The following is a 122,423-nucleotide window of genomic DNA, read 5'->3' as shown; positions in this document are numbered from 1 at the left end:
AGAAAACCCTAACCCTAACTCTTAACACATGAGGTTTACTCGGAGGAAGGAAGGGGGAGTAGGAAATGGAAAGGGTACTGGAGTGGGGGCTGACCCACGTGCTCACCTTCTTTCTCGAGTCGCCTGTGCTTTGACTTGCAAAGTGGGACCCGCTGTCTCCACCACTGTCCTTCCGAGTAATAGGCGACAACAGAGCACCGCACGTGGAGTCTGCGCCAGGTGACTGTGCCACTTCATATTAATTTCCAAGAAATAAATGAAAATAAAAATTACACACTTAATTTGTGGCCAAAAGAAAAAACATACATGAGATTAAATATTTTTTTATCCATCCCCAAAAAATAGAGAAAATTTTAATACGTTTTTTAAAACCCTGTTTGATACTTTTGTTTTTTTTACTTTCTTCTTACAAAATGATATATATATATATTTATATATATTTATATGTTCTTTATGAACTCATTGTTACTCTTATATTTTTCTTCTTTTCTCTTTTTTCATAGCTATTTTTTTTGAATTTGTATGGATATTAGACTCATCCTCAATCAAATATCTGACTGCAATAGAATCAAATTACTGAGGTGATAATATAAATTAAATTGACATTTTGCAACTTCCCTGTGCACTAACATTGCATGGAATTTATATTGGTGTCCAACCTGACCTGCTTTATACTTTGTCTCTATAATCATTGCTTTCCCATTGCCTTAATCCCTCTCTCTTCTCCCTTATCCTCCCCCATGCCTTCTTCTTCTTCTTCTTCTTCTTCTTCTTCTTCTTCCTCTCTCCCTCTCTGAAGCTGAGGAGATTGGAGGTGTTCACCTTCTCTCGCTTCTCTCTCTCTCTCTCTCTCTCTCTCTCTCTCTCTCTCTACCACATCAGTCTCCTTCAAACTTGAGGTAGTTTGGTCTCTCTTTATCCATTTCTTCCTCAATCAACTCCCTACCCCTCATCACTGTGCCCTACAAGTTGCATAAATTAGATGCAGTAGCTTGGTCTCTTCCCAGAAGCTCGCGCTCTCTCTCTCTCTCTCTACAGCGCCTCACATCTCAAGCTTTCAGCGGGAGATGTCCTAATAAGGCCCATAAAATGGTAGTACCATCTCTCATATAGGAATCCTGAATACTCTACAAGCCAAAGGCCTGCATGATCTCTAGGTATCGCTTCCTCTTGACCTCCATCACAGCAAATTAAAGCATCTATATCGGCTGCTGGATCTTGGAGTTTGATTGTTAGATTGTTCCCTGTGCCTCGCCCCTCTCTCACCATCATTAGATCTCAAGTCCTTATCTGTGAAGTACCATGGTCTGATCCAGACATGGAGGGCGAACCTGGCGGATCACGACGGCCCAACTTCCCTCTCCAGCTCCTCGAGAAGAAGGAAGAAGACTCCTGCTCCAGCTCCGCTTACCCTTCCTTAGCCATATCCTCCACCACCGCCGCTGGCGAGATCGCCGCTGACCGACTGAGGAAGCCGCCGCCCAAGCGGAGCTCCAACAAGGACCGCCACACCAAGGTCGAGGGGCGCGGCCGCCGGATCCGCATGCCCGCCCTCTGCGCAGCTCGCGTCTTCCAGCTCACGCGCGAGCTGGGCCACAAGACCGACGGGGAGACCATCGAGTGGCTGCTCCAGCAGGCCGAGCCCGCGGTGATCGCGGCCACGGGCACCGGCACCATCCCCGCCAACTTCACCTCGCTCAACATCTCCCTCCGCGGCTCCGGCTCCAGCGTGTCCGCTCCCTCCCACCTCCGCGCCGCGAATTACTTCGGTGGCGTGGCGGCCGCTCACCCCGGCCCGTCCCTTCGGTTCCACAACGAATGGGAACGTGGCGGCAGCTCTGCTTTCCCCCCGGAGGTCCCGTCGTCCTCCTCCTCCGTGCTTCTCAATTTCAACTCATGCAGCATCGGCCTCGACGCATCGTCGGAGGCCGACATCGGGAACATAAGGAAACGCCGATGGGAGTCGGAGATTCATCAGCATCAACCATCGCCAGTGCAGCATCAGATGGCAGGCTACAGCCAGGCAAGCCATGGGCAGATGCCAGGAACCGTATGGATGGTCACAAACCCTAACGCACAAGACATGGTGGGCAGTAGCAACCAGTCTATATGGACATTCCCTCAAGCAGCAAATGCCTCCATGCTTAGAGGATCCATGTCCGGCGGTCTGCACTTCATGAACATCCCTACGCCCATGGCTCTTCTGCCAAGCCAGCAGCTTGGGCTGGGTTCCGGCGGCGGCGAGGGGTACACGGGAATCCCTTCCGCCCTCAACATGTATCGATCGTCGCCGAGCAACTCCGAGGCGATGCAGTCTATGACCCAACAATCGCACCGAGACAGCGAGCGCCATGACACGATGAGCACCAGCGATTCGTAGCTCGGCCTCACAACCATGCATGCGCTGGTTTTCCCTCTTCTTCTGCTTTAATCTTTCGATTTTTGGATGATTTTTTACTCTATTTGTTTTGACTATAAGCCTACGTCCGTCACTCGCAATACGAATGCAAGTCATTTCTGTGTGTGAAATGGCAGGTTTTGATGGTTTCACTACCTTAATTTGGATCGACATACAGTGCTGTGATCCTATCTTTCATAACATGATCTCTTTTCTTCTTCTCCATTTCTTATTGGGTCGCTGCAAGATGCTCATCAACCGAAAGAGAGAGAGAGAGAGAGAGAGAGAGAGAGAGAGAGAGGTGAGAGGCTCCTATTCAATGAAGGTGACCAGAAAGACGCATCGAGCTCAGCAGCACGTCAACTTCAGAATCACTCAGAGAGTGATATGATCAATGATTGCTGCCTCTTGGAATGTGTTGCGCTACAGTTCCATATACACATCCAAACACATACAAGTGTTGTCCCATTTCTCTGTACATGAAAACACCCATCAAAATACAATACTGGCATGCAGGAGCTCTCAACTACAGCACCGTCTGAGTCTGCCATGGATGGGTGAATGTGAAGGAGGAGCATGGCAAAAGGCCAAAGCTGTCATAATTCCACGCTAGCGCAGGCTGTCGGCTCTTTCTCTATCACAGTCGAGTTGTCACAGTGGGTAACCCTAACCACATGAATTAAGCCTTATCCTTTCTCTCCTCTCTCTTAAGCTCATCTCCTCCGAGAACAAGGTCGACTATTACTCTTCCTCGTGAAGTCATCTTCCAATGGCTGCTTAAAACACAGATATGTCAGCTTGATTTGGAAGTATATTTAGGTAACTGTTGAAGGTCATATATTTCCTCCTGTGATCTCTTTGTGCAAATGATATCTGACACATTGTAGTCACTTTAGGATGAATCTAATGTCCTCTCTACCGCATGCTTCAACATTTATATTCCTCTCTCTCTCTCTCTCTCTCTCTCTGGGAAAAGCTCCATTCCAGGATATCTGATGCTTTATGTTCTCCTATCATGGCTGCTGCTGCACATGAATTATTTTGTTTTGATGGCAGCATGATGAAACCATGGTGCATTACTGCTGGATATAGAGATACAACATGGTGGATCTCTTCCATTTTCTCTTCAAAAGAAGAAAAATGATCCATTCATTATCATATTTTAGTGTGACTGAAGAAAGAGTCATTAGAAAAACAAACCTTAGATTCAAATGTTGACTAAACATTACAATTAAACAAGCAAATGAGAACTTTAATTCAATTAGCTTAGACTTAATTTCTTCTTTCTTTAGGAGATCATGATTAAGAAAGAGTCCAAACACAATCACTCTCTTCTGATACCTCATCAACTTACTTGAGCTAAGTGGGAGATGATCTTTTGATCTCTCCCACATACATTTTGCAATATGATCCTGTATTATATATATACATTTAAGACTCGAATATATTTTCATATTCTTCTTCTTCAAAAATCTATAACTATGTCATTATAATTAATCCATGTATCACCAATGAAATGACTAAAAAATTCTAATTAGCATCAGTATATCTTCAAATGGTTCATTCTAAATTAGTAATCTTCACATATGCTACTATAAAATGATAAAGAAAATATTAGTTGTTTTGAATTCAAAAGGATATATAAGTATATAAATTTTCATATCTAAAATATCAAAAAGGGAGAATTTGCTCTCATCCCCTTAATTTTTTTATTAGAATGATAATAGTGAAATAAATAATATTGGTTAATTTTTTATTCCCTGTTTGGTATTAGTAATATAACATGACATTTTAATAAAAATGATCAGATATGAACTTGAGTATAATAATAACGAAAACTAGCTAATAAAGATTTTGTCAAAGATTTTACATTCAAATAATATAATTTTGATTATCATAAAAATCCCTATATTGTTAAATATAATTTATAGTTCTAAATAGTAAGTTAACTGATGTAGAAAAAAATTCAAGCATATATATGCTAATTATAAATTTAGAGAGACCAATTGGACAAACACTTAATATGCAGTTTTGCCTACTAATAATAATAAAATTAATTATCTAATTATTTCTCTAAAGTGATATAATTACTTAATTCTGAAAAGGCACGTGTGGCTCCCCATAAATTTAGCAAGACACCGTTGGCTTCTCGTCCTATGTGGCGAAGTCTACGTCAGCGGGTCCCGGAGGACAGTCTCATGTGAGAGGATTCTTGGGTGGCTCTTTCGGTGCGTGTTTCTTTCTTTCGCCCTTTTAATTTAATGTGCATTTGATCTCAGCTTTAACGGGGTTTTGCTGCTGACGTGTCCATTAATTACGGGAAAGAATGAAAGAGAGAGAGAGAGAGAGGGGCGCAAGTTAGCAATTGCAGGGATCACCGCATTTGAATTCGTCACCTCTCTCTCTCTCTCTCTCTCTCTTCTTTTGTCTTCTTCTTCTGCTTCGTTGGGCGGCGAAGCTCTCGATCAGATCATCTCTCGGTGTCGTGCGCGGCGGAGATCCAGAATAACGCGCGATTCCCTACAAGCGGGGCCGATCGCTTCCCCTCGTCCAGCCGAGCCCGATGATCCAAGATTCCATCGCCTTCGTCGTTGATTAGAGCATTCCGTCGCCGGTCCGTCCACGGTAGCCCTTCTTCGCCTTGGATGTCCCGTGTGTTTTGATTCGGAAGCCTGGGCGGTTTCCCGGCGTGTCGTGGAGTTCGAGGATTTCCGTCAAGATCTTTGAGCTATTCCCGAGATCCGGCGTTGTTTCAGCACCCATAGGGTCGCAAGAACCGCTGCAGTGGTTGGAATTTATCGTGAGGTCATCCTATGCTTGGTTTCCTTATGCGCTTTTAGGGTGGGAAACACCGGCATTGCGGTTCTTGATCTTGGAAGGCCTTAACCTGGGTTGAAACGCCCTCGTCCATGACCCAAGATTCCAACGCGTTCGTCGTGGATTAGGGTATCCCGTCGACAGTCCTTCCACGGCAGCCCTTCGTCTCCTTGGAGGCCCCATTCGGAAGCCTGGTCAATTTCGTGGCGTCTCGTGGAGTTCGAGGGTTTCTTTCGGGAATCACGACTTTCTAGGGTTCCCATCAAGATCTTTGAGTTATTTCTTAGCTCCGGAGCTGTTTCAGCAAATTGGCTGGCAAGATCCCCTGAAGTCGTCGGAATTTCTTGCAAAATTATTCTGTTCTTTGTTTCCTTGTGCGTTTTTAGTGTGGGAAACACCGGCATTGGGGTTCGTTGATCTTGGAAGGCTTTACCGTGGGTTGAAACTGCAGTTTCTGCTTCTGTTGATTTGGATGCTTGGATCGTGGGGGCTTTCATCCCTCTTGGTCTTTCCACATGCTTTGATGGAATAGATTGAATTATTATGTGGAGTTCTGCTCCATAAGCGAAGGCTCATCTCGAGTTCGTTTATGGGGCAGCCTCAGATACTTTCTGGCAGCGTTGTATCTTCTGGCCATTATGCAGACGAGGCTTGTTCTTTGTGCATGTGTTGTGTAATTCCAGTAGGTGAATGGCAGATCCTCTGAGAAATGGTTCTGTTGAGAGGGATGTTGAGCAGGTATCATCTTGCAGCATCCGTCTTTTTTTCTCACTATCTCCTTTTTGTATGCACTGTTGTCTTATGTTTCCTTGTCATTTTGTTAGAAAAACAAATAGAGACGTTCAATCTATTATCCTAGACTTTTGATGTAAACATTGGCATGGAAAGTCTTATCTCATCCTCTCGAAACTTGGAGGTCTCCAGTGCAAAAAATCTCCTTGTCCTATGTCCTCCTCCTCTTTGAACTTTCAGATTAAATTAACACCCCATCATTATAGAAGATGCCTGTTATAAACCTATGCCTATCCATCTTGAATCTTGTTCTTTTGTTCTGATTTCCTAGCTATATCCTTGTCATTTGATGAAGTGAGTGTTTAGTAGTTTTGATTCCCATGGTAACTCCTTGTTGCGTGTACTCCCCCAGGCAGATCCTTCATATCATTCGTGAATACACATTTTTTTGCTAAATCATTGAGTAAAAGATGCATATGAACTCTGAAGTTATATGTATATATATCTTTCATTGGGGTTCATGACACGTGTGTGATGATGCCATTCTTGTTCTGGATTTTGTGCTATGGAAAGCATGTGATAAGCAATGAAAATGATTTTTTGGATTGAGGAATTGTGTAGATTAGTTCATTTTCATTGTTGTTCTGTTTTATATATCTGCAGAAATACATCATAGGTGATTGAATGCTTGGCTAAAGTGCCCATGTAAGCATATCTTTTCTTAGAAGTTTTGCTACTACCTGAACTAATAGTGACTTCTTGCCTCGAACAACTACCCTGAGATCTTTCACCCCCAAGCTCTCATAGGTTTGCACGAGCAAATAGCATCCAAACAATCATGTATGACTTTTGTTATGGAGCAGGTGGACCCTAAACCGCCCCCATAATGGCCCTACTTCTATGAACTGAATTGGCCCCTTCAGAGATAGCACCAAGCAAGACGGATCTAGCCTCAGGTGGGTAAAGTGCCATCCTTTTAACCACATGTGGTGTTGTAAAATTATGTTAAACCAAAAGTGGGTAAATTGTTTTTTCTCAAAAATCATTTGACTCAAACTAACTCCAACTTTAGTGTCTTTAGCTAAATCTATTTGAAGCTGGTTGTTGTTGCACATGAGATCGAGCCTTCTCTCTATGACACCTGCATTTGTTATGCAGCACATACTCCTTGACTTGTGTGCCATCAGGTACTTTATACGGTTAGCTAACTAACCCAGTTAAAAATTTGTCTATAATTTTAGGCTGCAATGGGATGAAAATCTGAAATTTGTCCCTGGTTAGCTTTGGTGACACTGAAGATTGATTCTGGAATTTCTTTTCCTCAAATCATACCTATTGTATCTCTTATTTTTCTCTTTCTCTTGTTTTTTATACTCAAGATATAAGAACAAATGCTTGGCACAATTTGCCAAGTGCTATTTTTGTACTGTTGATGCTAACTACATCAGGATGCCCAGGCAATCACAGCCTTAAAGAAAGGAGCACATCTATTGAAGTATGGGCGAAGAGGGAAGCCAAAGTTTTGTCCTTTCAGGCTTTCTAATGTAAGTTGGTTTATTTACCTAGATGGATAGTACACTTATGTCCTTATTCATTCTTGCTTGTATGTGCCCTTTTCTTTTAATGAATCTTAGAAATTGTTTCTTGTTATATATGATTGCTGCAGATAGTATTTTTTTTTTTCTCTTTTGCTGTTAAAGGTGTCGTATAACCAGCTATAATCTGAATAAGAAATCAGGAAGCTGTATGTATCTAACCAGAGGATTGTTTACTTTTTGGTTCATAATTTTGTCTCATTAGATTATTTTCTAATTTTTCCAGGATGAATCTTTACTAATTTGGTATTCTGGAAAGGATGAGAAACAGCTTAAACTTAGTCAGGTTTCAAAAATCATACCTGGGCAGCGTACTGTAAGTTCAGTTCTTCATCTTCAGATATCTTCTTATTGTTTATTTTCCTATGTTGACTAACAAGTTCTCTTACTATATATATTATGAAGAGTTTGTATTTTATTTGCATAAGATTATTATAGTTTTTATCATGCATCACAAACACTTACCTGCTGTATTTAGGTACTCTTTTTTCCTTTTCTTCTTTACCATGAAAATTGATGACATATCCTAAATAGAACTTTGTTGTTTGTCCCTTGGGTCTTCATGACACAGGTTCTAGAATGTTTTATATCTTTGATTATTTAACTTACAAAATCCTGTTTTAATTCTTTCAGTAGCTTGTTCAAATGTTCCTGAAGGTAGTGTTGTATATGTGAAGACAATTTTATGTGTTGTGGCTCTTCTTTCAGGCAATATTTCAGCGGTATCCACGGCCCGATAAAGAATACCAGTCATTTTCTCTTATATACAATGACAGATCGCTAGATCTGGTAGGCACCCATCCTTGTTCCTCATCTTTTACCTACTGGCAGGACATGCTTTCATTCTATTGTTTGTATTTTCTTGGACAATGTTCTGCAATTTCTCTTCCGAAAGTGGCCACTTGAGATACACAAAAAAACTTAATAATGCATATATTCATGGTATGTACAATTTCATATGCACAAATAGACTAATGGGTGTAGATATACTGCACAATTTGCATATATCGTTATGCTACTTGTGAAGCACATTTTCGTGATACTGTTTCCTTGAACTGAACTTAACAGATCTGCAAGGATAAGGATGAAGCTGAAGTGTGGTTTGTTGGACTGAAGGCATTGATTTCACATGGAAGTCATCAGAAGTTGAGATCCGAATCAAGAGGTGATAGGACTTCCTCTGATAGTCCATCCACGCATATTCAGAAAATCTCGCCGTTTACATCGCCCTTCAGTGGTAGTGATATCTCCCATAAGGTTAGGCAAGTCTGTTCTTAGTATAACTTCTGCAATGTATTAATCTCACTGGTTACTAGATGACCCTTTTTCTTTTTGTTTCTAAAGGATTCCAAAGATGACCAACAAGTCAATATTCCATATGAGAGCCATCCAGTCAAAAGTTTGGGAAGAGTATTTTCTGATGTGATATTGTATACTGCACCAGCCAGGAGTTTGTTTCATTCAGAATCTTTAGGTAAATCTATCTCTTCATACTCATCAGGAGCGGCAGATAATGCAAATGGCCAGGCCTCTGCAGTTGACACTGTTAGAGTAAGTCTATCTAGTGCTGTTAGCTCATCAAGCCATGGATCAGGTCATGAGGATTTTGATGCACTAGGTGATGTTTTCATTTGGGGAGAAGGTTTAGGTGATGGGGTTCTTGGTGGTGGTCTCCAAAGAGTTGGAATTTCATCGACCGCTAAGATTGATGCATCATTGCCAAAAGCCTTAGAATCAGCAGTAGTGCTTGATGTTCACAATCTAGCTTGTGGTAGGGGGCATGCAGTTTTAGTTACCAAACAAGGGGAGGTTTTTAGTTGGGGAGAGGAGTCAGGAGGTAGGCTTGGTCATGGAAATGATGCTGATGTTTCCCAGCCAAAGCTCATTGATGCCTTAAGTGGTATGAATGTTGAACTTGTAGCATGCGGAGAATATCATACATGTGCTGTCACTTTGTCAGGGGATTTATATACATGGGGTGATGGGGTGCACAGTTCAGGTCTCCTGGGCCATGGGAGTGATGTGAGTCACTGGATTCCTAAGAAAGTCTGTGGTCCAATGGAAGGTCAGCATGTGTCCTCTGTATCTTGTGGACCATGGCATACGGCCATTGTGACATCTGCAGGACAGCTGTTTACGTTTGGTGATGGAATCTTTGGTGCTCTGGGTCATGGAGATCGTAGAAGCAGAAACATACCAAGAGAAGTTGAAGCTCTCAGAGGAATGCGTGCTGTCCGTGCAGCTTGTGGTGTTTGGCACACTGCTGCAATTGTGGAAATTTTGGATGCATCTTCTGATTCTGGTAGCTCTTCAACAGGGAAGCTATTCACATGGGGAGATGGCGATAAAGGTCGACTTGGACATGGTGACGGAGAAACCAGACTCCTTCCAACTTGTGTAGTATCTCTTTCTGATAGCTTTTGTAAGGTAGCTTGCGGGCATGACATAACTATTGGTTTAACAACTTCTGGACGTGTTTATACAATGGGAAGTACTGTCTATGGGCAACTTGGTAATCCTGAAGCGGATGGGAAACTTCCTACATGTGTTGAAGGAAAGATTTACAATAGTTTTGTTGAAGAGATATCATGTGGTGCCTATCATGTTGCTGTATTGACCTCAAGAACTGAAGTCTACACTTGGGGCAAAGGAACAAATGGCCGTTTAGGCCATGGTGATAGTGACGACCGAAATACTCCAACACTTGTTGAAGCTCTGAAAGACAAACAAGTGAAGAGTGTTGTATGTGGTGCAAGTTTTACTGCCGTCATCTGTCTTCACAAGTGGATTTGTAGTGCTGACCAGTCCATATGTGCTGGTTGTCATCTCCCTTTTGGTTTCAGAAGAAAGCGTCATAATTGTTATAATTGTGGTTCAGTCTTTTGCAAAGCATGTAGCAGCAAAAAATCTACTGGAGCTTCTTTAGCACCAAATATTAATAAGCCATATCGTGTATGTGATGAATGTTATACCAAGCTTAAGAAGGCAATGGGGGATGGTAAAATTCCTCGATTTCCAAAGCATCAAAGTGGAAGCACAAACCAGATGCCTAGTGAACTGGCCGACAAAGATTCACTTGCTCCTAGAATGCAGGGACAGTTTTCTAGGCTCTCCTCAGTTGAATCTTTTAAAGGTGAGGGTAGAGATTCTAGGGAATCAAATAATAGGCGGCATAATCCAATGGCAAATCAATTGAGAAACTTATACCCATCAAGCTCTTCAAAGTTTCTTCAAGCATCTTCAAAGAAAATATTCTCTGCTTCTGTCCCGGGTTCAAGAGTAGCTTCTCGTTCAACATCCCCTACATCATGTAAGCCAAGTTCACCACATTCAATGCCCACAGCACCTGGAATTGATCTTACTTGCATGGAAATTTTGGACGTTGATTCGAAGCCAAATAACGAGGATCTAAGACAAGAAGTCATTATGTTGCAGGCACAGGTTAGTATGTTGTTACTTCAAGTAGGTAATTTTAGTTTCTTAGCTCACCTGATGCACTCAACAAGCTTTACTAATTCCACTGAATTAGATTGCATATTCCTTTAGTACTTAAAAAACTATTAATATGGACATCGACATCAGCTTCTTGCCTTATTGATAATTGACAGCCTCTGGTGATCATATTTGTTGCTTTTGCTTCTGCAAGGATCAGTTAAAATCGATGGAAACATTTGTCTTTTGTTCTGTATTTCAATTGTGATTAAAATTTCCATTTGAAATCTTGGTTCTCATCAATCGGGGTGCCTCATAATTGATCAGTTATGTACCATGAATTGGAACTTTTTCTTCTGTAGGTAGCTGAGCTAATGTGTAAATCACGACTTCTAGAAGTGGAATTGCAGAAAGCAACAAAACAGTTGATAGACACCAAAGCAATAGCAAGTGAAGAAACTGCGAAGTGCAAGGCTGCAAAGGAAGTAATCAAGTCTCTAACCTCACAGGTAGAGTTTCTTCTTAACACATAGTATTCCTTGTGGAGCTCTTGATTCCAAAAGTTAATCAATCAGCATTAGGTACTATTCTTATGAACATGTTGGGCATATCTTTTCTCTGAAATTGCAGAATAAAAATTAATTTTTACACATTTGATGGTTTCTTGGTTTATTATACTAAAAAAATCCACACCAATTCTTACTCACGTTGGACTTCCTTTTCTATCACGTTCTTTTTTGCACATGGAAATTGTCATGATAGTTGCTACTTCTGAACTTCTGTAGCACTTTGAATCATAATTTCTGACGGCATGTCAGTATATCATATTGGTGAGCAATGACATGTTATATAAAATATAGTAATGTTTATTGGTTGTGCTGAGGCATACTTACCATACTAATTTGGTAGGTAATATTTAGATAAGATTCTGGGGTGGGTACTGGTACTGGTATTTAAAAGTGTGCTTTGGTTGCAGGCTAGATCTCTGGGATTATATACCTACCCTGTAGTTATCTCATCTTGGAATGTTACAGCATGTCGGTTTAAGATCATCTGCTACGGTATATGTTTAGGAAAAATCATAAAATATTAGTTTAAGTGTCTCTTTAGACCTTTTATGGTACAGTTTAATTCCATAGTGGTGCATAGCTGGACCGGTGAAATATGAACTGCTCAGTGTACCGTTGTTCATAAATATAAACAATAGTCAGTGAAATATTCTCTACAAAATTTGCCGAATTTTCATAAATATAAACTTTTTTTCCCTAGTTACTCTACATGTCAATCTCACTATCCTTGTCTAGAGTCTAGAGTCTAGAGTCTCTAGACAACCCTAATTTTTTGTATATTTCTTCTAAATGCTTAACATCCGATTCTTAATGCATGCTTAGCCTTATATTTGAGTTATTGGGATTTTACAACATGGAAAATCTATGACCATGTGGAGTAGCATCCGCAATAAGTTGTAACGTCCCAAGCATATACGGTCAGCTACATATATCTTCTCTTAACATTTAGCTCTTGTTAAGACACTATCACTAGCCAAACTAAAAGCAACCAGATCTCACAAGTGTTTGTGAGAGTTTAAGCATGTGTGAGAGATTTAAACCTAAATAAAAAAAAAGAATAAAGGCTGAAGTGGACCAGGATCACAAAAAAGGGGCCGATCTGTGTGCTGTGGTTGGCCATTAGAATGATTACTACTGCCCGGTATGGACCAGTCCAAGTGGTGGATCATATCAAACTAATTACCTTCTCCATTGTGACCATCCCGCTATAAATCTATAAATTATCTTTATCAACATCCTCTTATACTAAAAAAATGATCCAAGATACTTATGGCCTATATGTTTCAGAACCAATTGTCCATCTATCATAATTGTAAATTTTTGTCATTGTTTTAGCATTTCCAAAGCCGTGTTCAAGATATTTTTTATTGTTTGTCTCGATCGTTCAAGTGTAGACTAAGTTCCTATTAATCTCCCATCAATCAAATTAATATTAATAGCAAAAAACATACACATGAAAGTTTATTGTATGCAGTAAGTTTACTTGTTACTTAAATGAACATATAAGGATTTAAGCTAATCCTTGATATGAACTAACAGTCAAATACATTCTAGTCTGATTGATGCTTGAACTTGTTTGGTGGTTCACCAATTTTGCCTATTCTGGTTCTGTACTGTATCTTTTATTATGAAATGGTTTGTGGATCATATGTCAAATGAAGTTGACTGATACCGCTTTAACTTTTAAGAGGTGAACTTCATAAGTACATTTTTCATCATACTTGGCGGGGGAAATAACAGGATCACTGATCTATAAATTGCAGTATACTGTATACTTCTTTTACTGAGTAACTGGTAATCTAATCCTATGTTCAGATGAATTCTGCTTGCAGGTAGTTTATTGCAGTCGGAATCAATATGTACAGGATCAGGGAAGAATTCTTATATCTAGGATCCAAGAGAGTAAAATGTAGCAAGGTCTTCAAGAGATCCTTAGTAGAAAACCTCATCATATATCACCACAGCTGGCCCACTATTATACCTTCCACTATTAGTCCCAACAATTTTTATAGCAGTACTGTATTTTAACTCATTTCTATATTAGTTATGTACCATGCACTGTAGGCAGGACTAGTTTCTTTAACTTAAGCTACCAGAAAACTGATCCTTTAATTTGTTTCTGGGCTTGTATGCCGAGGTGGCAAGATGCATCAGAAGTCTCTTTTCATGCTACCATGCTGCAATTTTATTCGGTGTTCTACTAGTTGGGTTTCTAATTCCAGTCACATCTTTGGCAGCTTAAGGTTATGGCTGAAGGAGTACCAGAAGGTTGTCTGATTTCCCATAACTGTGGATATAGCTATACATCTGACTCATTAAAACTTCCTTCCAGTGACAACATAACAAGCAACTTGCTAGCTTCACAGGTTTCTGAGTCAAACAGTAACTTGGGTAATCCACTGGCCAGCAATGGAAATCACACATTGCCTGAAGCAGCAGAATGGGTTGAACAGGCTGAACCAGGTGTTTACTTTACCATATCTTTTTTGCCTGGAGGCAATAAGTGTCTCAAGCGAGTGCGCTTTAGGTATTGTCAGTCTCCTCTTATCCATTTGTCATTATTTACCTCAATATTCTTTCTTATAGGAGTAATATCATAAAACATGGAAATTAGATGCTAGTTTGCTGTCTAATGTATGGAACTCTTGACACTTTAAATCACATATTCTTTTTTTTTTTGTAATCAACATAAATTTGATTCTCTCTCTAGTGTTAATATTTCTTTTGGGTCTATTTGTCAACTTTGTTGCATGCGCTTACTGCCCAATAATGTCACCAGTGCAGTTCAGATATAAGCAACTCTCTAAAGCCATTGCATTGGTAGTTTTACCTTTCATTAGGAAAGGGAAGCACTTTATTTTGTCACTCTCATATTTAGGGTAAACATTTGAGAAAACTCTCAGATTAATGTCGGCTTGCATAAAATATAAGTAAAAGAAGGAAAATTCATATCATGATATTGGGATGAAAATATCCCAGGCTCTTGAATGATAGAGCCAGTTGAATAATGATTTTGATAATTAAGTTTCTATTTACAGCATCTTCTGTGGTTAACTGAGGGATTGATTTTGGGACTGTAAGTGTCTTCAGTTGTATCTCCTACACATTTTGTACTTGGACTCGTGAGTTTTTATGGGAAGAATAAAAGAAAGAGACTCTGTTCTTTAACTTCATCTGAGCCTTGTTCAAGTGTCCGACACTGAGAATATCCATTCACAATTTTTCAAGTCTTGAAAAGGATAACAAAAGTTATTACTCCCATTATGTTCAAGAAATGTTCTTATAATCCACAAGTCTCAATACTCCACAGTTTTGGCTTAACATTTGAAAGAAGTGATTTGTCTTATGTTTTGTGCATTGTAATCAAGTTCTATTGTTCCACTAAATTAGATATGATGTCCATTTTGTCAATTTGGTTATGATAGTAGACCTATATTACTTGTTCATGCTATTTAACATGACATTAAACAAAATTGTTTGTGCTGAAACAAAATCCAGGTTATTGTCTTAGTTGAATTTAACATGACATTAAACATTCCAACTGGTTGTGCTATTTTCAGGAACTTATTTTTCAACTGCATGAACAAGACATTAAAATTATTGAAATATTTTGTCATGCCTAGCAGCTTTGTTGATGAGTCTATTGTTTTCTCTGCAGCCGAAAAAGATTTAGCGAGCAACAAGCAGAAAAGTGGTGGTCAGAGAATCGATCATGGCTTCAGGAGAAATATACCATTCTTAGCGGTGAAAATTCTACCACTGGCTCTACTTAAGCATCTTGCAGGACGAAAGGCTTGGTTGACTAAGCAGTGGTGCCACAAACTCTCCTCCCCTACCCCTCCCCTCCGGTAACTGTAAATATACTTACCAACCGGTGGATGATGCACATACCAGCAGTTTTGATAAGATAAATAGCCACACACGTCGCTAATTGTCTTTGCTGCTGCCTTAGAGGGATGCTTGTGCAGTTGCTTTTTCTTTTCTTGTCAACCCCAAATCACAGGCTGACTTGCTCTTTGCCGACATGCTATGTATCATCCTTGCTCCTAATTTTTTTTGCCCAAGATCCACATGAATTTTTTGTTTTTTTGTTTTTTTGGCTGAGGTTTCATCATATGTCGTCTGTAGGTTGTACTTTATATGATCGAAGTCATGGAACATAGGAGGTAGTATATCCTATATAGTTAGTAATGTTCTCTAGTTAAAACTGTTCCCAAAAAAAAAAGTTATTACTGTTCGTTGATCGCTCAATAAGAAAGGGTTGGCATGAGATTGCATACGTTGGAACAGTGCTTCATCATGGATGCTATCATCTTTAGCAGAGAAACTAATGTCGATTTCTGTGAACTTTTCTATCTCAATCTTATTTATTTTTTCTCTCTTGTTCCTTTGTCTACGTTGTGGACTGTGATGCCCTTAGTCGTTGTGAATATCGTAGAATTATTATATATTAATCACATTAATTGCTTTTATAGGGAGAAAAATAATTAAAAGTATTTTCCGATGGTCGCTCATGCGTCTCGCGTCGTTCTTTTCCTGGTTACTGGACATGTCCGCTAGACAAGAATGTCCTCTCTACCCGCCGGTTCTGGTGGTGGGTCCCAGGCTGGGCCTCCTTGTTGGGTCCCGGTTTTCTGCAATCCGGAGTCTGGTAATCAGCACGGCCACCGACCCTGACTTCGAAGCTCCCGCAGTAGCTTCCCCTCGTCTTCGATTGCCAATGCCTCGGGGGGCGGAGGCGAACCCACTCCTCCCTCCCTCGTTTTCCTCTTCCCCATAGCGACTACCAACCACATTGCCGCTCTTCCGTCCCTCCCCGAAGCCCTAGCCGCCGTCTCCCGCCGCAGCACCGGTCTAGGTATCGTATAAGGTAAGCCTTTTACTCCCTTTCTTTTGTCAATGTTTTGCAGCGCTGAAAGCCGATCTTTATAGCGGTATCCCAGTTTTTTTCCCCGGCCGGTCCCGACGCGGATCTGCGGATCTTTCAGGCCCCTGGCTGGCCGCTGCGAATTACAACAGTAAAGTTGAGTGTTTGACTTCAAGCCTAAGCAGACGACTAAGCAAAGGTTCTGTCTTTTTCCTTTATCTTTCTCCACGCTTTGGTGTGTGGATATAACTCTCTTTGTTTCCAATGGCTACACCAAAAGGAAACTGCTACCCTCTATGCAGCTGTCGATGAGTGCAAGCAGCAAATTATCCTACGGCATGGTCTTTTCAACTTTAAAACAAGCAAGTATAATAAAAAAAATCGATCTTATTCTACTTAGATAAGAGAAACTGAGCAGAATCAAACTATATGCCAGATTGATCCATCCTATGAACTTAACACGTTGTCTTATCAAGTGATATAACCTACCTATTCAAATTGACCAGCAAATAATCAATCGAATTTGCAATAGAAGGATTGATCCAATTAAAATTATATTATCTTCCATTAAGATGATGACCTGCTTGGGATGACATTATACAGTGCTTCAAAGTGGTGTTTTCTTGATTTTTTTAATATATTAATTCTTCCCTAGATGGGGCTTAATCTCTTGTTGTTCTTTCTGGCAAGGTTTGTAATTTGGTATCATACCGAAGTATCGAGCTTACCTCGGTATGGTATGAAACAAGTATACCGAGCGGTACGTTTTGATATACCGCTCGGTGTGTGTATATATATATATATATATATATATACACATATATAAGGAAAATAAAAAAGGTGACGTCGCCTCATGTTTTTGCTCGCGTGGGGAGAAGAAACCGAGGTTTCCTTCTCCTCACGCAAAACAGGGTGACGAGGTGACATTGCCTCATGTTTCTGCCCGCATGAGAGAAGTCTCTTCTCCCCGCACAAAATAGGGCGACGAGGTGACATAGCCCCGTGTTTTTGCCCGCATAGGGAGAACTCCTCGTGCAAAACAGGGCGATGAGGCGACGTCGCCTCGTGTTTTTGCCCGTGTGGGGAGAAGAAACTGAGTTTGGTTTCTTCTCCCCGTGCAAAACAGGGTAATGAGGTCAGTTTTTTCTCCCCGCGCAAAACAGGGTGACGAGACAATGTCGCCTCGATTTCAGATGGTAACGAGGCGGAAACAGCCCAATCGATGATATCGCCCGGTAGCGGGTGGACCGCGTACCGGTCTGTTGGTGGATCGGTACGTACCTCGTGGTATGGGCGGTATCATTCAAAATGATATTGCTTTCTGGTAGCCCAATCCTTGCTTTCTGGTATGTTTTATTTTTTCTAATCTTTAAAAAAAAATCCTTGATTTTATGTTTTTTTTATTCTTCTGTAGGTATTGTCACATGAGGGAATAAGGATGTCATTCATTTATAACTATCACATGTTGATTATCGTCCTCTCTTTGGGTATGTTGTTTTATTGTTTGGTTGTCTTTTACTGTACCTTGCTGAATAATAATCTCTATAAACTATCATCAATTTCTTGCTGTAATTTGTGTTACATCCAGTATGAGTTGTTTTCTCTTCAATTATATTGCTGCACCCTTGCACTTTCTCCAATTGTGGATAACAGCATTGCAGTAGCATCAACTACCAATTCATGCCTCTTCATTATATTCTACATTTCCTGTCTTGTTTTGTTTTATCTCCTTGATACACTCATTTGCTCTCTGTAATTGTGGATATTAGCACTACATTTGTATCACCTGCCAAGTTAATGCCTCTTTGCTATCTTTCTGCATTCCCTGTCTTGTTATGCATTATCTCCTGAAGTCTGGACAGCAAAGCTGGTACTGCTTGAAAGGAGGTTTCTGGTTTTTGCTTTGGATCTCTTTGGACTCTTTTACAGTGTAATGTCATGTACCTTTTCTCGCATTTCAACATTTTTCTAGTGGAACCTTTTACCTTCATGGTGCATGCAAAACTAGATTAGTTATGCTTTCTTTTTTTTTCACTGTTAATGCGATATATGAACATCTAAATGGAATAGCCTGAAATATTTATGCCTTTTAGTTTTGGTGAGTGTGTTTTGAATGTTTTTCAGACTTTGTCAATTATAAAAGATAGATTGTACGAGTATGAATTGGTAAGATCCACAAGCTATCAGACTTAATATTGCTTTGCTTGAAACTTTTATTTGAAAAATCTTCAACATTTTGATTTCTTCATCACTTCATGAAGGGTCACTTTACCAACTAATGGGTATTAAAACTTGTACTTGTTGCCAGCATCAACTTTATTACTTGTGTCTTGTGGACAAGATGATTATTTCCACTGTGAAAGTGTTGTCAGAAATTGGGCAGAATATTCAAGTGAAGATAAAACAAAAGAAGGCGAGTTAACACTAAAGGATTTGCTGTTTTTTCTGCATGTTCCAAGAACTGGTGGACGGACATACTTCCATTGGTGGGGTTCTTATTTCCTTGTTTCTTGATTGGGATCATGTTTTTGCTTATATCAAGCCCTTTTGCTGATATGTACTTGCATACTGACAGCTTTTTGAGAAAGCTTTATACAAGTGCTCAGGAATGCCCTCGTTCCTATGATAAATTAAATTTTGATCCAAGGTAGTTCTACTTAATCCTTGGTAATTGGAATTTAACTATAGGCTAAACTTTGTCACACAGTTGTTTTCTTTGATGCTTGATGCTTTTTCTTTAGTGGTTAATATGCTTCCTTACTATTTCACTTGCAAGCTTCTTGAAATAGTCTAGGCCAAAATAAGTAAATCTATTTCTGCGGAACTAAGCATGCAACTATGAGGGCCATAACATGCAGGTATAACTTATAAGGAAATATATTTGCAGTAAGCATCATTGTGGATCATCTTTAAAGAACAACTAACTGTGAATGTTCCTAACTTGCTGATGGATTTAAAGATGCATGGTATAAATTCTATAAGTTGGCAGAAGGGATAAAATTTGTTTGAAGGGTTGGTAGTTCAAGATATGACACTGTGTTGGGTGTATGAGTGGTATGATTATTGTGATCAGGCGATGGAGTGTTCAAGAGTATCCATCAAATTTTAATGACAAGGTGATTGATAAATAATTGAGATGGAAGGATTCTGCACTATGGAATTTTGGAGAGCCTTTTTTAAGGAAATCTGCCAGACACCACTACGTTTGAGACTCTATAGAGAGGAGAAGTTGACTGAACAATAAGTCTACTCGTAAAAATTTGGAGAAACCTGCAGTGACGGCTGATATACATATAATCAGTGAGCCATAGAAGATAGCCAAGGACTCGGGTTAAAGCATGCTTCTTATTCCTGACAAATCCAGTGAAGGAGATGAAGTATTATGAGGCCAGTTTGAAGAGGAATTTTTCATAGAGCTGATGAGTACTTTGTACAGGTTTCCAATCAGTAATAACTATGAATATGGTTTTGAACAATTATGATGAAAAATGATTATGTCTTCAAGGCCATACTTGTTCACCACTGTTTCAAGTGGAACCTTATAGTATTCAGCAGAATAAGAGATCCAAGTTGTCAGGGCGCAGGAAGGGGTTCAGTCAAATAAGAATAAGATGAACATATATTAACATAGCAAGTGAGACATCTGTGATGGTCAGCATGGATAAGCAACAAGAACCAAAAATTGTTACTATTAGCATTTATTCATAATAGTATAATCTGTTAAAATCTCATCAGCAAAGCCAGTGTTGGAAATTTCCTGTGTTTATATTTTTTTTCATGATATAATTCCTTTGTAAATAAGTTACTTGAATTATTTTGTTTGGTGAAAATCAGCACACTGGCTTTTAAAATCTAACTTGGCCATACATGAGTGATATCTTTTTCATAAACTTTATCAAGTACCTGAATATGTGGAAAATCATTCTCGAAACATAAAAAAATTTTAAATTAAAACGTGTGCTTTTAGAATGGCTGTTTTACTTTTCTTGTGATACTTAACACTGATAGCTGAACTCAATGATCTAGGAAACCAAATTGCAGTTTGATGGTTACTCATGATGACTATAGTTTGCTGTCCAAACTGCCTAAGGATAGGACCTCAGTTGTAACAATCTTTAGGGATCCAGTTGATCGTGTGTTCAGCACATATGAGTTTTCTGTGGAAGTCGCAGCTAGATTTCTTGGTCATCCAAATTTAACTTCAGCAACCAAGATGTCTGGACAAATACGCCGCAAGTCTCGTGGTGTCAGTACATTGGATATATGGCCATGGAAATATCTAGTTCCTTGGATGAGCCAGGACTTGTTTGCCCGGGTATTTATTCTCAAACTGTTGGTGCCTTCATGTAGCTTTCTCTTGGCTTATGCTTGATAATTTCTTTCTAACCATTTTCAGCAAAATGGTGTACAGAGGGATACTAGAGAACTTGGGAGACCTAGAAAGATCAAAGAAATCACCAATCCCTATGACGTGGAAGAGATTGTCATGCCCCTACATGAGTTCATTAATGATCCCATGGCTCATGAGATCATTCACAACGGAGCAACTTTTCAAGTGCGATTCATCTTTACCTCTTTTTTCAGAGAATTTCCCTTTACAACTAGTGCAACACAAATAGGGCAGTATTCCTGCTCATGAAAAATGTAGCTAAATTTTCACTTTTGTTTTTTCACAGAAGGCATTCTTTTGTTTTATTTATATTTAGTTAAAAATTTTGTTGCATATAGATATAGGGATCATCAAGGTGTTGCTTTTCCCAAAAAAAGGAAGAATTCAAGAATTGATATAGATCAAATTGCTTCAACTTAAGTACCTTTTGTAGATTATACTTGGTTTTGTGTTCTTACTGTTCTGAGAATTGAAGGGACTTCATGGTGATGATAATTTTAAGACTAATTAGATTATATTGGTAATGTAATGATGAACTCTGTCTGCTTTAACTTGTTTGGATGCACAGTCCAAAGGTTTTTTAGGCAAAAACTATTGTTAAATTTATTTTTGGATGAAGATGCTTTGTCTGTTAAATTATAAAAAAATGCAAAAGAGAAGAAAAATTAAACACCCTGCAGTCCTGACACAAAAAGAAAATTTCTATTATATTAATAGATGTAACTTTAATTTCTTGATCTTTAAGTCCGTCTATTGATCAAGCCTTTGACTTGCAGTTTTTGTTACTAAAGCTGTTTTTTAGATCTCAAAATATATTCCTCTTTTTGCTTTCAGTTCTCATTTGACTTATGTCAACTTTGTGATACATTCATTATTTCAATATGTTATATTTTGTTCCAACTGCTTCTGTGGATTCCATTCAGGTAATGTGTCAGGTGATATCCACATTGTACCATTAACTGGATGTGGAACAGTCCTTGTTAAATTTCATTTCCTGAGATTTTAATGTAATGTCAACATATGATTTCATTTTAACAAAGTCATACAACAGGTAGCAGGACTAACGAACAACTCATATACGGTAGATTCACATGATGTGCGTAATTGTGTACAGAAACACCCAGAACTTGGCCATTTTATACTTGAAGTTGCAAAGGTGCACTTAACTGAGGCCAGATTTCATTGCATACTACTGTGATTTATGCACATCATTCTTTGTTTTGACTAGTAGTCGCAGCTTCTAAATGCTACAGCGTAGGTTGAATCATATGCTATATGTTGGCCTCACTGAAGAGCACAAGAAATCTGCCACCATGTTTGCTAAATTGGTTGGAGCACAAGTTCTCTCCCAGTCAGAAGCCTTGAACTCTGATTTCAAGCAGGCAATATCCAACAAAACTGGTATACTGAAGACTTGATTCTTACTGTTAATCATGAAGTATCACTGCTTTCGTATTTATTTTATATGCACCGTGCTTTATATCGTGCTACTCATATCACTTGACACATGCTGTCATGTGAGGACAATTAAACTACGTGAGATTCAAAAGATGCAAGTCCTGATATAGCATAAGGTATAATATTGTGTCCATTGTGAGCCCTTTTCTCTCCTAGCTGATTACTTGCTCAAATAATGGAAAAAAAAGCCACCATTGGCCAAATAACTTCCGACCAAAAAATTTGTCTGGGTTATAGCAACACATTCTTCACTTGTCTTGTTGTGCTAATTCTTGTTGTATAAATGACTTTAGAAGGGCAAAAACACTTGGAAACTCTTATTCATTTTTAATCTTATTTGCAGAACCAACTTCTTTTCCAGATCCCAAAGCTAAGGGGTCAAACCAGTTTGCGGTAATTCTTCATAGAGCCACTTTATTACTTATAATGATTATTTATGAAGCTATTACATGCCTTGTTTTTGTGACAAGGTAGCACCAACATTAGAAAAGACAGTGAAGTTCCTTCTCCAACACATTTTGAACCGACAAGAGAAAATGTAATACCATTTATAAAGTTTAATTTGATTAAAATTTTGCTCTTTTTTATTATTGAATCATGGACTTGATACCTTTTGTTTCATTTCTTTATTAGATTATTAGTTTCAGATTTTTGTTGGCTTGTTGTTCTTTGTTCTGCACGAGTAATATCTTCATTACTGTCAGATGTCGGTTGGAACATTGATGGAGATCTATGAATCATGCATTTCTACTTTACGAAAATCTCAAGCATCTCGCCGTACTATGTCTCTGAAAAGGGTTGCTCCTGTAAACTTCTCAAAGCAGGTAGGCTGCGGGAGATAGTAAGAAGTTCTGAATTATTATTGTTCACTTACACCTTTCTTAATGTTTCATTGTGTTCACTAATTTGTGCATATTGGTGCAAGTTCCCATGAACTGACATGATATTGAAGATCAGTTGTCAAATACTTTCAGTCGGGTACTCGGTTAAAAAATTTCTCTCCTACACTCCTATACTTCGTAACCAGTCATCTTTAGTTATTTACTGTAATTGCTATTTTCTAGGGAGCCAAGAACAACAGAAATAGCCTGGACATAGATATAGTGGTTCTTTTGATTCATATTTCCTTGGCAATTGCAAGTGCCTAAAAACTGGTTACCCACAATATGTTTTGTTTTTGCATTTTGTCTCATATTCCTTTTTGTACACAGTTGTCTGGCATAATACTACCAATTGCAAAGGTCTCAAGTTTGATGTGTAGATTTTATTGGTGCCAGTTAAGTAACTATTTATATGTTCAGAAGATGGTGAAAAGACCTTCTGCCATTGAATCTTTAGTAGTAATAATGGGTGTTTTACTTCTCTAAATAGCATCTTATGATGAGTTACGTTGCTCTTTCACATTCAGGAATTTCTTTTTCACGCATGTTCTATTATTCAACAACTTAAAACTTTTATTGAAATCTCTTAGCATTATTAAAAGGCATAGGAAATGCTATACACTATAAAGCAAATGTGGTTCAGGGGTGGGGTTGGGTTGAGGCCGTTGAAGTTGGAATTTGGAGTATACTGTTACTGCCTGTAAATGGGATCTTAATTGCAGGTGGACATGGATTTATCCCATTAATATATTTCCAGGTTTGTACTTTTTTGCTATGGTGCTTGGACCAGGCAATATTCCCCTCTGAGCCTATGTTGACACAATGTACAATATTCCAAATGATTCTTAGTTGATTCCACATGGTGGAGAAGAAGAATAAGAGGAGGGAAGAAGATGGAAAAGAATAAAAATTAGAGGCGGAAGAAGGGAAAAGGAGCATCATGCACACCTCCAGTCACTTTCTCTTGTTGCTGTTGGCATTATTTGAGAGCAAATGAGTGAGAAAAGGTCGGACGAGAAGGGGCCTGAGAGAAATAAGGTGAGAGATAACCGGAAGAAGTAAAACCTCCTCATTTATTGGATCCTGTCAGTCGTGGGATTCGAATCCTATGGTTCTTCTTATCCCATAGTCCTTATGAAAAAAGATTTGTTTCCAACATTTCAGTCATTCTTTGATGAGAAGAAAGAGAAGAGAGAGAAGAAAACAAGAGAAACAAATAGAAGTAAAAGAGAATACAAAAGAGACAAATTGAACATACTCTAAAATAGTTGAATATGTTTTTGTATATATATTGTCATGATGACTAATTTTCAAAATATTTTAATGTATATCATTTTTTAATTTGCAACTGTATCTCTGTGGCTGTCTTGAATTTGAACCTTTTTATCTCCAAAACCAAAACTAGAATATTAGCCATGTAAGACTCTAAGAACCATATTTGTGTCCGACATCCATACATAGAATCACTTCTCTATTTCTTTATAGAGTGTTGTTTTACTTTGATCATCACCTATTATTAGAATATTTAATCACTCTGAGTACTTATGTTGGAGTCAAAATTGGGTTATTTTATGCTCTTTATTTTATTATCCTGTCGGGTTGTTATGCAACAAACAAGCATTTCCTAAAGTTTTCATGTGCTAGTTTCTTGATTAGGTGTATTATTCACGCCATGACTAAAATGGGATAAGGTGCTTCAGATATCCATGTGCTGATCAGCAAGTAAATTGGATTTTCAGGCACGCGTTTCTGTTCCTATGACGGTTCTGCAGCAAATCCAATATCTGAACAATCTTGATGTGGAACTTTACAAACATGCTCAAAATATATTCATGCTGCAGCAAAAACATCTCATGCAAAATGCTGAAGACATTTTTGTTCAACCAGATGGAGACCTGATGGCTGAAGTGGTTAGTCTTAAACAGTGGGTTTTATTTATTATACAGTGAGGCTTAAAAAAATATGTTAGTCCTTTGAGATTCCATTTCCAGCTACCTTGTTGTAGTGAGAAAATAGATTTTAAATATATTTTAGCGAGAACATAGAAAATAGAGTGTTCAAGATAGAGAAAGGTGGAAATTTCATGTATATCCTCCTATATTTCAGTGCAAATTAATTGAATTCTGGTTTACACCTTGAAGATGCAAATTTTAAGTGGAAAGTTTGGCGGTGTGAAAATGTTTTGATATTTCTGTGATCTGTATGAAAACCCAATGGTATCTCTTTCAAGATGATGCAGGCCTTCAGCCAAAATAATTTCACATGGGACTCAATGCAAATCCTCAACCCTGAATCATTGTTTTGAGGGTCAAATATAAATCCTCAACTCACATCAGACTAATGGATGAGGGAACATGGCATGCATCTATTTTTATTGAATACAACTGAAGGTTTAATATACAATAAGATCACTGATTAATACTTCAAATGTAAACATACTTTAATGGAGCATCATTGAATCCTTTAAAACAATTACAACTTAGAAATAGTTAATCACCACAATTATGGCTTTGGATTACCTGTATTAGAACAAATATCTCTGAGAGATCAAGTAACTCTGGTAAAAAGGGTCCTTAAGCAACTATGAACTCATGCATCATAAAATTGATGAGGAAGCAAAATTAAATATAGTAAACAGATGATTTACTGTTATGCAAAGTCAAAGGAATACAGGGATCATGTATCTACCAATATACATTTAGGGCTGAGACTCCAAAGAGAGCACTAATTGTTCTGGTTGCTTCTTGGTTCAGGCATGGGATGCTTGTGATATCCTCCAAGTTAATTTCTTTTTATATTATTTATGAATTCATCATTGAGTAGTACTTGAAGTATCTTATCTATTATTCAGAAATATTTAGCTCATGATTGCTTGTTAATATTCATTATGCTCTATGCATTTGTTGATTTTTCTGTTAGCTTGTAATTCCAATTCTTGAAGAAGTGCATATCTTACCCATTGCAATTAAATATTTAGGTCGTTGTATTATTTCTTGTAGTTTATTCATTGAGAGCCATTCTCTTGTTTCAATTAGAGCGAGATTTCAATTTCCTTGAGAGGCTTATATCTTTATTAGCTGATAGTTTTCTGAAACTTGTGCTTGTTTCTGCTGGTAGTTCATACTTCATACGGCTTGATTTGATGCATCTTAACTTATCAGCAACATTCTATGTGCAGAAAAAGATAAAGAAGCCTGAGTACAACTTGTAATAATATCGACGTTGCAAAGTTGGGCTGACAATAGATCTTATTGCTGATGCTGCAGGAACCGCAGAAGGCTGCTTCTGGCAGCTTCTACAGATGTTTACCATGGAGGCTCTTCTTAGCCATTGCGTTGCTCATGATTATCGTTCTTATCGTGCTGGCCACAACTACAAGCAGAAGAACCGAAAAACTTAAGATATAGTGATAGAGAATGACAACTGCATAACTTTGTTCATGTTGACACTAATTGCTGGGTGGAAAGGTTTTGTGGGTTAGGAGATGACACAACAAAGGCCTGATTGGTGAGGATTTATGCTTACCGAGTGGCAGAACCACACAACTCTTGCAGCAGAAATTTAGAGAAGCATGCAGTGTAATGACAGGATTTAACATTATTTTGTGCTGCAGCTTGTTTGCCAGCAGCCTTGTGTGAGATTTTGTTCAAGACATATGAATACTTAGAACAATGCTGCTCATGTCAACATCAAGTTCAACACACATAAATGGTGATGACCATGGTGTAGCCTGTGTTCCTCAAATACTTGCAGAAAGGTCAGTGTTTGTTTGTGGACACATTTTTAATGATCATGGAATACTTGCAACTCATGGATGATGTTTATATTTATAATAGGGCAACCATATGAATTTTCTCATATGTAACAAACCAAAGAATCAATCATCCCATTTTCATGCAAATGTTTTTCATACAACCAATCCTCCAGAATCAATAACTTTACCAGTTGACATAATGAAACATGTCCACATATAAATCTACTAGTTGCCAAGTTAAAATGTCCAAACCATACGAAGTGAGTCGGCATACAAAACTGAAATATTAAATAGAGACACAAAGCTTTATTTGGATTGAGGTCAATGATACTAATTTTTACAACAAAACTGAAATATTAAATAGAGACACAAAGCTTTATTTGGATTGGGGTCAATGATACTAATTTTTACAAAGACAAGAGCGAGATCATGTTATTTCCTGAGTCTCTCAATCTAATGGAGCGGACTTATCTTGCATTGTGCCAAAGTCGAAGAGAGCTTCTAGGCACATATACCTTATTTCGGCAAAGCATTTGATGGTGGAACTAAGATGACTCAACTTGCAGAGATAAAGTTGAGGTCGGAAAGCCTCGGCACAAGGCAAGAGGATATGAAGGCATGTACTTTTGAAGAACATGTCATATGTCACAGTGTTACTATTTGAGTTGCCACGAAGGAAACAGTGTATAACGAAGATTATGTTGGGGGCAAGAACCCAAGATATAGATAATGGCGTATCAATTTTAGTAAGTTAGTGGACTTCAAGAGCTGCTAGTTGACAAACTATCCTAAAGCTACGCTTCGTCCGAGTGTGACACGAGAGTAGGTGGATAAAAGTCGATTGTCAAAGGAGCGAACACAATCGGAGGTGGTGGAGGCCTTACGATGTGCCAGTAAAGGCCACATATAGAGCAATCGTAGAGTTTATCCCATAAGGATCAGAATGCAATAGAGATATCACCAGAAGACAATATATTATAACAAATTATGGTGAAATAGTTTGAGGCAATGCAAAACACACAGGACAAGTCTCATGAGGGATTTGATCATACAAAGGTATGATCTAGAGCTATTGAGAGCATCACTTTAGTAAGCAACATAATGACAATAAGGACTATGGATTCAAGGAATGAATGACATGATACCACAAAGATAAATCTTATCTTTGAATTTTGCAATGGATGAAAGCATACGAGGGTTGTATACCACCGAAAGAGAATTTCAAATGCAAGTAGCCCCATGAAGGGGACGTGGTCATACAAATATATGATCGAAGTGGTTGGAGAGTTGGACTATTCTAGAGCTCATATTCGTTTAAGAGAGCCCAAGAAATCAGAGGACAAGATCGAGTAAACGAATGTTGCTACCAAGGACACAAAGGAGAATAGAATTGACACAAGCCCTATAACATGATAACAGAGGCGATGCATGAAAGTTGTAATTTATCTTTCTATCGATTAAGAGAAATTACTCAGAGAACACAGAGGTGTTAAAGCAGGTGGTCAAAATGGGCGAAGAAGTGGCAACGAGTCTAAAGGGACTTAGCTACCCAAAACCAAGTATTAATTAGAACGGATGTGGACTCGGAGGAGTGTCATAGTATTGCAGAGATATATTTATCAATCGTGAAGTAAGGGATGCAAATATGAGGTGACGGATAGCAAGGCCATAAGCATGGTAGTGCCATGGTATTGCAGAAGTGGAATTTTCATAGAGTCATCGATCCATTGTCTCATGAAGGGAGAGTGCTTAGTCATAAAAGAGGCTGAGGAGGTGGATAATGTAAAGACAAATTCTAAGTACTGAGGCAAGGTTGAAAAGCAAAGACCAAGGTACTTCGAAAGATTAGTGTCAACGAGCTTCTTATCAAAATAGCTGAAAGTAAGAGACTTTGGGTCGATATATGAGTGCTTGACTAATGAACAAAATAGGCAGTATGCAATGCTATACCTTTTCTTTTTAGAGGAGTAGATGATAGAAATGATAAAGAAGATGGTACAATCCCAAAGGCGACCAAAACTATTACAGATTTGCTCCAAGTTAGGGTAAAATTTTACTCCAAGACTTTTTTGCATTCCAAAAGTTCGATGGTAATGAGAAGGTGAATTGCAGTAGATAACTCAATGCAAGGAGTACAAATACTTCGGGTGTATGAAGTATAACCCTTTTGATACATGAAGTATAATACTCGAGGAGGCAAGCATAGTAAATAACCTTTGTCTTCTTAACTCTTAAGAAAATGGGTAAAACTGAGTATCTCAGTTCTCTTATTTATATAGCAGAGGAGGAGCTCTACATAGGTTCAAAGACCCTTCGAAAAAACTTAGTGGAAGATAACAATTGTCAAATCCTCATAAATGGTGATTGATGCTACCGAGAGTAGATTGTCCGCTTTATTTTTCAACAAAATACTAATCGAAAGTAAAAGTGATGAGGACATACTTTGAGGCAATAACTAAGTGGAAGAGGAATTGATGGACATTTTACATACGAAAGACTTCAAAATTTTCAAAGTCGGTGAATCGATGCTTATTAAAGCTCCAACAAGCATCTACCTAGTTCAATCGGTGCGAGATATTTAAGAGACTAGCGCAAAACAAGAAAGATCTTTTCTTTCATCTAAAGGATCCGCAGGAACTAAAAAGGATCATCATAAATTGGGTAACCCTACATTAGAGTCAAAGTCATTGGCAGGTTGAAGTAGCATAGCGGATCAAAGTTCAACTACTCAAAAAACAATGGCGGAGAGCAGTTGAGAGTCAAGAGGATCCGTAGGAACTAACAAGGATCACCATAACTTAGGTAACCTCATATTAAAGTCAGTCATTGGTAGGTTGAAGTAGCATAACGAATCAAAGTTCAACTACTAAAAAAACAATAACGGAGAGCAATTGAGAGTCAAGAGGCATGTTGCAACTAGAGCAAAAGATTAAATATTTAACAAAGGCGAAGAGATGTAGCATCCGCAAAAGCTTCGACGAGGACATCGAAGGAATAAGTGTGGAAGAATGTCACAGACAAAATTGTAAATAAAAGGTTCAATATAATGCTCGTGTATATTCGTGTCTTTCGGTTTTGTTTATGCTTTACATAGCATGTAAAGGGCTTATAATAGGTTTGGTTGTCCTATTTTGGTTGACTTTTGCGGTTGTTTCAAAATTCTAAATACAAGTTATATGCAATCATTACGCAAAGACAAAATTGCATAGAAACAAACCATACAAGTAGTCATTTTAAAGATTTTCTAACTCCACATAATAATATACAGATGACACGTGATTAGATGGACGTTTGAGGTAGCATCTAAAGTTTGGAGACTTTTGACCGTGATAAACTATCTTTTAATCCTTTGTCATTCAAAAAGTCTATATTTATAATTTGTATTACCTTTTAAGTATTTGCTAAAACGATTGCTTCGGAGATCCCAAATTAAATGCTTCTTCTAACCTATATATCAAATTGAAAGTCTGCTGTAGCCCTCCATTTTGAAATGGATCCTTCTTCAGTTTACCAGCAAAGAAACCCAAATGAAACCTTGATGCATTAGAAACTCTTTTCTTACATAATTTTACCTCAGCACAAGTAGAAACGGAGATATAAACATACAAGAGGCTGATGGAGCCACATTAACAGAAAACAGCTTCCCACTCTTAACAGCAGGCATTTAGCTCAGGGAAATAACCTCATCAATAAATTTCTTCTATTTAATATGTTCGATAATTGCACATATATTTTCACAGTAAATCTTCATCCTTATGGATCCATAAAAAAGACAGATGCGAGATGGACAATGGGCAAGCATCAAACTCCAGGCATAGAAAAGTAATTAAAAGAGTTCAATCTTAAACATACGAGTAGAACCCCATAAAACTTGCAACTCGACTACCCCCCTCTGATTCTGCAAAATATGATGGTCTCATTAGTGCAATAAGAACATTATCCTGTATATTCACAAACATAAAAGCAAAATATTAATAAAACAAAAAAGCAGATAAAAAAGTGGTTTCTTGCTTCAAGTATGGAGTTCATTGTGATGTCAAATTAGCAACTTTGAACAGGAAGTAAAAAAATTAATGTAATGCTGAAAATAATAAGAACATTATTCTTAATGTTACGGTTTCGACATCAGAGCATATGTATCAAGAATGGTCTATCAAGCATCAAGAGCATAAAGATCTATCAATCTCCAACCTCCTATTATCTGTAGTATAAGAATACTACAGATGTCTTCTTTCAGTTTTATCTGTAGGATAACTAAACTAACAATGCAGAGCTGGAAACATTAAACAGCATGCTTCAGGTAATAAGTAGATGTGACTATTAAGGTTTAACATTTTAATCATTTTTACAGGGATGAAGCAGAAGCAGAGTAATGCCAAGATTAAAGAAAATCCATTGTCTAACTTAGTCCAAGTATGAAAGTTGACCAGACTTCTTAATTACCTCCATTCTTGTCCAACTAGGGTTGCATCTCAGAAATCTTCCTAAGTTTGCATGTTTAAATTGGAGAGGAGAGGAATCCAGTGTTTGATGACTGACATCACCTACACAGAGAATTAGATGAAGATGTTCATGCATATTACATAAAATAAACCTTCAACTACAGAGGATACACCCAATACAATTTCTGCGAAAACATATTTGTAATCATGAGACTGATGAGGAAAATGTCACATGTACATCAACTTAAGCCCAAGAACAGTAAGTACGATGCAAAGGATACACCCAAACAGTTTCTGAGAAAACATACTAGTAAATATGAGATTGATGAGAAAAATGTCACACGAATATCAACTTAAGCCCAAGAGCAGTACGCTGGAAAGAAGTAAAATTATCAGCGCAAATATACAAGAAATTGATGATCAATTTTATTTCCTCAAGAAAGTGGCAATAACAATGAAATGGCTGAGGAGTAGTACACTGTAAAGCTAACAAGCTCGAAGAGTTCCAAGGGTACCAATGAACATGCAGCTACACCGAATTATTATGTGCCATTTTCCTGCATGATCCACGAGAACACTATCCTGTTGAAGGGCAATTTGGAAGAAGTTAAATATATTTGGCTTTAGATTAGATGAAGGCAAAGCTAGAAGATGAAAGGAAGATGTATCTCGAGTTTTACATAGTAGAAAGTGATTGCCCTATCAAATCTGAAATTTTCAAAAGCCAGAGTGCCCTGGCACAATCGGTGTTTTATGCCCTTTGACCAGCCAATCTTGCACATACTCGTACTGCAAGAAGATATGCAGCGTATCTTCAGACAAATCTCAGCAGCCCATTACAGCACAGTTATACACAAAGCTTCCACAGTGCTTCCTAGCAATCAGTTTCCACTCTGGAGGTCCATCTCTCGGTGTCCATGAATTTAGTTCAATCATCCCTCCTCCAAGCACCCTCGGTCCACCGATCACTAGGAGTCGATCACCACAAGCCCGAAAAGCTAGACCCCAACCGTTCACTGAATCTGGTCTCTCAGGCAATCTTCCAAGAGTGACCCAAGAGTTATTCTCCTTGTCATACTTCCTGACCTCCTTTTCTGCATAATCAGCTGCATATAGCTCATTATTGACTACTGCCACCAATGGAGGTGCACCACTTGGACCATTCAGTCCTAGAGACATATTTGGAATGACCCTCCAGCTATGTCTCTCTGTATCATATTCTTCCCCGCACGTCAGCAATTCGGTAGGGCTACGCATTCCGCCAATCACATAGAACTTGTTGTCCATAAAGACACCTGAACACATTTTCCTTGGTTTATTCATGCTAGGAAGTGTTACCCATGTTTGCGTCTCAGAATTATAGAGCTCTGCAGAACTCAATATAGTATTTTGAGCATCTACACCACCGGCAACAATAGCTACTTCACCAAAGCTGGCGGATCCAAACAAGCACCTAGGGGAGTTCATTTCAATACCTTGGGACCAAGAATTCGTCAGAATGCTATACCTCAGCACTATATGGGCAATACGAGAGGTGTAGTCCCTTCCAAAAACGAGGAGCTCGGTGCCCACAGCCAGCGATTCCTTATCAGAGCGCATGAAGAAATCATTCTGAGGCATTTTTGGAAGAGTAATCCAGCGCCCACAATAGGGATCATATGCTTCCCACTCAAGTATGTTGCAGGAGAAGTACACCCAGTGCTCGATGATCCCAGTCTGCCGCCGTAGCTTGTAGAGCTCACCAGTCCGGAACAGGGAATTGAAAGCCCGGTTCAGCGATGCAAGGGCACCATAGTCCGACCGAGAGCAGTGAAGGAGACACTTTATAGACATGTCACAGCCGATTTGACCAATAAGAGAATTTGTATCAGAGTGCTGGCCATTATAATTGGATTCATCAAGAGGCAATGCTTTTTCTTCCTGAAAGGGAGGTCCCAGGTCGTCTGCAGATTTAGCCTTCTTTATCATAGCAGCTTCATTTAGCTCTAAAGATTCCACGATCTTAGGGTGTTTGTTGGTAGTGATCTCAAGGAGATGGTAAGTCATGTAAGCCAATTTCGATTCTTGCTCACAGGAGCTCGGTAATGCTCTGGAGATCAAAAACGACTGGCTCTCCAACATGTTTTCGACGCGCGACCGAAATCCAGGCCCTCACTGGAAACAAGTTTGAGATATCTACCTATGCCCCTCTCAAAGTTATGAATCCACAATCTGCCAGAGAGGAATAAACATCAGCATGGTAAATAAATTAATACAAGAAGAAAGGGGAGAAAAGAAAGAAACTTCATCAACAAGAATACAGATCAAGCGAACTATTTTGCGGATCAAATTCAACACTCAGAACCGAAAAAATTCCCTCGAGAAAGACCAGACAAGCAGAAATTTCCATAAAGATCCAATCTTTCGTGTGTTCCGGGGAACCCAACCAATCAGGACGAAGAATTGTCGATCTTGCTACACGAGAAAAGGAAGCATCCTGCAATATGCAAACGTTCGGGTAAGAAAAGAAAAAAAAAACACCAATCACCAAAAGAAAAAAGATCTTAAAGAGGTAAAACCCTAGCAAGGACGACCGCAGACACAGATGTCCCAATTTCTACCAAAACAACACCAAAGATTCCAAAATTTTCGGTTCTCCGCAATCTACAGCAGGCGATGCAAAGATATACTACCAAAATCCCACAATATCTGCCAAAAAATCATCCTTTTTCTCCTATCATTGTCGACGCGGGGGTATGGGAAGTAACATGGTAAGTAGAAGAAAAGAAGATTTCTTGAACTTACATGTGGACTAACAACACTGAGGAGGAGGCAAAGAAGCCTTGCCAGCTCGAGAATAAAAAAGAAGCTGGTAACGATCTCTTATTCCTCGCTTCTTCCTCCCCCTCTCTCACATTTGTTGTTGGTACTCCTCCTCCTCCTCCTCCTGCTTCTCAGAGAGAGTAATCTTCTTCTCTTTCGATTCGACCCGTCCTTGCGATCCTTTCACAACGGTGCCCAGAGTGCCCAGCGCCTCATCCGCGAGCAGCTCGTTTCCTTCCCTTTTCTGGCTGCCTCCCGCCCCTCTTTCTATTGCCTTCTCTTCCCTTCCCTTTTCCTCTCATTTTTATTTTTTTTTCTTTTTTTCTTTTCCCTTTTTTTTCCTTTAATTTATTTATTTATACTCTCCCATCTGATTCTTTCCCTCAACTGCTTTTTATCCCTTCAATTATTTTAATTCAAAAAATCTTACTAAGGTTATTTATTCTTCCTAAAGAATAATATTTTTATTGACTTATTGAGTTTTTAGAATAATAAAAAAATCATATTTACTTTTCACTTTTTAGTTTTCCCCTCACATCTCTTTTTTTCCTCAAAAAAATATTTTTCTATAAATTCATTACATTAAATAGCACAATAGACTTCAATTCGAGAGCTATCACTTGCACAATAATTCACTAACCAATCAAAAATCTGTTCATAAAATTCTTTTTTATCCAAAATATTCGGATTTTTTTTATTTTTATTGTTGAAAAAATATTAATTTTTATTGAATTATTGCAAAGTCTCCTTTTTTTATTAATTACAAAAAATACTCATCTTTTTCTCTTCGAATCAAATAATTACCCAAATGGAAGCATCCGAAACACTCGTAAGTCTCTGTGCATCAACTGCAGCAGCTCCGAAATGACAAGCACCGGTGGTCGCCGCCACCACCACCACCGACGGTGCTGCTCCGGCGGCCTCGCGTGCGACTTATCGGTGTTGTGTGGGCGAATCGAGTTCCGGGTGGATCCGCCACTTGGGAACGGCAGCCACGAAAGATGTCGACAGCTTTTGGCACGTAAACTTATCCTCCACGCCTATTACTGGTGATGGTCATCGAGATGGAGTAGAGGAAGGTTAGTCCTCACTGCTGCTCACATGGAGTAAGAAGACATGTTCTTACTTTGCTACCCCAATCCGAGAGGACTATGGATCCCACTCCATCTTATCAAGAACTGATTCTGGATTTTGTATTTTGGCAGGTGATAATTTTAATGCTGTGAAAGGAAGCCTCTGCAACGAGCCTGCAGCATTCAGGAAGGGCTTAAGACTAGCCAGCAGAGAAGGAATCACTGACCTTGTGATGGAATCGAATGCTGAGCAAGCTATCATTGTCCTCGATAAGCGCGCAATTTCATCTACTCTCTTGCTTTGAGCACAGAGCTCTCTCATCAATTCGACGAATTGATGAATCCTTTGTGATATCCTAAACTGACACTGCATAGCATAAAATGATGAAGACTCTAAAGAAGTTGAGAAGCTGATCCAAGCTTCTACCGCACACTGATGACAGTTTTCCTCGGCTCGATGAGATGAACTTAGAATAGCATCTGAATTGTTCTTTCTGTCACTTGATCACAAATCTGAATCAGTTATGTCTTCCAGATCTGTAGCTTGCAGTCTTTTCTGTGCAGGAATAGCTTTGGTCCTCCATCCCCAGTGGCAGGAACATGCTCATTGAGTAAAGATTCTTCCAGGTAAAGTTCATCTTTTTGCCGGCAATCTTTTGGCCTTTGTCCTTAAATCCATAGGCAAATCAGGCTGTTCTTTAGGTCATTATGCTCCACTTTCGCTTGTCTCAGGCACAAGATCTCATTTTGTGATGGGATACGCAATGCAACAAAAGTGTTTGTGGAAATGAGAGGTAGCCCACCTCAACATATCTATGCAGCTCGTTCTGGTTTGTCTTCTGTGCATGCAACTATTCTTGTTCAGATTTAGATGCAGCACCAACCTGGCTATCACAGAGTGGATTTAGGGTCTGAGGATCCAGATTGACCAATCCAGGTTTCTGACACCAACTCACAGCATCCTTTTAATTCTTTCAGATCCTGTGTTCAGCAGATTATGATCCATGACATACCAATAATTGCTTGCTCAAATTTCTTGGGGGAAGAGACATGATCCAATGCTAAGGAGTGCAGTGACACTGTTGTGTCTTCAGATTAGTATTTTTGGGGTGATATGGATTCCAATACATTCTTCTCTTTTGGTTTAAGATCGAGTAATGTGTGCAATTTCCAGAGGATCTGAATGATCTGTAAAGCTACTGACCCTTTGTGGTGACAGTCCACCTATAAAGCTCTGAAAACAAATCTTATCTGTCATAAGCACTGTAATGTGAGGCCACATTAATCTTAAAAGTGGGATAAAGTATTGGTCTTTTCAGTGATCTCAACAGTGACAAGTCCCTGTGAAGGTTGCACTGCTTGCCTCAGAACTGTAATGTGTGGAGGATTTTGACATGCATCAAGTTGTTGGATTGCAGCATCAACAATGGAATTGTCTTTGAGATTTCAGAATCTGGTGAGGTGTGGCCTACCACCCAACGACCAAGAATGAGAAGCTGAGCTTTCAAATCAGCACAGCTAGAACAGAGGATTTGATCCCTGATGTCCAGGTTGTATTGCTTTAATTTTATTACATGGTGATGGGTTTCTCAGCTGTGTCTTCCTCACTCAAGAACACAAAGCATTGGATGATGATGATGAAGAAGAAGAAGAAGAAGAAGAGGAAATGGAACTGAAACAAAGAAAAAGACGAAAGAAGCTAAATAAACCTTCCAAAACTCCTTTATGCTTCCTTCATCTCCTTCTGTACATGAAACAGCAATCCGTCGAACACTTGGCGCAGCGTCAGCAGCACAGCGAGCACCGCACGAGTCCGTTCTCGTTGCAGTCGGAGCACCTCCGGAACCCTCCGACGTCGTCTTCTTCCTCCTCCACGTACACCTTGCAGCTCCCCGAGCACGTCTCGCAGGGCACGAACCTGACGTCGCCGCACCCCTCGCAGGACGATATGACGCTGCCTCCTTTCCCCCGCGATGGCATCGTCTCGCAGCACTCCAAGAACTTGCCCAGTCGCGCCGCCTCGTGCAGGTGCCGCACCTCCTCTGCCCCGCCCAGGTAATTCCCATCGGCGAAGATCCTCGGCAGCCTATGGCCGCCGTACACCGGCCCCAGTACGTCGATTAGCTCTTCCTTGAATCCTGCATGCATCGACACGTCTCTTTCGTCGACGCGAACACCGTAGCCTTTCAGTATCATGCTGACGGCCCAGCAGTCCTCGAAGGTCTTCCGTATCCCACGGAGGCTGGTGAAGTAGAGGACGACCTTCCCCTCACCGCCGGGCGGGCATTTGGAAGAAGGCGCCACCTTTGCCGAATTGGCGTTGATGTTGGTCTTCCTAGCGTCGATCTTTCGTTGGAACTCGTTGATCCTTGCTCGGACAATGCTGGTGTGTGTTGGAACTTGGCGGCTGTCGACGGACTCTGCTGTTCGTGTTCTTGGATGAGATAGCTTCTTCTCCACCTCCTCCTCCTCCTCAGGCTCGGGAAGTTGATAGATGGAATTGGATTGATGATGTGGTCTTTCGGCAGGCTCTACTGTTCGTCTTCTTGCATGAGATGGCTCCTCTACCTCCTCCTCCTCGTCTTCAGACTCGGGAGGCTGAGGAATGGAATGGGACTGATACGGTGGCCCCTTGGCGGGTTCTAATGCTCGTGTTCTTGCATGAGATGGCTTCTTCATCTCTTCTTCTTCCTCCTCCTCCTCCTCCTCCTCGTCCACGTTGTCGGGCTCAATAGGCTGATCGATGGAATAGGATTGACGCTGCGGCGACAGCTCGTCGAGGGCCTGACGGAAGGAGGACAAGATCTCCGGGTCGAAATCGTAGACGACGGAGTCCCCTGGGCTGAGTTGCATCCACTGCGGTTTAGGCGAGGACGAGCCACTCGAAAGCTCGGAATCCGGTGGCGAGCGACGGGAGTCGTGCGAGGTGTGGGAGGAGGAGGAGCGGTCGAGGGCGGCAGGGGGGGGGAGGTTGAGGGGGCTGGCGTCCTCGAGGCCGGCCATGAGCTCCCAGGCGTTGATGACCTCGGGATCGTCGGGCGGAGTCATCGTCGGGGTCTTGGGGATCCGGCGGTCAGTAATCTCAGACCACGTCCTGGCGCGGCCGAGCTCCTTCGCGATGACGGCGGTCGCCATCTGGAGGTTGGTGGCGCTCTTCACCATCGTCTCGTCGTCGGAGCTGAGGTCGCCGCGGTCGAGCACCAGGGAGCCGAGAGTGGTGGAGGAGAGGGCGACGGCGTTGTGGCCATCCCCGGACCGGCCACCGGCGACGCCAGCATAACGGATGGGAAGGGAGTGGCTGCGAGAATAAGGACTGGGGCTCCGCCCGCTGTCCCGTCGGAGCTGCTTCGAGCCCGTGCAGCCCATGGCGAAGAGAAACAGGGGAAATCGAAGAGAGATGAGCTGACGGACTTCAGCAACGCCTTGGGAGATCGTCACGCGATCCGAAAAGAGTAATCTTTAGGAACATTCCCAGAGAGAGTCTTCTTTCGCATTTCTCGATGACGAGAAACCCCAAACGGATGAAACCTTCTATCGATCCGAGAGACCCAAACAGAGCAGAAATAGAGAATTCACGATCAAAAACAAAAGGAAGACACCGAAAGAAAGGGAAAGAAAATTGAATTGGAAGGAATTCAGATGATAACTGAACAGAGACATTAATGACCAAGCGGACGTCTGGAAACTGCACAAAAGCTTCGATTTTGATCGGAGAAACTAATTAAAGGTTACAACTTGATAACTGAAAAGGAATTCCAGAGGAGGATTCGAATCCAGCAAGTCAATTTCAGATGGAGTCGAATCCAAGAAGAGCCAACACCTCATTCCGCCATGAACGAGCCAGAGACAAACGGAAAGACGCAGGGGAGGCAAACATGCAACCAAAGAAAGAGGCAGAAAACTACGAGGAAGCAATCAGAATCGAAATCAAATCCCCGCAGGAGTCAAACCGAAGAAAACATCATCATCCTCCCCCTCCATCTCTCTCTCTTTGCTTGACCCACCTTCTCTCTCTCTCTCTCTCTCTCTCTCTCTCTCTCTGTCTTTTCTAAATAATCTCCGGTGGTAGCGGTCTCGCCGAGATCTCCGGGGGGAAGCAAGAAGCCGTGGTCCTCTTTCCTCTCCCTCCTCTTACTTCTCCCAGTGGGCGACGCGCTTCAGCCTCTTCGAGGAAGGAGCGTGCCGAGAGAGGGACCCACCCAAGCCTGGTTACGTGGCAAAGGTGGGAGGAACGATATGCTGCACGGTGTACCGGAGAGAGTTGCCGATCCAAGAAGCCGTGTGGGTCGGTGATCTCTCCTTATTTACGTCTTCGCACGTATACGTGTACGTGTACGTGCGAGGGTGTATTAGATAGATAGGATTATATTAAGACCGAGAAAAAGACAATCACAAAAAGTTATGAATATATATACAGATAGTTATATCGGTTATTTAGGTTAATTAAGCTACTAATTACTGAGACTTATTCTTCTGCACATCAAAAACATTCCCAACTACTGTGGAAAAAGACTACAAAATAAATTATAAATCAAAGATTACAATTTAATTATTATTTTTAATTAATTTAATGATAATAGGAAGATAAAAAAGATATAATTTCGGTATGATTATACGTGTGATAGAAGTTGACTAAACCATCTACACTTGGTCAAATTTTGACAAAGTATATACATATATTAAGGAATGTGGAATTCTTTAGGATAGAATTATGATGATATTTTAAGATTTCTAGGGTTTACATTGTACCCACTATCTCATCTGCTACGATTGTTTTGATTTCTGTCAACTAATTCGATCAATAAACATTGACATATGGAGAATTTGCATTTACGTCAACTGTGTTGTTGCTTTAGTTGCAATACAACATTGCCGTATGAGTTGCCATCAGACATGGTGGGTTGTCTGAGGATTATGGAGGTTTCATCAGCCTCGAGAGTCAAAGTACTTCTGCTTCTTCTTCTTCTTCTTCTTCTTCTTCTTCGATGAGGAGATTGCGGTGGATGGAGAAACCTTGGAATCATCAAGAAGAGTGCCCTCGCATGCACATGGGTGCATTAACTACTGTGGCCACCCATCTGCAATCATGTCACATCAACGACGCCTCTCTTCCTTCCTTCCTTCCTCTCTCCCTCTCTCTCTTTCTTCAATGCATGAAAGCTGCTGCTACGTATACTACGCATCACACTTGGAGCGGTGTGCATGCAAACTGCGGAGCAGCAGCAGTGCATTGATGATGATGACTCGTTTGTTTGATCCAAAACTTACTCTTAAAGTGTGCCTTTAGTGGTTTCCTATGGTAAGCATGTAGGATTCGAGCACGCCTTTGGATTGAGAGTGTGACAGCCTCGGCTCTCAGCCTGTCACATCTCTCTCTCTCTCTCCCTTCTCTTATCTTTGTTTCTTGAAAGTCACAGGCATCCGAGAAACATCAAGTCAACTCTTTGTCATTCACCGGAGAAACAGACGGACAGTTGTTTACAGTTAAATGCGTTTCTTCTTTGGATACCCATCTGCTAGATTTGTGTAGACGACAGAAAGGAAGACTGTTTTCCTGTGGCAAAGATTTGAGTTGGTTTATAAAGATTTAATGAGACACTTCTTAACATATTATGTCTTATTGGATTACATCATAAAAGATGATATTAAAGTCGATCTAATATTAATTATCAAGTGTGATTTGATTATTATTGTTTTCAAAAATTACATTCGATAATCTTTCTAATCGATTCGAGCGATATTCGAATAATTTGAGGTCCGCAGAGAAGTATTTTTCTAAAATGAAGGAGGCCTCACCAATGAACTCAATCATCAGTGCATGTCAGATTGAAAGAACTCCACCACAATAGTGTTGACATGCATACACCATTTCTAACTCAACCAATGTCAATTGAGGTGCACATATCACCAATGGGTGCAACTGTGCACAGCCATTAGCAGAAGTTCCACATGAAATAAATGATGTGTATTATACCCAAAATATATGTATTTTATACGTATAGACCAATACAGAAAGTACCCATTGTTAAGGCAGCTTTATCTATAAGCATGATTGGTTTTGTGAGTAATGCTTTGAAGTAGTTCGATTCACCAAAGTTGAATTGATTGAACTCTTGAGTGGTAGCTGAAACAGTGAGAACAATGAGAACAATAAGGATCACATTTGAGAGTGCATTCTTACCGAAACATCATCTGCGTTTTCCATGCCATCATCGTTCCTCGGTGAGTAGCAACCACTGTATTCTGGAGTCTCATCTCTCGAACCAGCAAATCCATCTTCCTCATGTATGAAGATGATGGAGGAGCTCCAATGCTTGTCTGAGAGCAGAAGTCTATGGTGGTAGAACGTGAGGCCGAGACCATGACTGTGTCACCATCCCTTGGATTCTGGAGCTGCGTGAAGGAGCTGATGCCATCTGCTTCACCTGTCGATGATGGCCCTCTACTTCTCCCCAGCTGTAACCTGGACTCCACAACTTGTCCTTCTTGACAGTACACATATCTTCCTTTCATATACTCCACCGATGAGTCCTTCCTCCTCCCACTACCATGCATGTGTTTCTTCTCTCTTCTCCAAGCTCCTATCTCCCTCTTACCACTGCAGCAATCAGTTTCTGCGACCACCAATGTTTCTGAACCAGATGGCCTGCAATAGGATGCCGCTATTCTTCCCTGCAAACTTGGTGCTGCAGACCGCTCATGAAGAGAACCACCAGCAGCAGCTACACACCTCCACGTCTCCCCTGCTCCCCACCGATCCACCACGATTCGGAGGTGAGAAGCAGCAGTACCTTGCAAGCTGCGGCATGGGAAACAGATCCATTCCCTTCTCGAGGGTGGAGGCCTGCGAGGAGATGAATGTGGAGGAGGACCTCTCCGACGACGCGCTGCAGCCGGGCGGGGAGAAGAAGAGGAGGCTGAACTCGGAGCAGGTGCGGACATTGGAGAGGAACTTCGAGATGGGCAACAAGCTGGACGCGGACAGGAAGATGGAGTTGGCCAGGGCGCTGGGGCTGCAGCCGAGGCAGGTCGCCGTCTGGTTCCAGAACAGGAGGGCGAGGTGGAAGATCAAGCAGCTGGAGAAGGACCACGACGAGCTCAAGAGGCAGCTGGAGATCATGAAGACCGAGAACGAAGCCCTGCAAGCCCGGAACAAGAAGCTTCTCTCCGAGGTAGGTACATGGTTCGTCTTCCTCGACATCTCCCTGCCTCCATACTTGCATTCTAATCCAACTCTTCAGCTTCTGGCACTCAAAGACAGGGAACCCTCCGAGCCCATCAATCTCAACAAGGAAACAGAGGGCTCATCCAGCTCTGATACCGATTTGGATTTCTCCAGGCGTAGGCCATCGAGTGTCTCCCAACCACGTCGTTCCTCCAAGTCGGAGACAGCCAAGGATGAGGGCTTCTGCAACATGTTCTGCAGCACAGATGAGCAATCTGCACTCTGGGCGTGGTCAGAGCAACACAACTTCCATCACTAGTGTTTGCACACTGGTGCATGGTGAAGAAAGCTGCCTATTTGAACTGGAAACAGGGGGGAGTGGCTATGTACTAAATAATTATTGATGATGATGTATCTTGTGAGTCAATCTGTGTTACCTCTCTCTCAAATTTAAGGTGGATCCTATTGGATCATGTAGGGTTTTTGACTTGCATGTTTGTGGTTGTTCTACTTGCTGCTTGTTCTGCAGATTAATTCATAGGTACAGGAAAAAGCTCTTTCTGCAGTTGGTGGGAAAGGTTGTTCTAACAAGGAATGGCTTTCTTTAGCCTTACACAAACTTGGATTCAAGATATGAAGGGAAGCATGCATACACTGGCATGGCATCCACTGTCCTACAACCCTCTGTGTAGAGAGAGAGAGAGAGAGAGAGAGAGAGAGAGAGGATCCTAAGAACTACCAGTTGTGATGTGCCACATCTATTTACCCCAAGCTTTTTTTGGTCACAAGAGGAACACCAAATGCTAGTTCCAAGTTCTTGTCATTCAGGTCTACTAATGATTTGCTTATCTATTAGTCTACTGCATGCCACATATATTGCAGTCATGCAATTTACTACTCATCAACAAGTTCTTGTCATTCAAGTCTACTAATGATTTGTTTATCTATTCTACTGCATGTCACATATATTGCAGTCATGCAATTTACTACTCACCAACAGAGAAAATTCATATTACAGCTCATCACATTTTGGCTTCTCCAGAGACAATCTTATGGTGGGAGTACAATAATGCAGCTAATGACAAAGTTCTCTTTCCTCCACATCAAGAAAGCCCTTTCACATCATACACTGTTGAATCCTAAAAAGCTTTCCTGTACAACTAACACCACCATGATTTATTCAACACAAGAAGCTTCAGGAATTGCAGAAGGAATACAAAACATGGTTTCCTTGTCCACTGCATGTTTGTGACAACTAACTTCTTCATCTACACTGTGGCAGATATGTTGGATGATATGCCATAGATGTAATAAGCCCCCTTGATATCTCTTCATCCGCAAAGAATTCGGGACGTGAAAACACAAAGACAAAGGGCTGATCTTCGAATAGGAAAAAGAATGAATCTGCAAGGTCCCAAATGAATTGGCTTATTCGGAAAAGAAAAAAACCTTTGGTGTCTGATACTGCATGGTTCCAATATTGCTACAATCAAACAGGCAATTCTATTGGCTTTAGAATGAGATGAAAGTAATCCCCAGTGTCTCGTACAAGCATATTAATAATGGCAGGAAAGTTTGCCTTGTCCTCCAAGATTCTTGTACTGCCAATTCCCACTAGAATGTATACAGAATCCATTTCTTCCTCTCTCTGACAAGGAGGGAGAGAAGCCAAACTAAGTTAATCAGCAGACAGATCTAAGCAACAGGAGTGAGATGGTGACACTGTTGCAGAGGTCGCTGGCGCAGCCATGAGTGTCCTGATCCATGTCGATGTACAGTGAACAATGTGCTGATATCAGACGACATGTCTGGGAATAGCATCTCAGGTTGATGCATTGTTCATCAACATGGAGAAGTATGTTCAGCAGGGGCAGTCAAATTTGCAGACTATGCTAATGAGATCATTAGACTAATATAAAAGCATGCCTCTGCAGATAACAGAGTATATTCAGTAATGAGGTCAAGTTTGGTCATCCGACAAAGTTGAACGCTGGTGCAAACATGATTATGTTATGTGTTGAAACGAGTCCCAGGTTTCGACCTAGGGACTCTGATATTGGGGTTCCGGGTTTTAGCTCTGGTATCAGGATCCGATCTACAAGATAAAGGGACAGTGGGGTGTTGAAGCCTAGCAGGTCTCTCTTTGACAACCTAGTATATTACAGATATGGAATATATTTATGAGGATGGAAAAAGAGCTCAATGATAGAAAAAGATCAATATAGTGGAATTCTAAATAGTCGGAACAATATGAGTCGTATAAAAAAAGAGATCACAAGTATCCTAAAATAGTTGGTATAATTGTACAAACTGGAGATAATTGACTAGCCATAATGGAAAAACCCAACTCTGATCATACGGGTCACAAATGGAGAAGCACAGCCTAGGGTAGAATATTGATATGAGTCATATATGAAGAAAATGAATCGGGTCTCGTTGATGGCATGTAAGTTATCATATGATAACATTTGATAAACAAGATGATTGTTCAATCCAGCTCTGGGACCAAATTACATACTACCTTGTAGACATGAATGTGACATGCATTAGGTTTCTGAGAATGGACACTGTTCCTGAAAATATGAAGTCCACTAGAAAGCATACTCCAAGAATACAAGAATGAGGCAGCCCAACTTTGGAACACATTTATGAACTCTTCACAGTGTGCTAAGCTGACATCTCAGTCTCCTATATGTGGATGCTGTGATAGTGCTAGAGTTCCCTTGGTTATCAAAGCAGATTTGAATTTGTGAAACAATGTGCATTGTGTGTATGTGAATACATTTTGACAGAAAATACAAGATAAACCTATAACTAATGTATTACATTTGCGATTAGGATTGTCACTAGTGGAAGATCATAAATTGTAGAATTTGGAATTTTAACACTTTGGAAGAGAGATAAATTTATGTTTACATGTCAAAAATGAAACCCTGCTTTTTGATCTGAACTAATAAGATGCAGTCTTTTGAACATGGCATGATATCAGGATTCAATTACTAGCACAGGCAAACTATGCTCCCAAATTCGTCGGATATAAGAAAAACTCACAAACCATCATGAAATCAAGTCTCAGTAGTCGGTACTGCAAAAAAAAAAAAAAACTTGAAGAATAATTCTTTACATGCAAGAAAACTCGGAACTTCTAGAAATATAACTTATAAGCCACTGGTAAGAGAACAGTGCCCAGAAACTAGTCAAATAATGAGAGAACAAGCAGATTAAGCATCCTGCTAATTTCAAGAGGATTAAACCGAGTAAACTTTCAACAAACCTGATACTGCTGTTGTTATGCACACGGCACACCCACTTCAAACTCTATCTTTTAACATGTCAGCTAGTCTTTTTTAGTATTCTTGCCTCGTATCCCCCTTCTTGGCGGGTCACCAAACTGAATGGCATGTAGGTGCCCAGTATCCTGTCCCATATGGAGAAGAATGGCTGTGAGTAATTGTATTTTGTGCCTTGGAGCTGATGATGGATATCATGGTAGGCAGTGTTGTTCTGAAAGATGACGTGGAAGATATTCCCAGGCAGCCAAAGACCACAATGATCATCAACAGTCTTGATTACTGCAAAGCAGAAGAAGAATACAGATGTCCTTGCCGTCATCCCCGAGATCAGAAATGAGATGGCCCCACCAAAGGTGTCCAGAAGTAGGCCCTCCAATGGGTGATTGTAAAGAGCACCTATAGCATAAGGAACAACCAGCCTGTGATGCTGGGAGTGGACATGGCGGTACAAGAATTTGTTCTGGTGCATATACCGATGGATGAAATATTGCCACGTGTCCATTATGAACATCGCCACCAAGATCTGGATCAGTTGGACATGCACAGGCGGTTGGATTAAGCTACCAGCTATGCTTGGCTTAGCAGTAACCTGCAGTATGAGGTTGCAGATAAATAACAATCCATCAGATCATAGTTTTCTGGTGTCATATATGTTATTTTAAGATTATCTCTACATATATGAAAAAAACAAAAAGTTGACTGCCACATTATAGCCCTTGCATACAAGAAACTAGATAGTGCATGTCAATGAACGTAGTTATGGATCATACGTTTATGTGACTACAAGAAGTAGTCTCTTATATCGGAACAGGAAACGATGAGTAGACACAAAGTTCCCCACTTGGGTCTTCACCACAATTGTTTAACATTGTGATGAAGCATTGTAATGCTAACAAACAAGTACCACCAATTATCCTTGTACTTAAAACTATAACTAGCACAAATTTGTATATTAGCTGATGTGAGAGAACACTTGAAAGGACTATATTTAGATATAAAGCACACACTCGCTTGAGGAAAGCAATCATCTGGGTTTATCACACAGAATAAGATTCACATATATTGCCAATTCAAGAAAGTCTCAACACGTTATATGGTAAGCAGCAACCACACACCACTTCAAAGTATAGCAGGTGGCTGTAGTTGCTAAGATGTTGAGTGAAACATGAAAATTCCAAGCCATTCGCAAGAGTTTTAGATTGCGTAGCTTGCACTTCCAGTTCTCAAGTTAGATTAATATCACATAGTTCTACAAAGATAAGTATTCCTGGATTGAATGGTCTCCGGATCACATCAGTCACACTGTAAGTACTATTCCTAGAAAAGAGGCATGATTATGGGTTCAAAAGGCATTTTTATACCATGTTATGAAATGAACTAATATAAGTGTTTCTTATGTAAAACAATCAACTCCTTTCGGAACCAGTCTTGGAAAATGATAATAAAAGAATGATTACAAAAGTTATTTAACATGAAGTAAAATGAGAAAGAACCCTCAGGAGACTCATAAAAGTAAATGTAAGATCATAGGATAAAATAAAACAGCCAAAAAAAAGACAAACCACCTCAACATAGTGTTCTTTTTTAACCAAAAATCTGTGCGACCCAAGGATGAAGAGCTAGAGGGACAAGTAATTTTCACCTACAAAGTGTAGACCAGCAATAGGCTCTGAGGTCACATCATGATGGTAGGATTCTATCTAACCAGTTTATTTCATAAAAATCTGACAACATACATTGCTTCTGATGAAATAATTCTACATACATAACTAACTGACTCCATATTTGATTTATAAACTAACATCTTAAGCAAAAAAATATAGTAATTGGTAAATGGCTGAAACTCCCTAATTTTATAACTTTGAGTATGAGGATTATCGACAAGAACTGAAAAGGGCGCTTCAGTAAAATAATTCATCAACACACTCTTTCCACAATTAAGAATTGCAGGTACCTCCACCCACCCTCCATGTCCACCAAAAAAAATAAAATTATGTAAAAGGCACCCTTTCGGTTGGACTGAAATGATGACTTCAAAATATCCTAACAAGCATACCATATATTGCGGCCATAGATCTGCACTGAAGATTTAGCATCAGGTATTCTCCTAACTGGTATTTGTGGACACATAAGAGTACACCTCTTATCATAATGACATTTGGCTACAATAAACTGAAGCAATTTCAATTGACTTCCGGTTGACCAAAAAGTATTTCCTCTCAGAAGGATTTTGACTAAAAGTTATGCAGCTACTGAAGCCTGCAGGCAATATGTGCCTTGTGGTTTGCAACCAGTAGATTATAAACTTGCACATGCATCAACCATCTTGCATATTTCATAGCAAGTTATGGAAGATGTCAACCCTTGCAATCTATCTCAAGGGACTAAGATATATATAAATTTCAATTTATGTAAAATGTCAAACTTAATAACCATAACATGGAAGGTTCAGATCCAACACAACGCATTTCCACCTTACTGCTAATAACGAGTTAGATTTCTTACCTCTGATAACGAGTCATTACTATGGAAAATGGGACAAGATTACTAAAACAAGCAATCAGAACTGCCACCACTGTTTAAGGGTTTCAGCTACTCACCAAGAACATCAGCCCTGCAACCGTGGCCTGAACCAGCTGCTGAAGCAAAACACCCTTAATCACGGAGGACAGCGGCACCAAATTCTTCTGTTCCTCTTCTTTTCTCGTGTGCAACCGGTACTGGTCCAAAGGGGGCAAGAGCTGATACATCCCTGCGTACAGCCAATAAACCACGATAGGGGCAAGGGTGCCCGTCAACTCATCACTCACGTACCCTTCCCAGAAGACCATCTTCGACGGGGACGCAGCACCACGGAAACAAAGCTTCTCTTTTGGCGCCGAACTCACGATCCCTGCTACTTCAACGTGGAAGACATTCCTCTATTGATCAGCCCGGTTGCAGATATTTTACACAAGATCCGGGCGACAGAGCAAGAGAACACCTTAGGATCGAGGAGGCGATTCAGGGCCGCCGGAGGAAGCAAAGATGGAGTCTTGAGGACAGCGGTCGTCCGGATCCAGCAATCGCGGATAATTCGAGGGAGGTAAACCTGGAAAAGATCGAGACTTGATGATGCGATCGGGGAACCCTAGTCGTCGGGAAGTCAACGGATCTGAAGGAAACCAACAATGGACTTCAGGGACGACACAGCAACGAAAAGGCTATGGCTTTTCTCCTTGGTTGCGGCCGCTGCCGTCCTTCTGTTTCTGTGTGCGTCTCTCTCTATTTGCCTCTGTCTGTGTCCATGTGAGTGCGTCTCTCTCTCTCTCTCTCTCTGTTTATTGGTGGAGAAATGTAACCCATAATATCATTATTTTTTAATTATTTTCCATGATATTAGATTATTAATTATTCTGAAAAGGTATTCTTCCACGTTCCTCTCAATTCCCAAATGGTGATGCATTCAACAGTACTGGTGACCATTTCATTTGGGACTTCATGTCATACAGACAGAATCTATCTGTACTGACAACTTTTAGATCACAAATCTAAACTCTAAACTAATGGAGATGTGATTGAGATAGAGACTCAGCCAACAAAAGGTCAGGAAGGAAACAACACAGCAATTCACAATCTGCTAAAACCAAAAGGTGGATGCAATAAATCAGGAGCATCATTCAAGAAACAAATTGCGAAGGTGAATCCTCTTTCTTTGACTTTTCTTCCCTTGACATGAACTGATCACAATGTGCCAAAGAAACACCCCAATGAAAGACCACATACAACACAAGTGACACTAAACTTCCTGGAAGCACCTAATACAGCAATTATTGATAAGAACTGGTGCCTGCAAGTCTGGAGGAATGGAATCTTACAAAGCCATACAACAGCTAGACACAGATCCTTAATTCTTCCACACTCCAATTCTTTTAACACCGTGTGGAGCGAGTACAACCCAACCAGACAAGATTATAGAGTTTTTGAGACAGACTCAGAGAACCAACCAATAATATAGACAACTTGTTCTACACCACATCCCTCTTCCCGATTAGGCAACTGCGTTTTGAGGGTACCGTGCGTCTAAATGAAGGTCATACCTTCCCACCGCCAATAGCATTCTTCACGTTACCTGCAAGCAAAGACATCAACCCACCGCCGTGCACTCTGCCCTCGGGGATCACCAGCCCAAAGCTCTTGTCCTGGCTCTCTCCTTCCTCTCTGCCCCCACCAATCAGCCCAAAGGCATAAGAGGAAGACTGCATAGAGAGGGGAACCAGCACCTGGGGAGGTATAAGATGCTGCTCACTCCCCATGCTGTCCAAGGACTCGATGCAGTCAGACAAGGAGCTCACTCCTGATGAAGAGAGCTCGTTATCTTTTCTGTTCCCTGGTGCTGTAGAAGTTGAGACAATTCCTCGGAAAAGATCTGACCCTATCATGCTCCCAACGTTCCCAACCTCGTGCTCCCTTGGGGAGACCATCAAGCTCCCATGGGCTGCACACAAACCACTCTTTCCCCTCGCAAACTTCTCGCACCCCATAGCCCATGTGCAGCGTTTCCCTCCACCATGAGCTTTGCAGAAGTCCGTGCTTCCCTGAGCACTCTTTCCACATCCCTCAGACGTGCACCGCTTACCACCACCATGCTTCACGCAGCAATCAGTACGACCACGAGCACTCTTGGTACATCCAGGCATGGCACAACGCTTCCCCCCTCCATGAGCTACACAAAAATTAGTACCACCATGAACACTCTTTGGGCACACCCCACCGCCCTCAAAGAGGCACCGCTTGCCTCCGCCATGTCCTTTGCACAAAGGAGTACTTCCTTCAGCCCCTTTATTGCATCCTTCAAAGATGCACCGCTTGCCACCACCATGGGCTTTACAGTACATGGTACTCCCTTGTGCACCTTTGCCGCATCCCTGATACTGGCACCGCCTGCCCCCACCATGGGAGATGCAGCGCCCTGCTTGGCCCTCAGCACTCTTTGTGCAGCCTTCCACTGTGCACCTCTTACCCCCACCATGCCTAATACACAGCCCAGATTTGCCACGCGCTGCTTTGGAGCACCCAGGATGACCACACCGACGACCACCACCATGAGCAATGCAAAAGTCTGTCTTTCCCTCTGCACTCTTAGTACACCCAAGCTGCTGGCAGCGTCTCCCTCCTCCATGGGCTTTGCAGTATGCTGCTCGGCTCTCGGCACCTTTATTGCAGCCAGGCTTCTGGCACCTCTGCCCACCTCCATGAGCAATGCAGAGTCCAGATGACCCCCTTGCACCTTTTGAGCAGCCATTAAACCTGCATTTCTTCGATTGATGGTGATTGGCCCTCTGGTCAGCTGGACTGCCAGTGACTAATGGATCAGTCGTTCCACCCACTGAACCATCCGTTGCTGCAGAGGTCTCAGGACTGAACTGAAACTGATGATTAAGAACATGGTAATGATGACGATGATGGTGGTGGATAGTTCCATCACTTGCAACGTCTAACAGTTTCCCAGCTTCAGTTGGGGTTTTGAAACCACTGACATTCTCCAGTCTTGGAGCAAAAAGAAGAGTCGGCATATAGCCACCTGATTTCCTCTTGGCAGAAGTTGAACCCTCGTCAACAATGGGAACATGCATCCTTTTCTCAGTTGAAGGTGATTCAGTCTGACTATTCTGTATGACAGCTGGGACTGTGTTTGAACTCCCCCTTGACAGTCCAAGTTCTAACATCCCAAAATCAGCTCCAGAAACACTCCAGCTAAATGAAGTGGCAGATTCTTTCGGTTTAGTAAGCATGGTTGGGTTGTAATCAGCAGAATAGAAGTTTGGAGTTGGACCCAGTCCAAGGACAAGGCGGCAGCCATCATCATGAGTACGGAGATCAGAATTGTTCTGAAGATTCACAGGCCTTCCAGATTCACATAATTCATAGCCTAGGCTGTCCATGCGTAACGTTGTGTCGCTCAAGTTGTTGGTCTGGCCATAAGTTGAAACCTGACCAGCATGTGTAACCGAAGTGCTGTCCAAATGTTCTCTTTGATACATCAAGAGATCAGTCATGTCAAGATTCATACTCTCTGACAAGGTGCACAGGAAATGGATGTGAATGAATTAGGAAGAAGTTTGCAGGCAGAGGATATCAGTTCAGTCTTCTTGAAGGAGCCTTATAAGAGATTCTATATAGATAAAATGGAAATAAGCATGGAATCTTAATTCATGACTACCACCACTGACAAAGCCAGACGTATCAGCACGATCCATTTTTTCTGGGGAGACAATTTAGAAGAATATGTAATCAAATAGTTACTGGATTTAAAGATTTGACGATGTTCAGTGGATAAAATCAAATAAAAAATGACTTTCACTGGCTGCCTACTGGAGGTTGCAATATCTTCAAACCTTATTTAACCTGCAACAAAAAGAGACAGATCCAGAAAAGCATTCTCAAAAAGAATATATTGCTAGTTTTCAGCAATTAGCTAACTCTATTAGTTTGTAATAATATAAACCAAAGTCAAACTAACAAGCATGCATGACATAGCAAAGCATTAAAAAGCATGCCACCTAATATGAGGTATGCAACCAACGCAGTCAACAATTCAGATATCTCTTCAAGAAATTTGAGAAGCTTCGTAAAGAAAAACATGGTGAGGAAGATGTGTACATGGTCAAACATCACTGTCACGTCCAGTTTTGCAAGATCAGATTATTTGACTATGCAATTCAGATGACAAAGGAAAAAATATTATGCAAATAAAAAACAAGACTTCGGCCATAGATCAATTCTCATGAATTCACGGATGCTAATCCTGATTAAATAATACGTTCTAGGAGTCTTATATAACCCACCAAGCAACTGCAAAGTACTAATTCAAAGGCTATACCCGACACCATCGGTTGTGCACCATCTCACTTTATATGTTCTCAACACAAACCAAATAGACTCCAAATCCAGATGACAAGTAATCTCACAAATCAAAAAACCCTTACAAATGTATTTATCAATCCGTAAATACAGGTAATTATTCCATGGGAAAGTGGATGTAGCTAAAGTTACTAATTCAAACTAATCTGCCTAAAAGTGAAATGATGCTTTGTCATATAGATCAAATTACACCTAAAGATATGGCTCCACAATAAGCACGCGTCTCATGTAAGTACTTCGAACTCTAAAATCCTACTTAAGCTAAATGTAAAGGTAGAGAGACCAGAATCAAATTACAAAAAGACACGACCATGGGCAAACATCAGATGTTACCTTTTAGAGGACAACATCACTAAGACAAACGCATTTGTATTTTTCAAAAAGAGTGATCAAGAAGTGGTCTTGTTCTAAGTTTAAGAGCTAAAACTTCAAATTATAGAGAACATATTCCAGAAACAGGATCTGGAACATCTTGAGAGTCACGAGAGGCCACGTCTCACATCTCTCAAGATCTACACGTTCACAGATCCACCTCTGTTAGGAGAAGCCAGGACTAGCTTCAACATGTACTTTATAACACCAAGCCCGAAGCCTTCAACCATAAACCCGCTCATAATATAAACAAGAAGGACGGCAAAAGCCTACCTTGCTTGAAAGAAACCAAAATTCTCGGCACACCCAGAAGGACTAGATCTACAAAAACAAATTAAAGAAAGATCCGGAATTCGACCTTCCGAACGAGAAACCAACGGTCGAAAAGCAGAAATCAGTCACCCAGACACCAAACACTTAAAATTATAGAACAAAACGCCACACACAAGAAAACGGAGAAAACAACTCAGAGACGCCACCTAGAACAAAATCCGGCCTCAAGTCACAAGCTTTCGTCAACCACACAAGAAACTCAAGAAGAAAAAGGGCAAGAACCCACCAAGACTTGGTAATCAAACACAGAGGAACAAGAAAAAGGCGAAGAGCACACATACCAGACCATAAGGAGATCCAAACGCTTGAGGGCAAATTGAGATGGGGCTACGGGCAAGACGCAAACTCACGTTCGAGTGGGAGCGGAAAGGAGATTGCTTTTGGAGGAGTAGGCGCGAGCGAGAGAGATAGGGAGGCGATACCGTGGTGGTTATTATTACTATGTATTATATTTAGGGTTCGGGCGGACTCGACGGCGGGCGCGGAAGCCGCGCAAACGCCGTTATCTTCGTGTGGACCGAGACGCGACGCGCCGTTTGGTCGGGGCGGCGGCTCGGGTGCTTGCGGGCCCCATCAAAAAGAGTCCCGACGTGGACGTCCTTTTCTCTCTTTTTTTTTTCTTCCGAATAATAATAATAATAATTAAAATAAAAGAGAGTAACTTTTGGAAGACAACGATAGCTGTCGACCAATGATTGGCCAGTAGTAATTGCACATAAATGTAGACATACGTACACGCCATTTCGGGTGACGGAGAAGGAGGCTGTGAAGGATCCAGCAATCCGAGCCACGGAGCAGTAGAGACGAGCATTCCAAGCCGATTGGCCCCCAGATGTTATGCGACCGAGTTGATATTTGTTCGGGAAGGAAGGGGTCGCTGTTGCGACCTTTTTCCTGGAAAGAGACGGCGACTCGACCTCCGATGGCGATGGCAGCAAAAGACAAGCCCCCCTTCGGGCCACCCCACCCCTGCTTGGACCATGCGTCGTCCGACCCTGCAACCCACCTCCTTAATGGCCGTCGAGTGAAGCCAAATCCATCACTGTGAGAGACGAGCGTTCTGATGCCAGGTGAAGGACCACCCGGGGTCCGTACCAGAAGCCATGGCCCTTGACTTGCTTGGGTAGGTGGCTCGGCTTCCGGCGGCGTCGCCAACGGCGTCTCCTTTCTTCCCGTCGCCCGCGCGCTGCGTCCGACCACGTGTCCGTAGTTGACTCGAGGTTCCATCCACGTGTCGATGCCTAAGTCGGCTCCATTCCCCGGATCGCCGCTCCTTCGGCGGGCGACGCGTAGCGAGGACGCGTTTCGCGCTCCCGTTGGCCTCCGACTTCACGCGCGTGCGAGACTAGATCGCCCGTTGGTTTGGTCCGCGCGGAGGCAACGACGGTGGATCCGACCCGCCGCGTATAACGTTTCACACTATTCCCACACAGCTTACCCGCCCGCTTACCTGACATGCCATTGGTACGAATAGCGGCCCCCGGCTTTCTCTGCATTGGAGAGAAGGCTGCAGAAGAGGACAAAGCTGAACGCTAATAAACAATGCACATAACCAAGCTTGAAGCCCATAATTAGAGGCTACATAACCTCGTGGAAATAAACAATGAGAGGCACCAAATGCAAGGAATTAAATACTGGAGAGAGGGGGCCATCATGTCCTCTTCATCCATAGCAGGGGAACTGTTTGCCTTAGTTCTTCCAGCCAATGGAGATCTTGGGAGTATTATAAAGGCCAGGGTGGATCACAGTTATTAGGGTGATTACAGGCTAAGAGTTTGCTAAGCAGCAGGCAATGACACAACAAAGACAGGTAGCAATGGTCTTCTTAATCATCATTTGGTATCTAACTCGGAACACTGTCCTCCCCTTTTCCTTCTCCTTTTAGTAAGGGTGCAAACTCTCACTGTGCCTTTCCCTTTTACAGAGACAAAGGGCATGCTTTTCTCTGGTGCAACTCAGAACACATAATATGTAAAGGAAAGGACCTCTTGATCCTGAATTCTCCTTCAGAAAAGGAACTTTTCTTGCAAATCCATCCTGGTGTAGTTCTCTGTACATGGATTCCCACGCAAGTTGAAGTAAGACATATACTCCAGTGAAACAAGTGAATCATTGCATGGGGATTTTCTGATGTGTTCCCCTCGTTCTACGAACCCACACAACCTGATTACTAAACCTTTGTGAGTGATCGAGAAGACAGGTTCCAAGCAATGTTTGACGATGAAGCGGAGATGAACACTTGGCAGGGATGAAGAGGGCAGCTGTTGATCCACATTTCCGAACTCTCATTTCTTTCTTTCATTATGAGGGGATTTAGAGAACCGGATTCTGTGATGCGCTTTGTCGACCACTTGGAGAACAATTGACTACTAAAAGCAGCAGCAAATAGAGCAGCACCCAACAGCGGATGTCGGTCACCATTAACCCGGAGATCTTAAAATACTCGGTAGGATTCCAAGCCTTCGTTTGTTCTTTACCACCCTACATGTGGCAGTGGTAACAACATCAAGTTAAATTCCGGTCTCAGAGCCATGTTATTCCCACATTGAATGATTGAAACCAATACAAAAGGCTGATGGCGACTTGTGAGACGTTCTTGGCTTCAAGCGCAGCAGCTTTCTGTAGACTTCTGTGTACGAGTTGTTGGTTGGTCCCTGTTGTCGAGCCGGTCTATGGTGATTTCAGCGCGGGTAGGGAAGATTTCTGATTGAGGGTGGTGGTGGTGGTGGTGGTGGTATGATCAAAAGAGAAAGGAGGAAGGACAGTAAACGATGGAGTGACGAATTCCCATGAACGAAGCATTACGTAAGGATAACATTGCCGAAATGTTCCAACAATTCCAGATCTGCAACGAGGGTTACAACCATCTGATGAAGAAGATAACGTGACATCAGCATCTTGCTGCAGAAAATGTAACGGAGGGGACATCAACTCCGTATATGTACACCCATACATATACACCATGCACAAATCTACGTACAAAATACGTCTATGTACTCCACTTCCACACTGTACTGCATGGCCTACACATGCATGCAGCTCATGCGATGTGCGTTGTACAGCAGCCGGAAAAGCCTCCTCCTCCACCTCCACCTCCACCTGCTCCCTCCTGACACCTGCATGAGTAGAAGCAAGCGAAACGAGACCACGAGAGAAGATGCATGGTGAGTCTCCCGTCCTCCCTACACGGTGCACTCAAGAGCGGTGCCGATGGTGTAGGTGCCGCCGCCGTGTCTCGAAACCAACTCTCTAAGGAGTACAAGGGAATACCAGAAGACATCTCTGTCGATCTTTGCACGCTTGGCGTGTGCAGTAGCGTCTCCCCGGAAGGCCATGCATGGCTAGCACGTGGGGAGGAAACGCCTCCACAAACGTGTGTGCTTATAATGCTTGGACGTAGATACGTGCATGCAGTGTATTCAATAGCCTGTGTTCTCCAAAAGCAAACACTAACCCTCTTGGAAGATCCATTTGTCTAAGCCAAGGCATATTTGTGTGTGTGTGTGTGTGTGTGTGTGTGTGAGAGAGAGAGAGAGAGAGAGAGATTTCTCCTCCCCTAACCCAAGTAAACTTCTTGTGATAGAGACCGAAGTATTCTCCTGCCTCACTATATTCTCATTCCAAGGGACAACTATACCAAAGAGATCGCGTTAGGTGTGCTTGCCGAGGTGTTCGTGTTGTGTAGTGCTTGTTTCCTTCGACCTCATGGCATTTCTTCCACAGATTAGGTGACCTTCACCTGTCATACCTATTCACTAAGCTCAACTCAAATTTACTCATACACCCCTAACACATTCAAACTACGTCTAGTATATATAAACCTTCCTGGATTCAACACAGAGAAATACATTCATGAGAACAGGAAGTGAACGACATCGCTTGGGTGTGCATTCATATGTTTCCACTGGTTTGTGCAGGGATTGGAACACTCGCCTGACTGCGAGTAATCCATCACCATGTCCACGCAAAGGTTGACTGGATGTCAGCTATTACATATGTATGTGAGTGTGAATTGGATGGACGAATGCTGTTGACTCTTATATTCTATTCACGTACATATATGTATATGTCTGCAAATGACAAAGACATGCAAGGGAAAGCACAGGGTACATAGGTCATTGAACATGGTCCCGGTACATGGTTGTAGTAGGTTATAGCGCGGCGTTGAAAGACCACATCCGAGGCAGAGACGCATAAAGGAAGAAGATAAGGGTTTTCATGAGAGAGAGAAAGGAAGGCAAGAGAGATCCAGCATGTCCGAAGGATCTCCTGCGACAGTATCCTTTAGCTTTGGCAATCATCCCTGCTCTTTGTTGCTCTACATCGTGGGAGCCTGTGCTCGCTGCCTGGGCTGCTCAGTTTCCTACGGTGGTGGTGCTCAGGATCCTTCCACGGGAGATCAAGCTAATGACATGGACCCCACTGTAATCTCTCTCTCTCTCTCTGTGACTCGCTGTAGTTCGTGTTGACTTTGTCTGTTCTTCATGTGATCAGCTGTGTCTTAGTGATGTATTATCTGAGATCTAACGCAGGCAGATGGATCTGGGGTCGAGACCAAGGCAGCGAGGAGGCCCAGGAGGCCACCACCGAGCGAAGGGCGAGGAGGTCAGATCAACTGAGCGAGCACATGTTACCCTCCTTTGGCATCAGTGCATGAAGGAATAGTTCAGAGTTGGTCGCAGTAAATTACTATGCAGCTATCAACGTTCTCTCAGTCCAAACACTTAATACTTCTGTAGATCTCTCTCCAAGTTCTTGTTATGTGCCTATTTGTCTGTGAGTTGATACTGTCCGAGTTCTTCTTTTCATTACTTCTAAACCACCATGTCATCAAGCCGAGCTCGAGATATACAAGAAGGAATGTTCAGTTCTCCTTTCCTTAGGTAGTTTCTGCGTACTTGTTTCATGTTCCATTCGATCTGTAGAAAGGGTCACACCAAAGCTTTCTCTGCGCCTACATGAACTCCTTTATCTCGTGCTTTTCACCTGTGTTTGACATGCAAAGATCCATTAGGTTCTACAGGGCTCTCTCGATGATCCAACTCTTCTCCTTGTACTGTAAAGAGAGAGGTATATATAAGACACACCTCACACCTGCTTCATTCAAGGCAACATTTGGTTTCAACTCCGTGCAGATAAACTGTCATGCAGCAGAAAATTTACTGAGATTTTCTCTTCATTTCCTGGTCCAGTAGGTGGTGGCATTGATGAAAAGAAAGGTCGTGATTTGTGTCAACATGCAATGTGTTCATGGGTCCCGAGAATCTTCGTAGCATTAGACGACAAGTCACAGCTCCAAAAATGGTCTCGATTCTAACACTATAAGGGTGCTAATTATGTCTTTGCAATACTCTTAAGAAACAATATATGTTGATTGGAAGGTAAAAGCAAAAACATCAGCTTGATTGCTGCGTATGATATATCATATAATTGAAATTGTTTAGCCATTTCATCAATCAGTCCAAGAACAAGTAGTTTCGATGAGTCAACCTAGCAACTTACTGGTCAATGACAAGTGTCTAGCATTACAATGGTTCTATATATCTTTTTTTTGTATATTATTTATTGGATTGTTGAGCATATGGCAGAGATTTGCAGCTTTCATGTTGAAAAGTAGTAAGGAAGGACCTCTTGAGAGCGATATTGCCATGAGCCTTTCTTGATGATTATGAATCACCTAACATGTTTTCTTTTTCTATCACATTTCACATCATCTTTTTGGATCATATGACCATCTGCCTCTGAATGTATATATAAAATTAACCTTAGTTAGAATTTTCTATCATGGTTTGATGCATGAACTTTCTTCTGCTACTTTCAATTAAATTTTCCTGGACACTTACAAAGTTTAAGACCAATGCAATCTTAACTTGAAGTCACGTCATCATCATAGATACATCTGACTATACCATTAGGTGGTCATCAAGGTATAATGATCTTGTTGGGTCCAGCCCTTGGACAAATTGGGTCTATTGAGCCCAAATCACTAATTAAGGTGAAGTAAGACAAATTAGGATATGCAGGGAAAAGAAAAACGCAGAGCAGCGTGCAGCGTGCAGGGTACGTGCACAGTGAACAGCGACGGCGTGTAGAGAGAAAAGTGGAGAAAGAAATAGAGAGAGAAAGTAAGGTTTCTGAGTTTTTCTGCTTGACGATCGGTGGCCAAACGTTGTCAATTTCGGCCCAAATTTTATGTGGAGAATCCTTGCAGCAAACTCTACAATCCTAACGGTGTTGATCTGCAGTTTACCCTCTCTAAGGTACTTTCCTGCGATATCCACTCTGTGAGACCTAGAATTCTCTTTGGAGGAGCTCCACCTATGTGATGAAGATATGGTATTCTTGAGCCGAGATCTATGTTCTTGATGTTATTCTGATCCTCTAGTTATTCTAGAGAAGACCTACTATAAACCTGTTATCATCATTATTGATAGTGGAAGTTTGAGGTGGACTACGGTCCCGTGGTTTTTCCCATATTGGGTTTTCCACGTGAAAAAGATTTGGTCTCACTGTGTGATTGATTTATTGCTCTATTGTTTATGCTGTGCTGATTGATATTAGCATTTGAATATCAAGTTGGTATTTTGATGAGGAACCTATTTTGATACACAAAGAGGGAAAGAATTATTCCGCATTAACAGGTTTCTTCCCAACAAGTGGTATCAGAGCATCAGGTTGTTTGGTGCTAGTTTTCTTGTGTGATTGAAATGGAGCAGTCAGATGGTATGATTAAATTGAACTCATCAAATTATTCCACTTGGAGGCGTCTGATGGAAGATTTGCTCTATTGCAAAGATTTGTACAAGCCTATCAAGGTTAAAGATAAACCTTCTATTATGGACGATGAAGAATGGGAAGTTCAACATAGAAAAGCTATTGCCTATATTAGAAGATAGATGGATATAAACTTGCATGAGCATATTTCAGATGAAACCAGAGCTGATGTTGTTTGGCAAAGGTTAGAAAATCTTTTTGCGAAAAAGACAGTGGGAAATAGAATTTCTCTCCTCAGAAGGCTTGTAAATTTGAAGTATAAAGATGGTGGTAACATTATTGAGCACATAAGCCTATTTCAGAGTCTTGCAAACAAGTTGGTTGCTATGAAAATGAATATAGATGATGAGATGCAGGGATTATTACTTCTCAGCTCTTTACCAGAAAGTTGGGAAACGTATGTGGTGACTATTTGTAACTCCACGCCAGAGGGGACTCTAACCATAGATATGGTTAAAGACAGTTTGCTAAATGAAGATGCAAGAAGGAAAGAACAGGGTGAATCTTCTTCTGGTGCATTTGTTACTGAAAAACAAGAAAGACGTGGAAGAAGTCATAGCAGAAATCCATATGGTTATAGAGGAAGATCCAAGTCTAGAAGAGATATCAAATGTTTTCACTGTAACAGACTAGGTCACATGAAGAAAGAGTGTAGGTTTTGGAAGCGAGAACAAAATGAAATGAAGAAAAATGAAAAAGAGACCAATACAGTTGCTGCTGAAGGTAATATCACTATTGTCTGTGATGAAGGTTGTGTTAGCCTTGTAGCTCAGGACAGTAATTGGGTAATTGACTCTGGTGCTTCATTTCATGTTACTTCTCATGGTGATTTCTTTAGATCTTACACTGCTGGTGATTTTGGTAATGTCAGAATGGGAAACAATGGTACATCTAAGATTGTGGGTATTGGAGATATTTGCTTGGAGACCAGTATTGGGAGCAAATTGATACTCAAAGATGTAAGGCATGTTCCAGATATTCGTCTTAACTTGATATCTACAGGTAGACTTGATGATGAGGGCTTTGCACATTATTTTGGTGAAAGTAAATGGAAACTCACTAAAGGTTCTCTAATTGTGGCAAAAGGAAAGAAGATTAACTCTTTTTATGTCATGGAAGCTAAGCTACACAAAGGAGAGATTAATGCAATTCGAAAAGGTGAAAGTATAGATCTTTGGCATAAGAGGCTTGGACATATCAGCGAGAAGGGACTTCAAACTCTTGCTAGAAAGCAGTTCTTACCAGAGTTGCAAGGTACATCTCTTAAATCTTGTGATCATTGCTTAGTTGGAAAAACACATAGAGTTGCATTTCAGACATATCCATCATCTAGAAGATCTGATGTTATTGATTTAGTTCATACTGATGTTTGTACTATGCAAACTAGAACTCTTGGAGGTGCTCTTTATTTTGTTACTTTTATTGATGACCATTCTAGAAAAGTATGGGCTTTTGCTTTGAAATCTAAAGACCAGGTACTCGATGCTTTCAAGGAGTTTCATGTCAATGTTGAAAGAGAAACTGGCAGAAAGCTAAAGTGTGTTCGATCAGATAATGGTGGCGAGTACAGGGGTCCTTTTGAGAATTATTGCAGGTTCCATGGTATCAGGCTTGAGAAAACAGTTCCTAAAACTCCTCAGCAGAACGGTGTGGCAGAAAGGATGAACAGAACCATTGAAGAAAGGATTAGGTGTATGCTTTCCCACGCCAAGTTACCAAAGTCATTTTGGGGGGAGGCTATGAGAACTACAGTTGACCTGATAAATCTTTCTCCATCAGTTCCTCTGCAAGGTGATGTTCCAGAGAGAGTATGGAGAGGAAAAGATATATCTTATAATCATTTGAGAGTCTTTGGGTGTAAAGCATTTGTTCATATTCCCAAAGATGAGAGGTCCAAGCTTGATAATAAGGCAAAAGCATGTATCTTCTTGGGATATGGTCATGAAGAGTTTGGGTACAGATTATGGGATCCAGTGAACAAGAAGATTATTAGAAGCAGAGATGTTGTGTTTCTTGAAGACCAATTGTTTGACGATGGTGATAATGTTGAGAAGCCAGAAACCTCTGTTTATATTCCTTGGAGTTTGGGTCCAGTTCCTTCACCTGTAGTTCATGATGATCATGGGGGAGATGAATAAGAAGATTGTGGTGAGAATACTAGTGATGATACACCTACAGTTGATGATGCTGAACCAACTGAACAGGCACCTCCACCACCAGTTGAGATTCCATTGAGAAGATCTACTAGAGAGCGACAACCCTCTACCAGATATCCTCCACATGAGTATGTTATGCTTACTGACGGGGGAGAGCCAGAAACTTACCAAGAAGCTATTCTACATGAGAATAAGAGTGAGTGGGTTAAAGCCATGCAAGAAGAGATGAGATCCTTACTTGAGAACCACACCTATGACTTGGTAAAGCTGCCGAAAGAGAAGAAAGCTCTCAAGAATAAGTGGGTTTATAAATTGAAGACTGAAAACAATAGCTCACAACAAAGATACAAGGCACGACTAGTTGTGAAAGGATTCAGTCAGAAGAAAGGTATTGACTTTGAAGAAATATTTTCTCCGGTTGTGAAAATGTCCTCTATCCGAGTTGTTCTTGGTTTGGCTGCCCGCTTGAATTTAGAAGTTGAGCAACTTGATGTAAAAACAACATTTCTTCATGGTGACTTAGAAGAAGAAATTTACATGGAGCAACCAAAAGGTTTCAAAGTCAAGGGAAAAGAAAATCTGGTATGTAAGCTTAGGAAAAGCTTATATGGACTCAAACAGGCACCTAGACAATGGTACAAGAAGTTTGATTCCTTTATGATGAGCCAAGGGTATGATAGAACCACATCTGATCATTGTGTGTTTATGAAGAAATTTTCAGATGATGATTTTATTATTTTACTGCTATATGTTGATGATATGTTGATTGTTGGCCATGATGTTGGAAAAATTGAAAAGCTTAAAAGAGAGCTAAGTAAGTCTTTTGCCATGAAAGACTTAGGATCGGTGAGACAAATACTTGGCATGAAGATTCTTCGTGATAGGAAGAAAAGGAAGATTTGGCTATCTCAGGAGACTTACATTGAAAAGGTTCTTGAAAGATTCAACATGAGTAAAGCCAAAGCAGTTTGTTCTCCACTTGCAGGTCATTTCAAGCTGAGTTCAAAACAATGTCCTACAAGTGAGAAAGAAAAAGAAGAAATATCCAGAGTGCCTTACTCATCTGCAGTAGGCAGTTTGATGTATGCTATGGTTTGTACTAGGCCAGATATAGCTCATGCAGTTGGAGTTGTTAGCCGATTTCTCTCAAATCCTGGAAAGGAACATTGGGCAGCAGTGAAATGGATATTAAGATATCTAAGAGGTACTTCCAGGTTGTGTTTATGTTTTGGTGATGATGAACCTGTGTTAGAAGGGTACACATATGCAGACATGGCAGGTGATACTGATTCCAGGAAGTCCACTTCGGGATTCTTGATGACATTTGCAGGAGGAGCAGTCTCTTGGCAGTCTAAGTTACAGAAGTGTGTTGCTCTATCAACCACAGAAGCAGAATACATAGCAGTTACTGAAGCCTGTAAGGAAACTTTATGGATGAAAAAGTTTCTACAGGAATTGGGCTTGAAACAGGAAGTATATACTGTTTACTGTGACAGTCAGAGCGCCATTCACCTCTCCAAGAATTCAACATACCATTCTAGATCCAAGCATATTGATGCGAGATATCACTGGATTCGTGATGTGCTTGAGATGAAAGAATTACAGTTGGAAAAAGTGCATACCAATGAGAATGGTTCAGATATGTTGACAAAGTCTTTGCCTAAGGAGAAGCTTGAAGCATGTAGGCGAAGAGCGGGCTTGGTACAACCCACCATATGAGCTGGAGGGGGAGAATTGTTGGGTCCAGCCCATACGTGGGCTTGGACAAATTGGGCCTATTGAGCCCAAATCACTAATTAAGGTGAAGTAAGGCAAATTAGGGTATGCAGGGAAAAGAAAAACGCAGAGCAGCGTGCAGCGTGCAGGGTACGTGCACAGTGAACAGCGACGGCGTGCAGAGAGAAATAGAGAGAGAAAGTAAGGTTTCTGAGTTTTTCTGCTTGACGATCGGTGGCCAAACGTTGTCAATTTCGGCCCAAATTTTATGTGGAGAATCCTTGCAGCAAACTCTACAATCCTAACGGTGTTGATCTGCAGTTTACCATCTCTAAGGTACTTTCCTGCGATATCCACTCTGTGAGACCTAGAATTCTCTTTGGAGGAGATCCACCTATGTGATGAAGATATGGTATTCTTGAGCCAAGATCTATGTTCTTGATGTTATTCTGATCCTCTAGTTATTCTAGAGAAGACCTACTGTAAACCTGTTATCATCATTATTGATAGTGGAAGTTTGAGGTGGACTACGGTCCCGTGGTTTTTCCCACATTGGGTTTTCCACGTGAAAAAGATTTGGTCTCACTGTGTGATTGATTTATTGCTCTATTGTTTATGCTGTGCTGATTGATATTAGCATTTGAATATCAAGTTGGTATTTTGACGAGGAACCTATTTTGATACACAAAGAGGGAAAGAATTATTCCGGGTTTCTTCCCAACAGATCTATAGACTGCAACAAGAGCCAATTTGCAACACAGTTTGGTAAGGCTTAATTAAGTTAACCTTGAAGGTTTCATAAACATCAAGTTGATATACAGAGAAAATAATGGGAATAAAATTATTAAAAAGATTAATTTCCAATCATTTCAGTGAGTCAACCATCATCATTCAAACTTCAAAAATATATGACATTGTTTGATGCATTCTGGTGAGAAGCAACATGTTACAAAGGACCAATACAACTTAAAAGGATTGGCACCGTAAGGATGAAAGATTAAAATATTGTATCGTACCAATATTTTTTAGCTTGTCTCGATACAGTATGGTATCGTATATCGAACGGTACATCTACGTAAAATCATTCGAATTAATCAATAGTATATAATTATATACTTAATTTAGATATACCGAGTCATACACCTATTAGATACTTAATAGTATCTAATTTTAAAAATAATCAATATTAAACATACTAATCATAATATTAAAGATGTTAATTACTCTCTAATTAAAGAAAGAAAATATATATCTTTTGATTAGAAAGTTCTTTCATTTTAATCTTTCCGAATTAGCTTCGATTCAATTCATAAATTGTTATTTTGTAGAGTTTAGAAGAACACAAATACGAGAAAAAAATAGTTTGAGATAATTTAAGAGAGTACGAGAATGAAATGGAGTGAAATAGGGGTGAAGAAATGTTTAAAAACATATGAGAAAGAGCTCTAACGGTTAATTTGACAGTTGGAGCACTGTTACTAAGCTGTAACGATCAATTTCGACTATTACTGAAGTGTGCCGGACAGTAACGATCGAAATTTCGATCGTTACCGCCCGATATAATCCATTATCGTCTAATACGAGATATTTTTAAGTGTTCCGCTCGGTAACGAATGCTCCGCGTATTAGTAATATGTCGGATCGGTACGTACCACCCGTACCGAACGGTATCATTTGAAACTGTATACCCTGGTAAGGATTACAACAATCAATTTTAAATAGTATTTCCAACAAATAACTCACTTGCCCAAGAAACAACCTAACTTGGACTTGTAGATTATCCCTAATTTAGTTTGGTTGACCATTGAAACACCCACCTAATCCCCTCACCATTTTCAGTTTCTTATAGAAGAAGTCAATGGTAATTGCATGTTCCCTCTCTGTGTCAATCACTATCAATCCACATCTATTGTGTAAAAAAAGGGGTATCAGGAAACTTCATTAGCCATATATATGTACGAATGTTCCACTCAACTTCTACACATACAACATTTTAGCCTTGTGGCCACCTCAGCAAGTGCCATTTCTTGTTGTTCAGCTGTTGCTTGACTCACCCACCACACACTATTTTATTAGAAGAAACTATAGCCACTTTGTTGTGCTCTGATAGATCTTCAACTAAATGTTCTTTATCTTTACCATTGCTTTGGAGTTTTCATGCACTCGGTAACTCTGATCGTGTTGTTTCATGTGGAAGATTCCATTATTTGTGGTCACTTGTGTTGCCAATTATGTGGAAGTTCAAACAAATCCTTTTGAGCCTTTCCTTTTCCTGAAGATTACCCCCAATGATGAAGGACGACAGTCATACAAAACCATTTCTTGGCTTGGCTGTTCTTTTGGTACTATATCGAGGCAATCTAAAAGAATCTGAGACTCTTGTCCTTTAGTGATGTGCAGCAATGTTAAGGTGTGGCCTCACTGGTCCAAATTCTAGGGTTGAGCAGAAACCAAGCTGTGACTGGAACTGCTTGTGATGCTTGCTATAGTGACAACCCTGAAGCTTCATCTTGACCATTTCACCTGGAGACGATGGAAGACTGTCGTCTCAGGATGAGCACGAGAAGTGCTATGAAGAGCCCACCTGATTCGGAAAGACAACATTTGTTTCAGTTCCCTATACGCTGACTTGTGATCTGAATTCATGAAGTTTCCTTTCTCATTAATGATATTAATCACCTCATCACGAGTCAACGCCGAGTCTTCCTGAGATGATAAGATCCAAACTGAAACAAAGAGAGAAGACTGCGTGCAGTCATCCTGTGATATATTTCGAACACAATAATAAAAGAGATATTTTTCTGTAATATTCCATCACAATTTTCTTTTTCTTGAGTTATTATTTTATATTTATAAAAAAAAAAATAAACAATAAATCCACATGTTTTTTTAGAGCAAAAAGAAAAAAAAAATCTTTCAGAGAGATGAAAGTGTTGCTGAAATAAATCTCCAATTACCGTTGAGAGAAAAGTTAACGTTGTGGGAAACGTGTCCCCGACCAAGAGAAGCCTAAAGATCCGCTGCCGACACGTGGCAGGCCCAGCATCCACCTAATGAGCCGTCAAATCTTCCCCCCTTTTCCTTTCCCTTTTTTCCTTTAGGAAAGATTGATTTCCCTCGAAAATATCAAAATATATTTTAAATATTTTTCAAAAAATAATTTTATTTTATTTCAAATAATATTTTGTTAAAATTTTCGCTCATTTTTAATCAATTTTTAATATTTTTTTATTATTTTAAAAAATAAATATTATTAAAAAAATCATATTTTAATTTAATTAAGGTTAATAATATTTTATTATATAAAATTACTGTAACATATTAAATCACTGTGATAGGTAAAAAGATTTTAAGGAATAATTAAAATATTTTTAAATTAAAAAAGTGTTCTAGAAAATGTGAAAAGTTGCGGCTAATAAGGAAAGCAAGAAAGATCTGACACCGGTAAATCTACTCGACCCACACTAAGGGAAAGGAACGCCACACGCTTCTTCTCCCCCCTTCAATCCCACCGACCGCTTCGGCATCCTCGGAATCTTCTCCTGCCTTTCTTCCTTCCTCTGCTTCCCCCTCCGGCCTTCCTCCCCCATTCTTTTCTTTTCCCTTCCGCGGATCTTTCTCTGATTCCTCTTGACTGAAGCTGTCAAAACGCCCAACAAGTCCTGTCTCCAATAATTCCTGCTGCAACCACCATGTGCGTCGACAAGAACCAGGTTGAGGAGGGTGAGAGTTGTGAAGGATTGGAGTTCTCCGAGAACCAGACCGAGAGGAGCCCTGATTCCGAAAAGCCCTGTGTAAGATCTCCAAGTGCTTGCCTTTCTTGGCTTTTTTCTCGGTCAGATGGTAGATCATTGGCTGTCTGGGATAGATTACTCCATGTGAGTCTATGTTTTGGTGGTGATCTGGTTGTTCGATTGGATTCTAGATTGTGGACGATCTTGTTTCTTTGGAAGTTTTGAACTTTGATGAACATAAATCTGTCGAAATCGTCTTTAGATGGCTTTTCTTGTCTGGTAAATGCATCTTGATCACCATGGTGGGTTGTGCCGTTATTTTTTGGCTGGTGGCTTGTTGTCTTTGGGTTTGATGGTGTTCCATGGCTGTCCTAAAGGAGAGATGATTGTGTATTCTGCTCCACTCCTCTGTGATGAAAGGTTAGACTATTAGGTAGTAGTGTTTCATATGCCCATATGAAATCTAAACTCAATGATGATTGTGTGGCAAGCAAAATTCTGGGTTAAGTATCTGATTAATTCTGGTTAAGTATCTGATTAATTCCATGACTCTGCAAAATTGGCAGACAAAAGTTTAAACGGATCTGTTGCTCAAGCCTTTTATTCTTCTCGAGGTTTCCTGCTTTTCCTCCTTTTAGTTATTTACTAGAATTTCATGAAAGGGCTGCCTGTTTGATGAAAGCCATCAGCTATTAGGATGAGCATCCAATACTAATCTTACTCTTGGATCTTGGCAGAGAATCTTGATCTGCAGGTGGTTTCTGCTGAGACTGATTCTAAGGCTGCTTCCTTCCTTTTCCCTTTTCTAATGATGAGTTGAATAGAAATCTGATGAGTTCTTTATGTCCAAGGAACGGAAATGAGACGAGAATAACAAGAAATGCCCATATTTGCTTGACAAAATGTGTCATTAAATTTTCGCTGAACCACATACTTCACGACGTAGTCAACATGTGCTTGCTGTTTCTTTTCTTTTCCTTCTTAATTAAGCTACTTATTCTATTTTCTACTTTGTATTTAGTTTTGTTATTTTCTAGAATTCTATTCTTATGCGTTCAGAAGGTTTTACAGGTTCTAAGTAAACAATATGTTAAGGTTTGTCAACACAAAGATAGATGATTACCACTTGCTGATCAAATTTCCGTGGCATGCGCTACTAATGATTTTTCTTCTTTGCTGATTATGGCTTGCCCATGCTAATATGTTGGCAGATGGAGAGAATATGCGAGAATTCAACCACTGTGAACAGCGGGCTAAAAGAGTCTGTGGATTTTGTCCCAGTCATCCGATCAGGAGAGTGGTCTGATATTGGCGGTCGTGATCGCATGGAAGATACTCATGTGTGCATATCCGACCTAGCTAAGAAGTTTGGATATCATTCTACCGATGAGAGTGTCATTTCTTTCTATGGAGTAAGTCCTTGCTAATCACATTTATTTTCTTTCTTACGCATGTACTATGCAAATACAGAATAGGAATGGTAAACCAAATGTTTTTGAGGCAAACGATGTGGAGCTTGCTATTGCCCATAAATAAGGGTTCAATAATGTTTGAGGAAGAAGTTCATATTATATTAAGTCAGAGTTTTATTCATAGTTCGACGATGCCTACGGACTTGAAAGTTCAATTGTAATGCAGGAAAAGTATCTAAACAGTGCTCTGATACCGATAGGATCTAGGGAAAGCAGTGGAAGGTGCTTCGAGTCAGATGACAACGATGCTGGAATTAATGCATTGGCATGAACCATATCGACTATGTATAGGTCGCCAAAAAATTTTGAGAGACTGATGCCATCTTTGAATGGATTTGAATGATTGGGTTCTAAAGCTTGATTTTAATTTACATGATTATTCAAAATAAAAATTGTTATGCTCATGTAACTGAAAAGAAACTTAAACCAAATAAATACTGGCAGGAAATTACAATTATGATAAACATTGATGCTCCTTTCTTTTGCTTATTACAACACAATTTCCATGAAGAGGCTATTTATTTTGGCACCATCCTTCATCTTTCTGAGTTTTAGGTTTTTGATGGACATGGAGGACAAGGTGCTGCACATTTTGTCCGTGATAATTTACCTAGGGTCATTGTGGAAGATGCTGATTTCCCTCTTGAGCTCGAGAAGGTAGTCACAAGGTCATTTAAGCGAACCGACACTCAATTTGCAAGGACGTGTGATCTTGAATCCTCACTGTCTTCTGGCACCACTGCACTCACTGCGATGATATTTGGGAGGTGTGTTTCCTAATCACTGAATTGAATTTACAAATGTTGATGGATTTGACCGAGAGATTCAGTTTTATCGCTTTTGTATGCTTGAATTTGTTGCATTGTTTAGAAGTGCATTTGCAGTAACTCGGACATACTGTTTTATATTAGTTCTTTGAATGTCCTATAAACCTATTTCTTCCCTTATAAGTAGAATAATACATAATAAGGTCCTTTTTACATCATTAGAACAGATTTGCCTTATAAGATAAGGTGAGGAAAATATCGTTTAATATGATTCACATGTCAAAAGAAATGATGAGTTCTGCACCAACAAAGGGAACCTGGTATTGTTCCGAGAATCTTGGGCTCTGAAACCACTTAGTATTCTTTTCTCATCCTATCCTATTGTTTTTCATCAATTCTCTCTGGTATATTTGATTGTTACGTTTTAGTTTTTATTGCCATTGTTGTTATACTTATTTGTGCAAATGACTGTTCATCACAGATCTCTATTAGTTGCTAATGCTGGGGACTGCCGAGCAGTGCTTTCCCGGCTCGGGACGGCAGTGGAGATGTCCAAGGATCACAGGCCTTGCTGCATCAACGAACAGACACGCGTGAAATCTCTTGGCGGCAGCATCAAATATGGCTACTTGAACGACCAGCTCGAGGTTACCCGAGCTCTAGGTGATTGGCATCTCCAAGGCATGAAAGAGATTGGTGAGCCAGGTGGACCGTTGAGTGCCGAACCGGAGCTCAAGATGGTGACCTTAACAAAAGAAGATGAGTTCTTGATCATATGCAGCGACGGGATATGGGAGGTTTTCACGAGTCAGAATGCTGTCGACTTTGCACGCAGGCAACTCCGGGAACACAACGACATGAAACTGTGCTGCAAAGAGCTGGTCCAGGAGGCATTACGGCGAGGTGCCACGGACAATCTGACTGCTGTGATGGTATGCTTCCATTCAGAGTTGCCTTCAAAGACAAAGGTTCAGAGGACAAGAGTGCACAGAAGCATCTCTGCAGAAGGGCTGCACTATCTCAGAAGCATTTTAGAAGGTTAATCCATGACGGTGTTGGCCTTCGCATTCTGAGTCTCAGGCTGTGTTCGTATGTTGGTAATATAGTTTATATATTAATGGTAAAATTAGTTCTTAAAAGAGTTTGCAAATGAGCGGAAGAACAACTTTATCGTTATACCAAGTCTCATCGTTGTCGTAGAAATATGCCCAAGGAATTAATGATACTTGAAGTTGCATGAATGTAAAGTGTCTGTAATCAATTACCATATGCAAGAATGAGGACAAGGGTAAAGGACTGACACCTCAATAGCTCATGTCAATTACAGGTTCTGCTTCTTCTGCTCAGTCTTCTCCTTGGACAATAATTTTTGCTCCTTTTTCTTCCTTTATGATGGTTTCTGCTAGTGATGTGTTTGAAGATGATTCAGCTGTGGCGCAGACGATTTTGACAGTGAATAGTTAGTCATATGAAAATGTCACATTTATTCTAATAATAATGGTAGTAATTTACAGCTGATTGAGAGTGGCAGAGTGTCTACTGCAGAATCCAATCACTGAGAACACTCCTTTTTTCCTTTCTGATATCTAAACCAACATTTTGTAAACAGATATTTCAGGCATCCATCATAAGGCCATTTGATTAACATAAGGAACGCTGCCATCTGATCAGAATTAAGAATTTTGAATTGTTCAAAGAAGTATAAACAATCATGCATCCATGGTAACAGCTAAAAGCTTGAAAGAAAATAGTTATAGAACTGAACCAAGATAACCTAATAGAGGATTCTTAAAACATTTTAATGCATCCCATGTAGAAATCTTTATAAATCCAGCCTCTTAGTCCTCCAAAATGCCTGAGACCCTCACACTTCAAACTGCTGCAAAAGCCTTCTTCCCACCTCCGCTTGTTGATCCAGCTGGAATGACTTTCAACACATTGAACGTCACAGTCTTTGCCAGGGGCCTGTACAGAAGGATGAAATTATCAATATTTCAATTCATAGATTGTGTCTCAAGTTTGTGTGTGCAGAATAACTTACCATATGTTCTAATCCCAAGGCCTAATACACTAGAAAATGGACATGCAGTACTTTGTTCCAAAATTTTATACCACAAAATGACTGAATGTAAGTCTTTAATTTGACGATAGAATTTCTTGCAATACTAACAGCTTATGCCCTGGTATCCGGATGCTTCAGGTGCCATGGTTTGATCCATGAGAGAAGTGACATAGATGGGTTAGTGAGCAAAGTGCGACCGAGAAGGGTGTCCATTGTGTCTCATTTTCTATGGGTTAACTTGCCAATCAACCTTTTTTCCTCCTCAGTAAAAAAATACAATTGAATAATTATATAAAAAGTTCCACACCACAACTCATTAGACAGCAAAAGGATTCCAGCCCAAAGTGCTTTGTGAAGGCTGAATCTGATGGAGACCAATGACATGGCATTTTAATAGGAAAAACAACTAAGCCTGCATTTCACCTAAGTTAGTATGTCTAGTTGAGAAACAAGCTCACCTGCACTGGCCTATGATAACATGGTCACCTTCCTTCACACGGAAGCAGGGAGAAATATGTGCAGGTATATTTGAGTGCCTCTTCTCATACCTAACAGAAGAAAAAATTTAAATTAGATCCCCACTAAGAAACATAAACAGCAAAAAAGGTCTCACATGCCTTTGATATTTCTTCACATAGTGAAGATAGTTTCTGCGTACAATAATGGTTCTGTTCATCTTGGCACTGTGGCATGTACCAGCTAATATGCGGCCCCTAATTGACACATTTCCAGTGAATGGGCATTTCTTATCAATATAAGTCCCTGCAGAAAACACACAATTCTTTCACGTTGGCATCAGTGTGTTCTATAACTTAAATCATGCTGAAGCAAACAACTGAATCATCAAGGAGAAACTAGTATCACACAAGATATTACAACTATCAGCTTCCAATAGATATAAAGAAAGATGAAAAAATTATCTGTGACAGCATTTTATTTCCTTAGAATAAAACATAAATATTGGTGAAATGAGGGACATGCTTAAGTTTGCAAGTATGAAATGTGATGTACAAGACAAATCTATATATTATTTACATCATAAACAACAACACATTTGATGTGATTGTCTTAATAGAGAGAACACATACAGATATATACATATGCCAATAAGTAAAGTTCTAAATCAACATAACTAATGAATAAAACTAAAAATTCAAACCCAAATGCTGCTAATCCATTGAGACAAAACAGATAGCATGCTAGTATTGGACATGCAGAATACCGGTACATTGAGCAGTATATCAACCTCTATCATCCAATACCATTGAATAAAATTATAAAAGTGAAAAATGAACAATAGTGTGTCAGTATCAAGATATACATTTTTGTACTGGTATTTAGTGTGACCGGTAAATACAGTGTATATCAGTCCAACCGATGTTTGAAACCTTGATTATAACCATGGGCATCGAAGAAAAATCCAGTACAAAATATCAATTTCAAATTATTTACATGATGTCAAACTCAAACTACCTAAAATATCTTGTCATGTGTCGCTAGGAAAAAAATGTGAAGCTATCCAGAAAAATATGTGAACCATTGGAGAATGATAGATAAAACAAAAATAACTATAAACATTGGAGTATTAACAACAAATCAAAGTGAATGAAACCAATAGATTATAATTCCCAAAATTATTAACACAGAGGATTTAAGAGAAACAAACTTATGCAAAATTAAAATCATGACTTGATCAACTAACACTACAAAAAATCTGTGTTAGATCACATAGTTTCCAAATCAATTGTATGCTTGATATTTCCTAGCACAGCCATAACTCAGAAGATAATTAGCAAGATACTTAGTAAATGACAAAGAAAATTGCATTTTTAAAGGGATGAATTATCCATCAAAAAGAGACACAAACTAATAAATATGAAGGAGATAAACAAAAGTGACACGAGACAGAGAAATTAGATCTCCCACCTTCAATGGCTTCTCTTGGGGTCTTGAATCCAAGTCCAATGCTTTTCCAAAATCTGTTGCCACCCTTGCCAGGTCTCTTCCCCTTTCCAGATTTCTTCGAGCTGTATTGTCCACTATATCAATGATCCTAAAATCTAACAAAACAAAATGCTTATGACATTAAGAAATAACTGGCTTACCAAAGAAACACCTTTGGCTGCTTGAGGAATGCCTTTTCAGTCTGCACAAGATTCAATTGAAGCACAAGAAGCAGCTAGTCAGAAAGGGACATCACTCCCAATATGCAATATTCCCTAAATAAAAAGGCATGATTTTGCAATCAACAAATGCCAAATGAAACCAATTTCATCTGGAAACTTACAACGTCAAATGGACTCATTCTGATCATCAACCATAGCAAATACATGATTTACAAAGTTTAAACATAGACTTTATCAGACTTTACATCAGATAACAAGCGATTATTCCTCAACGAAAGTAATCAAGGACTGCAAATTCTACAAACTAATGTTCTACAGTCTCGGCCCAAGAACCTCGCTTAGCATTCAATTAGGGTTCCCCAAACTCCAAAATTGGAATTTGATCCCTCTCGGCCCTCTTGTACCAAAAACCAAAAAAAGGACTTCGAATCGTCACGGAACAGCTCCAGGCGTTAAAATCCAAAACATACAACAGCATGGGGCAAAACAAGTACTTGGAGAAAAGAAACCAAAGGAGATTCGCGCCAACCTGTTCCGCCATGATCGAGGAGCAATGTGACTTCAATCAAATCAAGCGCCGCAGCAGAACGACAGTATCGCCTCGGCTAGTCCGGTCGCCAACCCTAACACTTTATGTACGGTGGCGGGTCGAAAGACGGTCGAGCTCTTCGACCCTACAGCACATCCACTGCAGAGCACCATCTGCGTCCATCACGCTTTGGCCACCATCAAGATTAGTGCTGCAATTGATCGACTAGCAACGACTATTCTTTACCCATGAAAATTTTCGGGGTGCCGTGTGTGTATATATATATATTAGTTTCGGCCTAATTCAGATTAGAGGTAAAATAATTAAATTTAAATCATTCTTACTTAGTAACTGATTAGGATAATAATTATGATAAGACTCGACTGACGTCAGTCGACGCCTCACGTCTCGATCGGTGCGACTGCATTCGGTCAATCGAACTTGAACACCGGTTGAGGTGCATTAACGCTTACTCAGACGCGATTCTTCACGTCACGCCAACGCCCATGTCAGACGCTACTAGCTTGCCCCCTACAGGTGGGCACATCAAACAACAGTAAGCTTTCCTATAAATACCCTCTCGTTCATCCGAAAAGAGGGGGAGACTCAAAACACTTCTTCATCTGAAACCCCCTCCGCTATCATCTTACTTGATCGTCGGAGGGGTCGAGCCGAGCACCCCAGCCCGACCTTTGTGCAGGTGCGAAGGCGAAGGCCCCCGTCGGACGCACAGGCGAGGAGTTCCTGCCCGAAGGAAACGACGACCCTGTCCCGATCGGACCATCGCACCCAACCACCCCAGCGGGCTCGAGGAACGCCCTAGGGAGATCCCGGTCGTCCGGACCCAAATCGAGCCGCGTCGGCTTCGAGGCCACAGCTCAAAATTGTTTCCCACAACAGTAACACGATTTTAATTCTTTTAATTTAGTTGCTAAATTAATTGAACAGATCATCTCTTTGCTCCTCGATTGTGTTTCCTGTTCTGTAAACGAGACCGAGTGCAAAAGAAGACACATTAGGCACTGGTTCTTCCCGCTTTGACTCTTCACACGAGGCTCGACCAGAGCGAGCTGCAGAGGAAGACGGAGCAGAAGGCGTCGACGCAGGTTAACAACAGGAGCAAGATGGCGGCCAGGAACGTCAGCACCTGCCACGAGCCGGTCACGTAGTTCTTGATGAACCGCCGAGCCCTGACGCTCCACCTGCTATTGTAGTAGCCGTTCACGTCGGAGATCACCTTGTCGAGGAAGTCCACCTTGGTCGGCCTCGCCGACCTGCTCATCCCGTTCCACAGCTTCGCCACCTCCTCGTCGTTCTTCATCCGGTGCTGGACGACCCCGGATCGTCTCAGCAGCCGCACGTCCTCCTTGGTGTCGATGATCCCGTTCACCAGCTCGGTGTAGCGAGTGAAGACCAGCGGACCCGGCTCCGCCGCCGTCTCGTATGCTACAAGGTTCCTCAGCACGACCTCGGAATTAGCGTCGAAAAGCATGGTCGGCAAGTAGAACGTGGCGGTCTTCGTGTCGAACTCGATCGTCCTCAAGTCTCCTTCGGTGGCCGCGAACTTGACGCCGCTTTTGATGAGCTCGGTGACGGATGGGATCTCGATCTCTTCGGCCAACAATGGTTCACAGGGAATGGGTCTGTAGGACCTCCTCACCCCTCTGAATACGGCAGTCACGACAGGCCATGGGACCTTCAACAGGAACTCGATGGGCTTCACTATGAGCAGATTCATGATGTGTAGGGCGGACGCCGAACTCCAGACCGAGTCAAAAAGCTGCGTCGAGTATTGCGAATCGACTTTGTTCTGCTCGTTGTTCGATTCAGGCGCATCGATCAGACACTCTATCTCGTTGTTGTTGTTGCTGCTGCTGCACATATCTTTGGCGTTGGCGACGATGATGCAGTAGAGCAGCTGCAGCAAGTGCGCGTATCGCTTGACTTGGACGATCCTTGCGAGGCTCTGCGTGGCCGTGAAAGGAGAAACCGCCTTCAGGAACCTGACCAACATCATGGAGAGCTCATCCTCCGCAGCTTGACTTGAGGAGCGCTGGAAGCACAGCATCTTCCGAATTAGGAAGAGTGGGATTTGATTCTCCAGCATCACGACGTCTCTCAAGATCGAGTTGCAAGCCATCTTGATCCCCATCAAGTCCGTCATCTGCGACATCGATGGACCCTTCTCACAGGAGAAGTTGCGAAGGAACTCGAGCAAGAACGAGGCATCGATCGCCATCATCCATGCTAAGGTATCCACATGGAGATCGATGTGCCTGAACATAAGCTTGGGAGTTCAGAACGCGAGACCGAAGAATGTCGAATCGAAAAGTAGGGACGAGGCTGACCTGTGGTAGCAGGATCGAATGGCGTGCTCCTTCAACACGCAGTAGTCGACGATTTGTTGGAACGTGAAGCCGTGGAGCTGGAGCTGGTTTTGGATTCTTTTGGTGGCGGCGAGCTTGTAGTGCTCCATCTGGTAGAGCTGGCGATCCCAGTGGTGGTACGGGCCAAGCGCGACGATCTGTGGGATGTACGCTTCCGGCTTGACGGAGAGGAAGCTCTTAGGCACGCCGAAGATGGAGACAGGGCCTCGCGAGTAGTCCTCCTCGTTCATGGTTTCGAGAGTGCGCTTGACGTGCATCACCCATCGGACCTCGTCACAGTGGCTCCGGTTACCAAACGAAGCAGACGCCTCCTGTGAAGCTTCCATGGACGTTCCTCCACCAACAACCGATGTATGTCTTCGCTGCACAGATTGTACTTAAAGGGGAAGATGGCACTGCGAGATTAGCGTTCTCGCACTTACCATCGATCAAAGCGGGTATTGCTTTTGTTGACATGGAATCGGTTCTGTGTATTCACTTCGATGCTTTGTTCTCGGCCCAACAGAATGACGAATCTGTGCTGTGATGATGAGCAAAGTCATGAAGGAGACATGGGGAGTCATCTTCAAGCTCTGTTTCGGGCCATTTCCACGATGAAGGCCAGGCCAGGCCAGGCTGCAGAGAACCACACAGCGAAGAGAAACACCCATGTTTCTTTCGAGGTGTGCGTGGACGCGAACCGATCCGACGTACCTCAGGTCCTTAAGAGGCCGCGTCAGCCCTTGAGAGAAGCATGGGTGATTCACCCTCAAATAGGGAGAAAAAGATAATTCATTATTATAATGATATTATTTGTTTTTTGAAGCGCTTAATTTCGTATAGTAAATTGCAATATTTCTATTCCTATATACACAAATTTTTAGTGGATATTTTGACTATTTGAGTCAAACTTGATACACTAATTCGTGAACAGATCGGATTCGGGTTGATTGAACGATCGGATCCAGTTGTTCTATTGCCGGATCCGACAACAGGAGTGAAAATTTCGATATCGGGGCGGATTGTGTCAACGAAACTCGATACTGTTTTGGGAGAGCAACGGATTCGGGTTGATCGAACAGGTCGGATTCGATTGTTCAGTTGCCAGATCCGACAAGGAGAACAAAAATCTTGATATCGGGGCGGATTTTGTCCATAAGACGCACACAGTTGTGGGGGGAGGCGCCGAGGAGGTCAGATAAGAGAGCGCGCTATCTCACCCTCTCGCAGCCATGGCGGCGGTTTCATCGGACTTGGCCACGGCCTTCTTCGGCCTCGCGAGGCGGCACACCGCCGTCGCCTTCAACCTTCGGGCTTCGATCCTCGCGGTCGCTCGTCGGCGGGCACCTGTATCCATCTGTGCCCGGGCATACGCCGTTGGGGCGAAGCCGGCGGTTGTGGCCGGCCCCGGACGGCTCGCGATCTCGACACGATCGCGGGCACACGCCCGACGCTTCGCTGCCTCTGCAGCCGCAACGGACGAGGGATCCGACCTCCTGACGAAGATTCCGCCGGACGACCGCATCCCTGCCACCATTATAACTGGGTTCCTTGGCTCCGGGAAGGTAAGGTGTCGAGGGCTTTGCTATCAGTTACCCCCTGTGCTCGCGGATGCTTCTATGTTTGTTGAAGTCACACAAAAAAGATTCCTCCCTGCCACCCTTTCTACGCTTAGCAACAGAAAAATCCTGTCTTGACGATGTTAGTAGAATAAAGATTGTAGAAGCTGGTGGAGGTAGCTTAGATATGCTTTTTTTCTTGTACCTGGTTTCTCCCTAATCCTTTGGGATTTTGCACTCTCTCCTGTATTAGATTACATAAGCATTTTTTTCTAATCCAGTGTCTATTTATATTGTTATTCTTCTACTTTGGATTCGTTTAATTGCATCCGTGTCATAAGGTGTTCTTTCTGCATCTTAAAGTTTGCCCTTGCATGAGGAGGAATGGTGTGTTGGCAAAGCAATAATAGTAAGATGTATAGGTTGATTTGTCTGACTCCTCATTTTCTCTACCCGCCAATAACATGTGCATATATTGTTTTACAAAGGATCCAGCCTGGATAGTAACTTCCTGTCCAAATAAGAGCTAAGTGTTCTGGTTTTATTTAAGACTGCATTTTTTAATTTACACTTTAGAGACCCCTTGGCATAATTGGAATGATGGGAGGAAGAGTAATTAATCTGATAGCACCATAGTCACTTTGAAATCCATGGCATCCATTTTCAGGGAAAGCATGCCTTATATCTTATTTTAACTTGGTACTAGTCTACCAGAGTAGCAAAAAAGGCTGTTTAGGTATCTTATCCAAATTCTGGTGGGCCTGTTTGCATAACAATCTTTAAATAAGAAAGGAGTCATTGTTGCCTGTTTGGACATTGTATTTTGGCTGCCTCAAGATTTTTTATTTATTCTTTATTCATAGAGGATGAATTCAGCAGACCTTTTCTTGTTCATCAATCACCTTTGTTCTTGAAATAATCTGACATTTCCTATGATCCAGTTTCAATCTTAACATTATGCGTTGAATATGAGGAACTAAGTTTTGTTGCCAAGAATGATACTTCATCTGATAAAAAATCTGAGGCTTCTGTCCGAATATTACTCTCACACACCAATTGTATTTTGTGTTGCTGAAACTGTGAAAACTGTTAATTGTTTGTTTGCTGATTCTTTGCTTTTATCTAAAGTCTAAAATTCATTTCAAAAATTACAAAAGGTGCTTGTAATTGATGAATGCCAACTAAATAATATGATCAAGCACCTTAACTAATTGACTGAATGCATTGCTAATCTAAGAACCCAGTAAAAATATGCCAACTAAATAATATGATATTATTTTGATCAATGTCTTTAGTTAATTAATTGCTACATAGATGTATTTGATGCTCCATGTAACTTGATTAGACCATGTTTTCCATTGACAGACAACTTTGCTAAACCATATATTGACTGCTGATCATGGAAAGCGCATCGCTGTTATTGAGAATGAGGTATGTCAGATAGTTCTTCAGTAGCCTATATGATCATGCAATTTGTCAGCAACCCATTGAACAACTTAATATGGTTGTACGGTACTAGGAATTTCTGATAATTCATTTTCATTTTGTTCTTCATTTGCAGTTTCTCTATGCATACTGTTCTTTGATGCTGAATGTTTTGTTTCTCAATTCACTAGAAAAGTTTTGTTTCTCAATAAGATGCACAATCACATAACTGATCATGGTTTGTTTAGTTACTGAAGTTGTGGCGTTTGCTTTTGTTCTGAAATGTTGCTGTCCTTGTCTATGATTGCCTTTACTAGTTTACTGGAACCTTGACAATTAGGAAAAAAAGAAAGAAAGTAAATACCATTACATTTTCTCAAGATACTATCATTAACATTTGGGGAAGGATAGGATATATGAACATAAGGAGAAGATTGGGCAAAATTGAACCATTTTTTCAGATTTAAACTGTTTTTTATTGTTGACATAGGTGACTAGAATATTGGCTATAGTTTCTCCGATGCTTCAGACATCCTATTGCATGTGAAAGTTTTAGTTGCTGTTTGTTTGTTTTTAAGTTGTCGGAACAAGAAAGATCTTAGTTCACTCCTCTGAAACATGGTAAATAACTTGGAAAATGGTTCCACTAATTTTGTTAAATCAAATCTAATTAACAGTCCAGGTTTTGATCTTTTGATGATAGGGTCATAATTTTTAAGATTCTATCTATTGGCATTTTTTCTTTGTAAAATACCATCTTTGCTGCTAAGTTCTTTGTTACTTTTACAGTATGGCGAAGTTGATATTGATGGATCATTGGTTGCTGCAAAAGCTGCCGGGGCTGAAGATATAATTATGCTCAATAATGGTTGTCTTTGCTGCACTGTTAGGGGTGATCTAGTTCGCATGATCAGTGAATTGGTTTCAAAGAAAAAGGGAAATTTTGACCATATTGTAATAGAAACTACAGGTATGCATAAAATTCTTGCAATGGAACATTCTTAGGATTATTTATAACAGAGTTATAACTTAGATCTACTCATTCGTCCTGCTCCTTGTGCATGAAATGGTCCATATGCAATATGTTTATGTAGAACTTGACATTACCAGATTAGGCTACATGTTCCTATGTTAAGTTTTCTGATCATCAGGTATCATGCATTTGTAGTTTATTTTTGTTTGTGTATAATGTGCAAGGGCTAGATTATTCTTGCTCTCATGGACCAATAGAGCAAGGTAGGTTCATTTAAAGGGTAGGGAAGCTTCACCTAAGAGGAGCATTCTTTTTAAATATCATCTACCACATAATTGGGTTTATTCGTCAGTGTCATGTCGTTCGAATATATATTTGGATAGCTCTTTTTTGCTTTTACAGAAATCTAGTTTATGCAGATCAAATTAAAAACTGTAGACCCTCCTTTTTCTGATTTATATTGCCTCACCTTGCTATTTATTCCTTTGCAGGTTTGGCAAATCCAGCTCCTATAATCCAGACATTTTATGCAGAGGATCAGATTTTTAATGATGTCAAGTTGGATGGTGTTGTTACATTGGTAGATGCAAAGCATGCAGGTTTTCATTTGGATGAGAAGAAGCCCAGAGGAGTAGTCAATGAGGCAGTTGAGCAGATCGCTTATGCCGATAGAATAATAGTGAACAAGGTAAATATGTCATTAGTTACTAAACTTACCTACACTTGGATGTCCTAATGGGTTCAGTTGGCATCAACTTTTTGAAACCCTTGCATCTATTCAATGTGTGTTTGTTCTCCTGTTTTTGTTTAGTGTTATTCAACTCAAATTATGAGTTTGATTCACAAGATAGATTTAGATGCTCTGTTCTAGAAAGGTGACCACTAACAACAAATAAATTTTGAGGCAAAACCAAAGGGCAGCCCAGTGCACAAGTTGTGGGGTTGTACATACTACATACAACTTTATCCTGTAAGCAGAAGGTGGTTTTTGTGACTGAACCTTAGTCACCTAGGTCACAAAGGAGCAACCTCATGGCGGCGTCAAGAATTGCCTTGTAACAAAAATTTTGAGGCAAAACTGGTAACCAAAATATTGTTTATTGAGACAATACATATCTTTTTTATTGGAGACTAAAATTTTAATATTTCCATTTAGGTATTAATAATTTTTCACTTGAATAAAGTCCTCTTGATACATGCATAGTTCAGCAATCCGTCATTGCAAATATATATCATGGTATTTGAAAGTTAATACAATGATCCTTTTTTTTTTAATGTGGAAATCATGGTTCTAGGCTTCTAGCCTTCTGGTTAATAATTTTGCTTGCATGTTTACTGACTCTGTAAATGATTGCCTGATTTGATTAAGTGTATACCATGTAAATCTATGCCAATAATCATGATTTAAATGGTGATTTCAATGGAAAAATAAGAATTAGTAAGCATATCATTGTGACTATGTCATAATTCGGGTTATTTCTTTGGGTCCAAGTTACTTAACAGTTGTTTTACATTAGAGCCATTTTTTATCTTGTTAGCCTAGTGGATACATAGTGATACTGTTACCAGCTCATTCTAACTTCTTCTCACAGCTCAATTTTAGGGTAACATATCTGGTACATAACTCATTTACTTTCTTTCATAAATGCTGTAAACTTGCTGATTATGAAACTAAATTTTCTCTGTATGATTGTAGATTGATCTTGTTGGGGAGTCTGACGTATCCTCACTGATTCAGCGGATAAAGGTTAAGCCTTATAACTTGGTACCTTGTATAACTACTGATATATACTCTTTCAGAGACTTCACGTGGTTCATGATATTAACATTCTTGAATGCAGAACATTAATAGCATGGCCTATTTAAAGCGAGCAGAATACGGAAAAGTTGATTTGGATTATGTTCTTGGGGTTGGTGGATTTGATCTGGAGAGGTTCTTGTCCTTCTCTTATCTTCTTTCGAGTTACTTAGATTGAGTATGACTTAATAAAGTGAAGATGATCACCGGTTTGACTAACTTTATATTTTTGTCTGGTGGTTGGTGTTTACCATAGTATATATTTGTGCATGTTGGACTTTTCTGCATGTAGATATTTGGACACTTGCTTTTCTCATTGGAACTTGGAGTTTGAATGACCTGCAATTGAATTAATTATTGTAAATGCAACTTGGTTATCATCTTTATATATAGAAGAGCACAGAGATGTTTGACAAAGAAAAGGTTTTTTAATTGTATTCCCAATTTCTGAAACTATTATTGGAATCTACAAGTTTGTTAGATGCCAACCTTCATTTTTGGTACTGTACCATTTTAAGCTGATTGTTAAATTTATGGCTTAGTTCCTCTTCAAGATCCATTATGTAAGCAGAAACGAAGACCAATCCTCTCTTTCCATTTATTGTTTCTGCTTGCGATCTTAATAAACTAGTCATTTTTAAGATTATATGTGATGTATATGTACATGCATCTTTCTTGTATGTGCTTGTGTTCATGTCTTCCAATGTGATGTTAGTGTGAACATTAAGTAGATTACTTTTATACTTTATTTCTCATTTTTTATGTGAGAACATGATGATCTGGTAGATGGTTATCTGATCTTTTAGTACCTGCTTGTGAGATAATCCCATATTTTTCTGTCACCTTTTCAGGATTGAGAGCGTTGTAAATGCTGAAGCTTCCACTGAAGACCATGATCATGATCATGATCATCATCATCATCACCATGATCATCACCACCATGATGAGCATGACCATGAACATGGTACGTTGTGCAACTGTCAACTTGGGACTACTCTAAAGATGATCTATGTTTATGAAGTACACTGCAGTTATCTAAAAGGTACTCTCGATCATCGATTGCAGAGCATCATTCTCATTCTCATGCTCATGATCACACCCATGATCCTGGTGTCTCATCTGTGAGCATTGTCTGTGAAGGGAACCTGGATCTTAACAAGGTCTGCTTCCGGTTTCCATTCTTCTGATGCCTTATACAAAACAGTGATAGTTACCAAGAAATTGAAATATATATTGTTATTTTTTGTTGGAGTGTTTAAAAGTTATAACATTATACAACACCTTCTGCAGGCAAATATGTGGTTGGGAACATTGTTGATTGAACGTAGCGATGACATCTATCGAATGAAAGGTCTCCTGTCTGTTGATGGCATGCCCGAGCGATTTGTGTTTCAGGTGTGTTTGGATAATTCTCTGGTTGATTGTTTGTTAAATACTAATGTAATTAACTTTCTCTTAAAGTTACCATAAGCACAAGTTGTAGAGGCTCGGAAAATTGCAACTGAATTTGACGTGGCATTTCCCATTCGACAGGGTGTTCATGACATTTTCCAGGGTTCCCCCGATAGATTGTGGGGCGCAGAAGAACCCAGGGTCAACAAGATCGTATTTATAGGAAAGAATCTAAATGCTGAGGAGTTGGAAAAGGGGTTCAAGAGCTGTTTGCTGTGATGATATTTCCCCAGTGGAAGGTCCATACCTCATCGAGGTAATGCATTATTCTTCCATTTCACCTCTGAATTTTGTCGTCCCAGAGATCAATCGAGTTACAAGTTTTTTTTTCTTTTTTCCTTTTTCTTTGTTGATCTTGAGATAATATGTTTATCACCCACGACAATGGACATGTTGCATTATCCTTACCATATAGTTGATGCTGATGACAGCTTAAAAGTGACTTTGTGTTCTTGTGATGCCCTATTACTAAGAGATTTAGAGTACACTATAACATTATCCTTACTAAGAGTTTTTACATGCGATTGATTCTTGGATAATTATGCAAATTTGTCATCAATATTTTTTGGTAAAATTGTGTAATGTATGTTATATATCTCTTTCATGTCAATAGTAATCTCTCTCTCTCTTTCTTCTTTTTGTTTCATTCTCTTCTCCTTTTATTTTCTTTATTTTTTTCTTTGAATTTTTTTTTCTCTTCTCTTCTCTTTTTTTTCCCCCTTCACTATGGTACCTTTTCTTTTTCATTTCTTTTTTTTCTTCGGATTTTTTTTCCATCATCTTCTCTTCTTTTTTTTTTCCCTTCACTATAGTACCTTCTCTTTTTTTTTATTCCTTCATTGTGGTACCGATCCAATCTTAATCGAACCAAGACTCGATATGGGTCGAATATAACTCTGGATACAAACCAAGACTCAGAGTATGACTCAGCTTTTCTTTCTTCACTATGGTAACCTTTGGATTTTTTTTCTTTATTTTTTTCTTTAGATTTTTTTTCATCGTCTTCTCTTTCTTTCTTTTTTTTTTTCCCTTCAATGTAGTACCGATCGAATCTTAATCGAACCAAGGCTCAATATGAGTCGACTCGACGGATACAGATTGAGCTTTTTTCCTTCATTATGGTACCCTTTCTTTTTTTTCTTCTTATTTTTCTTCTCTATCGTCTTCTCATCTTTTTTTATTTTTTCCTTCGCTTTGGTACCGATCCGATCTTAATCGAACCAAGGCTCAATATGAGTCGAATACGACTCAGATGCAAACCAAGACTCGACAGATACAGATTGAGCTTTTTTCCTTCATTATGATACCTTCTTTTTTTTTTCTTCTTATTTTTCACGATACGGGTCGAATATGACTTGGATACAAATCCAAAGCTCGATACGAGTTGGGGGATATAAAGACGGGTTGGATGTGACCCGAACACCTAATAAGGTGAGAAAACAATAACATAATTACTCAAGCAAATTTTGTAGGCTTTGAGTTTTCTTTTTTTGACCTTTACGAAATCAATCACGTATGCTTTGTATGATGATTAATAATATCAATTAATCTTAATTTCAAATCTTGGGTTGCATCATGTATGATGATGACATTAGACACCCAACTCCCTATAGCTATGGCCAGCAGAAAACTTATTGGTGAATCATTTCCAACTATCATCACCATTTAAAAGAAAAGAAAACTGTCAACACCATTATCATCATCACCGAGTACAAGAAAAGCTTGCTTGGCTCCAAAGTCCACGATGGGGCTTTGCAGGTGCCGACTTGCATGGAACTACAACACGAACTAACCATAAAGACGGAAAACTGGGTAGGCCAAACGGTTGACAGGGTGACAGAGGTTTGGCATCAGTAGCAGAAGAACATGGAGGTGGAAGTGGAGCTCGTGGTGGTGCCTCCTTACCACTCTCGGTCCTCCCCCTCCTATCTCAGAGGATCTTGAAGAGGAGGCCGCCGTGAGCCGCAAAGAATGGTGCGAACACGAGCGACTCCACCGCCATCAGCTTGATGAGGATGTTGAGCGACGGCCCCGACGTGTCCTTTAGAGGATCCCCGATGGTATCGCCGATCACTGCAGCCTTGTGGGCATCGGAACCTTTAGGGCCAAGTGCCCTCGCGTGCTCTGATGCACCAGCCTGAATGATACATTATTGACATCAACAATGGTTGCGTTTGTGTTCGGATGGAAGAACATCATCAGGATGAGAAGATATCAATAAAATTACCTCGATATACTTCTTTGCATTGTCCCATGCACCGCCGGTGTTTGATGCAGAGATAGCAATCTGTTTAACAAACAAGAACAATTATCGACACGATACGCACAAGATTCTCATAATGAAAACATTATGCTAGCTACTTTCCACATACCTGAACTCCGGAAACAAGGGCACCAGCAAGAACCCCAGATAGGGTCTCGACACCGAAGAAGGTCCCGACAATTAGGGGGGTGAGCATCACCAGAGCACCAGGAGGAATCATCTCCTTGATGGAAGCATCTGTGGAGATCTTAACACAGGTTGCATAATCGGGCTTGGCAGTACCCTCCATGAGCCCCGGGATGCTGTTGAACTGTCTGCGGACTTCCTCGACCATCTCCAAGGCTGCTCTACCGACGCTCTTCATGGTCATGGCTGAGAACCAGTAAGGCAGCATTGCACCAACGATCAACCCAATGAAGACTTTTGGCGTGAGAACATCCACTGTGGAGATTGCGGCTCTACTCACAAAGGCACCAAAGAGCGCAAGCGACACCAACGCAGCAGAACCGATGGCAAACCCCTAAGAGGGCAGGTTAGATATATATAAGCCTAAGATTCATAAACTACATTCTAGCAAGATACATGATTAGATCAAAGCATACATAAATCAAGAAAAGCATAACAAAGAGAAAGCATTCAAATCATTATGAATGCCAGGTAATAATCAACAAACAAACCAGAAAGCATCATTTTGAGTTTGCCATGATGATTTCATAACAGCTTTGCTCGCTACCTCCATAACATAAGTTGTCTTTCTAAGTAGATATGATAACATAATCGAACCGAATTATGTAAAGGTAACGACACCTTTCCGATGGCTGCGGTAGTATTGCCTGCGGCATCCAGCGCATCGGTTCTCTCCCGAATCCTGTGGCTCATTCCAGCCATCTCAGCAATGCCTCCAGCATTGTCACTGATGGGACCATAAGCATCGATCGCCAACCCAGTCGCAATGGTGCTCAACATGCCAAGAGCAGCAACTGCAATGCCATACATGGCGGCAAGACTAAAACTCACAAAAATGCTAACTGCGATAGCGAAAATGGGGATGATGACAGATTTGTATCCCAAAGCAAGCCCAAAGATGACATTAGTGGCAGCACCAGTTCGGCATGAGTTAGCAACATCTTGCACAGGGCTGCAAAAAGGACAGTGTAAGAAGAGAGCCAACAACCTATCGCAGTTTGATACAATCCATGGAAGGAATAATATTAGAAAGTGTTCCTAACCTGTACGCATTGCTTGTGAAATATTCAGTGACAAACCCGATAACCAAACCAGCCCATAATCCAATTGCAACACAGAAGAACAGCTCCCTAGCAATTCAACTACAGGAGGTAAGGTGTTGCTTAAAACCCTACTACTCTAATAAGCGACCGAGTTTGTATACTACTCACCAGTTCTTCACTTTCTTTTGCTCACCAAAATTGAAGATTGTGAAGGAAGATGGGAGAGCTATCCAGCTGACGATTCCGATACCAACAGTCATAAGAGCAGTGGAGATTATGAGCTGCCTCTTAAGTGCAGGCTCGATATCTTTCACCGCCTTTATTTCGAAAAAGTCAGTAGCAAAAAGTGTAGTGATCAGACAAACAATGATACCCATGGAGCTAATAAGCAGGGGATAGCACATAGCAGTGAAGTCATGGTTAATTCCAAAGGAAGAAATTGAGGCGACGACCAAGGCAGCACATGAGGACTCAGCATACGAGCCAAAAAGATCAGATCCCATCCCTGCAATATCTCCGACATTATCTCCAACATTGTCAGCTATCACCTGTAATTCGCATTTAGATGATTAGTTAGGGCTGAAAACAATAGAAGGTCACCGATAACAAGCTTTGGATGCAGAACTTACAGCTGGGTTTCGAGGGTCATCTTCAGGGATGTTCCTCTCAACCTTACCAACCAGATCAGCACCAACATCAGCTGCCTTTGTGTAGATACCACCACCTACTCTTCCGAAAAGAGCCATGGAGGAGCCACCAAGACCATAACCAGTGATGGCTTCAAAAAGGCCTTCCCAGTCATCGCCATAGTACAACTTGAATAGGTTGATTGCAATGTAAAGCACCAAAAGGCCATTTGCAGCCAGCAAGAAGCCCATGACTGCACCGGACCTGAACGCAGTGATAAATGCTTTTCCAACACCCTTCCTTGCCTCCAAAGTTGTTCTTGCATTGGCGTATGTTGCAATTTTCATCCCAAGAAATCCAGACACCACAGAGGTGATAGCACCAAGCAAAAACGACACAGTGCTAAAGACGGCATTTGCAAGTGCTGGCTTGCAGTACTTATCCTTGTTATAGGTGCATGGCTGGCTTTTTGTACTAAAGCCTTCCACGGATCCAAGAAAGAGGAAGATCAGCACCGCGAAAACAGCCATGAAGACTCCAACATACTGGTATTCAGTGAAAAGGAAGGAAGTTGCTCCTGTCGACAAGCATGAGGAATCATGTCAGCTACCTATTTAACGAGTCCAAAGTTAGCAAAATCTTAGTTGGTGAATCGAGTAAAATGAGGCAAAAAGAAACAACAAAAGAAGCAAATAATACAAAAGAATTGACTCAGTTTATCTGAATTTTGAACATAGTCACTTTATGCAGTAAAATGTCCGCAATCAACAATTCCGCATAATCTTCATTCATTATATGAGATGCTATCATAAGTTCTTACCACTAAATGCCCAAAATAGTTTCAAGAACCACAAAACACTTAGACAAAGGCCAAGATATCTACCATGCTAATGGAATTGACAGATCGAGATTTAGCAAACCATGGATCATAAAATTAATCAATTTAAACCTTCCTCGAATGTTGTCATTGACAAGTAGTCAGAAGCAGCAAATTTAGAAACAGAGTTCAGGCTACAGAACACAGGTGACTTGCATCTTATTAGTACAGAGATGAACAATGCTTGAAAAAGGTGATAAGACTATTGCACACAAGCACAGGTGACATGCATCTAATTGAAGACGCTGCTAAATCCTATGCCTACTTCTAACTTTCTCTCCAACTGCTTCTACCTTAGTCTCTCATACATGAGAAACTATATACACAATAGTAAGAATCACAAAACAGAGTGAAGCCAAGTGAATCAAAACATAAGAAACTATTTCGGTACTCGTCCAAAACAGTTTCAGGTTGTACTATAAGCCTTTTCAAGACCCACACGCAAAAGAGTTGTCAGATCATATTCATGGTAAACAAAGCACGCTTCTAACAACCAAATACAAGCAAGCATACTCATATAGCAAGATTAGATGGCCGCAGTAAAAGCAGTCTCCACATTGAAGAAAATGAAGTGAAGGATACCAAAACAATCAGAATACCAGATGATATCTATTACTCTGTTACAAAGAACAAGAAAAGGAACTCGTTGCATCACTGCTTCAGTCCTCAAGCTAACCTCCAAGCAACACAAAATCTATGTCCGTAGTTGGCCCAAAAAAAAGAGGAAATTCGGCATAAAAAAAGTCACAATAAGTCAAGTAAAGAATTCGGAAGAGACAACAAATCGAATTAAAGGCCCTTTTGTTTCCCCTTAAAAATCGGACTTTTATTATTACGCCCCATGAAAGCAATGATTTTTCGGACAGACTACTAGCAAATAGGAAGATAGCAGAGTAGGTAAGCTCAAGACGGGGACGAACCTTCGGAGATGGCGTTCTGGATCTCGGCGCACTTCACCACGACGTTGTGATCGTTGAGCCCCTCCTCCTCCTCGATGAGGAAGTCGGCGGCGAACCCGTTCTTCTTGTTACCCCCCGCGGTTGTCTGCCTCTCCGGCGAGAGCTTCACGGCCGACACCAGCATCCACTGGAGCAGCGCGAAGGCGATCCCGATGACGGCAGCCACCGGGATCAAGATCTCCGTTATCACGCCCGTCAGCATCGCCGCCCCCATTGGCGGTTCCTGTCACGTGAAGTCAAGCGGCAGCTGGCGGTGGCGACGTCGGTGAAGGAAGTGACCGACGTCGAGAGACAGGTCCGAGGGTATACGGTGACTCACATACCGGGCGCCTGCCAGGCCTTATATAGAAGAGGCCGGAGATCAAACGATGGAGGAAGATGGTTGATGAGAAAACCAAACTTAACGAGGGGTGTCTTTGAAACTATGTCCATGTTCATAACACATACCGGTATATCCGACCCAACACAACCCTCCGAAACCGTTACGTTACGGCATGTAAAGGTCGATTCGTCGCATGCAGTGAGCCACTTGTCCTTCGCGATCAGCGTACAAGTGGCACGTAACAGTTGTCACGATTATTAAGGCGAGGAAAGGGCGAGGAAAAAGACAGCGGAGATCGAGTGCAACGATATGGTCTTCGAAACTGAAAATACCGACTTTGACAGGGGTGTATCTGAAAAAGGGATAAAGTCGTTCTTGTTTTATGCGTCGCGGGTTTCGTGTCCGAGCCGTTTGATCGAGCAGAGGCGACACGCGTTACCACGAAGCTCCAACGTGTGCCGATCGGGTTGGTGGCAGGTGCCGAGTCGATGTCGGCCGTCGGATCTTTCGGGTCGGGAGATGATGGGGCGCCGGATAGAACCGAGTCGTGTCCGGCGCCGTGAGACGGGCCACGGACGCGACGATGAGGATGGACGGTGATGATGGAGGCAAGGGAGCGCGCGTGCAAGTTCGGCCGTCCGTTCTTCATCGGGCGGCGTGCACTCGCTTTTGGTTGCGTCGGAGATATCGAGGACTTCACCACCCGGCTTACGTCTTCATCTCACCACTCACGAGGCGGTGGTGGTCCCCAAGACCAGGCTGGTAGGGAAGCGGGTAGAATGGTAAATGTGTGTCGGAAACTCGAAATAGCTTTTTCTATTTTAGTCCATTTTTATTTAAACAATATATTTATTTACGCAAATTCCTTTCTTTTTTTTTTTCTCATCAATCCGCCCATTTTTCTTGTATTTTCAAAATGGGAAAAACATTGGAGAAAAAGATCAATATATGCTTCTATCAATGCGCCATCAACTTCATTTGACCTCGGTCAACGTGCCAAAGCTATAGGTGTTTGGTATACTTGCACTCCATGAAGAACACCATCAAGCAAGCGTGTCAATGGATTGCGTTCGATGCAGATATGAGTCGGATATGTGATTTATAATCCGAGTCGAGTCGTGTTGTTTGACTGATAAGGCCGATGATTAATACAAAAGGGTGTTAAAGACGCAACTAATCGTTCAAGAATAGAAGGTTGACCTGAAGAGTCATCCCTTCCAGATAGTCAACGGCAAAGGGGGTGGAGAAGGTTGTTTACGTCGACTAAGTCATCCATGAAAGCTACCAGGGATGATGTGTTATCTACAAAGAGTTTGGATTGGTTTGATGAGTAGATCAACTATAGATTTTGAGAGAGAGAGTGGAAGAGTAGGTCAAGTCAAAGCAAGAAAAGTCAGGTTATGGCATCATATAGCTAGCTACATTAGATTTGGAGTTGACCTTGTGGGGGTAGAACTAAATAGGTCAACTTGGCCTAACTAGCACCTGCATTGAGCCTAATGAAAGATTAATAGACTTGCAAGTTCTAATATCATGATAAAGTCACAAGATAAGCTGCTGATAATACAAAATTACATTTAAATATAAGACAATCAGCATTAAATTTTGGATCTATGCAATCTAAAATTTGTAGCATGACATGGAAGCATAACAAAGATTGCAATAAAGATAGAACATATTTGTCACTCAAGAAAAATAGCAAAAAGAAAAAGATTGCTAGTGTATGAAGAAGATAAGATGTCATGCGACGATTGGGTTATTGGTCATCATCAAAGGGTCTTTATCGGCATATATTATTCACACCATATATATATGTGAAGGAAGAGATGAGCTTTACCAGTTATGACAGCACATCAACCTAATGCAGTGCATGGCAACAATGGAGCTCAAGAATACGTGAGCATCAAGACAAGAACAAGAACTCCTGAGGTTTTGGTTTCTATCTCATCCATGAAAAGTCAATAGCTAATTAGCAGTTGCAGGAAGCTTACACATGCTGACAGCTCATGGCTCAGAGCTTGAGATGGGAGATGCTCATCCTGCTGTTGCTCGAGAAAATGACACATCATCTTCTCTTCCTCCTCCTCCTCCTCCTCCTCCTCCTCAGCTTAACCTTGAAATCCGAATCATGGTTTGGCAGACAAACCTGCCTGCGCATCAAACAAAAGTGTTCTCATGGCATGTGATATGATGCTTCCAAGATGAATAAGATCCCCACTGATCGAAAGAATGAAGAAAAAGCAAGCTTATTCTCTCTCTCTCTCTCTCTCTCTCTCTCTCTCTCTCTCTCTCTCTCTCTGTCTCGCTACTGTACTTGCATGGGCGATAGGGACCGTGGAATTAAACCATTTGCCTCCCTCACATGCAGACTCCCCCACCTAAGACACAGCCAATGGTTTCTGTGTGCAGTGTGTTGATGCAGTGATGAAGCAAACGATGCCATCACTGTTGTCGAGCGTTGTGGCGAGCATAGGCAAACATGAAACCGGAAGTAGATGCACTACAAACCACGCCAAAGCAACGGAGCAAAAGGAACGGGATGTCTACGTCTGCAGTGGAAGCCGTGGCTTCAGCGACGAACGATTGCGAGCTAATCGATCGGTGTGATGTCATTTCTTTGACAGCGGTGATGTTTCTAGAGTTGGATCGCGAGTGGGGATTGGACGAAGTCATTGTCAACCAAGTTGGAAGTATAGTATATATCTGACACATGTCTCACACAACTTCCTTGATATGACAGAGATCGTATAATATATATATATATATATACACAGAGGAAAAGACTATTACGTCTTTGTTCCATGCGTATGTTCGCCGTTGCTTTAGCTTTAAGCTTCGTCGTCATTTGTTCGCCACATCATATCGTGTCTCCCGAGAGCTTTGGATGTTCGTTTGGGTCACTCAATTAGTTAGGTTGCGAATTCAATACTAATTCACAGTTAATCCGACCAATGAGAAGGATCCAACCGATTCGAACTCAACCTGATTCGATTGGACGATATATTCTTTAAAATATCATGAGACATTCTTCTGTTTTTTTTTTTTTTTTTCCTTTTTCTGATGCTGAAATGTGTTGATTTAAACGTTTTTATAATTTGTTTTACAGATTTGGGTGGCTAAAGAACTAACAAAAAAAAAATTCCATGGTTTTAGCATCTTATTAATTCAGCATATTTCAAAATTAAAAGGAAAAAATTGTAATCACTATGAGTGGATGGTCGACAGGAGTAGATTGTGACCCCTAAGGAGGAGTTGTGAGGTCAAAAGACATAGCAAAGGGCAAGAGCAAAAGTTCTGTATTGTTCTTCAAGAGCACATCAAATATATAAATCAGTTGATCTTATGCATACCTTCTCATCCATTTGCAAGTCCAAATCAACCAAATATCTTCCTGTGACATGATATAAGCCACCATCCATTCAGATGTATCAAAAGTTTTTGGAAAAGATGGTTTCTGTTGTTGCTTCATGCGCTATGATTTATCATCCAATATGGACAATACAATATAAATCAGTGCTACAAGAGACCAACATGAACAATACATATCGATTTATTAATACACCCACCCTACTATACCATATACCATGTATTGGCACATCAATACATATCGATTTATTAATACACCCTACTATACCATATACCATGTATTGGCACATCGATATGATTCGATACGCTATCATACTGATGTGATGACCGATCAGATTGATAAAACGAACCATGCTTTTACCCTAACAAAACAAAAAATTTCTCTTATCAAGCATTAGAAACTTCATATGCCTCAAATAATTCCAGCTCTTTTTTCTCTTATGGTCATCCTAGTCCTGCTTGATACACTGGTGCTCCAGCACCCAGGAACCTGATGCATGGATTCCTGGATTTCATAGTCAAAGTGTGATTTCCATGACTTCATTCAACTTCAATCTTACAAGCCATCTGAATCAAACAAGAAGGTGAAAACATCCCAATGATTAAATTACAGAGCACAAGCATCATAAAGACTGCACATCTTTGATACTGAGTTTGTTCTTAACACACTGCAAGAATGGTCCAAAAGGCAATGTTCAACACAGAGGAGTAAAACTTGTATTGTTCAAGTAGCAGAGTCATTAATTCAGTCACGCTAGCTTCTGTACATGTGTGTTCTCCTTTTATGTTCTCCTGCGACTCCCGCCATAGTCTTTTCTTATTTCCCATAGCTGTTCTACAACTTCTCTCATGGCTGGCCGGTCTCTACGTGTAGGCGCAGCACACTGAAAAGCCAAAGCGAATATCTTCTGTAGTACCTCATCTTCTACCACTTCCCGCAGCCGAGGATCCAGTATTTCTCTCTCATTGCCTTCGTTATATTTGCTGAAAGCCTGCATCATGAGACTTTCACACATTTAATTCATATTGTAATCGCATCTTCAATTCCCACTGCCTTCACAAAAACAAGAACACTAAAGATATCATGACAACCTAAGATCTGTTATGAAACCACCAAAAATTTTGAATAAGCTTACCCATCTTACAGTAATCCTTTCCTCATATGTCCTCTTTATTTCTACGGGGCGACGTGCCGAAAAAATTTCCAGTAGCAAGATACCAAAGGAGTAAACATCGCTCTTTGGTGTGAGATGATACGTCTTGAGGTATTCTGGGTCGACATACCCGGCTGTTCCTTTGACTCTGGTCTCAATGTGAGTCTGGTCTGCTTCTGTGGGTCCTGTTCTAGCAAAGCCAAAGTCAGCTACTTTTGCTCTAAAGCCTTCAGTCAGCAGAATGTTTGATGACTTCACATCGCGATGGATGATACTCTTCTCTGGCAGAACACCACATCAGAAAACACATCATTAGAGTTCTAGTGCTAAAGGGCAACAAAGATCTAGTAACAATGTGCTCAAACAATTAGAGTGATTTATATTCTGGGAGACACTATCTTTAAATTAATTTTCACAAGAAAAATCAAACTATTTAGTACAATTTGAATGGATGCTTTTACACTATTGAGCTAGGTAACATCACTAGGCAACCCAAGAGGCATCATATCTTTTTTTTGCAAATTCTGGCTTAATTTTCTTTGGCCTTCTAGTATCTGTTTCAGAAGATCTAACTTGAACTAGTTCACCATGCGTCTGTAGGTCAATTCACACATTGACAAACCATCTTTACATGATTTTTCATCATTTTAGCCACAACTGATGCATCATCTGTAGGAAAGGCAATGATGGTTTTAGCTTTTGGCATAGCAGGCCTCCTATAATATGATGACTTCTGACAAGTATAACCACTATTCTTATTCTATCAGAAAATACTGTTATAGTACAATGAGATTAATTTTGACTTTCTGCTTTTGTTAGTGTGAAAATTAAACTAGAAGTCTTGAACATATGTACTTGAGAGAGACTGTTACCTGTTTGGATTCTTTGTCTTTCGATTAGGAATTTCATGCCTACATCTATTTGGAAATCATTTAGAAGAAGATATGTATATGGGCATAAAACAAGCTACAAATTTATATAGAACTAGTGATGGATATTGAGGAACAAATGTTCTTTTCATGATAAGTGGCCTTATATATGACTAGTGTCTGGAATAATTATATTACCTTGACTTGCATATGTATAATATAGCAATACTAGATACAGATTGACTCACTTCCTTTGCCAGTTAGTAGGGCCCTTACGGATTGGCATGTTCAAATCCATTGCCTCCTAAAATTCCAAACAAAATTTAAACAGCTAAAACTTGCCAGTCTAATAAACCAGAAATTTCATCATGTCTGTTGTTACATATTGGCACATTTCTATATTTCATCAGTTCTGTTGCGGTGCCAGAAACCCACAGCACATTTCCACCAATCAACATGTCCTTAAGTCTTATATAGAGATCATGTGTACGACATGCATACTATTGGCATTTAACATTGTTCAAGTGTTCTATTGATTTTAAGTATTTGAACATGTTCCATAGTACTGACAAACAACAGGTGGTATCCAATATTGGCCACCAATACGACACAAAGGCAAATTTTTTTAAATATCCGTGATTCACATACTTGGCAATATTTAGGTATCTGAAGGCGCATAGCCACAAGCATTACTATAGATAACAACACAAGCATGTGACTTTTTGCAGTCTAAGAATGGATGCAAGACAAAATGCCTTTCTGTAAATTTATTAGGGATGTAACAATAAATAAGTGAAAAGAAGCCTTAAGGGGAATCTAATGGTCAAGTTAGCAATCAGTCTTCTTTGGTAGAAAGAAGAGAAAGAAAAAGAGAAGGCATATCTCATGGATGGCAAGCAAAAATCTAACAGGAAGACATGTATATGAGAGAGTAGGTCTCACCTGCATATATATGAAGATAAGTCAACCCATGAGCAACATCAATGGCTATTTCTAGCCGCTGACTGAAATCCAAAATCTTCCCATACTTACCTGCCAAATCAATTAAAATATGTGGTAACTTTAGGATAATCTATGTATTGTTTACTGACTATTAATATGCATCTTACCATCCAAATGGTCTCTTAAAGTACCATTAGGAACATACTCAGTAATGATAATCCGTTCATTTCCATTATGAGTGTAACCGAGTAACCTGACCAAATTTCTGTGTTCGATTTTGGTGAGGAGTTCAACTTCATTTCTAAACTCGGCTTGTAAAACAGCAATATGTTCCTGTCAAAAATACGAAGTGTAAAGAGCATAGCCATGTCCCTTGAGAAATTGTAAATTAAGGTAATCTCAAACAGCATCTCATATAACAACATTGACTACATGTTAACTTGCATTAACATGTGTTTTACAGTACAACTTTGAATTAGTTGTTGCATAGACAAGGAATTGCCAATATAAGGGAAATTTTAGCAACCAATAGTAGGAAACATATCTGACTCTCAACAATATAAAGAATATTGAATACTTAAACTAATAGTTACACATAGAAACACAAAATAGAAACTAAATTTTAAATAAGATGATACTAGTCTTTTGGCATTGTAACAAAAGACAGATGAATTTATAATGCATCAACCGAAAGCAACATCTGATTTTAAGCAAATTATAGAAGGTAAGTATATATTTGGCATAAATGCATTATGGTGGTAAGAGTAAATGTTTTTAGTAGATGCTGCTTCACCCAGAAATAGTTACATAATCATTTCATCACATAATGTTTAAATACATTATATTAGCAAAACAGTTACATTATATATGTCGTTTGATAGACGAGAGCTACTCCTGACTGGTTGCAAGAACGAACCTGATAATATGTTAAGAAAAGTTACTCCAAATCTAACCATATAAGTATCACATGATATGGTTATATACTTATATGTACTGTTATAAATGTGACTAACATGCATACAATAATGAGCATATACAAGTTCTTCAGTTGGATTAAAATTTAAGATTACCTTCTTTGCTCGCTTAATAGCAATAACCTGCCTGTCGGGCAACTCAGCCTTATAGACAGTTCCAAAACCACCTTCGCCTATAACTTGAGAAGGTGAGAAATTATGAGTAAGTTTGACGATCTCATTGAGGCTGAGATGTGATGGCTCAACTTTACTTGGCTGTGGAGACAATGAAAACCGAGATGGACTAGGGGGTACTCTCAGTGGAGTTCCTGGTATCCTTTCTGAATTTGATCTTAATGCAAAAGAATCCACTGCAACAGAAAAAAAAATTTCTTTGGCTTACTTTATTAATGAACACAATTATCTCTGTGTAACTTTTATTAACGAAAAAGACTGACTTATTTTTCTTACATGATCCCGAATCTCCACCAAGAACAGGATCCTCACTAATGTCCTTGCGTTTTGAACGAAGACAAGGACAAAGTAAACTGCAGCAGAAAAACAAAGCTCCTGAAATGGTTAACATAACATTATCAGGCGCTGCACTTAAAATATATTGTTGCTCCTTCTTTCGCTTTAGCTCATCAACAGTGACGGCATCTGACAATGGTTGCAGAAATTCTCTCCCTTCTAATCTTAGCAGGTCCACTACAAATCCAAATTAAGATAAGCTAATACAGATGACCAAAATTATGTTGAATTTTTAAACTCTGTATTAACCAGGAAAGGTCTAATTTCATAAACCAAGCGCATGACAAGTGTTTAGAAGAGGCTAATGTACTGAAATTATAGTTTCAGCATGAAGTAGAAAATGCACCTAATATAAAAAAAAACACTCGACCAGTGGAATAATAAAAAAATGAAATTTATTGGTAACAAGGATCCCCAAATTATTCAGTTTTTTTTTCAAATTAAGAAAGACCCATGTAAAATGCCTCCTCTAAATATACTTCCAACCTTCATGGATTTTATCAATATTCTTTTATGTTAAAGCATGCAATTTCTTCAGTAAACACTATTATGTAATCCTGCCTACAACGAGGCATCAATGAGGTACTACAAATAAAATTCCTTCACAGATACGGTCAAATAAGATTCCTTTGTCTATTACCCAATCTCCATGACTACCTGCTATCAAATAGTCATATAATTTTAGTTGTGTGGTTTTCTCATTCCACAGATACACTGGTTTCACTGTGTAAAGTACTCTCCTTAAAGTGGGACACACATTCACTACATGCAAATATTTATGACACTATTTGGAGTGTGAAACATATAAATCTCCAGATCTAGTTATCATCTTAACAAGGCGAGACTATGGCAACTAGTTGTGTCTTGTGAAGATGTAAAGCAACATAGTCAGCCCTCTAAGATGGATTACCTAGGATTGATGTCGTTTGCTAATGCTGGATTATTACCTTCATCTTTTAAATGAAAATCACTGAAAAAATCTCCAAGATGGAAATGGTTTTTATAGGATCTCCACTAGATCTCTTACCAAAGTTACTATGAGCAACTGTATTAAATTGCCCACCCAATGTAAAAATTTAGACTTAAGCATCTCAAAGAACTGATGAAGCATCTCTATCTCCTATGAATAAATCTCTAGAAAATGATGAGTACCTCCTTACAGTACATAGCTCAGAGTTATAGATAGGTAGTGCACATCTCTTGCTGGTCTATTGTCCCTGAGGTTCATTCTAAGAACCAGCTTTATTCTTCAGTATTAGGCACTGCTGTGATGATATCTTTAGTATTTAGAAACATGTTCTAGGTTTCTTACAGTGCCTTCACCTCATGATCTCCAGTATGCTTTTTGTGCTATTTGTTGTCTATTTATGACTCAGATCCAATGCCTTCTAAGCTTGATAATTAGCCATCAGAGAAGGGATATATACTGTGCTTATCCGATTTGTCGACAGGCCTGTTAAAAGATAATAGCTGTTGCTCCTCTCTTTATCAGATTATTTAGATTAAAAGTGTGTATTATTAGAACTAGCTATAGTTAGGTGCACCAACATATGGAAGGTCAGTGTATTACTTGTCAAGTTGATCATTGCCTTTGAGAGATCTTACTTTGATGTGGAAACATTAAAGGTAGCTCTCTAATCTAAAATCTACACACTGCAATATCATCGTGAGTGATGCTTATGTCATATGTTTCTGATTTGATCAGACCCATCAGTCTTGGATGAAGGGAGAACTAGTGGACTTTGTCCCAACTTTTGCTTAGATGCATAAAGGTGCTACTCTAATCCCGACATAGAGAAAGGAGAGGGAGGTTGCATTAAGAACATAAAGTCAGCAATAAACTTTGTTAGAAAAATCATGAACAACAAACAGCACCCAACTACATCGTCACGAGATGCAATAAGTTTATTCAAGTTTTTATTTCAATATTAAACTTTTAAAGTATTATTGAAGGGATTTCTGTGACAATATTAGTAAGCTAAGTAATATCTCATTCATGACTACTATCAATTCCAACTTTTGCGAATGGATAGGATATCTTAAAGTTATCAAGATGATTGATTCAGCAATAATGTTATGTGATGAATTTGTTAAAACTCTACAACAATTATAGCATAGAAGAGGAAAACCTTACCTATAGAATATGTAGGTTGCTAATTTGCATTCCCTCACTAATTTGCATTCCCCAAATAGACCATCTATTACACAATTTGTGAGGTCCTGTTAGCATTCAGCAGTCCTCTAACCATATTTCGTTATCTTGGCAATCACTAGATGAATTGATCTGTTAACTAGGTTCCTAGATTGTCCTCTTAGCTTTCAACTTCAGTATGCATCTATCACTAGATATTAGATAAAACATGCTACTATACTCTAACCCAAGCGAGGTTTCTATAAATCAAAGTTGTAAGATGGAGTTCACTCTAATGATGAACAGCCAATAATATGAAAAGTGTCTTAGATTAGGACAGAAGAAGAGTATGAAGAATTTTCATTCACATGCATCCAGAAATCCTTCCTCATTATAAAAAGTCCAACAATCAAATTGCACCTTCTATCATAAATACTTGATTTTCATAAGTTGTTCTCAGTATTTAACTCCATGAATAAATTATTATAAGTAACTTTGTTTATACTTGAAACTCAATTTTATTAAATTATAAGTAACTAATTATTCCCCGAGAAGAGACTACCAAAACCTAATGTAAAAGGTTTCCAACAGAAGTAAAAACCTAGAAGACCAATTCTCTGAGCAGCACAGATTTCATGAAGAAACTATTTCCGATTCTACTTAATTCTACACAATCTCAATGCATAAGCACCAGAAAAGGAGAAGAATTACCCGAGGAACACGCATCACTCTCCTCGACGGCAAAGACTGGCAAGTCCAGGCCGCAGTAGTCCTTGCCGAGCCTTTCCCATTCCTTCGCATGAGACTTACAAACCGAACACCCGCTCGCTAAGTACGATACCAACTCTTGGCACAAAGAAACAGAATCGTCCACCTTCTTCCGACCTACAAAGAACTCATACCCGTCCGGCGACCACGAATACCAAATCCCAGCAGATCCGCACTCCTTGTGGACGGTCAAAGCCGACCCGGCGACGGAGCTGAGATGCAACTGTGCCAAGATCGACAAACCCAGCAGGAAGCCAGACATCAGCGAGGCATACGCACCACAATCCATCGAGAAAACCTAGTCTTCATCCGAGGCCGGATGCAACACCTCGATCGCCCAATCTCCGCAAGATACACATGAATTGAGGTGAGATTGAGAGACAGAGTCTTCTTGGAAGACTTGACCTGTCCAAGTAGTACATTAGTAATCGAAAGGTGTTTTGTGGCGGCGATTGGGCCGCTTACTGATCGCCAAGAGAAACGTGTACCCACGTTCTCACTGCCGTGTTATAGGAGGAAACAGTGGGACCCTTAACCAGAGACCAATCATAGCGAAGGGTACTTCGACACGTGATTTTGTTTCCGGAAGCCAGTACCCAGGCCGGCGAGACCGAAGCTGGAGGCGTCGACGAAAAGTTGGACCCAGTAAACAAACATACAGATGGCAGATTTTGGTTGGTGAAGAACTCGACCCGGTGTTTGATTGGATGTAGCTGGAGAAAGGAGGCAAGAGGGCGGCTAAGACTTGGGCACGTGACCTCGCGGTGGATTCACGCCAACAGTGGTCATTTTCCTACCTCGTGTCTCCGACCAGTCGCGACTCACTGTCTTCATACTGCTTGTAAATGCGGGCCCCCATGTGGTGGCCCATGTGGTGGAGCCATGGAGTCAATAACACTAAAGTAGGGTCATAATTAAGAAATAAAAAAAGGGGGAAAATATATGGGTGAGAGGGCACGTGCAGTGCACATGCGGGGTCGGGCGTTGACTTTTCGGAGACTTTCGAACACTAGAAAAGAATCTTGGCGTTTAGATAATAAATCCATTTTGAAGTATTAAAAATTAAATAATAATAATAATAAGATAATCATATCATTAAAATAAACTTTCTTATTCATATCTTTCTTTCATAGAATATATATTTTTTATTCATATCTTTCATAGAATAATTAAAATAAATTAAATAAGCTAACGTTCACGAATCTTAAAGCAACACAGGGATGAAGATTACTACCTTCGGTATATATACCCACGACCACAACTTTCGGTGCCATCTCGAACGGTGACCTGCTTCATCTCTGTCTCTCTCTCTCTCTCTCTCTCTCTCTCTGTCTCTCGTTTTCCGCTTTCGCACCACCATGTCGATGCCAATCGAGTATGCCAATTTATTTCTCGGCTCTGCCTCTCACGCCTTTTCTTGTAGTCTCAGTGGCCACTTGCCTAACCCCTTTAAGTGCTTCTGCGAGTGAGTGGGAGGGGGGATGAGGGCGAGAGAGATGACGAACATGGAGGTTGTCCTCGGTAGAAAGATATTCTCTTCCCTCCTTGTGGCATTCATTCTCGCCCTCAGCATCCTCTGCCTCTACTACGGCACCTCGTTCGCCCCCGGCCTACCCCGCCGCGGCGCGAGCGATGGAACCGACGCCGACGGCGGCTCCCGGATGTTCGACGATGTGGAGCTCTTCCCCGGCGCTCCCTCTTCTCTATATGGAGAGTCCGCCAACCTCGTCGTCAAGTCGCTTCCTGTAAGCTCTCTTTCGATCGCCGGATTCTAGTCAAGTGTTTTGATGCTTTTTCGTCGATGAAGTTGGCTTCTTGGTTGTGTTTAGTTGATAAAGTTGGTGTTTTGATGGTTCTTCCCTGGTGGTCACGAGCGGAAATATTTTAGGTCTGCGACATGAGGTTATCCGAGTTGATTCCATGCTTGGATCGGAGTCTCATCTACCAGCTCAAGCTGAGGGTGAATTTGACCTTGATGGAGCACTATGAGCGCCACTGCCCGCCAGCCGGCCGCCGATTCAATTGCCTCATTCCTCCTCCCGTTGGTTACAAGGTTAGTGTCCTTTACCCGTTCTGCAATTAGATGGCAAGAATGCTCGTTTGCAGATCTATGATAGATGCCAAGATTGTACTGCAAATTCTTGGTAGATGTCAATAGGGATTGCCGACCAATTCTTTGGTTTAGTTTCATTTAACTTGTTTCCTCTTTGGATCTTATGCAAAGCCTGTACTGTTAGAATGGAAAGAAGTTAATGTGGTATTACAGGGAAGGTTCCTTCTCTGTGGGACCTATTAAACACAGAAATATATTAGTCACTGAATAAAGGTTTACCGTACCATGGTGTACTGGAGTGGTATATACTGATCCGACAAGGGGACCAGTATAGGCGGTACATATCGATCTGTCGGTATGCTCCGTTGTATCATGTGTTAGTATGTTAATATGAACTGGTATATACCGGACCAATGGCCGATCAATACATTGGTATGGGCTGATAAGACGAACCATACACTAAACCACTCACTGTGAAAATTTATGTCACATAATGCCATGATTATTTTATAAATATGAGTCAGAAATATGCGGAAAGTAAAGATATGGAAATATCCGTTTCATATTAAAAGAAATCCCTTGACTCATACTGGTGAGAATTTTAGTCCATGAGAAATTGAACAAAAAGCTGCCGAATTGGCCTACATCACTGTGACTGCCACAAACAGTTTTCTCACTCTTGAGATCTAACCATTCTTGCTAGATAATATTTTGTTAGGGTGATTTTTGTTCTTGCTGAGCAATTCATGTGTTACAGGTTCCAATAAGCTGGCCTGCAAGCCGGGATCAGGTGTGGAAGGCAAACATTCCCCATACACATCTTGCCGAGGAGAAGTCTGACCAGAGGTGGATGGTCGTCAACGGTGACAAGATCAATTTCCCTGGTGGCGGAACACACTTTCATGCAGGAGCTGATAAGTACATCATCCACATTGCACAGGTTTTAGATGACTTGAGATGGTGCAAAGTTTACTCCTTTTTTGTGCTAGGACTTCTTTTTCCCTTTTGTAATTTGACTTTAAATGCCAGCCTTTTTCTATCTTTTGTTCCAATCTAGATGCTCAAATTTCGGAATGATAACCTTAGTGATGGTGGGAACATTCGGACTGTCCTGGATGTGGGCTGTGGTGTTGCTAGCTTTGGGGCATACCTTTTGATTCATAACATAATTGCAATGTCTCTCGCCCCTAATGATGTCCATGAGAACCAGATACAGTTTGCTCTCGAGAGGGGAATTCCATCCACTCTTGGCGTGTTGGGGACCAAAAGGCTGCCTTACCCCAGCCGTTCGTTTGAGTTAGCACACTGCTCACGGTGTAGGATTGATTGGCTTCAGAGAGATGGAATTCTATTGCTTGAATTGGACAGGGTGCTGAGGCCTGGAGGATACTTTGTTTACTCTTCTCCTGAGGCTTATGCCACTGATGAGAAGAATAGGAGGATATGGAATGCGATGAGCGATCTTGTTCGTAGGATGTGCTGGAAGGTAGCTTCAAAGAGAAATCAGACTGTGATTTGGGTTAAACCTTTGACCAATGGGTGTTACATGAGACGAAACCCTGGCACTCTTCCGTCATTATGCAGTTCTGATGAGGACTCTGATGCTGCTTGGAATGTGTCTATGAAGGCATGCATTACACCTTACTCAAAGAGTAAGTAAATTTTAGTATGTAGATTTACCTAACAAGTAATTTAATCACTTAAACATCACTTTTATTCATTAGGTATTGTCCAATTTGGTAACATCAATTATTTATTCTTGTTGTAATAAGAATACTTCCGTCACTGTACTATGTTAGCTTTTGGATTTTAATTTGATTTAATAGGTAAATTGTTAGACATGGAAATGCCAAGGATGCACAAGAAAAAAGAAAGTCACTTAAAGTTCCTCAACAATCTTGTTAGTTGGAAAATGTCTGCATGTTATGTCCATTATACATCAAATGGTGCTGTAGGCACTGTTAATCCCTCAGTCTGATAAAGTTGCATTTATGGCCATTGATCAGTCTCTGCTTGCCATGTTCTAGGGAAGTAGTAGGGAAATCCATTATTTCTTTGTAATAATAGCTCCAAGGGTCATAATTGGATGATAGATCATTTAAATGGATTATCAATTGTCATCCACCCACTAGTACTCGGATCAATGATGTACCTGGGTTTGTTCTTGCTAATTTAGCCATTACGGCAACTAAAATTACTCAGATGTTCATTTCAAAATTCATCAGCTCACTGGTGTTTGTTAACATGTTGGTATCCATGTAGATTGCACACTTGTTAGTTAACTCATTTTTTGTCAACATGCATTAATATCCAGCTGGATTGCTTGAATGCCTTCATTTTTGTCTGCTATCTTAATTTAATAACAGTTTATAATCATGCCCTTAAATATTGCTTTTTTTTTGTCTGAAAGCAGGAGTGAGCAGTGCAAAAGGCAAACTGGTTTCTTGGCCACAAAGGCTTGTAACACCATCTCCTCGGTTAGAAGAAGTTGGCATCAGTGATGAAAAGTACAATGAAGACACTGTAGGTTTCAACATGATTAAGTGACATTGTGATAGCCAGCTCTTTTGAATTTGCTCATGAGCTTCATCTTTCACTTTCTGATACTTTAATCATGCAATGCAGGAAGTATGGAACTGGAGAGTGCTAGAATATTGGAAGCAGATGAAACCTGAGATACAACAAGATTCTTTTAGAAACATAATGGATATGACGGCAAACTTTGGTGGGTTTGCAGCATCTCTTGTGAACAAACATGTGTGGGTGATGAATGTTGTTCCGGTCAATGAGTCAAGCAAATTGAAGATCATCTACGATCGAGGTTTAATAGGAACTCTTCATGACTGGTTTGTATACAAATTTATTGTTTTACTATCTTGCTGTGGCAATGTCTTCACTATTTACTTTTTCTTAGTCATAAATGTAGGAACAAGACTGCTGAACAAGTTCAGAATATGCCATTTATGATTTCAGTGTTTAGCACATCAGCTGGCCACATATTTGTAATTATTTTATCCTCTGTTTTACAAACTTCTCATCGCAGGTTAGAAATAATGCAGCTTCCCTGATTTGGAAGTTTGGAGTAGTAAGACGATGATGAGAGACAAATCAACTTGCAGGATTGAACAGTTGCACCAAATTTACAATAATTCAGAATTAAATCAATTAATTATTAGAATATTTATGTTTGCTTTTAATTTTTGCAGAAGGTAAATTAATATGTTCTTATGTGGTTTAAGCTGACACAAATACAGATTCCTCATCTAGGTGGTTATTAAAAAAATTACAAAGCTTCAGCTGTATTTGTTAACATATATCTTATCTTGATTTATTTACAATAGCCAATCTTAGTTTGTAAGGTTCTCTTTTTATTGTTTGTCTGCTATTTTTGCAACTGTCTTGACCAATATACACAGGCTATGTAAGACATATACAAGCCAATACTGCTGAACTATTTGTAGAATCTATAGGTGCTCTTGACTCCTTATTGAAATACTATGCTACAATAGTCGTGGTTAATGTATTCCAGATAAGTTTTTCTGATGCATGGATAGCATCTTAAATCTCATAATCTCAAAAGGACCTGTTCATATGAATTCTTATTATTGCAGGTGTGAATCATTCTCTACTTATCCACGTACCTATGATCTTCTTCATGCTTGGCTCTTGATGTCCGAAGTAGAGAAGCAGGGATGTAGCGTGGAGGATTTGCTCATCGAGATGGACAGAATGCTGCGACCTATGGGGTTTGCAATCATCAGGGACAAAGTTCCCATGATCAATTACATCAAGAGGTTCTTGACAGCCTTGAGATGGGATCATTGGATATCAGACATGGAGCCAAAGGTCGATGCTCTTTCGATGGGCGAAGAAAGGGTTCTAATAATAAGGAAGAAGCTGTGGAAAGGAAGTCCTGAAAAGCCCTAAAGAAAAGGGTGACAGTACATGATGCTCTTTTCTGTTCTTCTACTCCATTTGTTCAATTTTTGGATGGTGGAAGCAGGGAAGCTAAAGTTATATACTCGCAACCGAAAGAGGGTTTGTATGCAATGGCGAAATGCTCAAAATATATAGAAATGTTTGCGTTAGACTGATTAATCTTCGATATGAGCTTTTAGTCTCTGATATTTCTTCCACGTCTAACTTGAACTAATTGACTGTGAATCCATCAATGTCGGTTGTGTAAACGTAAGTAGTGTCGTTAAGCTGTTGATATTACAGATTAGGCATGTGTTATTGTAAAAACAAAAGAAAATAGACATCTCTTTTTGCTATATTTCGATGCATGGTTGTTATGAAAAGAGGTTCAGAATGTCTCGTTTTATGTTTAGAAAGGAGAAGACCTCAAGGTATGAAATTGAATAATTACTTTCTGCTCACTCCTTTCTTCTTCTTCTAATTTTCTTCTCTCTCTCGCTCTCTCCTTTTTTCTGCTCTATCCACAGGCCTTTTTAGATGTTTTCTTACCTCGAAATAACAAAATGATCTAAGAGCAAATAAGAAGGTATTTTTCACAATCAGGAAGAATTGGGTGTTCAAAGGCTCATAGTTCTATATTTTACCTTGCTACCATATTTCTAAAGAATGAAGGACTTGGTGAGAGTTAGATCAATCAAAGATCTGAACCATACCTCTTGTGTTTGTTCAATACACAAAAAAATCCCTTGGCAGTTCAATCCTGCTTTCTGATGGCACAAAAGCTTACCCAGACAATTTTTTTTTTTTTCACAGAAAAGAAAAAGAGACATGAACAACAAATTCCACTGTTAGAACAAAGTTTGCGCAATCTTTACCACTACCACATGTCTATCTTTTCTCTCCGAGACAACGGAGTTCAAGGCCTAAATTTAGTTATAAATCACAGACGAAACAAAGACTATGCAAGGACAAAAAAAACAGATTGACCAAATGGGAAAATGGACAACGGACGATACAAGAAGCAGCAGCCCAGCTCTACGCATGAACGTAGTTAGCAGATTCTCCCATTGGTCATAGTTGGGGAAGGTTTTTCCAGGAAGGCCAGTCCGCATATGGTGGGTTATCACAACATCCTCCCCCAAGGATTTGGGGGCTTTATCGACTTCAATCGGTGGCCCATGCAGCAATCAATGATCTCCTATCATCCAGCTTGGCGAAATTGCCACCACGGCTGGTCATCACAAACACATCCAACCGCAAGCATACTAGGAAATCTAGGGCAGCGAAGCTCGTCACATGCTTCTTGACATGGTCTATTTCTTCTTAATTGCTTGCTGGTTCCTCTCTGTGCTAACCTGCAAGACAAACAGGTAAAGAATGAAGTTCACCGGGATAGAAGCAGGATGCACAGCACTTGCCAAGAGAAATATGCTTTAGATCCTACATGGATCAGCTAGATCTTCACCGGAAACAAGGCAACTAATACTTATTAGATCATATGGTCCTATCTAATTAAGATATACTATATGCCTGATTAGATTATGACTATGATTATAGACCAATAAAAAAATCTAATTAAAATATAATTTCTTACGAGATGATCTCGATAGGAGGGACTCGCCTAATTATCATTCTAGATCCTCTGCTTTTCATCTATAAAAGAAGAGAACCTCCTAGGGACGAAACATCTGAGATTACAAATATATTCTCCATCCGTCTTAGTCCTGAAACCATCGCTCATAGCGATCCCATGAAAGATACAAAGGGAGAAAAAGACGAATCTAATCTTCCTTACAAATCGACATTGCTGTAGCTTTCAAATCCGATGATGATGTCTATAGATCATATAAAGGCATTTTGAATGACATCGAAAGGTATGCATCGTATATTTGATTTATCGTTATTTGATTTCAGTTTGTAACATTAAAGTTTTTCGCATAACAATAGCATAATCATGAATTTTATTATTCTACTACAATTTCTTCACTTCACACTGGTCCCATCTATGGTCGATTTCTCAGCCCTATTAAATAGAATCGGTTGAAATAAGCTGGAGTTGATCGAACTCGATCAGACCGTAAAACACAAACCATATGTTTCAGGAATCTAACTTAACATGAAAGTGTTATTGGGTGGACCTTTCTCCAAAAACTTGAATACACAACTTCTATAACATTTCGATATTCAATATTATAGTCGATGGAATTTCACCGAAGATCAAGCAACCATATTTTGCCAAGCTCAGTTGTTGAATTGAGGTGCTACATTATCAGAATCAAGAAGCTATTGTCTAAATAAATTTCAGCAGAAAACATTTTAGATCAAGCAGTCATTGGGGTTTGCAAAATTGGACACTGTTATGGAGTCAAGCATGTAATATACATACAGTAAATTGCTTCCCAACAGTAAAACAGGAGAAAAAATAATTGATGCAACCTACTGTCTTGCCTAATGTTCGACATGTGAGCATCTCTTTCTTCCTAAACTTAATTTGTATCAACATGTGGGCCTGCAAGATATTGGAAATGGCAAATATCTCAATGATCGTCCCTTCCATGAACTCCAGCAACCAAAATGCTAAACAATGGCAACTGAATTCCAAAGATAAAGGCAATGGTGCGCAACTAGCCATTGTTAGACCAAAGATCACTTCTTTATCATCGAAAAGGATCGAAAACACACCCAATTCAAGAACCAGGAGACAGATCAAGCATAGCAGAAAAGGCAGAGAAGGAGGAGATCATCAGGCAACTCCAGGATCCTCGATTCAAGAACTACAAGACATATACCAGCCTACTCCAAGGGAGAGGAGGCCAGCCAGACAGCAGAGATTCTCGACTCGAGAACTACAAGGTGTATCAAGAAAGGTAGAGGAGGTGCTCACCAGGTGACTCCAAAGATCCTCGATTCAAGAACCGCAAGACGTATCGATGAAGGTAGATTAGGAGCTCACCAGGCGATTCCAAAGCGAGGGGAGGGAGATGAGGCCAGCCGGCATAGGGAAGGCGAACTTCGAAGATCCTCGATTCAAGAACCACAAGACATATCAAGAAAGGTAGAGGAGGCGCTCACCAGGCGACTCCAAACGGAGAGGAGGGAGAGGAGACCAGCCAGCACAAGAAAGACGAAGAAGGCAACGAGAGACCAAGGCCAAGAAGGGCTCGGACAGGGCGGCGGCGGAGGCCCTGTAGCCCATAGAGCCCAACAGGCGGATCTCCGCCTTCTTGCTCGACACTACCTAACTCTTGCCTCCAATTACCCACGTTATCTAGCCAAATGGGCTCCACCTGGTCTTCCAATCATCGCAAGGGTAGCTGTACGATCTAATATACAGAATCGCGATGGAGTTCTCTCATTTGTGATTAATTAGGGGGAACCTCCGAACTCGACCCACCTGTGGCTCCGCAATGGGCTCCACTTGGTCGACCAATCATCAAAAGGGTAGGTAGTCAATTAATCCAGGGAATCGTGGGCCGTGGCCAATCATGTGTGATTAATATGGCCTTTGGATACGCAATGGGCTCCATCCACCACTTGTTCCAATCATCACAAAGGCAGCGAGCGACGAATACGGCGATAGCGGATCGGATTTTTCAGATACCAATGAATACTTAATCCATTTAAGTAGGATTAGAACACTTATTAATAAAAAAACAAATGCAGGCACGTAATTAAATTGGGATAATTTAATTTCTAAGAAGCTAATTGAATATGGAATTTGGAAACATTAAGAGCGAAATTTGGTAGGAAAATTAATCCCCTGTCACTTAATCATCAACCCACAACAAATCTAAATGTTTTCTTGCAGGAGGAAGCACAGAGATCCAACATGATCGAGGACTTTCGATATGGTAATCTCTCCTCACAAGTGTCAAGATTCGCAATTTGTCTCCTGATTTAGGATCGATGATCGACTTCTGGACTGATAAGAGGGAATCATAAACCATGGAAATTACAGCAGTCGAAAGCATCGACAGTGCAGGTTCATGCATAAACTGGATTAGTCTCTCTCCTTGCAGCAGAACGTTGTACAGTAAAATCCAACTATAAGACTCTCTCTCTCTCTCTCTCTCTCTCTCTCTCTCTCTCTCTCTCTCTCTCTCTCTCTCTCGCTCGCTCGCTCGCTCTATATATATATCTGCAAAGAGAGCTGACAAATCAGAACTTGATCCACTGAAACCAAGGAAAGAAGCTTGCATGCATACCACAGTGACGAGGTTACCTACAGTTCAAAGTCTGGTATTGAAAGCAACAGAATGGAGAGATGACGCAGCTGTGGTCCATCCTAGTTCTGAGTAGCCTCCAAGGGATTGGGAAAGAGGGGAGGAGGAGGGGAGGAGGAGGAGGAGTTGGAGGTGGAGGTGGAAGAAGGCATGGACTTGGAGCGCCGCATCCACGAGGTGGAGAGAGAGCGGTGGAACCGGCAGCGGAAGGAGCCTTGGTGGGTGGTAGGCGAGCACAGACAGAGGCCACCGCCACCGCCGCCGATGCCACTGCTACTCCTCGGCGAAGCCAGAGACTTGGGAGCCTTCTCCTTCTTGTTGCCTTCGCCCTCGGGGCTGGAGACCGCCACGGCACCATCGGAGGCCATCTTCCAAGCTCCTGTGTGACAGGGCTTCTCTTGGCTCTTGGAGACATGCCATCACAGTGACAGTAATTTATATCTTCGGAATGTAATGCTGTGTGACTTTGATGCTTATCTCTCTAGAAATGGTGAGCACTCATCCTTGTGATCATAAATTAGAGGGGAAAAAAGAGAAATAAAAAAGTCAATAATTGATTAAAAATAAAAGGGAAGTTCATAAATTCCTCATCAATTTGATATCAAATAATAAGTATTCCTCAAGACAATATTAACTGCTAAATAGAAGCATATTGTAAGCTTCTATAACACCTAAACTGTATTCTTCTGAGCTGAATACCAAAGATGAATCAAACTGAAGAACTTACAAGAAATAGAAGGGGATCAACAAGATACATTAGAATCAGAATGAAAAGAAAAGATAGTTATTGTGCTGAGATTTCAAAGATCGGAGTAAGGAAGATTTCTTAGATTTAGATAGTCATAGAGAATATCATCAGTTTAATACATATCTTGGTCATTAATTAAATTACAACAAATTCTCCTAATATAATGTCTCATTCAAGTTGTGTCATGGTGACTCACATCCACCTCCCAATCCACACCATGAGAGAGAGGGGGGAATCTAAGCACAAGGAATTTGGCACCACCTGGTGGCGGCCAGCTCCCAGTCTCTTTTGACAAAGGAGGAGGAGGAGGTGGCGGTGCCTTGCGGTGGAGATGAGGTGGGTGTGGAGAGGATAGCTTTGGGAGATCCAATGCTGGATGACCACAACAATTATTGTGAAGGTTTGGGGTTGCTTTATTCCAATGCCCACAAAAAACATCAATATCTTGATTCTTCAAGGAATAATGTAACCCCTTCTGGACCAACTGCACACTTCTTTATGGTAGGAGACAGCTTCTTGCTTGCTCTATCCACACATGGGATCAGCTTCTTCTTCTTCTTCTTATCCATGAAAGCCTTGAGGTAATGTTTGGATCACTACAAGCAAGTGGGAGATGAGATATATTGTCTGATGCAATTTATGTTCAAGTCGACATCCGTTGTAAGAGAACATTCATTCAATATCATGGGAGACCCTACCAAAAGATTTTCATATAATCGTTGTTATCGAGAGACAATAAAAATAAATTAAGCAGTATAAATTATACTGTTTGATGGGATAAAAAGAAATTTTGTATACGAGCAAATATAAGCTGACGGAATCAAACGAAAATCACAATAAAATAAAACACCAAGATTTATATGAAAAATATTTCCAACATGAAAGGTAAAAACCATAGGGCAAGTTAGATAAAATTCACTATAAGAATAATGAATATATAAATCTTAGAGTTTCTTGTTCAAAACATAATCAACAATCACGGGAGAATAACTGACATAGAAGGATTATATTACTATGCACAATATCCAAAATCTCTCCAAGTAATTATAATAAGAATTTATTATAAATTTAATCTAATTTAAAGTAATAATATTACCTGGATGGATGATTGAGAACAATATCTGCATTGTCCTTATCTTATCTGTCATTTTTTCAACCCTATTCGCAATCACTACTGTCTTTTTTTTTTTTTTCTTAGCCATCACACCTATAAGTTAGGATTTTCGTTAGAGAAAAGTAGACGGTTACTAAAGCCCACATCTATAATTATATATATATAATTATAATCATGTATATATATATATAGAGAGAGAGAGAGAGAAAGATAATTTAAATTGAACTAATTATGAATAATTATGTATTTTTCTGTAAAAAAATTGGAAAGAAAATATAAGATTTAAGTATTGAATTCATCAAGTCGGATCATAAAATGTTATGATCATATCGATTATTATTATTATTCAATATATAAAATTAAAATTGATGTAAGAAAAATGTTTATGAAGTCTAGGTTTGATTGAAATATGAACCTGAGCGTAAGGATTATTGCACTGCTCAAAATAATGTGAAATGAGTGGTACATTTCCTGTACTCTCTCTTTTCTTTTTTTCTCTCTCTTCTCAAAATGTTGGAACATACGATATGTCGACATTTGAACTCACCGATAAATACCGATCCGATCATGTCACCGAAACGAGTCCGGATCGGACTGTCTGTGTTATGATGACCCACTGTCGTACCAGCCCATGCTTTGAGATTCGCACGTGCACATCACACCTGCTTCTGTCGTCGTCCATCTATTTAGGGATTAATGAGCACGAACGGAGCCCGGAAAGCCATCTCGCCTGTTCCTCTCACCGATCGTCGCCTTCCCGCCGCACCAGACGATCATGTCGTCCAAACAAGGTTGGCATCTGACCCCCTCTTTCCCCATCTTTCGTCTCTCTTTGGTCGTCGTTGGATTTAGATCTTTCGGGTTGATTCAGGTGGGAAGTTGAAGCCCCTGAAGCAGCCAAAGGCTGACAAGAAGGAGTACGACGAGGTGCGCACGATTTCTTGATCCGATCGATCACGCTTTCGATCGTTTGTTGGATCTTACAGATGCTTGGGATGTCTGGTCTGATCGGATTCACATCAAGTTCTTGATGGCTTGCTTGATTGAAAGCTCTGAGTGTCTCTAATTTATACGATTCTAGGATTCTTGACAGTTTTGATGCTTCTGTGGAAAATTTCGTTTCCCCTTTCTTTCTCCCTTCCTCTCTACTCGTCTGCCATTGCATCTAAAGAATTAAGCACTCAAGAAAAGATTGCTCACCCACTTAGGTCTTAATGGGAATTCTGGATTTCAATATATTCTAGAAAAGAAAAGAAAAAATTGTTTGTCTTGAATTGGATAGATTTCAAATGCCTCTATCGATCTTGGTTGAAGGATACGATTTCTTTTTTAGGTTTAAGGGGCACAGAGGTGCCTTGGGAAAAGCAATGGCCCACTTTATTTCCATTCAGCTTCCTTGGTTTCTTGGTGCCAGAACAGAAGTTACCATGCCATTGTATTGTTATAGTAGTTTATCTACTTGAGCTTTTTTTACCCTTAAAGATTATCTTAGGCTCTTCTTAATTTGTGTGTCATCACTTTGAAATCTTCGGAAACATAAATAAATCCAACCTCAATGAAGACTAACCGTCTTATGGAGCTATCTCTTTGACATCCTGACATGCTTGGGAGAATGAAAATATGAGGCTCAAGTCAATTAATTTCATCCCATAATTTTGTATACTATTAAAATTACTTGGGGGGTGCTTGGTTGTATGCAACTGGAAATGCTAATGAGTAGCAGTTGCAGGCAGAAGCAAATTATGCAAGCAGCGGTGGCCGATACTGGTGCTTGGATGCACATGTACAATTGCTATCACCTGACTCGATAAGATGATATGATAGTTTACCTATTCACTTTGTTAAGCCTTACAAGCCCATGTTCACTTTCGTGCAAATTGTTTGAACTAAATTAATGGTAGTACACCCAGTGACCCTTACATTCTAACCTAAGTCTTCTCCCACTTCTATTGTGGGTGTTACAATCTCGCTTGCCTAAGGTGTTGACATCCTTGTCAAGTAACATAGTCCATAATCAAACCTGATACTTGTGAGACATATTCTAGTGGCTCTACACTATGGTGTGCCCTGTAATCTCATCCATTAGATATCTCTTTCCGCCTTGAGCCCCTCGTCATGTTGTCACTCCAGTACCAATTGTTGACCCAAGTGAGCAAAATCAATGACTCATTAAATATGTTGAGCTTGGATCACAACAGCAATAATAACAACAACAAAACCGTAAGTTCTAACTATTTGGGACTAGACCACTGGCCCAAAATGTTCAACTTAGTGATAATATACACTTATACTTACTTGAGGCTTCTCCAACTTCCAATGTGGGATTGAAGTTGGGTGTTACATTTGTTGCTTGCAATTTCCAGTGTTGGATGACTGCAAGTGAAGAAATGTGGTAACTCTCCTATTTACATGGTGAGGTTACTCCCTAACATTAGACGTGACATTTAATGTCAGCAGTCTTATGCATTAAGACATGTTATTAAATTCAAAATTCAGTCTTATACATCCAAAATAATGATTATGTACTACAGTTGTTCATAATTGTTTTTCTTACACATCATGATTCCTCCACCATGTATCAATGCATAATTAGTCTTTCAAAAATATCTGTTGCACTGGGCAGATGATACATTTCCCAGCAACAATATCAAAGGTTTAAGCCCCAGCAGTTTACCTCTAATATAAACAACATCAAAGGTTTAAGTCACAGAAAATTGATCCCATGATATATTTCTCACCTTTGCCATCCTCAAGGAGGATGCCTTTTGATTGTCCATGGGTCGTTATATCCAACCTACCTGTTTTGAAGTCAACTCTGTTATTTAACTCTTAAATTACATTTATGATGTACGAGTTGATCTAATCTTTTAGGCAAAGTTGAACTACCAACCTTTTGACTTGTTGAGACTTTAATATAAGGACAGATGATTCCTCTGCCTTTATATCTGGCTCGTGTGCTCAACTTTTGAACTAGTTTCTTCAGAAATGCTTCCATTTTAAGACATTAAAGAGAGTAAGTTTCGTACTTGCATCTGATGGTTGTGTCTAGATATCAAGAAGTCCATTTGTTGAGCACTTCGAATCAGCTGTGCTCCTTTGATCTGTGTGTGTGTGTACAAGTCAACAAACACTTAAGCTACTTCCTTTTGAACACTACCTTTATTAATGCCTTTTTTGTCTTAGTTTGCGTTCAATCATTCTTACTTGCTCCTGCTTCCAGTTTGGGGCTTAAAACTGCAACCATGTTCTTAAACCTAACACGGTCGGTCTACACCTAAGTAATTTGCTAGGTTCAGTTACGGTATATGTTTCATGGAATACAGGCAGCAACTGATGAGAACCGTTGGTTTTTCTTTTATTTGCTTTGCTTTTTTTTCTTCTTTATTTTATGTATTCAACTCTAGAAGGAACAGCATTTTTATGCTACCTTGTTGAGTGTTGAGGCATCTCATGATGTTTATGTTTTATCTTCGTAACTCTTCGGCTATGTTTCCTTGGTAGTTTGTGATTTTAGTCTTAGTTGAACGATCTCATGACGTTTATGTTATGTCTTTACAACTCTTTGGCTATATTTCCATGGTAATTTGTGATCTTAAACAGAGTTAAACAATCTCGTGTCAAGGTTACAGATGAAACACAGTGGATTTCATTGAGATTAGTGATTGCATTTTATTTTTCTTTATATATTGTATCATTTATATATTAGGCATATTGCTTTTGCTGCCTCTTTTATGTGTACTTTTTGCTACTTACAGATGGACAAAGCAAATATTCAGAAGAAGAAAGATGAGGAAAAGGTATACTTCCCGAAAGCTGTGAAATCTTTTATGTTAATTCTATCACAGTGATGAAGAGAATTGGCTTTAACTGGTCATCATTTTCTTATTCTGAACAGGCGCTAAAGGAATTAAGGGCTAAGGCATCTCAGAAGGGATCATTTGGAGGCACTGGTCTTAAGAAGAGCGGAAAAAAATAACGTATCTGTTGCATATGTTTAAAAAAAAAAGGAACTGCCACTCTGAATGTAGTAAGCATATTCTGAGTGTGCTTTGTCTTATCAGGTTGATGAAAGCTGTCTTTAAGTGAATGCTTTGAACGCTATAATGTACTAAACAAGTATTTCATGGATGTGCTTCGATTTATCGGGTTGATAAAAGTCGTTTTGGAGTTTCAATGCTTTGAACACTTAATGCGTGTTTAGTGACCTGGTGCTCTTGTGAACAGGTTGAAGTATAATTTTATGATCGACTGTGTTATAGAGAGGATATACTTTTGCTGGGTTCAGAAACAATTATAATAGATATTCACCTTATTAGTCTCTTTTCTTCTCGTTTTCTCTAATAATTTTGTTCGCATTCATCTGCCGGAATACCGTGTTGTGTTATGGGCATTCTGAGCACTACTTCCAGTGACAGAAATCAGAGCGTGCTATGTTTTCCACCTTATTAATCCATTTTACTCCACTGCAGGTTTTGCATCATCAGGTATGATTTAATTCTACGCTGAAGTCATTTCCTTAGTTATCATCTCTTCCAATATTCTCCATTACCCCCTACAAGTATGCATTAGAACTTATGCTTGCTGCGCCTCTGGGTTTTCAGATGAGTTCCAGTGAGAAGGTGAAGGAATTGTTTTGGCGTTCCAACTCGATGGAGGAAGCAGATGATTCCGGGATGCAAACAAAGGTACTCAGTTAGATCATAAGCGAACCTTCATGCATTCAATATACTTACATCTTCGTCTCAATTTCTTGTGTTCGTGGTTTCCTCCCCATCCACTTGCATTTACTAATGGTGGATAACCGCAACGCAGTTGCGTCTTTATCCACCGACCTGTAGACAGACGGCACAAATGACTTTAAAGATTGGATAACCGCATGGCAACCAATCCACAGTAGGGCACAGATGGGCTATTTTGGCTGAATCCATTGAAATGTATCTGACGTCAAATAAATATATCAGTAAGTTTTCGTCGATAAATAGAACACCAATTTGTCAATGATGCTGCTATCATCATCTCTTCCGTTGATCGGTTGACAACGCTCACTCTCACCTCGTCATGCGTTGCCTTTTCCGCAGTTACAACGACAACAAAGCAGCGAGGGGGGGGGGCTCAGATTAGGATGATGAGCGATGATGGCACCCGAGACTTACCACTGGCAGTTACGCGATTGAGTGGGACAGACGACTCATTAAATATATTAATGCCGTCCACCCGTCCACGCCCTTCCAACACACAGAGAGAAAGAAAAAAGAAAGGGGGGAGCAAAGAGATGCAGCAGCAGAGATAAGAGTCATCATTTGCTCAGTACTTTACGCCTTTTGCAGAAGCCAAACATTAAAGAAAGAGAATAGCCAGCTGACCCACATAAACACACACATACACACCCCTCCCCCTATAAATGCCCTCCAAATTAGTATGTTTGGAATGCGGGCTTAAACCTTGTGCAGTGTTGGTGTGGTGTCACAGCATGTACTCGCTCCCACTCCAGTAATGAGCAGAGCTCCGCTTGGTTTTGCCTGAGAGGAAGGGAGAGAAAGCAACCGGGGCAACCTCTTCCTGCTCATCTCGCCCTCTCGCTCCTTCCGCTGGTTCAGAATCTTCTGGCGCGTGATGGATGCTCACAGCAGAAGCCTCTGCAGCGGCAGCAGCGGCCACGCTTATTACCAGGGGAATCAGGATCAGATCTCCTTCTTGCTGGGGCACCTTTCGCCCACTTGTTCTTCCTACCCTTCTTCGGACTTCCCACTGGCTGGTGCGGAGGATGGCTTTGGGGCTGTTGGGTCCTCCCTGCTACATTCCAGGATGAAGTCTCCGGATCAAGATTTGGACTCTCTTGACTGTGAGATCGAGGTATTTGCTTTGTTTCTTTGTTTCCCTTCAAGTACACAAATTCCTCGGATAACTGGATGGCTGATCTGGTTACAATTCGTTGTATGATGGGGTGGAGGTGTCCGAGGAGCCCCCAAAGCTGGCTCCGGCTCGGACTTCCAGCTCCAAGAGAAACAGGGCTGCAGAAGTGCACAACTTGTCCGAGAAGGTGATTTGAGCTTCTTCTTCTTCTTGATAATATCCATACTTGATCGTGCTGGTGGTAATCTGATTTTTTGGCAGAGGAGGAGAAGTAGAATCAATGAGAAAATGAAGGCTTTGCAGAGTCTGATTCCCAATTCCAGCAAGGTGGTAAATCATGTGGCCTTTTTTTATCTTTTGTCTTTAATCCAGTTGACAATTGCCGTTGAAAATTTGACGCGGTATGATTCCTCGTGGAAAATTTTGTGCTCCAAGCAGACAGACAAGGCTTCGATGCTTGATGAGGCCATCGAATATCTCAAGCAATTACAGCTCCAAGTACAGGTTTGTCATTCTGTTGTTTCACCCGTTTCTGGTGATTAATCCTGCAATGGAACCTCAAATCTGCTTCGGTTTACTGTTTAAATAAGTGAATATATCATAATGCTTCACTTTCTGGTCTCTTTGATCTTACTATTTTTTGGAGCATGTTCCTTTTGATTAGAAGCCTTCTGAAATTTAATATGAATTCTGGGAGAGTCTTCGAGTCATGCAATTCTGAGTGTTTCTCTTCAACCGTTGAGGTTGTTTATTGAATTTGAATTTCGGACACTCTTATCAATAACCTTTTGCTGGTGTTGTCATAGTTAATTAGCATTCCTTTATATGATCGATGCTATTTGCTGATTAACCCCCTTCAAGACTTAATGTCAAACTCTGCCAGCATATTTTTTTTCTTTTTTTGAGGAGAGATGAACATGAAAGTTGAAACATTGTGCTGTACAGTCGATCAACATCAAATGGCATGTCACAACACCCGGTATGATCTCAAGTAAAGGACCCTATTTAGCAAGTGAGAAGATCTGTTTGCTTCTGTCAGATTGAAAGAGAAGATAAAATGTTTGCCAATGTATTTTATATCTTCTGCTAGTAGACTCAAGTACTCAACAAGTTCTCTGAGATAGTCGGCCAGGAAAAGACAATCAGTCTCTAAAACAACCTCTGAGATCTTTAGATCCTTTGCAATTTCTGTATTTCTTCTACTTATAAATGATTGACTCAAAGATTAGTGAATTATCCTTCAATTGGCAGATATGGATATTTGGCACATGCATGTCCGCAGGACTCCGCACATAGTAGAGGTACCACATTTAGCTGAATACTAGGTTTAAACCTACATGCTTTGGGCGTTTCGTCAAGAAGAATAAGGGTTAAGATCCTAGATTTAGAAACGAAGATGTATTACTTGATGACGAGTTTGTTCTGAATAAATCTTGCGGAAGCACTCGGCAGCATGAAGCGGAGACCAACTCTGTTGAGATGGAGCTAAAATGAAGATTCAACATGGTGTCATAGAATGATTCATTGGGTCCTTTTCTCCTTTTCCAAAGGATATGAGTGAGATGACAAATATGCCTAATATTAAAGTACAGGTTAGATGACATGGTCTCATATGCTATGCTAGTGATGTCAGATGTTCATTTGCTGGCAGCTATGCTAAAGGAGAGAAGACTTCTCATATGTTCTATGCCAAGGATTTCTTCAATTACCACGGAGAAAGAAAGCCACCAATAGCAATTAAAGTCGATCATACAATGACACAATAAGAAAGTGGACCTAAAATGAAAAACTTGTCACTGGTGGCAAATTACAATCTTATCTGGAATATAGATCCACTGTTTTTTATGATATGTAGTTGGATCAGCTTATATGAAGATAATGTTCTTCTGTGTTGACTTAGAGGTGATAGTCACATGACAGACTGGAAGTAGCATATGGTTCATTTGGTTCAGGAGATTTCTCAATGTTTTGAAACGAACACTCAAGAAGTGCCAGCAGCTATTTCATGGGATTATGCTCAGAGAAGATCACAAAAGGTAATTAGGACAATTGTATTAACTAAAAAAAAAAATTTGATGTTTTGTACATATTATTAACTCTCATGCTTTGTGTAAATGACATGTTGATAACAGGGAAAAGTAGAAGTGAGTTTGATATTCTGAAGTTTTAGTTGACTGTGGAGTTTGATAGGAAGGACTTGGGAGGTTTTCAATTCTAGATGATATGTCAGAGTCAGGATTCTGATTTCGAGGTCAAAGACCATTCAGACATCAGGGTCTAACACTTCAATCTGTCTATGGAGTTATAAGTTGAAAATGATGGAGCAAGCTTATATGCTCAAATTTTTCTATGCCAGAGCTGTTGGTTGCTTGATGTATGTGATCATGACTCATACATGGCTAGTCTAAGAAACCTAAATGAGGATGCGATGAAGCGAACTTTTCGGAGATTGCAGATGCAGCTTACATAAATTATTTGGGTTCTTTGGATAAGAAAAGATCATACAGATTTTAATTGTTCAAGTAATTTGGACAAGCATGGGTCCGTGACGAACTGATCAGTTAGTTTAGACCCTCCATCTTTGCCATAATTGTGTCAACTACATACCTGAATTATATATTGGACTTGAGGAGGCCAAATAGAAACTTAACTTAAACATTTAGTGGTGAAATGTTCGTCATAATGATTAAGATGATCATCTTTTTTATATGAATTAGATGATCATTAGTTGCGACACAGACTGCTATTTATCTTGCAAAGGATTCGGTGACCATGTTAGGACAAAATCCATTGACTTCATTGTCACAATGAGTTTATTGTGGCAAGGATGATAGCGAGGTCAGTCAGCAAAATTGCTATGAAGATAATGCAACAGACATGGGTAAGTGACAATGGACAAGTTCTAGCATTTCTTAGATTTGGTAGACACATGGTTAGGTGAAAATGAAAATTTGAACCGAAGAAGAACAAGGTTAAGGTGTTTCTTCTATTGAGCCCAAGAAAATTTGACCCATGGACAAGTTCTGCTATGAATTCCTCTAACATAAGTTTCTCTGAGTCAAAACTCATGATTCTGCATTCAACTTTTAGAGATTTATTCGTGTGAAACACAGCTACTGGGGTTTGCTTGTATGAATGGTGTCAAGATAGATCATGCAACCTTCTAGTGAGCAAAGGTGAAGATGAAATCTGTAGGATTTGATGTTTTATTTATTCCTAGCTTTTATGGAATAAGAAGGCCCTTGAACTTGAATTATGATAGGTCTACTGCAGTTATCAGGGTCATTTGATTCTCATCTGATCCTGGGAATCTGAGTTTGGATTGACTAGTCCTAACA

The 122,423-nt window shown here is 40.5% G+C and overlaps 16 protein-coding genes and 2 long non-coding RNA genes across 39 annotated transcripts in view; 9 read left to right on the top strand and 9 right to left on the bottom strand.

The window, feature by feature from the left end:
- Positions 1-731: 731 nt before the first annotated feature.
- Positions 732-2,620, top strand: LOC103992429 (transcription factor TCP15-like). Its single transcript, XM_065159753.1, has one exon. The coding sequence runs from the start codon at positions 1,319-1,321 to the stop codon at positions 2,378-2,380; it is 1,062 nt and encodes a 353-aa protein (XP_065015825.1). The 5' UTR covers positions 732-1,318; the 3' UTR covers positions 2,381-2,620.
- A 2,143-nt stretch (positions 2,621-4,763) lies between these two features.
- Positions 4,764-15,822, top strand: LOC135584732 (PH, RCC1 and FYVE domains-containing protein 1-like). Of its 2 annotated transcripts, XM_065159711.1 has the most exons (9): positions 4,769-5,953; positions 7,405-7,491; positions 7,769-7,858; positions 8,251-8,331; positions 8,611-8,799; positions 8,887-10,983; positions 11,337-11,483; positions 13,781-14,070; positions 15,202-15,822. In XM_065159711.1, exons 1-9 carry the CDS (start codon positions 5,906-5,908, stop codon positions 15,314-15,316), a joined length of 3,144 nt encoding a protein of 1,047 aa, XP_065015783.1. In that variant the 5' UTR covers positions 4,769-5,905; the 3' UTR covers positions 15,317-15,822. The 2 variants fall into 2 exon arrangements, with proteins under 2 accessions (XP_065015784.1, XP_065015783.1); XM_065159712.1 differs by lacking the exons at positions 13,781-14,070; positions 15,202-15,822 and adding an exon at positions 13,376-13,771 and having other exon boundaries at positions 4,764-5,953.
- A 266-nt stretch (positions 15,823-16,088) lies between these two features.
- On the top strand, positions 16,089-26,950 carry LOC135586788 (protein-tyrosine sulfotransferase-like). 5 transcript variants are annotated; one of them, XM_065159718.1, is made up of 13 exons: positions 16,089-16,413; positions 17,825-17,897; positions 18,719-18,896; positions 18,986-19,057; positions 20,437-20,725; positions 20,822-20,965; positions 21,852-21,956; positions 22,054-22,201; positions 22,602-22,647; positions 22,724-22,796; positions 22,963-23,082; positions 24,879-25,049; positions 26,406-26,950. In XM_065159718.1, the coding sequence occupies exons 2-13, from the start codon at positions 17,849-17,851 to the stop codon at positions 26,544-26,546; spliced, it is 1,536 nt and encodes a 511-aa protein (XP_065015790.1). In that variant the 5' UTR covers positions 16,089-16,413; positions 17,825-17,848; the 3' UTR covers positions 26,547-26,950. The 5 variants fall into 5 exon arrangements, with proteins under 5 accessions (XP_065015790.1, XP_065015788.1, XP_065015787.1 ...); XM_065159715.1 differs by lacking the exon at positions 22,724-22,796 and adding an exon at positions 16,476-16,609 and having other exon boundaries at positions 16,091-16,413; positions 20,807-20,965; positions 22,602-22,651; XM_065159716.1 differs by lacking the exon at positions 22,724-22,796 and having other exon boundaries at positions 16,090-16,413; positions 22,602-22,651.
- Positions 26,951-30,571: 3,621 nt separating this feature from the next.
- On the bottom strand, positions 30,572-34,418 carry LOC103992422 (F-box/kelch-repeat protein SKIP11). 11 transcript variants are annotated; one of them, XM_065159666.1, is made up of 6 exons: positions 34,120-34,418; positions 32,016-33,811; positions 31,813-31,917; positions 31,644-31,708; positions 31,337-31,437; positions 30,572-30,791 (listed from the first exon to the last, which is right to left on the bottom strand). In XM_065159666.1, the coding sequence occupies exon 2, from the start codon at positions 33,454-33,456 to the stop codon at positions 32,161-32,163; it is 1,296 nt and encodes a 431-aa protein (XP_065015738.1). In that variant the 5' UTR covers positions 33,457-33,811; positions 34,120-34,418; the 3' UTR covers positions 30,572-30,791; positions 31,337-31,437; positions 31,644-31,708; positions 31,813-31,917; positions 32,016-32,160. The 11 variants fall into 11 exon arrangements, with proteins under 11 accessions (XP_065015738.1, XP_065015734.1, XP_065015737.1 ...); XM_065159662.1 differs by having other exon boundaries at positions 31,813-33,811; XM_065159665.1 differs by having other exon boundaries at positions 31,644-31,917.
- A 2,318-nt stretch (positions 34,419-36,736) lies between these two features.
- On the bottom strand, positions 36,737-39,328 carry LOC135643093 (uncharacterized protein At3g28850-like). The gene has a single exon (XM_065159660.1). It carries the CDS (start codon positions 38,574-38,576, stop codon positions 36,996-36,998), a length of 1,581 nt encoding a protein of 526 aa, XP_065015732.1. The 5' UTR covers positions 38,577-39,328; the 3' UTR covers positions 36,737-36,995.
- Positions 39,329-41,261: 1,933 nt separating this feature from the next.
- LOC135643294 (homeobox-leucine zipper protein ATHB-23-like) lies at positions 41,262-43,230 on the top strand. 2 transcript variants are annotated; one of them, XM_065160082.1, is made up of 2 exons: positions 41,262-42,382; positions 42,468-43,230. In XM_065160082.1, exons 1-2 carry the CDS (start codon positions 41,642-41,644, stop codon positions 42,777-42,779), a joined length of 1,053 nt encoding a protein of 350 aa, XP_065016154.1. In that variant the 5' UTR covers positions 41,262-41,641; the 3' UTR covers positions 42,780-43,230. The 2 variants fall into 2 exon arrangements, with proteins under 2 accessions (XP_065016154.1, XP_065016155.1); XM_065160083.1 differs by having other exon boundaries at positions 42,452-43,230.
- Positions 43,231-43,374: 144 nt separating this feature from the next.
- Positions 43,375-48,969, bottom strand: LOC103992418 (very-long-chain aldehyde decarbonylase GL1-9). 3 transcript variants are annotated; one of them, XR_672253.3, is made up of 3 exons: positions 48,269-48,968; positions 45,650-46,257; positions 43,375-43,779 (listed from the first exon to the last, which is right to left on the bottom strand). XR_672253.3 is itself a non-coding variant. In XM_009412102.3 (3 exons), exons 2-3 carry the CDS (start codon positions 48,497-48,499, stop codon positions 45,709-45,711), a joined length of 780 nt encoding a protein of 259 aa, XP_009410377.1. In that variant the 5' UTR covers positions 48,500-48,567; positions 48,652-48,969; the 3' UTR covers positions 45,519-45,708. The 3 variants fall into 3 exon arrangements, 2 of the variants coding, with proteins under 2 accessions (XP_009410377.1, XP_009410376.1); XM_009412102.3 differs by lacking the exon at positions 43,375-43,779 and having other exon boundaries at positions 45,519-46,257; positions 48,269-48,567; positions 48,652-48,969; XM_009412101.3 differs by lacking the exon at positions 43,375-43,779 and having other exon boundaries at positions 45,519-46,257; positions 48,269-48,561; positions 48,652-48,968.
- A 370-nt stretch (positions 48,970-49,339) lies between these two features.
- On the bottom strand, positions 49,340-53,714 carry LOC135643293 (uncharacterized). The gene is made up of 2 exons (XM_065160081.1): positions 53,558-53,714; positions 49,340-52,055 (listed from the first exon to the last, which is right to left on the bottom strand). Exon 2 carries the CDS (start codon positions 51,716-51,718, stop codon positions 49,742-49,744), a length of 1,977 nt encoding a protein of 658 aa, XP_065016153.1. The 5' UTR covers positions 51,719-52,055; positions 53,558-53,714; the 3' UTR covers positions 49,340-49,741.
- A 3,453-nt stretch (positions 53,715-57,167) lies between these two features.
- On the top strand, positions 57,168-58,233 carry LOC135642028 (uncharacterized). The gene is made up of 2 exons (XR_010497855.1): positions 57,168-57,700; positions 57,809-58,233. It is a non-coding gene; the product is annotated as an uncharacterized LOC135642028 (long non-coding RNA).
- Positions 58,234-67,374: 9,141 nt separating this feature from the next.
- On the top strand, positions 67,375-71,241 carry LOC103992416 (probable protein phosphatase 2C 27). The gene is made up of 4 exons (XM_009412098.3): positions 67,375-67,716; positions 68,868-69,068; positions 69,684-69,895; positions 70,377-71,241. Exons 1-4 carry the CDS (start codon positions 67,615-67,617, stop codon positions 70,936-70,938), a joined length of 1,077 nt encoding a protein of 358 aa, XP_009410373.2. The 5' UTR covers positions 67,375-67,614; the 3' UTR covers positions 70,939-71,241.
- A 318-nt stretch (positions 71,242-71,559) lies between these two features.
- LOC103992415 (small ribosomal subunit protein uS17) lies at positions 71,560-74,739 on the bottom strand. The gene is made up of 6 exons (XM_009412097.3): positions 74,613-74,739; positions 74,063-74,103; positions 73,884-73,984; positions 72,575-72,719; positions 72,416-72,505; positions 71,560-71,860 (listed from the first exon to the last, which is right to left on the bottom strand). Exons 1-6 carry the CDS (start codon positions 74,622-74,624, stop codon positions 71,767-71,769), a joined length of 483 nt encoding a protein of 160 aa, XP_009410372.2. The 5' UTR covers positions 74,625-74,739; the 3' UTR covers positions 71,560-71,766.
- Positions 74,740-75,506: 767 nt separating this feature from the next.
- LOC135643348 (putative UPF0481 protein At3g02645) lies at positions 75,507-77,401 on the bottom strand. Its single transcript, XM_065160182.1, has 2 exons — positions 76,961-77,401; positions 75,507-76,888 (listed from the first exon to the last, which is right to left on the bottom strand). Exons 1-2 carry the CDS (start codon positions 77,323-77,325, stop codon positions 75,658-75,660), a joined length of 1,596 nt encoding a protein of 531 aa, XP_065016254.1. The 5' UTR covers positions 77,326-77,401; the 3' UTR covers positions 75,507-75,657.
- A 730-nt stretch (positions 77,402-78,131) lies between these two features.
- LOC103992413 (uncharacterized) lies at positions 78,132-84,627 on the top strand. Its single transcript, XM_009412095.3, has 10 exons — positions 78,132-78,543; positions 79,903-79,968; positions 80,752-80,932; positions 81,427-81,623; positions 82,632-82,682; positions 82,777-82,868; positions 83,585-83,697; positions 83,799-83,893; positions 84,024-84,128; positions 84,267-84,627. The coding sequence occupies exons 1-10, from the start codon at positions 78,211-78,213 to the stop codon at positions 84,402-84,404; spliced, it is 1,371 nt and encodes a 456-aa protein (XP_009410370.2). The 5' UTR covers positions 78,132-78,210; the 3' UTR covers positions 84,405-84,627.
- Positions 84,628-85,849: 1,222 nt separating this feature from the next.
- LOC103992412 (pyrophosphate-energized vacuolar membrane proton pump) lies at positions 85,850-90,470 on the bottom strand. The gene is made up of 8 exons (XM_009412094.3): positions 90,102-90,470; positions 88,307-88,881; positions 87,846-88,225; positions 87,678-87,764; positions 87,256-87,586; positions 86,558-86,968; positions 86,413-86,472; positions 85,850-86,322 (listed from the first exon to the last, which is right to left on the bottom strand). Exons 1-8 carry the CDS (start codon positions 90,352-90,354, stop codon positions 86,116-86,118), a joined length of 2,304 nt encoding a protein of 767 aa, XP_009410369.2. The 5' UTR covers positions 90,355-90,470; the 3' UTR covers positions 85,850-86,115.
- A 3,943-nt stretch (positions 90,471-94,413) lies between these two features.
- On the bottom strand, positions 94,414-101,579 carry LOC135584705 (calmodulin-binding receptor-like cytoplasmic kinase 3). Of its 2 annotated transcripts, none has more exons than XM_065160422.1 (7): positions 101,120-101,579; positions 98,218-98,454; positions 97,864-98,117; positions 96,961-97,126; positions 96,794-96,883; positions 94,965-95,263; positions 94,414-94,820 (listed from the first exon to the last, which is right to left on the bottom strand). In XM_065160422.1, exons 1-7 carry the CDS (start codon positions 101,463-101,465, stop codon positions 94,611-94,613), a joined length of 1,602 nt encoding a protein of 533 aa, XP_065016494.1. In that variant the 5' UTR covers positions 101,466-101,579; the 3' UTR covers positions 94,414-94,610. The 2 variants fall into 2 exon arrangements, with proteins under 2 accessions (XP_065016494.1, XP_065016495.1); XM_065160423.1 differs by having other exon boundaries at positions 98,218-98,316.
- Positions 101,580-102,521: 942 nt separating this feature from the next.
- LOC135642841 (probable methyltransferase PMT9) lies at positions 102,522-107,336 on the top strand. Its single transcript, XM_065159311.1, has 7 exons — positions 102,522-102,921; positions 103,065-103,229; positions 103,987-104,169; positions 104,287-104,881; positions 105,643-105,752; positions 105,855-106,075; positions 106,841-107,336. Exons 1-7 carry the CDS (start codon positions 102,658-102,660, stop codon positions 107,154-107,156), a joined length of 1,854 nt encoding a protein of 617 aa, XP_065015383.1. The 5' UTR covers positions 102,522-102,657; the 3' UTR covers positions 107,157-107,336.
- A 640-nt stretch (positions 107,337-107,976) lies between these two features.
- On the bottom strand, positions 107,977-112,658 carry LOC135643727 (uncharacterized). Of its 2 annotated transcripts, none has more exons than XR_010498345.1 (2): positions 111,370-112,658; positions 107,977-111,285 (listed from the first exon to the last, which is right to left on the bottom strand). It is a non-coding gene; the product is annotated as an uncharacterized LOC135643727 (long non-coding RNA). The 2 variants fall into 2 exon arrangements; XR_010498344.1 differs by having other exon boundaries at positions 111,374-112,658.
- Positions 112,659-117,833: 5,175 nt separating this feature from the next.
- LOC135584701 (transcription factor SPATULA-like) overlaps positions 117,834-122,423 on the top strand; it is a 6,434-nt gene continuing 1,844 nt past the window's right edge. Inside the window, exons 1-6 of one of the 2 annotated variants that reach the window (XM_009412089.3) lie at positions 117,834-117,917; positions 118,045-118,192; positions 118,311-119,085; positions 119,183-119,272; positions 119,347-119,412; positions 119,524-119,589. In XM_009412089.3, the coding sequence (XP_009410364.2) occupies positions 118,846-119,085; positions 119,183-119,272; positions 119,347-119,412; positions 119,524-119,589 (462 nt within the window). In that variant the 5' untranslated portion in view covers positions 117,834-117,917; positions 118,045-118,192; positions 118,311-118,845. Of the gene's footprint in view, positions 117,918-118,044; positions 118,193-118,268; positions 119,086-119,182; positions 119,273-119,346; positions 119,413-119,523; positions 119,590-122,423 lie in introns of those variants that run through there. The other variant, XM_065161055.1, reaches the window with a different exon arrangement.

Source organism: Musa acuminata, chromosome BXJ3-7 (genome assembly GCF_036884655.1).
Source record: "Musa acuminata AAA Group cultivar baxijiao chromosome BXJ3-7, Cavendish_Baxijiao_AAA, whole genome shotgun sequence".
NCBI lineage: Eukaryota > Viridiplantae > Streptophyta > Magnoliopsida > Zingiberales > Musaceae > Musa > Musa acuminata.
This window is presented reverse-complemented; position numbering and strand designations above follow the sequence as displayed.

Bases quoted from the DNA above. Each gene is read 5' to 3' on its own strand.
- LOC135643294 (XM_065160082.1), top strand. From the start codon at position 41,642: ATGATGGCCCTCTACTTCTCCCCAGCTGTAACCTGGACTCCACAACTT. The intron at 42,383-42,467 runs GTAGGTACATGG...TGGCACTCAAAG, and splicing joins ACAAGAAGCTTCTCTCCGAG to ACAGGGAACCCTCCGAGCCC.
- LOC103992413 (XM_009412095.3), top strand. From the start codon at position 78,211: ATGGCGGCGGTTTCATCGGACTTGGCCACGGCCTTCTTCGGCCTCGCG. The intron at 78,544-79,902 runs GTAAGGTGTCGA...TTCCATTGACAG, and splicing joins GGTTCCTTGGCTCCGGGAAG to ACAACTTTGCTAAACCATAT. The intron at 83,894-84,023 runs GTCTGCTTCCGG...CACCTTCTGCAG, and splicing joins GGAACCTGGATCTTAACAAG to GCAAATATGTGGTTGGGAAC.
- LOC103992416 (XM_009412098.3), top strand. From the start codon at position 67,615: ATGTGCGTCGACAAGAACCAGGTTGAGGAGGGTGAGAGTTGTGAAGGA. The intron at 67,717-68,867 runs GTAAGATCTCCA...ATATGTTGGCAG, and splicing joins CTGATTCCGAAAAGCCCTGT to ATGGAGAGAATATGCGAGAA. The intron at 69,896-70,376 runs GTGTGTTTCCTA...TGTTCATCACAG, and splicing joins ACTGCGATGATATTTGGGAG to ATCTCTATTAGTTGCTAATG.
- LOC135584732 (XM_065159711.1), top strand. From the start codon at position 5,906: ATGGCAGATCCTCTGAGAAATGGTTCTGTTGAGAGGGATGTTGAGCAG. The intron at 7,859-8,250 runs GTAAGTTCAGTT...CTCTTCTTTCAG, and splicing joins TCATACCTGGGCAGCGTACT to GCAATATTTCAGCGGTATCC. The intron at 8,800-8,886 runs GTTAGGCAAGTC...TTGTTTCTAAAG, and splicing joins GTAGTGATATCTCCCATAAG to GATTCCAAAGATGACCAACA.
- LOC103992412 (XM_009412094.3), bottom strand. From the start codon at position 90,354: ATGGGGGCGGCGATGCTGACGGGCGTGATAACGGAGATCTTGATCCCG. The intron at 88,882-90,101 runs GTTCGTCCCCGT...GCTTGTCGACAG, and splicing joins CCAGAACGCCATCTCCGAAG to GAGCAACTTCCTTCCTTTTC. The intron at 88,226-88,306 runs GTAAGTTCTGCA...TGCGAATTACAG, and splicing joins ATGACCCTCGAAACCCAGCT to GTGATAGCTGACAATGTTGG.
- LOC103992418 (XM_009412102.3), bottom strand. From the start codon at position 48,499: ATGGTCTTCTGGGAAGGGTACGTGAGTGATGAGTTGACGGGCACCCTT. The intron at 46,258-48,268 runs GTGAGTAGCTGA...CTCATACTGCAG, and splicing joins TTGCAGGGCTGATGTTCTTG to GTTACTGCTAAGCCAAGCAT.
- LOC103992429 (XM_065159753.1), top strand. From the start codon at position 1,319: ATGGAGGGCGAACCTGGCGGATCACGACGGCCCAACTTCCCTCTCCAG.
- LOC135642841 (XM_065159311.1), top strand. From the start codon at position 102,658: ATGAGGGCGAGAGAGATGACGAACATGGAGGTTGTCCTCGGTAGAAAG. The intron at 104,882-105,642 runs GTAAGTAAATTT...GTCTGAAAGCAG, and splicing joins CATTACACCTTACTCAAAGA to GAGTGAGCAGTGCAAAAGGC. The intron at 105,753-105,854 runs GTAGGTTTCAAC...CATGCAATGCAG, and splicing joins AAAAGTACAATGAAGACACT to GAAGTATGGAACTGGAGAGT.
- LOC135643093 (XM_065159660.1), bottom strand. From the start codon at position 38,576: ATGGGCTGCACGGGCTCGAAGCAGCTCCGACGGGACAGCGGGCGGAGC.
- LOC103992422 (XM_065159662.1), bottom strand. From the start codon at position 33,456: ATGTTGGAGAGCCAGTCGTTTTTGATCTCCAGAGCATTACCGAGCTCC.
- LOC135643293 (XM_065160081.1), bottom strand. From the start codon at position 51,718: ATGAATCTTGACATGACTGATCTCTTGATGTATCAAAGAGAACATTTG.
- LOC135643348 (XM_065160182.1), bottom strand. From the start codon at position 77,325: ATGGAAGCTTCACAGGAGGCGTCTGCTTCGTTTGGTAACCGGAGCCAC. The intron at 76,889-76,960 runs GTCAGCCTCGTC...GCTTATGTTCAG, and splicing joins ATTCGATCCTGCTACCACAG to GCACATCGATCTCCATGTGG.
- LOC103992415 (XM_009412097.3), bottom strand. The intron at 72,720-73,883 runs GTGGGAGATCTA...TGTTTTCTGCAG, and splicing joins CCCAAGAGAAGCCATTGAAG to GGACTTATATTGATAAGAAA. The intron at 71,861-72,415 runs GTGAGCTTGTTT...CCTTCTGTACAG, and splicing joins GTTATCATAGGCCAGTGCAG to GCCCCTGGCAAAGACTGTGA.
- LOC135586788 (XM_065159718.1), top strand. From the start codon at position 17,849: ATGTCATTCATTTATAACTATCACATGTTGATTATCGTCCTCTCTTTG. The intron at 17,898-18,718 runs GTATGTTGTTTT...ACTTGTTGCCAG, and splicing joins GATTATCGTCCTCTCTTTGG to CATCAACTTTATTACTTGTG. The intron at 22,648-22,723 runs TGCGGTAATTCT...CTTGTTTTTGTG, and splicing joins GCTAAGGGGTCAAACCAGTT to ACAAGGTAGCACCAACATTA.
- LOC135584705 (XM_065160422.1), bottom strand. From the start codon at position 101,465: ATGGATTGTGGTGCGTATGCCTCGCTGATGTCTGGCTTCCTGCTGGGT. The intron at 98,455-101,119 runs GTAATTCTTCTC...TTGGATTTGTAG, and splicing joins GAGTGATGCGTGTTCCTCGG to TGGACCTGCTAAGATTAGAA. The intron at 94,821-94,964 runs GTAAGCTTATTC...CTCATGATGCAG, and splicing joins AAAGGATTACTGTAAGATGG to GCTTTCAGCAAATATAACGA.